This window comes from Acanthochromis polyacanthus, chromosome 20 (assembly GCF_021347895.1).
Source record: "Acanthochromis polyacanthus isolate Apoly-LR-REF ecotype Palm Island chromosome 20, KAUST_Apoly_ChrSc, whole genome shotgun sequence".
NCBI classification, from domain to species: domain Eukaryota; kingdom Metazoa; phylum Chordata; class Actinopteri; family Pomacentridae; genus Acanthochromis; species Acanthochromis polyacanthus.
This window is the reverse complement of record NC_067132.1, coordinates 14071428-14215606: the sequence shown is the minus strand read 5'-3', so window position 1 is coordinate 14215606 and position 144179 is coordinate 14071428. Positions and strand designations below refer to the sequence as shown.

At 40.5% G+C, this 144179-nt stretch overlaps 1 protein-coding gene and 1 long non-coding RNA gene across 2 annotated transcripts; one reads left to right on the top strand and one right to left on the bottom strand.

Moving 5' to 3' along the window:
- The first annotated feature begins 43816 nt into the window (after nucleotides 1–43816).
- ofcc1 (orofacial cleft 1 candidate 1) lies at nucleotides 43817–100186 on the top strand. The gene is made up of 11 exons (XM_051940730.1): nucleotides 43817–43935; nucleotides 45075–45378; nucleotides 52484–52575; nucleotides 54368–54513; nucleotides 67494–67748; nucleotides 69936–70188; nucleotides 71113–71276; nucleotides 74480–74639; nucleotides 91782–91982; nucleotides 97393–97531; nucleotides 97669–100186. The coding sequence occupies exons 2-11, from the start codon at nucleotides 45132–45134 to the stop codon at nucleotides 97740–97742; spliced, it is 1731 nt and encodes a 576-aa protein (XP_051796690.1). The 5' UTR covers nucleotides 43817–43935; nucleotides 45075–45131; the 3' UTR covers nucleotides 97743–100186.
- A 36131-nt stretch (nucleotides 100187–136317) lies between these two features.
- LOC127531329 (uncharacterized) lies at nucleotides 136318–139014 on the bottom strand. Its single transcript, XR_007938396.1, has 4 exons — nucleotides 137581–139014; nucleotides 137382–137450; nucleotides 137168–137284; nucleotides 136318–137039 (listed from the first exon to the last, which is right to left on the bottom strand). It is a non-coding gene; the product is annotated as an uncharacterized LOC127531329 (long non-coding RNA).
- Between the last annotated feature and the right edge of the window lie 5165 nt (nucleotides 139015–144179).

The following is a 144179-nucleotide window of genomic DNA, read 5'->3' as shown; positions in this document are numbered from 1 at the left end:
CAGACTCCTGTTGGGACTCCAGTGTCAAGTGAACTTGCATTACAGCAACAAGTGATGTATCAGCAAAGCTTAAATTGCCGTAGGATTTTTCTTTACACACAAATAATAATATAATCATTACTAGAGAGTAGAAATACAAAACTCTCTTGGTGTGTTTTTGGAGGGGACCTCTTGGGAGGCCAGACTTAAGGGACTGACTTCCAACCCCTTCACAGGGAGGGTGACCTGCAGACAGAAAGGGCAGCAATAAGACCTTCAAAGGCAGGTTACAGGGTTGGATTCAGTGATGACCCACACCTACAACACATTCATGCCAAACTCACAAAAATATCAAAACAAGCTACAAACCTGCTGCATTAGAGCACAGAGACATAACCTTACTATTCTTCTGCATATGCGAAACACTCAGTCTGTACGAATTTGAAGCACAAAAACACATTAAGCTAGAAGAGACATTCTCACCTACACTCACATTCTGCACATAGCAAGCAAACACACACACAAAAAATCTCCCTGTCTTCCTCTTTCAACTGCAGACACACACGAACAAACAAACATTCGCACACAGAAAGTTTCAATCTGGTTATCAGCCCTGGTCTCTTGGCTACAGGGCTTGTGGGATACCCCTGCTTCTTGGCAGTCATTTCTAACACAAGCTGGAAAAACAGGCTTTGGTTTTTGTGTGTGTGTGTGTCTGCGCTTCTGAGTCACTCCGAGTGCGTGTTTTGTTTTTATATGAGCGAGTGTATTTTTGTGAGTGTGTCTGCATCACGGGCATGTGCATTTTATACGGGCTTTCATTTGCGTGTTGACTTGTGTCTGCATGCCTGCATGTGTACGGACATTTGCATATGTGTGTGGACTGTAGGAGGCAAAACGCTTCTATAATTAGGAGTTTTAAAATGACAAGTGGCAAATATGTAAGAAAATAGCAATCAGCAGGAGAATTAGCGAAGAAAGATTCAAAAACAACTTGATATTCATGGTTTCTGAACAGCGAATCAACCCTCCCTTGACTTTTTGCACATGCAACAAAAGGATTTCCAAATGTTCTTGTGCGGGACTTTTTTCTGTCGCTACTTCATTTTTAATCAAAGTGAAAAATACATTTTAGATTTATATGTGAATGTATAAGTGACAGAATGGAAAAAAAATCTAAATTTTAAAAGTGATCATTCTTTTCATTTTATTTCGACTAAATTGCCTCAGGGGCAGAAAAAAACTTGAACATTTCATGTTGTGTTACTCAGATACTGCCTTCAGATTGTACTGCGAGTTTTTACATTTGAATTATTCAGATCTATCTTTCAATATTAGTTGCTTTTAGGTATATTTAAGTGGGTGTGCTGCATGTCAAAATACTATAGAATTGCCTAGTTGAGTGTGAGTCATCAGACCACAGTGATTTCAATTACAAGGGCCATGATATCATTTTTGAAGCAAAGTTTACAACTCACAGAAAGATATCCGTTTACGTCTCACTTGCATGTTTTCCTAAGAACTCACACGTGCTCTTCTAACTGCTGTTTTTACTGCCTCCTGTCTGGGCTTTCAGGTCACCTCGTACCTTTAATTACCTCCATCCGTCCATCCCAGCCTGCCTTCATCCATTTATTAATTTCCTCTTGTTTACCATTTAGATCTTGGGTCTGCATGGCTCATCTAAAGAAAGAAACTTTACTCTGACAGGACATGTTTGTTGTGGGTTTTTTTTTTCTGCCATTGATTCATTTATTGATTATGCAGATTCACTGGTAGGTCAGTAATGGAATATTAACTGCTATTCTTCCTGTGTTTAAAAGCAAATAACTTAACCAATTATTTGACAGCAGAGCAAGCTTGAGAAGAGATTTCACTAAAAGTGCTGAAAAAAGGCTTGAGTGGATCCTGAATTATGATTATTTTGTGAAACACCGAGATTTGAGAGAAAGATTGAGCTTGTATCAACATTTCTTCTCCGAGCGTCCGTCTTTCTGCTGTGATGTTGTTTGGTGCATTCTCTTTTACTTGTAAGGGTTGGCATAAACAATTTTGGCTAGGCAACAATGTAGAACTCACAAGTTTAATCTGACACTGCAAAAATAAGAAAAGGCTTAAATGCAGAGCGATGCAGTTAAATACAGCAATGCTTTTGTGTCTAAACTGGATGCTACAGGAGCTGTTGCATATATTCCAAGATATAGGCCGACTTATATGGATGTATACCTATGTCTGCTTCTTCTGAATTCCTTATTGTTGCTCAAACGTTTGAACATTTAGCTGAGATTCTGGTGTAAAGCGTGGTGTCAAAATTATAGCTTACAGCCCCGTACCGCTGCCCTCCTCCCCTTTAATAGACCAGGTTAGTCTGAAAATCTCCTTGACTCAAGTTGTTTAATGACCATAGCTAATGCTGCTGTGCTCTCCCCTCTCTTTGTCTTGTCTGTGTAGCCAGCCTAATCGCTGCTGACAGTCAGCTTTGCTCTTTTATTAGCTCTGCGTCGCTTGCAATCAGTGACAGTGAAGTCAGGCAGCAGGAAGGGCTTGTGTGAACTCAACACCCACTCAGGCCCAACGTTCAGACTTGCAAACACACACACACACACACACACACGGACGCACATACACACATTTATGTGTGTGCGAGTCTTTTCACAAAGAAAACTCTTCTGGTCAAGTCAACAAACATCTCTCACATGCACATATGCAAATGGACATTGCATGTGCACACATTTGCTCGTACGCATGCCAGTAAACTCACAAATATACTGCCGTGCAAGCAGGCACATGCACAAAATTATCCACGCACACATGCATACACTTGCTCTCAAAATAATGAACCAGCCTCGACTGGGCAGCTACTGGCCTCCCCATACTGTATGTGGGTCAGGCCCAGGCGAAGCTGTATTGATTTTTTGGCTGTATGTCTGACTGTGTGCCCCCATGTTCAAAAGGCTGACTGCTAATACGACAGCTAGCGAGCATATCTAAACACACACTCACTCATTCACAGATGAGAGGTTCCACAGTTTGCTAGCCTCTTCTTGTCAGTGCCCCACGAACTGGCAGACAATGGACTTGTTTGATAAAGAGGAGGGCTGACATTCGAACGGGCAATTTGTGAGCGACAGGGCGGGAGAGAGGGATGGGGGTGGGAGGGGAGGGGGATCAGGAATTTGCCTCACTCTCTTTAAAGAATGTAGCGTCACCCATATGTCCGTCTGCCCTGGTGCATACCCGATGGAGTGGAAGAGCAGGGATGCGAGAGTGCTCTCTCTTTTCCTTTCTCTCTCCATTTCCAGTCTATTTTGCTGCCTTTCTCCCCACTCTGGTGCAGAGCAGAGGCTTAATGCTGTTTTGTCTATTGCATTAAACCATGCAGTGGCCATTTAGGCCACTATGTAGGCCACAGCAGAGACAGAGATGGCTTTAAAAACCTGTGCCATCCACAGTTGAGGTCAAAGCAGTTCACCACTCAGTCACAGTGAAAGATTCCCAACATTTTAAACAGTGAAATGTCACTCATCTTGAATAGCCATCACCCTTCCCTCACTAAAATGTGCCACACGCTCCATTTAAGTGCTTTTGAAGGAGCCCTTATTAATCCCCTTAACTGCAGGTTTGCACCTCATATTTACCACAGCTGACCTTTTGACCCTAGCCACTGGCTAACATCTAATGTTGAAAATTGGCTAATTTGTGAAATGGCAGAATTTGGGGGTAAAGACCACTTAGAGCTAATGGCTGGCTCATCTGAATATAAGCGCCATGCTTAGGGGAGGGCAAGCACAGGGCAGCAGTGCTACCAGTGTTGGTGAGGTGTATTTGCAAGAATTGCCCATCTCACAGAAGCCAGATATCTCTCCCCCTCACATCAATCTGAATAGCGAAGACTTTCACTGCTTCCATTATCTTGCCATTCGTTATCCTTGTATGCTGTAGGCTTTTTCTCAATTACAGCCATTTATGGTTTCTGGAGTAATTACATCAAACTTGAGTCAGTTACCTGTAAGGTGTGTTCTACTGTAAATTAATTTGGAAGTTTCTGTCTTACTTCCTTTTCATTTGGTAGTAATGGCCTGTACTTGTTCTTATGCAAGACAACCAGAGGGCTGAATGAATTCTGAAGCAGGAAACTGACCTCATGAGGGAAGGCAGAATTCCAAGAGTTCAGAGCAATTTCCATTAAAGCCGGAAGACAGAACATGATATGTGACAAATGATGCTGTGCGACCATATTGTGTCAAGATGGTACAAGCAGAAAAAAAATGATTGGAGTTGATCAGTTCTCTGTCACATGGCAGATACTTCAACATGTAATTAACACATGATGTGCTTCATACATTGCTGAATATTTCAATGTAAACATTAGATTTCAATAATTTTGTGATAGTGATTGCAGTGATTTGTTTGTGTTTGTATGTGATGAATAAGAATGTAGCCATCTACATTTAGCATGCTTACATATTCGGTGCACTGCTGTATTTGTTTCCGAGATGCAACCAGAAAATAGTCAAAACTCTTTTGAAAGTGATACAGGACATTTTCTATAAAATTACACGTGAAATGTGCCTGATTACAGCAATACCTGAGAAAAGTAATTTAGTCCTGGCTTCTTCCCTCTCTACCCACTGTAATTTGTGTATTGGATGTTTCGCTATCTCTGTTACCTTCAGCATATTTAGCCAGCCCTTCATTTGCACTCGTCGTTTAGGCTAACAGCTTATTCAGCCTGTTTATGGATGGCCCCTCAGAGCTAAATTAATAGAAGAGGCTTTGGGGACCAGAGAGGAAAGTCATAAGCAAGACTGTAATGCTCATTTGCAACGTAGAGGCTAATTACCAATTTGCCACTCTCCAATCTTGTTTCATAATACGTTCACGACTCAACTTCTTTTGTGTTTTGGTGCCTGCGAGCGATGTATGACTTTTATACAACAGAGGATGCTTTGCTTCTGTCTTCTTTATAACTTCATGTGCCGGAGATATTGAGCCCTTAGATTTGCCCCACACAGGCCCACATCTAACGCTCGCTCATGTGAGAATGGTGCTGTGATTGCCTTCAGCTTTGACAGTGTTCTCTTTAGTTGCAATTTTTGTCTTGCGGAGGAAAAGAGAAGATAGAGACGACAAAAAGCATCTCAAGGAAAGAGCACAATTGGACATCCGTCATCACTCTACTGTAAGTTACTCCATGATTAAGCTGCAAAAGGAGCTCAATATTTTTCAGTTTAAGTCGGGCTTGAGAATTAGACAATACCTCTGAAGTGAGATAAGATTTTTGTAAGACGAATCTGAACAACAGGCTTATAGGGAATGTGAAAATATGACTATAAGTCGGGTAATCAGGGGTCATTGATTCCAAAGAATTCTTGTCTGTGTCTGTTGGAATGATAGATATGTAGAACTTTCAACTGACAAAGCAGTACAAGTTCCCAGAGACAGTTACATAACCTGCTTTTAAAATGCTCTTCTGCAGTGTAGCCCTGAAATGACTCACAGAACCTGAATCTGGTGCTATATGCAGAGTATATGAAGAAATTGTTTATGAGCCAATATACTACACAATCCAACCAAATAATACTGTTCCAGTTCTGAACAGAAACAGGAAGTCTGATCTCTGAGGGACACTGAGCTGAAATGTGGAATAACAAGCAGGCAATTAGAGAATTAGCGAGCCTCGGCTACGCTGACAACATGCATCAACTGCATTCATATTGACTCCTGCCTTTTATGTACTTTTCATCTCTGGTTAAACTGCTTGCACACAGTAACTATTAATGCCTTTCATCTCACAGCAAACCAACCAAGTCTGGGGATTATTGGGCTTTAAAGACCACATTCTTAAAAATCCAGCAACTATGAGTTTTGGGCGTGGGCCTTCAAAACCTGCACTACTAAACAATCACATTATGTGTCATGATTCCTGTCAGGGTAAATCACCAAACACTGTTTACATCTAAGAAGGATTTACTGAAAATTACGAGGTGTTGTGGGCTTTTACTTTCCTGTGACAACACACAATCCTTTCCACAGATCTTTTTTCCTTTTTTGGTGAAATGAATGAGCTGCTTATGTACCATAGAAAAGAATGAATTATGTGAATAAAGTTAATCTAATAGGAACCCACTAAAACACAGATTAATTAATTACTTTTTGTGTTCCCTTGAAGGTGCAAGATGTCCTTGGTACAAACAATAACCACACCAGTCGATGACCTTCAAATACCAGAAGAGCTGGAATATACAGGTACGAACCTTGTCCTTGTTTCGACTTCAAACAAGTAAATAAAGAAAGAAAAAATGAGAATTTTCCCCCCTTTTCACTGGATTTACCATTAACCAAATGCACTACAATAGATCCTCAGTCCACTCCTGGGCATATTAAACCCCATATGGCAATCTTTCAACTGATTCCAGGTACATTTTTATCCCATTTTACAGTAATGAACTTGATCTCATCGCATATTGATGAGAATGGACTGTCTTTTGTTCCCTCTGTTTTTGCCAGAAACAAATACAGTTTAGCCCGGGCCGTAGTAGGAGGGTAAACACTACATTATCTCAGCAATTCTATTGCAGGCTCAGAAGGGCTGTGATGGCGGAAAGATAAACCTATCAGGCTATCTGAGAAAACATTCTCGAGCAAAAACAATTGAAATGGTCTTAAAATAAACCATTGTTTGAAAATTGTTTGGAATAGCAACAACTGACAGATTGTATTCATTTGTTTAAAGCTGCAGTTTAGTGATCATATTGTCATTATAGATGGAGAATCTGCATTTTCGGTGTATTATCTGATTAGATCTGAAACTCATCACTTTCTACTGACTTTGTTCACACCCTGAGTAACATCTCTCTACTGAAAGATGTCAGTCATTTTATAGAAGGCTTCAAACTAGTATTTTGAACATAAGCATTAAAAATCATAAGCGTAGACATTAACAGACTTTCTGCCCTCTCAGAGCTTCTCCTAACTGAGGACTGCTGGTTCTGAATCATTCTTTCTCCTGCTTTATCTCTCTTTTTAAATTTATATCAGTTGCATCTTCCTAATTTCCTCTGTGATTGTGTCTCTGTATAAAAAATATTCTATTTTACGAATTAACAGTGCATCAGGAAGTACCCAAACTTGCGCAGTGTAAATTACACTAAGCGTGGTTGAACAATTTAATGTTGTGGCCTCTGCATAAATTCTACTTCACAATTTAAGATGGTATTGACAAAGCTCTTTGCCTCCTCTGTGCCCTAAGCTGAGCTAATGCTAAAGGCAATTTTCTGCCTAAAGGATGCTTTTCAAGTTGTAAAAACTACAAAAAACGCTACACACCTACTGTTTAACATAATGTGTAACAATGATCAAGGTGTCAGTCTCTGGAAGGGTCTTTGACAGTGTGTAATTTCTGGGAGTAATCATTAGGACAATTCTCCAGTGGATCAGGCAGTAGTCGCTGCTGCTCTCACTGATGCACACAGTGGTGGGTGTAGTCTTCTGCTGATGTTACTGTTATTTGAAAATAAATTCGGATTGCATGAGTATAAATGTTGAAGGCAACAAGAATGAGGCAAACCGAGAAAGAGACAGTTTTACCTCAGTTAACTTCTACATCTAAATGTGTCCTGGCTTGCTTGAGCGTTAATATGTCAGTGCACACACACAGCAGTAAACTGAGTGTTGAATCATTAACTGTAGGAAATAGATCATTAAAAGTTCAAAAGAGATCTAGGTTAAACTCACAGGGTGAACATTATACCCTTTAAAAAACTTAAAAGGCATGAAGCAGAGGACACACGGTCTATGAATAGTCCAATGAGCTTGCTACTGCCTGAAGGGTCAGCGTTGCATGTCCATTGAAGACAAGCTGAGCGGAGCTGGTCATCGGACATTTACATTTCAAACATTCTTGTAGATATTTAGACAGATGTGTGGGTTAGCTAGCATCGAAGGGATCATTGCTGAACTCTTTCAGGTGATCAGCTGCTCATACAGCAGGGGTTTAACATGGACAAAGTATTTCCTGGTGGGTACATCCAAACAGGAAACATTCTGGTGAACTAAATTAGCATTTTGCAAAACAAAACAAGCTTATAAACCTTCTGGGCAGTGGTTCTTAGAAATCTTAAAAACTGCTATCAGTAGATTATACTGGAGTTGTTACTGACCACACCGATGCAATAAATCACACTTTTACTAAAAAGTAAAAAGAAAAAAAACCCAGTTGGAAAATTTAGGCAGACGTGGGTTGAAATGGAAAAGCTAGGAGTATTGACATGTGTCAGAGGTGTCCAGATTTTAATTTAAAATCACATTAGCAACTTGGTTGAAAGGTCGAACTGTGAAAATAACAAGAGTGAATTGCTCTCTGTAGAATCTGCAGCTTCATTTACCTCAGTTTGTGATTCTGCAGAGACAAAAGTTTTGAATTCATTGTAGATAATTTATACAAACTAGAGATGCAGAAAATACTTCTGAAACCACCAGCTCAAATAACTTTCCGACTTTTTGACAGTTTGCAAATCAAGTTGTTGACCTTCCATCATCAACTTCAAGTAGTCTGCGGACACGAAGAAGGGACTGAATTTACTCTGATGTGCAAGTGTGAACACACCACTCCAAAGAATTTCAGGTTTTACAAACTACTACTACTACTGCAACTATTGCTGGTATTACAGCAGAAACAATCTTATAGTGTATCTTTATACCACCTCAATGGGGATTCAAATTGTTGAATAGCTGTAATTGCCCTGCTTTTATTGCAAATGACTAACATGAAATACTGGGTTCCTTGTCAAGCAAAGCTGAACAGAGTTGCAAACTAAGAGGTAAAACACTTACTTACCTTTCAGACTTCTTTTCTAGAATGAAGAAACAGCAGTTGCAAAGTTTGAAGCATACATTACATTTAAAGTAATATCAAGATTGCCCTCAGTGCTTTTTCTTGTCTTTATTTGTATATCCAGCTTGGACAACGCTGGATGTACATGTTTGGGGTTCTGGTGTTGCACTTTTGACAACAGTTCAAATAAGGTGACAAACTAAGTTTGAATAGAAGATTCACAGCCAAGAAGAATCAGTATCATCATTAGCATCAACCACATACATGTTTCTTTTCGAGTAGAGTGTGAGTCATGAAAAATGCAGTTTCTCTCTGCTCTTCTAACTTAATGTCTCAAACTGTATTTTATATCATATCTTATACATACCGCCCTTTTGAGCCACACCAGCGCCTGTGGCCTCTTGATCTTTAGAAGAGATCAAGAGACCTTCCCTGTGCCATGACATCACTGCATCTCAGAATGAACGGCAAAGAAAGAAAATGTATTTATAGGACCAAGTTTCATTCTGACAATTGTCTAATTTCCTCAAGCGTTTTATGCGTGAACTTGCAGTCAGAATGCTCATCAAAGGGGCAGATTCACTGCCTGTCAAAAAGCGCATAATAAATCCTTGTCATACAGAGTCAGTTGCATGCGAGAGGCCCCTTGTTGGTCAGCAAGATGTTTCTCAAACACTTCCCCCTTGCTTTCAATTTCTCTGAGATCATGCCCTAATGATGACCCTAGGCCCACTTTTAATCACTATTTGCATTGGCCTTTTAACGATTATTCCAGTCCTCTGCACAATTTTAACTGTAGCTGCATGAGATGGGTTCCTGTGATTAACTCCCTCATAGAGACAATCTTTTCGGGCCACATCAGTTTTCTCTTCAACGTATGACGCATTGAAAAAAGGAAATAAAATGATGCCTTTTGTGAGTTTTCATCCACTTGTGCTGCATCATGCAAAGCAAGTTTACTTCGGTAGCATTTGCTCCCAAGTTTGATGGAAGGAAAGTTGAGGCTTCACATACAAGCCGTTTTTAAAAATGTCAGTCACTCCCACTCTTAAGAGACTGCATGAACTCTGTGGTCAAATAGACAGGAAAGCAAACAGAATCCAGAAAAAAAACAATACTCGACAAGTAGAGGCAGAAGTTTTCAGAGGGAACTGCACTAACATTTCAGTGTCATACCAAAATATGCTCTTATAAGTGGTTTGTCCTTTTTCATTAAGGTCTCCGTGTCTGAGGCAACACATCTGATGGTGTTAACAGTAGTAGTTTTAATGATGTCTATCCATCCATCCTTTATCTACACAGTTAAATCCTCATTAGGCGGGCAGGAGCCTATCCCAGCTGACTGAAGACGAAGGCAGAGGACACCCTGGACAGGTCGCCAGTCTATTGCAGGGCTTTTTAATGATGTGTAAATAGCAAAGTATTGTATGTTCTCTTAATGGATTTTGATATGGAGCTAAAGAGAATATGCATGTGAAAGACATGACTTTTGCCCATTTGAAGCGGAATATTAAAATTTAGCTTCAACTAGCAGTATGAACTTTGTGATGTAAGATTTTTATGCTCATGTTGAAGAAAGAGGCTTCTCGTGCTGCAGAGCCACATTCATGTTTGAGTAATCTACATGTGAATAATAAAACAGCCTTCAAGGTTTATGTATTTTCCCTTCACGGGCGATGTTATTAATAGCCTCATCTTTCTTTCCGCCTTAAATACAGGATGAAATATTTTGACAAGTCCTGAGCAGAGGGAGAAAGGTCCAGGCCACATAAACATTTGCTTTAATTAATCATTTGATTGTGAATTAAAGATAGCTTTGCATCCCACTGGCCTTTCTCTGCAGCTCTGACATCACCTTGAGTCAAAAAGTCTGCAGTTACTCCTGTAAGTCACATCTGTATCTATTTAGGGAAAATCTTTACAGAGCTAAATTATTTTTGAGCAATGAAGGATGAATCTCCTGTGTTTTCTTTGACCTTGTGAGCAAACTACAAAAAGTGGAGCAATCGATCGCTCCCCTCTGAAGATACCACAGTATTGTATTATGGAATGAACAGTAGAGAGAGAGAGAAAAAAATAGAAGTCAAGCCAGATGAACAGCTGTATTGAGATAAACCGTCACCCCATATGCTGAGGGAAAACAATCTCTGCACATTATGGAGACTGAAGATGAAAAAAATACGCTTAATCAACTAACATTGATATTACTTCTGGCAATTAGGAGCATGCTGGTAATGATATGAGTTTTCAGCTGTAAATAATTATGCTGCCTGCAGGCCATGCTTTAATTCTCGGCTGTATCTATAAACAATAATCAAACCAACAGCAGCAGGCTAAAAGTTGGAGATTTGTGGTTTGCAGAGCAGCGGTTGAGGAGCAGCTTATTGGAGCCCTGTGGTGATGCCAGTAGTCAGGGTCACCTTCAGGTGCTCTCTCATCTGTACACCAGTGTGCTCATGCACACTTCTATTGATCAGCTTGGATGTGTCCACACAACACACACACACATACACACACATGCAGGTGCACACAAAGCACCCTCACACGCACTCGTATATGAACATGAATGCATACTTAATTACACTTACACATACGGCATACATACACACATGGTATGGTATGGTATGTATTTATTTATACAGGGACAGCGTACAATTTTACATTGACCAAAAGGAAAGATGCAATGTACCTGGTTATAGCAAAAATGCTAATTTCCACCAGTAGTCCCTGGGCAGGTTGATGTTACAGTCATTGAAAAACTGATACAAATGTAAATGGACACATATGACCATAAGTCCACACCATCAGCAATCAAAACAAAAAGAAACAAAAAAAAAGAAAAAAAAGAAACAAAAAAAAGAAAAAAAAAGAAATTAAAAAAAGAAATTCATATTTATTTATATCATTTAAAAGTAATAAAATAACAGAAAACAATCGAACAATATCTTTCACTGAAAATTAAAAATGTGAGCATGTTTGCTTTTCTAAAAGCCATGTTTTTGTTAACCGCGCAAACAATTTAAATGTTGTTGTAGCAATAATCTCAGATGATAGCGTGTTCCACTGCCTCATTGAGATTACAGAAAAAGCATCATGTTTATGCATGCATAAACTGCACAGAAAAGCTTAAAACAGACACACTTTGTACCGAATGAGTGTCATAATCTAGAGTACAGAGGATGTAAAACCTAAAAACATGGGAATTTATATTAATTATGAAGATGTTTGGTGTTTATGGATTGTTTATTGATTCATTAAACGTGAAGATTAGATTTTGCTGTTGGGATTTAAAAGTATTCCTCAAAGCTTAGAAAAAAGCAGAGTTTGCTTTCATCGTAAGTCATGTATACATACAAATATTTTAAATAATTTGACTTAATCACTGGGTTGCACAGTAGAGCAGTGGTTAGCACTTTCGCCTTGCAGCAAGAAGATCCCCGGTTCAAATCCCTGGGATCTTTCTGCATGGAGTTTGCATGTTCTCCCTGTGCATGTGTGGGTTTTCTCCGGGTACTCCGGCTTCCTCCCACAGTCCAAAAATATGCTGAGGTTAACTGATTACTCTAAATTGCTTGTAGGTGTGAATGTGAGTTTGATTGTGTGTCTGTATATGTAGCCCTGTGACAGACTGGTGACCTGTCCAGGGTGTCCCCTGCCTTCACCCGAGTCAGCTGGGATAGGCTCCAGCACCCCACGCGACCCTAGTGAGGATAAAGCGGTGTATAGAGAATGGATGGATGGATGGACTTAATCACTTTAATATAAACCAACATGTTTGTGTCATTGCTGCTACAACCTTTTGAAAGAGCAAAGAAAGTAAAAAAAAAACAAAACTTCTCATGTAAGTGTGAGACTTGACAGCCAACTTTTACTCACTGTCAAACAGGAAGCGGCAACCTGCTGATGTGTGACGACTAAGATGAAGTGTATAATTAAAGAAACATATGAAAGCCTGCGCTGGGCCTGAGATTAATTAGATGTGTGTCAATACCCTCATCAATATCCGATTAACTAATGACACATGACCCAATAAGGGTTATTGATCTTCTCCAAGTATGCTGTGTTAATAGGTTGAAGCCGACACTCAACTGGAAAGCTGACAGAAGGCTGTGTGGGCCGTTTCGCAGCGTGCAGGAATTGGGGCCCCAAACACAGCAAAATCAGAAATGTTCCCTCAGTCATACGCAGTCAGATCACATTCATGTAATGTGGCCTCATGGGATTCCAGTGATTGCTGTGACCACAACTGAACTTATTCAGCTTTTGCTAGAATTCCCTTCCTTTTAGTGATAATTAAAAATGACCCAAAGGATCCCCCTCCCCAAAAAGAAAAAAAAAAGACTCAATCTAGATTAATGGTGGCGGAATGGCCAACATCATAAGTTAGCCCCTTTATGATAATGATTGTAATGATAATAATGAACACTTGGAAGAGGGATGAACAATCCCCTGTCCTGGAGTTGAATCCCTATACAGGTTAATTAGGTAAGATAACATCATTAGCCACTCTCATGCCTGCATAGAGAATTAATTGGATAAGATGGAGATTTAGGTCTATATTTAATCGCACAAACGATCAATGACAGCTTAGCCAGAAAATAGGAGGTCCAAATCGGTGGGCATCTTATTTAGATCACATTTAACCAGTTTAATGAGCAAAAAATATCCCATTGGTTTGTAATGTAGGCTCTGTAAAGCACCCTTTGTCTAATGTACAGTAATGATGCATTGTTGTGCCTTGTTAACTTCTGATTGTTTCCAGCTTGGTTTGCTAATCAAAGAGAGATCGTAACGAGGGTCGCACTACAGAGTGTTCACAGCGGCTATCATAAACTTTAGATAAAACAACACACCGACTGCAAAGTCACAGAACAAATGAGGGTTATTCACTGCTGATACATATGAGCAATCTCTCTTCCTCAGCTGAAAAGGCCACCGATGGCCTGATGGCTTCGCCGTCATAAATAAAGCACCGTGTGACTGTTTGTTCTCAGGGAAGCATTAGCTGTAGTTCATGATCTGTTTTAAGGGGACATTAGTGTTAATATGCGTTATGTCAAACGTGAATGGGCCAATCCGCTGGGCATTTTCTACCTATTCTTCACAGCAGCTGTAAAGCTCGCTTTGGTTGTCTTTAGCTGAGAAATACGTTCGTCTGCAGTTCCCTCTAAATAATGCATGAGCAGAACTTTTGTGGGAATTGTCAGATATTATATAATGGATGTTTACCGAGCAGTGTGAGTACTTTAACTCCGGTTTGGGGGGTGGGGTGGTTCCCAGTAATCGACACAGAGATGACAAAGCCGGCTGTTTTACTAGTAATATCTCTGTTCTGCTGAAACAATAAGTGAACATCTCTTTGAAGAAGCGCCATGCCACACACCCCCATCAATAATTCAGCATCGTTGAATCGCTGAAAACACAAACAGTGATGCCATCTGGTCGATGAGACGATCACACAAATGAAACTTCATCTCGGCAACTTAACAGTTACAGTTACTACACACAGCTCCTATTTTTTTTTGTCATTTTAATTTATGTTTTTCCTCCTTAGCTTAATTTAACTTCATAAAAACATGCATGTAACAGATCTAAATGACGTTTTTCAAATGTGCATCATTTAATTAAGACTTTCTCGTGTTCTTTTTGTTCCCGGCAGTGAAAGTGAACATGAGGAGGTCATCTGACACCATGTGTGTTGTTAGGAACTGCGTCATTATCACCTTGACGACTGAAGTGTAGCTGACCATGAAGAGGGCGAATTCAGGCTTCATAAGGTAACATACCTCTTAATCCTTAGCAAAAACAATATGCATGTATACAATTACCAATATACTGTGCTAGTTAATTGGAACAGATCTGGTTATTTTTCCAGTAGGAATAAATTGCATGCTGTAGCGTTATCTGCTTGCAGTTTATCTGAGCAAGAGCACACTGACAATAAACATACACCCATGACTCTCCGAAATGAAATGTAATAGAGTTGCATAAATGCACTTAACTACACTCCACTGTTGTTCACTTTAAAGTGCACCTTTAGTACACTTTAAAGTGCAAAGAGTACTTTTAGAGTAAATATGCATGCAAAATGCCTCCATTGCCCAGCCAAGAAGAAAGACTCTGCCCTTTTTCTACCGTTATTGTCAGCTGTGTGAACTCCATGTCTTGAGGGAGTCTGCCTGTTGTCAGACAATAAGAAAAGGCCTCTGTCCACAAGCAAATAAAATATTCTTTCGTGCACGATGCCCTGTCCCTGTGTGACTATCGAATTACATCCCTGATCCGTGTTCGCGGGAAAGGAAAAGAATGTCATGCGAAGATTTCAGGTTGCACTGTGCCACAGAAAAAGGGGAAGTGCCTTGTCTGGTACAACACAGATCCCACTGTCATTCCGGATTAGGGGTTGATTGAGCTTAGCTGACTAGATGACAGAGGAGATGGTCATTCTCAGGGCAAGAGACTGAGATGGAAAGAAGGTTGCAGTCATTTTAGAGGAATAATGCACAGTACAAATACCACTTTTGGTATTTATACTGTTATTTTTTGTGTAAAACCACCTTATTTATTAAACTCATTGGATATTTTTTGCAATTTCTACAATGTTGAATGCTAAAAAGTTTGGGGAATTTTATGGGTCTGCCAGAAAGCCTTAAAATGATGGTTTGTGTGGAAAGGTCTAAAAAAAATAGAAAGTCACAAAGAGCAATCTTTACAAATCTTAAATATTTCAGCTCCAAATTTCACTTGACAGTAGGGTTGTCTTTGTAAACTCTGACTAGAGCTGCCTTTTCTAGGCATCTTGCTTTAATTAAACGAGGGAAACAGTTTTGTGGGGTGTAGGTCAAAAACAAATATATTTGCAGGAAAGCCTAATTTAGCTACATACTGGCTGGTGTCGACTGTTCACATGGGTGTATTGTTCAGTAAGCACATGAGACATGCATATTGTACAAACTGATACAAGTTTATTTATTTTGTTTTGCGTTGGGGGGGAAACCTGTTAACCTCTCTCTGTCTTGAGGTGACTTCAAGAGGGCATGTTCCATGGTGTGCACACATGAGGTTGTCACTTACCTGATTAGATGGAATTAAGAGATCAGAGAGGAGAGAGGGGAGGGGTTACAGGGGGGATTTTTGAATAAGTTTGATCTTTGCTTAGTATTTCTTTGGGTTATTATGTGTTTTCTTTCCTTTGTATCAGATTGTTAATTGCATTCATGGTTTTTAGTGTGGGAGGAGAATATAAGAGCCAGGTGGGAAATCAGTGCAGTGTGTGAGAAGTAGGTGGTCAGGCTGAAGCTCTGCAACGCAACTATCATTGTCACCTGGGTGACTCCTATGTCTGCTTGCTTGGTGAGCTGTATGTTGTACATGGAAATGAGCAAAAACTGGAGCTCTGGAATGAAACGCCTTGCTGTTTGGCTACTTTTTTACCATCATGCTTTGCCTTTAAAGGCATTATGGAGGATGTTTTTTTTTTTTGTTTAATTTGTCTGATTCACATAAAATGAATATACTGACCTTTAGTGGACTTGTATGCATGGTCTCTAAAAGAATAAAAAATTAAATAGAAATAACTGTGGACATAGGCGTCAGTTTAGGAGGGGGGGCGGTGGGGACGTGTCCCCCCCACTTTTTGTCAGGGGTCATTTTGTCTCCAACACATTCAAATTCTTCACATGTAAGCCGTTGTAAACCCAGTTATTTTCAGTAGTATAGAAAATTCCGACGCTCCTGAACACAACATCCGCACTCGGCCGAGAGTTGCACAGACACGCAGCACACCTTCGTGAGGTTAAAAAAAACAAAACAAAAAAAAAACCGCGCAGATGCTAAATTTGCGCCTGTGCCAAGTGGAAGCTCCGACCAGAGCCGTGCAGGGGCAAAATTTCGGCCCGGGAGAATTAGTACTATAGCGGCCCACAGACCCTACAACCTGTATGTTCCAATAGCTCAACAGCTTGAGTCTCTGCCTTTGGTACGGTGGTTGTGAGTTCGAGACCAGCTAACGGCATTTTGCCGCCGTTCTTCGACATTTTCTCAAAGTGCTGTGGTCTCCATCCCCCCCACTTTTAAAAACAAACTGACGCCCTTGACTGTGGACATGGCAGGACCTGAAAAACATCAGCCAATCAATGCGCTCGGACCGAGGCGTTTGCTTTGCTCCCTTTCCAAAATCTTCCGGCTCAGGCCGAGTTACGTAGATTACGTACGCCTTGGACTTACGTGTTTTCTGTATGTGTTGCTTTGGTATAGCTTCGTAGTTAGCTGGCGGCTTGTTTTGCTCATCTTTTTTTACATAATGGCAGATAAAGATCCAGGGGGACCCAGCCATAAAAGACAACTTCACGAGTCCTACGCAAGTTTCTGGAGGGGGGCGTTTCTTCGTAAATGTTAAGAGGGGGAGGTTGTATATGCGCATGCGCATGCTACGTTCAAAGTCGTAGGAAATTAAATCTCCTCTAATGCCTTTAATGCCGTTTGGGTCATCTGAATAGTCAACACGGTCTCACGGGGATTCGTGAAACTGTTACGTAAATTTTTTGTTTCTTTTTCGTGCGCACCAACACGATTTCGTCATGTTTTTCGTGCCGCTCACCACGAAATGTTTTTCGTGTTGCTCACAACGAAACCCGCTGTGGTAATCACAGCTGAAAGTGGTTTATACCAGCGGATTCATGACGATCTAAGCTGTCCATCGGCGTATACTGCTTGTGTGATCGCGTTTGCGGCCGCCGGCCGCCGGACATTCTTGAAATTCCTATGCAAATTGGGAAAAAAAAAAAAAAAAAAAAAAAAAAAAAAAAAAAGGTAAGTGTACCACCGGGTTATGGTTATGGTTAGGGTTATGGTTAGGGACGATGTCATGCAAAATATAGCGTTGGATTCGCCATGGTTTTACATTAAAAATATAATACACACATTCGTTTGAAATACGTTCTGGGTGGCACGAAAAGTCCGCCGTTTAAAATACATTGGTGCGCATTTCGTGGTGAGCGGCACGAAAAACATGACGAAATCGTGTTGGTGCGCACGAAACCGAAACTAAAACTTACGTGACAGTTTCACGAATCCTCGTGAGATCGGGCTGTCTGAATAGTAGAGGTTGGTCACCACCAAAACCCTACATTGTCTCTTTGGATTGATACTAATTCAAGTCCAGCTCATAGATTACATTCTGCATTACGTTAGAGGTTTTGCTGCATGGTAGTGTAACATATCCACATATGGCTTTTGACAGAAAACATGAACCTCAAGCAGAAGAGTGAGTCAGTCATTTATGCGGTTAACAAAAGCGTTGGCAATCTCATTGGTTAGGAAGTCAGTATTTGGCAGGAGGCGTGCAGTTTTAACAACTAATGGACTTATTTTTCTCACAGCATTGCAATTTTACAGCCTGTGTAAAACACACAATCACACATGCGCACACATCTCCTTTAGTGACCCAGAAAAATAGTTGAGCAAATTAAAAACAGGAATGTTAGGGTGTCTTTAATTCAATAAAATACACATGTAAAGGAAATGCTACAAAGCACCTCTTTATCTAAAAGTATTATCCTTCTTCTGGTGATAAGCGCCATTGGACACAAATAGACACAGCTGGAACTATAGCTAAAGAGTTTTACTCTCCACAGTTGTTTACACAATCAAGTTTTTTTTTGTGGGCCGTGATAAGGTGCCTGGATATCCTGTGGTCTTTGCCTAGTTAATGTGTACGGACCGCACACTGGCTCTGCTTTCACTGAGTTATTACGTCGAGTGTAATTTGAAACAATTACAAAAACACTGGCCCACTTGTTACAACACTCATTTCCCCTCACATATACAAACCACAGATTCAATAGCTTTACATGTTTTTCAATCACACCCAGTGGAGCAGTGTTCAGTGTGAAAAAGTATAGCATTTCATCCCAGCTCGCATGGTATGGGATAATCTTTCACATTTTGCCTGGGGTTTGTTTTGCTATTTCAGCAGAAACTTGTGCAAGCCATGTGAATTACCATAGGAAAAGACGATAAAAATACCAAATGATATTGTATCAGATGTAAATGAATAAACTATTTGAATAATCAGGGCAAATAATTTGTTATCTGTGATAATAAATGGTGTTTATTGTCCTGTATTCTCTGAGATGCATTGCAGAGATAACAGTTTTAAACACACAAGCAAGGGTGAGATACTGTAATGCTGCTTGGAATGAGGGATTTTGTGCTGCACATTGAGCTATTAAAAGCAATTTTCAGCTCTAATCATATCCACAAACTTTGAATTAAACGGCGAATGTAAAGTTTAAGAATAGGTCAGCAGCGGATTGTGCTCATGTGCACTTCAGATTCTTGGGAGCTTGGACTTATCTTATTTGTTTTGACACATTTCTCACTGTTTTTTCACACATTCTGTTTTGCAGGCCCTGGCATTGTTCAGAGACCAGGGTCAGCCAGTGATGATCTTTTGCAGTTTGTGGAGATGGACACCTTTGGCAGTGTGAGTACAGTTTCACTTCTGGCCCTCATAACAGTGCAGCTGAACACAAGGAGGTCAGGCCTTGTACCTCCATCTCCCTCTCTCTCTGAAGGTGCTGGTGCAGTCTGACCATTGACATTTAGCATTCCTCCGCGCTGCCTCTGGGTTCTCAATGGGGGATTGAGGGGTGCAGAGGCCAGTGCCTGGTTCTCAAGGGTAAAAACAAAAAGGCTGTTGAAAATCCCAAGGAGTTCCCATGATCCTCGGAAAGACCTTGATCCGACCTGTGTTAGATTTCCATTCCATGGATTAGGGCACACAAAAAGTACATATTTGGCTGATTTATTTTGTCTCTTGCCCTGGATTTTGGACAGTGAATTGTTTTACTGCCTGGCACTAAAATATTTGCCATGGCAATTTGGCAATAATAAGAATTTGCAGATGCTTGGCACTTTGTGTTTTCATAACCATTTAGCATTCATTGCCTTCACTGACATTTCTAAGTCAGTGCAAAAGCTTGTAGTGACATTTTATGGTGGAAAGTTTTCAAAGTCATTTTTCAAGGTTTTTTTCCAGTAACATACATAATCTGTTAGCATCAAAGGAGCACACATGCATAAATAATTGACTAATTCACTTAAAGGGGGCCAGCGTAGATTAATTAAGCTTGAATACTAATTATGTTTTCTGTCTACACCAACTGACGCGGTTGTTGTTTAGAAGAAACTGTTTGGTGGGTCACAATTACCGTGCACATATAAGGCTGCTCTATAAATTAAGACGGTTTCACATTTTAAGGGTAGAATTGGCTTTGCATGCCTTTGAAACAAAATGCTAACCTTATCTCTAGTCATTTAAATTAAGGTGCTTTGTAGATTTTTTCATTATTTTTATGACATTTTATTGAAATAGCTATTTTCATTATGTCGATAGATAAAAAAGGGACTTCCTAAACATAAAAAAAGCCCAACTTTAATGTCTTTATTGATTTAGCAAAGGGATTCAGAGTCATCTTTCTCAAATCTGTGTATCATTTTATCACACCCCATCATGATGTATATGCACACATATATTTATATTAGTGTAAGATTATTTTATTGACTTGTCAATATGCGAATCATTCCCTCCCACTAAAGACCACAGACTACAGAATAACCTGAGAACAAACAAAAAACTGAATATTTGAGTGCAGATGAGAACTCAAGGAAGAGACAGAACATGTGCAGGGATGTCTGTGTAACACTTTTAAAACTCTTGTCACTTCCAGAAACACTCTTGTCCGTGACTCCTATGCCTATAGTGCACAGGGTGGTTGTCTGGAAGTAGCTCAGTGATGGCGAGGTTTTGCTGTCTACTCTCCCCTGGCAAGCAGCGCACACAGGGACAGAAGAAGACAGCTCAAAGCTGGGGCCTTGTTTACAGCTGTGTGGGGAAGAAAACAGGCAGACGTAAATGAGGGTTGACGGTTTCATGAAGCACAATTGGTTGATGGCAGATTCAATGTGACTGGGCTGAACTGGGCGATGATCCGTACAGTATGCAAAATTCACTTTCTAGCTGGTCTGTGCCCACCAGCCCCTAGCAGCAAGCGGTCTTCCCCAAGCCCTTCTAGCTATGCCTTTGAATGCAACAAGAACTGAACAAGGCATTGTTGTGCTCAATTCCTTTTGACAACAATCACATTTAAAAAGGAAAGAAGGGGAAAAAAGAAGCCGTGTATTCTTTTGTCACCAGTTCTAAATGATTTTTTTCCCATGTTGACTGCAAAGTAAGCATTTTTGCGTGCTTCACAGTGAAATACGGAGGAGTGGGTGGATTTAAGGGGGCATGTGGAGATGCCTTCAGATGGCAAGAGAATGAAATCAGGGGCTATTGCATTGTTCCGCTATGTATGTATGTATGTCTGTTGTAATAGATCCAGATTTCTTGGCACATGATTTCAGTGCAGCACCATAAGTTTAGCATATTTATGTGCAACGCTACGGGACAATTACAAGAAATTGTAGCCTGCACTGGGCACGTTTACACTGCTGCTGTCACACAGTTCTTATGTACCAAACAGTCATTTTTGCCTCTAAACATCCAGTTTTGTTTCATGAACCTCTATGACACTTTTTTCCTCGGGATTAAATTGTTGTTATCATTTTAGAAGTGCAACATCTGCATGTTCCATCCAGTTATGGCGCATTAAACAACAGTCCTTGTGTGGATTGAGGATGCTGTCAATGTCAGTGGGGTCTCGGGCGCGAGATCAGAACTGAGCATTTTTCTCAGCTCTCTAGGCAGAGAGGCTCACATGGCAGCGTGTGAATTAGATTCTTAGTGACAGTGACCCAAAGCGTCAAGCCTGCGGTGTGTATACTGTACTCCTGTCTTCCTTTCATCGTGTGTTTGTTACAGCTGTCTATACTGGGAGAAATGCATTCATAGCAATCAGAGGACTTATTGACATTTGCAGGACATGGAGCTAATTCACTTTGCATAGTGAGAAACATGTACAGTTTCAGATATGAGAATAATGCAAAGGTGATATGAACAGATTTGTTACAGAACTTTAATAAGAAATAATTCTCATGTGAGATGCTTAAACTGTCATTAATGATGTTACACTGCAGTGTGCGTATTAAAGCCAGCTATATATTATGAGATAGATATGTCATGATAATTCTGTAGAGCAATTAGAGAGAGAAACAAAATACATCTAGGTTAGCTTAAGATTAAAAACTTAATAGGATTTCTCCTTTGATTTTCCTGCATCTTTTCCAAAGTGCCTCTACTTTTAAAGGCAACAAAACTGAAACAAAAATAAAAACACTGTCCTGTATTCTAACATGACAAAGCAAAATATTCATTTTTACAGTATGTGTTGCTAAATGACTGAACAACACTCCTACAATATCAAGGAAAAATATAATCCACAGCAGAGGGATATTATTATAAATTTAGTCATTAAGGTTTGCAAAATTGGCTGTTAGCTTCCAATAACGCTCTAAATTTTAATAACATATAATGAATGTAAATGTCATGTAGTTTATTTAAACGACTGCTTTAGTTTACAAGACAATATTGTTTAAATGGCCTGTTCTGATACAAAGCAAACGGAGGGGTGAGTATGTTTTTTTTTTTATTAGCAAAAATTGTCAGATTAATCTTCTCATAATTGTCACGAGCAGCTTCATAATTTGTATATGCACTCAAACAATATTGCAATTTTTGTAGAAAGTTGTGCAAAGTATTGATGAAACTAAAAAAGAAGGAAGAGAAGAAGAAAAGAAAAGAAAACACAGGGAGACAATCACCGCCAATGCCAAATTCGTCTCATCTTTGCTACCACACAGTATGTACAACTCAGAGAAAATGATTGGTACCCAGTCGAAAAGAAAATGGTTTTTAAATAAGTTACAATTAGATAAGCATTAATCTCAGTGGTATAAATGAATGTCTTGCTGTAGGGCTTGTTGAATGTAAAAACAGATTTACAAAAACTCCTCTTACCAGATTGGTCTGGAAGTAGTCCTCAGCTATTTTAATTGCTCTGTCATTTAGAGTTGAAATAAGCCCCCCCACCCATTCTGCCCGCTTGATTTTTGCCTTTGAAATTAAATATTGTATACAAATACATGCTGTTCATGGGCATGAGCGCAGTTCATCACTGGAATCTGCATAAAATGATGCTTACAAAGCTCCATACGCTTTGAGCAACGGAGCTCTTTTATATGGCGCATTCTTATGTAAACATATCAATAACAAAAACAACTACTTATGCCTTTTACCTCAGCTTTCTTATTGTTCTTGCTTGTCCACAGAAATGAGAGAAATGTGGGAGTTCAGAGTTTGTTCCACGTAGTCTTGATTTCAAAGAGAAGCCCATAGTTGCTTCTTTACATCCCTTTTTCTTTTTCTTTCCATTTCATGCCAGTGAAGACCACCTACAACAGCAATCAAAATAGTGTTGTCTTTGCATGCTTATATGTATATATATTCACACACACACAAATATGTATGTGTATAGACAGATATATTTTAGATGCGCTGTATTGCATTTATATTACATTTGTATTTTTAACATCTTTAAGCAAAAGTCTCCAGGCTTTACTAAATACAAGGGACCTGGCATGATGTTATTTAAATACAATTTTTCTCTCTCCTTCGAGACTTTTTAGGTTGAGCTCATGTGAATGGAAGTAATGAGAAGTGTGCTGGGATTTCCATACTCATTTGCACACCGCGGCTGTGTACTCTCCTGCAGCTTTTGTAAAAATACATCATTTTCCAGGAGAGAGTGTTGTTGCCCATTCATTTCAGAAACAAGGAGGAAGTATTTTAATGTGACCTTCATTACACATTCATGTCAACTTTTCTTATCTATTTATGATTAAATTCTTTTCCACTCCTGTTGTTCAATTAGTGCTTGACCCCTTTAGCGGCGATGTAAATTAAATGACATTTCAGTGTCGTCCCATATTTAAAATACTGCGTTAGTTGCGGATCATAAATGATGATCTTCATTCTGCAGCTAATTTATTCATTTAACAATTTCCCTCCAGAAGTTACAGCAGAAGGCTCTGCAGCAACCTAAGCAGAAGAAATCCAAGTCGGCTGAATTTCTGATGGGTGAGTCCTGCTTGATGAGTTATTGCTCATAATTTGTGTAAGGATTAATTAACTAATTACAGACAAATGGCTTTGGGCTAAATTTTGCTCTTGCTTGTCAGGGCGCAATTTGTAATTATTTTAATCATTTCTTCTTCTTCTCTTTTTTTTCTCCTCCTCCTGCAAGATTCTGATTTAATTTTAACCTAATTGTGTTTTAGTATCATTCGAGGAGGATGCGCTTCAGCATTTTGGGGCAGAGAAATCACCAACAGAATTTTGTTGTTATGCTTTGTTTTTTTTTGTTTTTTTTTTAATGAATCACTTTGACCTAACTGTTTTGTGTTGCTCCGTCATGTCGGTGTCTTTTCATTTATGTTTCTGCTTATTTTGCCAGGAAGGGAAGAGAGAGCTACTGTGGTGGGCATAGAAAACCCAGCCTTCGATGAAGGAGGAAGCACTGAGCTTTCCATTCCTTCGGTTTGGCTGGGGAGAGAAATTCGAGGTGACAGGCCAGATAGCACCCTTGCAGCTTACCAAAAAAAAATGGAGCTGCAAGCCCCTGCCAAAGAAAGAGGTGAAGCTTCATTCTTCATTAGCCTCAAATTTGTTGACAGTAGATGTGTTCCTGATCTAACCTTTCTTTCACTCTCTCTTTCCTTCTCTCTCTGTCGATTTGGGGGGCCCTTGGTCCCTGCATTCCAAAGCAAGCTTGTCCTAACAAGCAACCCTCGTATAACTTCTTCCTCCGCTGGAGAACGCTACAGTAGTGGGTGTTCTATCTCTATCTAGAAGTACCCTCGACACAATCAGCCTTGACTCCCACTCTCGGCTACATGCCTTGTGGTGGGCTGGAGTCATGGGAGAGTGCATTTACATACGCTACTACGCTACCAAGCCGATCCGCTGTCTGTGTGGTGTACTCACAACGCCCCCGAAACACGGCTTAAGGCCAATCAGGCATACGAATATGCCCCCTTATAATTCAGTATGTCAGGGAGAACTCTTGAGGAATGGGATGGTAAATTAGGATGCGTTCGAGGTTGTGAGCGTGCCAGTTTTCTCAGGGATGAGTCACATGTTAGATTCTTGATTTAATGTGGTTTATTTTGCTTTTGCTGTGTATGGCTAGTAATTATTATCAATAGTGTCATGTTTTTTTTAAATGCACAAGAGGTAGAATTATACTTGTGAGAAAAATAATCAATTTGAAGAGAAAAAACAGTCATCTTTCACTCTCATGTCACGTGTATTTTGGTTTGAATTAAAGACAAAGTGTCTTGTATCAACATATATGAAGAATGTCAAATTACAAAATTTTCTGCAGTCTCAGTTTCTTTTGAATGTATCTATAGTGCAAGACTGGCTAGGAATGTTGACCACCAATAGCTGAAGTAATACTGGAACTGAACGATGGGATCCAGTGTTGCCATGTTTACTGAGAAGAAGCTACATGACTTACTCATTGACATTTACTGTCAATAAGTGAACTGTTATCTGGTTGTCTCTGTTGTCAAAAAGTCACATTGGACTGCATCAAGTACAATTCTGTTTGGGCATCTTGAATTTCTGGGACCATCCACCATCACAACACATTATTATGGTTTTAATTGCACACACATGTACGTATATGTATATAAATTTAGCACACACAATCACTATACAAACTGTAAATCAAACATTTCCACTGCAAGCATTCTTGCAGTGCTTGTGATTATGCACACCAGTCGTATGACTTGCCTTCATTGGAAGATCCAAAAGCAGTTTGTTCCATGCTTGTGACACTTTGGCCTTTGCCAGAATCTTTCATTATCTCTCAGTCTCTGTTAACACTATCTCTGGCAGCCAAGGAGTGCTAGTTACTGATATTGTGCATGTAAGAACAGATAATTGAAATTTTCATTAGAGAGATGAATTGGAGGGCAGCCAGACTATTTAGGTAAATCACAGCTATGATTCAAAAGGCGATTCACGAAGCTACTACCATTATGCAAATTTGTATTTGAAAAAAGGGTTTCATAACCTCAGAGCTATTTGCGGAGAAATTGTTCAAACTCTCTGTTAACAATGTAGAGGGATTTAACATGTGAATTTCACAGTCAATTTATGGCGCCATTGAAGAGTCATACGGCTGCTCCCCGTTTAATAAGGATTTCAGACTGAGTATTTAACTTAGAGTATGGACAGAGTGTGAAAACCTCATGCAGATATTTCACATGGACACCAAAGAATCCCCATGAACTTTTTTGGGCAGTAGCCTAGTGGGCCACTGGTGCTCCTATGCAAACACACTTACTCACATTTTTATGCATACAAGCGTCGATACCCTCAGACGTCTATAAAGGCAGTCCTTGTGTGGAATATATAACATGATTTAATGCACCATGCATTTTTTTGCCCCACAACCTGAGAAATACAAGTAAAGCAATTTAGATTGGAGTGAAATATTCAAGGCTTGTAATGAGAATGATTTGGGGTTAAGAAAGCTGCTTGGTGGGGTGTACCCTTAATAGAAAGAGCCCCGGAGCCATTCGATTCCCATAAACTCTGTGGAGCAGACTTGATACCCATAGGTCAGTGATTGCTAATAAGAAGTCAATGAGACATGGGCTCAGGTTATTTTCCTTTGGATCTGCTCCTCCAAACTTGCCTGGTCCTTTAGGCCACTGACCTCAGAGTATTTAGAAGGTATTGTCTTTGAAATTCCAGGTACTTTTGGGCTTGTAGACTTTCTCATTAGTTCCTTTTGAACACGGCAAACATATGGCAGTCGTATTTAAGAGATTGCCTGCCGTGACCTTTTGCGGCATGCTAATTAGGCCCCAGAGCACCGCGGGCCGTAGTGAGGAGCACTGAGAAGCCCAGCAGTCTCTTTCCCACTTCTCTCTCTCTGCCTCTGAACTCCTGTCTCATCTTGGCTCTGCCTTATCTGGTAGCAGCCGCTGCCACTGCCCTTCGACTGTGTGGGTTTCAAAATTAACATTTTGCTTCATGTGCTTCTAATAACCACTAACCTGAACCTGTACAACTCCCCTCTCCCTTCCGCTAATCCCCCACCCCCCACCATCAACTCCCAGCCCCTCTTTCTCTCATTCACTCTCCCCTCGCACTTTCCACAGGAAATGAGCGCGCCCAAAATTACTTTGACCCGTTGTCGGCAGAGCAGACAGACCCAAGGCATTGCAGGACGGCTGGGGTCAGCGCTGAAGATGAGCTGGAATTAAGTATGCCATTCTCTGTCATAATGGTTCTCCTCGGTTCATTAAAGAGGGGTGAGAGAGATCACTGGTAGCAGGCCGCCATTTGTGATGGCACGGCAGTCTATGTAAATACACCAAGTGATGGCATCGCTAGATTGGCTACCCAACTCGTTGTCATTGACGAAGGTCACGTATCATTGGTCAGTTTTCATTCCACCGTGGCGTTTTTTCTCCCTTGTCAAATGACACATGCAGAGCCATATCAATAGTTTGCAGCCCCCTCCTAAAGTAGGCCTATTAAAAGCGAGCTCTTGGGAGCCAAGTAATATGCATGTTATAATGAAACCTGGCTATTAATGGAGAAGCCATTTCACCTGTATCTTTTGGATATCACTGCCGTGTAATATCAAAGGATCCACCAAATCAAATCTCATCACATGATGACAGGCCAGCTAACAGGCATGTTAATGCTCCTATTTCATTACCACTCTACATACACTTGATTTTCACCCTTTTCCAGCCACGGCTAATATCTCTGGTTTGCATGTTAAGATGTGGTTTAGACTGACTTGTCTGATAAGTAGAAGTAATTCTGAAGCACACAAATGCATGTAATTTTCCAGCACCATTGTTGATGTGTTCACTTTATATTTGTTTTGATTTATAGCAATATTGAATGGTGATGAAAACAGACTGTACGAAAGGATGGCTGCGCTGCTGGATGAGGATGATACCTTCATAGACATACCCGGTATGTATTTCTGTACTAACATACACAAATATACAACGGTAGCTTGGATCAGTTACATTACATTTAATCCATCAGGATCACTATTTGGTTGACATGTACCAATGTTATTTTGTCCAGGTCTCTTTATAACTGCTGGTTAAGATCTAAAAGCACTGATTCCGTTTTCACACTTTGAATATATGTGTTTTAATTTGCATAGCAATATATCTATAAAAACTTCATATTTAAACTTACAAAACAAAGTCCCGAAAATCCTAAATTTTTCAGTGAGTACACAGTCTTTAGATCCAGTAAAGCTGCATGATATCATAAGCAAACCAGACAAAAATAAGATGCTACATTTTCCACTAACACTGAATGCAGCACTGCCATAGAACAAAGAATAAACTCGAAATGGACCCTCACTAGTAGTCAGTGCTTTCCAAGCATAGCCATTGTCTCACAGTAGGCGTGCCTTTTCTCATTAGCTCAGTTTCATTTAAATATGTAGCCATCCAAGCAACACTGAGATGGTTTAAGCTTAGCATTGTTCTGGGTGTAGACAGTCGTACCAGATCCTGTTGACATGACGCACATCTTCCTTGTAATTCCAGCGCACAAGTGATGGGTTTAGGCCCGCTTCAACGCGGTAGAATTGAGCTGGCTCGTATTATTTGCCATTGTTCTGGATTTAGCTGTACCACTGAGATTAGCAGCCCCTTCCATTGTCTGGGAATGTTCATGAAATCCCACAGAGAAAGTAAAGAGGATCTTGGATTAACAGTTGCTCCATGCAATAGGCTGAGACAGGGAAGGAAGGAAGGAGAGACAGGAAAAGAGAGAGCGCTTGTACTTGGAGTCCAACAGTGGTGACTGCCAGTTAGCACTTCACTGAGCTACAATAGACTTCAAGACAATCACCTTATGCAGTTGTATGGATGCCTCCCACCGGTGTAGGCTGCAAGTCTTCTTTGCAGCTGCAGAACCGGCTCGGAGTACATCAATGCTGATCCTGACATTTTGTGACTGCTTCTCAAAGCCTGCCACAAAGCACCATACACATTTCACAAGAGAAAGCATGAATAAGACATGGTATTAATGAGATGGACAGTGGCCAGTGCTGTAGATATGTTTTATTTTTTCAGAAAAAAAATTCCTGGAAAATCCCTGTCTCTGTCTGTCTAAGATCTTCAACTCTTCCTTTTTTTTTATCTTGATAAATTCCTTTGCTTTGGCTTGGAGATGAAAGACCACTAAACTGGCATTCTATTCATTCTAGTTTTCTGAAAGGCGTCAGGCATTGATATCAGCCTCTATGTGAAAAGCATTAGGCAGTGATAACAGCTTTGGCTTTTACATCATATTGGACTGCACACGTTGAATACACAGATTCTCAAAGAAAACCTCATGCTTTCTACCAATGTGGCAGTGCAGTAAGCATGTTTTTCTTCCGCATTCAGTATTGAATTCTAGGCTACTAACTTGAAACTGCTTCACATACTGTGCAAGAGGATTTTTTAAAAAAAATATGTGGGCTTGTTTGTAGGAGAGCAACATGCAAAAAAATGTTTTTTCAGTTTTTTCCATTGCAACATATTAGAAATTTGTATTCTTTTCTGCAGCATCAGTTTAACTTTATGGTACATTTGCTTCAACAACTCTTGATATGTGTCATAATCAGTGATGGATTTTGTTGAATTTGATTTTTTTGTAAAAAAAAACAAAACAAAACAACAACACAGACTTTACCTAAATAAGGAACCGGGATCCTTAATAATGTGGTCCTTACAGAAAGTCTCAGTTTAGAATATGTTAAGGTTGAATGTGTGTGTGTGTGTGCAATATGATACTGTGCTTTTGTGTGAGCTACACTTTCAGTACATCACTGTCCACTTCCATAATGTCTGCATAAACGCACACATCTCTGTCAGTATGTGTCTGTTTCTGGATGTGTTAAGCACGCTCATCCATCAGTATGTGAACGCATGTGCCGATGTTCATGAGTGCAGATTCATTTCCGTGTGTTTGTGTGTGTGTTTGGTTGTGTGTGCATGTGTGTCTGTGCATGCCCACTGATGCGTATCACTGCAGGTACGCTGCAAGCCTCCAGGGATGAGGAGGTGTTGGAGGTGAAGGCGGGTGATCTGGTGCTTCAGCGGCGACTGCTGCTCCACAGTGGTGGTGATGCCTCGGGCTCCAGGCCCTCCCAGGCCCGTACCATTGCCAAAACCCAGGCTGAGGGTAGTGCTGGGCAGGGAGGAGAGGCTGGACTCGAAGCAGGGAGGATGGTAATGGGCAGAGAAAGCACTGTAAAAAGTAATGCTATCCTTTCATTTGTTTTGACATTTGATTTCTTATGTAGAGAGGCACTGCATTACTGCAGAGTTACTGAAATGTTATCCTCTGCTATATGTATAGTATGATAGCATGGAATATTTCATAGATAGTAGAAAATGTATTTTCTTACTGGATAAAAGATCTTAAATCGATGTTTAAGCTGCTGAGGAATAATTTCAGGACACTAGTTTAATACTGCCCATTATATTGGTGGATGAACTCAATAGAACATCTGACATAACATGAGAATTATGCATAGTGGTGCAGTAATAATGTATTTGTGTTAAATATTGTAGGTTTTTTTTTTTTCAAAGCAAGTGTGTTATTTCTTGCAGTGAGGACAGCTGAGGAGGTGATCCCCCACTACGCCCAGCAGCTGAGGGAGCGTGTGCGGCCTGACATGATCACGCTTGGCAGCCTTTCACTGCAGCAGGTCAGGGCTACAAAGAGGAATATCTGTGTCATCATCCCATATTCACCAGCACATCAGCCATGTCCATTACGCTGTGTATCAGTGGCTGGGATAATGGACATAGAGTGTGTGCATGTGTGCACGTACATGTATCTGTTTTTGTCTGTTCACATGCCTGTTTGTATTCTGTACGTGTGACTTTCTTGACTTCCATATTTTCTTTCTTGCCATACTTGTTTCTTTTCTCTGTTGTACCAAACATTTGTTTTATCTCTTCTTTATGCATATTACTTTTATGGCTGTTCTTGATTGAATGCACTCGTATGAAATTGCTTTTTGTTCAACATGCATTGAAGGTATTTCAGAGGTTAGCTAACTCATTCATCCTCATCTCAAAATTAGTGCATGGATTTAAACTCCATATTCTATGCCACATACGATACGCTCACACGATTAATTTATTTATGGAGACTGCTTTGTTCCGTCTTTCAACTTTGTTGTGCATTATTATGCATATTTGTTTCTGACAGAAGCTGAATTTCCTTGGTTCTTTACCCGTCTTATGGTCTTTTCAGAAAAAAAATAGAGCATGACTACATTTTATTTCCCAACTGGGGAGTAGGGATTTTGTGAACTAGCATTTAGATCCGAAGCCTCTTTCAAAACAAGTGTTTGTATTCAGTCAGAAGAGAAACGGGAGTGGATGCAAGAACATTGAGTTTCCATTGTGTTCGCAAATCTAGATCGCGAAGAAACACAAACATTAACGCATATGTAAACAGAACGCAGAACTTCCATCCACTGTATTTTTAGCCGTAATCTCATTTGAAAAGAGAATGGAAGTACCACATTATATGAATAGAAAGTATATGTAATTGGGAAGAAATTGTTTAACAATGTCTCACTGTCACTTGGAAGACACAGCAACAGTTGACTCATCTTCCCATACTGGATAATCATTGGCATCTACTGTGTACTGTATCAGTATTGGGATCAGCCTTCTCTTATTCTACTATAATATGTATGCGCTCTCCTACCGTTTCCACACCCACCTCCCATTGAAAGCACATTATCCACCAGAGATTTCACATCTATTTTAAAAATAATAGCGTTTTTCTTCTGTCTCTATTCTGCCATACAAAGCTTCTACGGGGCGAGACGCTGTCACTTAGCAGTGTCAATGTGTCTGAATGGGGAGTGTGAATGTGCTGACTGAATGTAAAACTGGCAGAAATACTCATCAAACGCTACATGTCTTTAGGGTCTGGCTCGGTATCGATTGCCTGCAGATTGCATTACAGTTGCTCCTTGTGCTTAATTCTGCCATTATGGTGCACTGCACTGTTTCATAAAGCTGCATCCAAAGAAAGTGTGCATGTGTATTTACACATATTTTTAGCAAGCGGCTCAGAAGGGACCCTTGAAGAGGAGTGAGTGGGCAAACAGAAAAAACAGACTAATGGCCTTCTTCACTGGCAATGTTAAGGTAAAGGCCCTTGCACTGCGTACATACTGTAAGAGGGATGTTCTGCTTTTTACCTAAAGCTATAACTGTCCTAAAGGCATTAACAATGGAACTCAGTGCTGCTTACAGACCATTTTACAAGCTGAGAACATTCATCCAACCATATTCTCTCTCTCTATTTGTCCATAACTTAACAGACGTATTCGTAATGCTTCAGCGCTTAGCTTCAAAAATCTGCCATAACTTATTTCCAATGATGTGGCTTAAATTAAATAAACTGTCCATTATCTGATAAATTCAATAATGAATCACACATTAACTATGTTTCTTAACATATCCACTTTAATATTTCAAAGCAGCCCAATTCACAAAGAGCCTGCGATGAGGCAGGGAGACCACAACCCAGACTGAACACGCTGCTCCAGTGGTGAGTCCAGCCCATTTCGTATTTCTTTCCATATGTAAAATTGATGTCACATGACTGTAATCATTAATTGTGTGAAAAGCATTTGTATTCCCACTGACATTCGAGGAGGCATGTAATTTATATGTCCTCTGCATGGCTTCTCCTGTCGGCAGGCATTGCATTGTGGGTAGTCTGGCTGCAGGGCACAGAAATCTGTCCATGTCATTGGGCTTGGAGGTGCATCAGTTCTTGGTCCATCCACTTTAGACAGAGATCACACATCACATCTCGTAGCGAGAGCCCTGCAGGCAATCGGCTTAGCATGTTTAAGTTTTTAGTAATTATGGACTAGCACGCTGGCTGACATGATAAAATCAAGAAACTACTGTACACATCAGTATCTTGTCTTGCGTTGGGTTGTATTATGGGTGGGTGGTAGTCGGACACCAGCCCTGTCAGATGAATGTGGTTTGGAGTTTAGCAAGATGACCTCCTCTCGACAGCCTTGAACCCTGTAAATTCCTTCTGATATCAATGGTGGGTGGCTATTAGACATGGGAGACTTTCTATGCATCACCTAGGGCTACATCTGCCTGAAATTGAATGAGAAATTATTTCACTTTTTCTCTCCCTACGCCAATGAAAAGAGAAAAAAAAAAAAAAGAGCGGAGACATGGAGCTGACTTGTGGTTTTTGTAACAAATGTGTAATTCATTTGTTTCCACTGTTTCTGATTTAATGGAGGTTGAGTAATTGCATTAGGAAGCACATTGTGCCTTGTTGTGAACTGATGAAAGCACATGTAATACTTTTGATAGGCAAACAGAGAGGAGGGAGAGAAGGGGAGAAAGGAAAGAAAGATCCAGTGCCTGCCTTTGATGCGGAGCATTTATTTGCTGAATTATCCTTCCTTTTACAAGCATCTTATCCCCAGTCACAGGCAGGCCAGGGCCCCTGTGATATTGCTTTATTTTGAGGAATTAAGAGAGGTGGCGAGGAGACAGAGCGAAGCAACCGCTTATTACATTACCACTGATAAGATTGAAAGGCAGGGAGAGAGAGAAAGGAGGGGGAGAAGGAAAGACAGAGAGAGAGAGAGCCGGTGGAAAGTGTTTTGTTGTGGTGTTATTAGATTGAGCTGCTGTTGGCTACAGAGTGGAACAACAGAGGGTCCAAAATGCAGGTGGCTGTTAACAGGGTTAGCCTCCTGTGTGAGTGTGTGTGTCATATACGTGTGTGTTTGTGTACGTAGCAGCAGAAACACTGAAAGCCCGTCACTCAGAGTGCTGGGGGAAGGCCAAGAAGAAGCCATAGCCAAATACAACCAGACGACAGAGCTCCCACAATCCTTTTCTTCAGCATCACGGCCCCTGTGGCAGGTAAGATCCGTTGGTCTCTCTGAGAGTGGACTAAGAAACACACTGGGAAGCATGTAAACAGAAAGTGACCAGCCCTTAATCTCGAAGAGGGTGGTGTCACAAGAGAAGATCCTGAGGTGTTTACAATTCATTAAAAAAAAGGAAAATAAAGGCAGCGTTGTTTGTTAAGGAACAGTCAAATGATGTAATTATGTGAAATCCTGTAATGAATGGGACCTGACAGAGAATGGGAAATTCATATCCCTTATTTTCTAGTTTTTCAAATTCACTCCTACTGTATGTGCACATGCCTACACAGAGGCACATGCAGGTTCAATAAGGCTCCCCAATATAGTATGCTAACTATGAAGCCACATTATAGTATATAAAGAATTTGTTTCCTTGCTTTGTGTGGATGGTGTCTTTGGTTAGAGGAATATAAGTGGGAGGAAAAAGGAGTCTTTGGAGATGAAAAAAGGGGGGAACAGAGGGAGAGGAGAGAAAAGAGAACCAAGTGGGAAAGAGAGAAGGGGACTGCAGCTTTAGCGGTAGCATCACCAGCTGTGGGAGGAGTGTGCTGTTGTGTTGCATCTGGGGATGAGGCTGCCATGCCACCGTGCTGGCTTAAAGATGTAATGAATCTTCAGTCGGGGGCTTTCCTTCCAGGGTGACAACTGGCTTTGAGGAAGGTTGTAAATGCAGGGGAGATTGTGGTATAATTCCTCAGACTGGCGTTTGTGCCCCCCAGTCACCATTCGATTATCTCCCAAATTGCTGTGTTTCACTGAGATAAAGATTTTTTATGGCTTGCTGACTTGAAACAACTAGCACAGGCAGAATAGGGGGCAAAGGAGGGAGAGGGAAAGAGAGACAGAGAGAAAGCAATGGCCAAACCTGCCACGCATAGTAATTTCCTTTGGTAAATGACAAAATCTTTGTTTATATGACATTTCCCTAAAATTACTGCAGCGAGATGAATCTGAAATATAAAATGTCACATTTGGCATGCAAAACTATGAAAATATATTTCTGTGCAAAATTCATGGAGGCATTTAATTTAGAACGTGTTTAATAACTAAGGCAGCCTGCATCAGTAATCCTGCCCGGAGGTCCCAAAAAGATTGTCATATTTATTCTCTCCTTTCTTCACCCCCCTCCTTCATTCCGAAGCCAAAAAATTTTAAGGGTAAATGTTCATTGTTAATTAAGATTTACTAATTAAAATGAAAATAATTAACGAGAAAGCTTAATCTCTGAATATTAGCCCATACTTAGAAAGAAAGGAAGTTTTTGTATGTGGCATTTCCTGTCTCTATTAAGAGTGCATTTTGTGTGATCAGTCAATGTGTGGAAAGCCCTGAAAAGATTTTCAGCGAAAGGACGGCCGCTTGCCAGCAAAACCACGGAGGATCCCTCACTAGAGCCTTTGATCTCATCTGTAGGAGTGCTGTAATGTTATGGCACTTTAGGCACAACTCAGGCTTGGGGCAAACAAACCACCTCTGATATGGAAAATTGGCTCACTTCACCTTTTACCTTCGCCTTGCTGTCTTGACTGTCTCATATGATGCCTGTGCAAGCATGTGGGCCAGATAATAACAATACTTCTTAAAGACATACATAGTACAAATTGGACACCGGTGTGACGTTACTCTTTTTCTATTTCTTTGCTTCTTTCTTCTCCTTTCTTCTCCTCCTCCTCTCCGTTTCTTGTCTGCATGCATCTCTTTCCAGTGTGGGGGTTTGGAGGCCTCCATCACCTCCTCCCAAATGTGAGATGTGTGGGCTAAACCGCTTTGCCACCAATTATACTAATTTCACTTCTGCCTAAATTGTTTTGCTTGTTTTGATATGCAAAGATGCTCACAGTGAGGAGATTGAGGGGCATCACTGCAGGCTTCGGCGCACACCTCCCCCCTCACGGCCTGCCACAGCAATGGGCATCACCAGCCCTCGCTAGGTGACTTTATATGTGTGTCTGTGAACAGTCTCAGGTACAGACAACACCGTGTACTGCAAAACAAACACTGGAATACAGTGTGTGTGTGTGTGTGTGTGTGTGTGTGTGTGTGTGTGTGTGTGTGTGTGTGTGTGTGTGTGTGTGTGTGTGTGAGCACACACAGTAGCCCCTCAGTGCTACTATATCATTGATTGGAACTGAGGGCTTTAATTGCCAGACACTCAGAATTTGCCCTCGGGAACTGGTTAACATGGTGTAAATTTGAGCACATAAAATAAATAGGAATTAGAAGATGCAACTTAGATAAATGCCTGCACTTAGGATAGCATATTATAGGACATGAAATGACAGGACAGGATAGAATTTTACAGGGTAGAATAGGTCCTGCTAGTGAGATTTATTGGTCTGGATCAAACCCTCACTATGTGTTCAAAACTTTTTAGTAGGTTTGTTTAAAATCAATATTATCCTGATCCCAGTAGACAGCTGTATTCAGAGTGGATTTAGGGAACAAAACATAACAAAACTTTAAAATTGGCCAAATAGTGCAACATTGTTTAACATAGAACATATACATTTATTTGTTTTACACATATAATTTGTGTAGCCATCCGTGATAAAGAAGATAAGGTAGGCTACCTATTAGAGCTGTTGCTACAATACCAAAAAGGCCGGTCAATATTAAACAAAAATAATATATTTAAGTGTAACTGTCATTTATCAAAGTATATTATTAAAGTTTTCATGACAATGCAGTGTTTTTTCTCCCTTCTAAAAGCAGATGTTAAAGAAATTGGTCTCACCAATGAAGAATTCTGGACAAATTTTATGATTTAAAACATTTTCTAAACTATCTACAGTGAATTTGTGAATAGTAGATGTTTTTTTTAAAAATCATATTTGTTGTGGGTCAGATGAGAAGTCTGATGATTTAACTCTGTAAAGCCTGACCCATAAAAAAATACTCAGAAATTTCTATTTCAGTTTTTCTATTTCAGATGTTTAACCCTTAAAAAAATCAATTACAAAAGAAAATTTGAAAAATGTATCATTTTGTTTATAATGTATTTTTTGTGTCACATTTGATATATTGGGCAGTTTTGCCAACTTTTTGCTCATAACAATGTTTATTTTAGAAGCAAAAACTAGTTTTGTTCTATTTATTTAACTATTTATCATGTTGATGAGAGAGATGTTTCAGAAACTCATGTAGCAAATATGATATATAGTTGTTATATAGGTTTAAAAAAATTGAAAATGGAAGGGATGTCTATATTGTTTCATAGTTATGTCAAATGAAAACACTTAAAATGACCCCATGCTAACTATTCTACCTGTTTTTCTAGCAACTCGCCTACATTGTGATATGTACTTTCATTGTTTTTAGTTATTTTCCAGGTTTCGGAATCCTGAAAAGCTTGTATCCGGATCAGAGTGATATAATCCAATTTTGCTTTGCAACAAAACAGCAAGAATGTAAGATGAATTACCTGATACTGGATAGCAAAACATGGGATTTCCAAATCTGAATCATTCTGATTTTTAACAACTGGACACTAGTTTGTCAAACATGGGATAGCTGTGATTACATAGAATGGAATAATAAGATGTTGACTACATTTCTGAAATTTGCTCCATCAAACTGGGAATTTCTCCTGATGTGGGAGTAGCAAGAGTCACAGAAATGCCAAGAATTATCTTCTGAGGACTATAAATATCAGACTGCATGGCAAAACTTTGGTCACTTGTCACCTTTACCTCTTCTAAAATGCGGGGTTTACAGATCATTGAGCAAGTCAAACAGTGGACTAACTTTGCTATTGAAGTTTAGAAACATAAACGGGGACAAAGACCAAGTGGCTCTCTTTAAACCAGATTGACTTTTCATTCAGTGCCGTTCAACAGATGCCATAGGGGACAAAAGGCTGAATATGTATTTATATTGTTCTCTGATTATGTTTCATAAAAAACTAAACTGTCTAGCCAGCTTAGTCTATTACTCATCCTAAGCCCTAAAACAAGGCACATGTCACCAAAGCAAACAAGCAAATAAACAACAAGTGGGCTGATGTAGCCTGAAGGTTAGTGGGATAATCTCGCTACCAGAAAGCTGGCATTTTTTAAACCTCCATCTGAATGGGCAATCTAACTTCGATAACAAGGAACGCTGACGTGCCCTTCAGCAAGCCTCACAGGCCTTCACCCCCAATGGTTGTATGGAGATCAGTCGATAGAAGCCTGTAGCTCTTTTGTGCTTCCATTAAATTTACAGCGGATTTAAGCTCAGTATCCCTCATTTTAATTTGTGCTGTAGCTTTATATTCTACATAAATTTGTCCTAAATGAAAAAATAAAAACACATTTTTATAAATTATTACAAATGTTCAGACAAATCTAAGTTAAATCAGTACTTTAGAAGTTTTTGCGGCTTAAAATGTCTGGATTTGGCAATTTATGTCATTTCTCTAGCAGGTAGATGAGCAGATGATGGTGTTACAACCCAGTTTGGCTTTCAGTTTAAAAGAACCATATAGTGTGTGCACGGCAGGAGGGAAGGACAAAAACAGAAGTCATCATTGACCAGACTTTTACCAAGGAGACCAAGGTTCATGTACCAAGAGGGGCCTTTAATCTTAGATTTAAGTTCCATGTTCATTAGAAGTTGCTTTTGGTTTTCACAAGCTTTCTGGTTAGGTTTAGGCACCAAAGCTATGTGATTAGGTTGGGATAATCTTACCACTTTGGACAGCAGTTTAACAACAGGAGCCTGAGCAAGTTCAAGCACCAAAATTACTTGGTTTAGGAGAAAAGTAACCAACACCGCTGCTGCTGTCCCTCAAACCACCGGTGCTCATGGAAGGGAATAATGTCAGGCAGGCCAGAAAGGGCAAAAAGTCCAAGTCCAGACACCAGACAAGTAGATTCATAAAGTCAAAGGCTTCTAGGCATTTGATCTAGAGATGAACAAAGCAACAGCAATGTATGTTTGCTTGGTTATGGCAAGGGGAAAAATCTGGTTTTGGATAAAACACAACACTTTAACAACATGTATGAAGAGACTAAAACATAAAACACATGGCAAACATATGAAAATTAGTAATGTATTTGTATGCAGTTTAGTTGTATGCAAATAAGAAATTGTAAAAACAGGTTTGGGTGTTTTCATAGTGTTGGGAATCCTGTTCAAGAAGTTCACTTTTCTCTCATCAGTCCAGAGAATATTTTTTCTTATGTTCTCAATGTCTTTTAATTGCCCTTTGGCAAACTCTGAATAGACATTTTTGTCCTCAAAATCACAAATAAAGACAGAAAAATGATTTAAGAGTATTATTTTTGGTTTCTTAAACTAGACATCGACTGGGGTTGGAAGAGTTTTAACAGCTGTGTATGGAGAAGGTTCTGTGAAAATAGGTGGAAGCAATGGAAAGTGAAAGAATAACTATTTACACAAAACTTCTCCAAATAAAAACGTTGCTCTACAGAAGTGGGGGTCGGTGGTCAGTTATGTGTAGATTACGTAACATAACGGTTACCAGTTGTTTACAACTGATGTCAGTACACTGCAAATGAATTGTTTGCCTTAGAGGGAGACGGACTATTTACATTAACAGGTGTGAGGGGCAGTAACTGATGTTTCAGTGGCAGTAACCGGCTAACTGACCTAACGGCAGCTCCTAAGTACAGTTGATTATCAGTTTTTACATTTAGCACATACTGTCAATATGGTCTGTCTGGAATAATCTAATCCTAAATGTTCTCACTGTGTATAAGCGGTGTGTGTCTGATACATGCCACTGATATTTCTTATATCAGCAGAGGTTTATCCTCTTTCCATTGACACAATGCAGGATCTGCACGTTACTTAGCCTCCATGGAAAATAGACAAACAAAAGTAGCCAAATACTGCATATAAAACTAACACGCTGTCCGTTGTGTCTTACAGGGGGACCAGCCTCTGGAGGTGTGTGTGTGTTGCTTAAGAGCCACCAGAGACAAGCTTCCCAGGGGTCTCTATACTGTCAGTGTGGCCCTTCACAGCCGTCTTGGGGGTCCAGCTCTGTCCTGGTACAATAAGAAAAAGCAGCAAACTTGGGCAGCATCCACTGAGCCGACTGAGCATCGGGGCCGTTTCTACGACAACGACCTGCACGTTAACCAGAGCCTGTTCATGGTGATTAAAACTTCAGTTTGTTTAAGCTTTGTTAGAATTGTGGCAAACAGTATTTGGTAATGCTGCTTTTAGAAATAACTTGTGACGTTCCAAAGTTACTGCTACACGTAATGTAACCAAGCATCAGTCGTGGCTGTTTTGGAGCTGTAGCGCTGGGCATCATTTGGTCCAGTGTTGTGGAGCTGTGCTTACCTTGAAGGTTCTTCTTCAAATTTGAAGTAGAGCTCAGCTGACACACTCTTATCATGAGTCACACTTTGCATTGCACTGTGATATTTTGCCGTTTTCACTCATAAATTCTCAATCGTGTGAACACTTCCACATTTTGAAGGCCATCCTTTCCGCCATCTTGCTAGCAGAGCTACACATGGGCACTGACACCAGTCTAAGATGGGATAGTTTCCACTGGTGTGCAGCTGCTAAGGAGGAGGAGGACAACAGAAATGGTGCAAATCTGTCAAGGATTTTCCTTTTATGTAGTTTTATGGCAACAATACAAACATGATAAATATGATAAAACTAACAATAATGGATTGTAGAGAGATGGATACTTAATTAATCCCAAGGGAAATTTAAGATGTGAATATACAAGTCAGTAATTAAGTGACTGCATGAATTGCAAAAGTAGTGTGTTGCATTACTCTGTACAACAAAAAAAGTAAGCAAAGAAATTACTTTGTAACACATTACTCCCAGCATCGATTGTAAAACATGTAATATGGGACTATGGAGTAATGAGCCAACATTTAGCTCATGAATTCCAAATATTTGATTTGCAGTCAGCGTTGACAATCAGAGTCGCTGAAAGAGAACCATGAATGTGAAAAAAATACAAACGGGTTTGCTTATATATAAAAAACAAAGACATATTTCTTTCCTCTGTTGACATTAATATGCTTTTATTTAGCAGAGGGATGATAGAATCTAGTTGTGATTTGTGACTGTTTTTATTAAATATTTTTATTAAATTAGAACTCCTTTATGCACATAAGGGCACCTGCTTTGAATATTTCCTTTTTTCCTCCTTAAAAACGGAACTTAATAGAAAACACAGCTTTCATCTGTAAGCCATTTTGACACCGTAGGACCCCACATTAAAACATGCTCTCTTTTCGTGAAACGAATGAAGCCTTTAATATGAAATTCTATGGAAAATTATAGTCAAATGTTAACTTCAAGAAGTAACAATGAAACATGCTGTGTTATTATAAAAAATAAACTATCACACTGCATTTTTAGTCTTTGCTCTTGCATGTCTGTCAGGAAATTTTGTCTTCCTGTGTCTGTTTCCTTTGTTTTCATCAGTTGCAGGGAAGGTGGAGCAGTTTCTAGACTGAAAGGGTTATGAGCAGTTATATTACTGTAAAAGGCAGCATATGAAAATATGCCACATGCAGCCTCTAGGTTTTTCTCTGGGGATCTCCATATGAATAAAACAACAACTTCTCAAACATGACATTTAATCCATGCATGTAAATCAAACCCAATATCAATTATTCATTTATATAAGGAAGTAATGTTTTATTGGAAATGAAAATGAAGTACAAATGCACTGAAACATTTAGTTTCTTTCCTGCGTGTCTTTCAGCATCTGTAACATAGCTGAGCTCGGAGGAGGAGGATGAAAGCAAAAATAGAAAAGTTATGCAGAATTGACAAAAATACAATATTTGTGAGGAGTATTAAAAAATCTCAACCTCCATTTCCGTTTCATAATAGAAGACTAAATATGTTTTCCTATTTGGTTCTTTAGGCAAACCAGCACAGCAGATTACATTAGATGAAATCTATGCATTTCAAAACCACTTTCCTAAACCTCTTGATATGAAGGAAAGCCTCCTCTATAGAAGCTGCACTAATCTTAAAAAAAACCCACATACTTATTCTGGATGGTCGATATTGACCAGTGGATTAGAACTCTTTGGTTGTGTTTATTCTTTGATGGTATGTGCGCAGTACAAAAGATTCACAAGCGAAACCTTCAAACAGAAGCCACTAAATTCAGTGTCCCTCCTGATCCCATAGAGTCTCAGAAAGGGTTTCTTCACTGTTCTGATGGCAACTCTAAAGGCCTAGCTGGAGCATTTAGCGCATGTGGACACTGTCAATGTGCTGGTGGGCGTATTCACTGAGCTAGAGCATCCTGATAATATTGTCTCCAGCTCCCATCAAACATAAAGGATGGGGTAAAAGCTGGCATAAACTGAATGCAGACCTGGGATCTGATTCAGAGGTAAATAAAAAAGGTTTAAGTACGGCATGGTAAATGCCTCATGTCACTCTGCCTTCCCTCCTCTCCTCCCAAAAAAACCCTCAGCTGTGCTTTATAGACAAACCAGTTGTTGTTGTCCTCATTGATAGTGGTGGAAACGCTGATCAGATTTGTGTGAGACTACCAGGATTGGCTTAGATGTTTTCACTCTCTCCCCTTGCCCACACTATAGCGTGCAATTTCAGGAGTGCTTGCAGTGCCTTCTAAGAGGAAATGAGGAATTAGTGATGGTAGGTGGAAGCCAGGAGCTTATTTTCCTTTCCTCCCTCTCTATCTCTCTCTCCCACTTTTTTTTTTCTGCACTCATCCTTTGCTTTGTGTGTCTGGATTTGACAGAAACAGTTCAGTTGGAGATGTTTTGGATATGCAGGAGAGTGGGAATGCTTGAGAAGAGTTGAGGCAGGCCCACGATCTTTGTGCAGTTTTTACGCCAAATTAGTTAAGTATACCATCTCGCATTCTAAGAAGGAAGTATAGAATCTTTCAACCAACGAATTTGACTCTTTCTAATCTTTGCTTCTGTTTTGGTCATGAAGAAAGAGAGTTAGTCACTTAACTGTTAACTGAGTCTTGCACAATTGTAGCTATTGTTTTTTCCCCTTACTCTTATTTTTAATTAAACTGGGTATTTCTAATGGTTTAAGAGGCTCTCTGTGTAAACAGAGGAAGTGGGAAAATTGTGAAGCACATCATCCATTCTCAAAAAACCCTCACCTTCCACAGTAACAGTCCCCACGCTTCTTTACAGTGAGACTTGCCACACATGCAAACATGTGCTCATGTCTCACAAAGGCACTTCACACATGCACACAAATGACTATTTATGTAGGTCATATATCTCACTGTAAATGAATAATATGAATATCCTCAATATCTATAATCTGTGATATTATGCCATAAATTTATGTCCAGAGTCAGACACTACTATCATTTCACAGGTGCATATCAAAAACAGATGTGCAGGGGAGGGTGAGAGGGATACACATGATTTATGTGTTAAAACAAGTCCTCTGCATTTTCCATTACAACTAATAAAGGGATAAAATATTTCCACCCAGTGATGGATGAAGTCACATGCACCTCACTGTCAGTTCATTTTTTAGCCAAAGCCACCGCTCTCTGGGTAAATAAGAATGCATGTGTTTTCCATTGACTGCTAACCACTAACACTTTCACCCTTGATATTGTCAGTGTGATTGATGGTGGCCTCGCAGAATCACAAATTCGGTAACTGTCAGTTTATACACTACAATGGCAATCGCGAGCTCTCCTCCACACTACGCTTGATGCCGACAGTCTTTATCACTTCAGCATCTCCTTTTAGGCAATTTGCTGAGTTGGACGGGTAAGAATGACAGTTAAGGAGGCTCTAAACAAAACAAGGATACACATTAAGGGAGGATTCAAGTCTAGGATGTAAATTAAATGGCTCCCTGAGGGCTCCTGTCCTGTTTGTTACACTCTGTGTGTCTGTTTGTCATTGGCTTCATGCTTGCGAGCAAGCCTCTGTACGGTTAGCATGGTGTACGTATGAGCTGCAGGCGTGTGTGTTCACCTGAATAGAACTGTTAGTGACTTTTTGCCTTCTTTACGTTCCTGCAGGTCTTACCCGCCGCCTGTGAGATCATCCCCTCCATGGTCCTGATATTCCAACTGATCACACTAGCAGGAGACGGCAGCCACATCAGCTCTGTACTGGCCTGGGGGGCGTTTCCAGTTTGTGGACCGAGCTTCAGTCTCATCCAGGGCAGGTGCGTCAGTTGTAGATCAACGTTTGCATCAAGGCCACGAAACCACTATGAACACATAAAAACGCATGAAATTATAATTATTTTTCTGGGCAAGGGCCTTAAGTTTGACAAAACGAAGTCCAACTGGGTAAGATAATTGTACCCAAGCACTTTGTTTATCAAACATGTGGTTGTACAGAAACCACTACCGGTAATGTGTCATCGTCCCAGGTTCAAAACTCCACTGCTCAGGGGGGAGCCCAGCACGCAAATGGACCAGTTTAGAAAAATTGAAGCCCTCATCTCCTCTGATCTAGACCACTGGCTGTGCAACCTGTATTTTCAGGTGCGTGTCGGCGATTAGAAAACACGCGTGTGCATGCTTCTTTTGAAGATCTTATCTCTCGATTTCTTTTCTACATTTGCATTCATAATTGTGTGCAGCTATGTGTAAGTTTAACAGTCAAACCATATGCTTGTGTGTACGTCTTTTTCCTCGCTCTGATCCCCTCCTATTATTTGGGATGTTTTGGAGGCAGAGTGGTGGATATGAATAGATGGGGGTTGGATTTTGGGATTTTCTATGATAAAAAGCTTTTACAGAGAAATTGGAAATTGGCCCCAGAGAGCAAACGAGAACCACATCTTTACCCAGCAATTCCGGATGCATTTGAGCTGATGCATTGATTAGATTAGTAAACATCTTAATTGAATTAAAAACCAGAACAAAGCTCTTTGTCTTGGTTTGCCTCTTTATTTGTCCCCTTGACTGTGACATGCGGTTTGTATTACTGCATTATCATTAATGTTGTCTACAGTTGCTTTGATTGCTGAGGGATATTTTTGAGCATCTTTGCATATGTGCAGCACAATAGGATGAACAATATTCTTGTCACATTTCGAGGATTAATTGAATTATTTCATAGCTCACTATGACAAATACTAATAGTTCTCTCTGTCTGCAGTTTGATCACTAACACCTGTAATATAATGACATACACATGTTGTTTTCCAACAAACAATGGTGATGCGATGGAATGATATGGACATAACTACTAATGACATTAACATGAGGAGGTTATATTAATGTTCACTGAACACATACGTAGACCTCTAACACACACAGACAGACCTGTTTCATTACAGATTTGATATTTCAGGTAAAAAGACTCCCACTGGGAACGTCTGGAGGGCCAGAGCACTGCACCACCGTATTGATGCCCCCTTCAAACCTTCCTGTGATGCCTCAACCTGAGGTCCATCATGATCAACCCCAGAACCAGCTGCCAATCCAGCCTTCATCACAGCCCCAGTTCTGTCCTCAACTCATCCATCCCCAGTCCCAACAGCAGGGGCATGCAGGCCCCCGCTGCAGAGCAGGAGAGCCCACTGTGCTCCATTCTCACCGGGGGTCTCCTCTCCACCTGTCAGCTGATTCCGCTTGCTCTTCCTCATCTCTGCCAGGTAGGGGTCCAATGTTAAAACCCCCAACTATGCCACAGTGGGGAGAAAATGTCACCCTAATGTCACGAGTAGTGGGACAAGAAGAATGGCAGGTCTCACTTACAGCAACTCTCCACTGAGGTGGATGCGCTTCAGGGTAGGGTTGGGCGGAGAGCCAAGCTTGACATACAGAAGTTACATCAAACAAAGGACTTCTCCTCAGAAAGATTACATACAAAAAAAAACAACAGATACACTGTAGCATTAGTGTTAGTTCAGGCAAATATTTAAGCTGCAAAAACAACACTGGCTGACCCTGATAGCTGATAGACTTGTAACACGTTCGGATAAATGCCACTGCATAAAAAAGCAAACAAACCCATGGTGCACTGACATGGAAAGCACTGGGAGAATAAGTCCAATTAGCATCCACACATAAAAAAGGTTATAAAATTGTAATTAAGCTATTCAACAACATGTTTTTTGTAAATAGTCAGTGCTTAGCCTGGCTGGTATGTTTAGATGTTATTTTCCCAGTAAAAACGTATTTCAGTTCCTGCATTTTAACAGCTTTATTCCTTCATTTATCTGTCTGCCGTCTAAGGATCATATTTAAGAAATATTCTTGCACAATTACAGCCTGCTCTAGATTGGTTTCTGTGCAAACCTATGTCATCACAAACACACATGTGCAGCTAGGAGGCAGAAAGTAACGTTCCTCACAGCACATCCAGCAGTGCCAAGCAGAGATGACAAGGAGTCGTTGTTTAGTAAACTGCACCATCTGCAAAAAAGATGGATGGAAAACGTTCAATATTCTGAGGGGATGACATGCCATGGCTAAGAACAGAAGAAGATTGTGGATCCAAGCCATTTAAAGGACTTACTGTGGCCTACGCATGCAAATTTTACTTTGTATAGATGCAAAGTTTCTCTATGGCATAGTTGTATATGTTGGGTCATGTGACTGATGACCACTAGGACGTATTTAAAATCCATTTGTGGTTTGGAATAGTGAAGAGGATCTCACGATTACTGAGAACTATTTCATTGCAAAGGCTAAGCTAGTTTAGCGGTATTCAGTTCCAGGTATTTCCTCACTTTTCCACACCTAGCTAGTCGTCTAAAATGTGGCAGATTGTAAACATTGTACTTTCATTAGCTTAGTGACAGTAACACTACCACCACCACCAGCCAATAAAATCAGCAAAATTAATGTCATCAAGCCATGAAGTTTTATGATTCAACAAGCTCCTTTAGCTAAACATTTGAATAGCAAACTTAGCTGAGGAGATTTACACCTAATAAAATATTGTGCGTTAACATTTTACATAATGTTATATTGATTTGCAAAAAAAAAATAGAGACAGATCTCACTCTGAAATACTATTTTACTGTTGAGTTGACGTGAATTTACAAATTAATGTGAAGTCTAGGTTGACTAAACTATCATGTCCATCTGCTAAATGAGGTTTTACACACCAAGTGATGTTTGTAATCAAGAAAGAGATCAATAGTAGATCACCAAGATGTACAGAAGTGCAAGTGTGTCTTCTAATTATAGCATACACTGCAGTTTAATCCATTCTGTGCCTATTTACACCAAGCTAAACATTTTGACTTGGCAGACTCAAAGTATTGTGTGATTCATTGTACAAACATGGTCTGGATTTTATTATTTGTTGCCTTGATATGATCATAAGTTAATAGAATAATTTTATTTTCACTTCAAGCATAAACTAAAAACATTACAGAGATGGTTAAACCTCTAATCATTGAGCTCAGATATTGGTTAAAATAGTTGTTTTGGTCTTTTTCTGCCACTATAAGGAAATCTTTTCTCTGCAGTCCAATGAGCAGGTGGTTTCTAAAAAACTTCAGTCTATGAAACATATCTGATTACTATCTTGGATTTGTCATTATACATCAGAACACTAAGTGTCAAATGTTGTCCTGTTCGTTTCATATCGGGCCTTTTTAATAAAATGTGACAGAAGGCAGATGATGAAATGATTTTGTATTGCAAATGAGCTGTTGGGGACTTCACCTTGGTGGTTTGTTGTGCTTCAGAACGTGGAGTTCTGAGTGTTTTGCATGTTCCCCCATGTTTGTCTCATTTTCCTTTGGGCTCTCTGGTTACAGTCCAAAGACCTGCAGGTCAGTTTTATTGCAAACTTACATCCCCACGTGAGATTATAGTGTGTTTTCACCAGTCTAGTGATGGACAGGTGCTCCTTTGCTATACTTGTCATACATGTTGGAATGAGATCCAGTATGATGTTCATCAGATGCACAGATGAACTGTTCCAACACTACAATTGGAAGCACAACCAAAGGGACTAATTACTGTGTTAATTGTAATAAGGATCTGCTTCCTTATTTGAAAAACGTAATATTCTTGTTTCCCACCTAAGTCATCCAACATCCTGACCATCGCCAGAAATCAAATACGGGCTCATTTGGTATTGATCTACTGCAAAGACGGATGGCTAGCGTCTTTGTTATTAATACATCGTCCTTTTTTCCCTTTCTTTCTTTCTTTCTTTCTTTCTTTCTTTTTTTTTTGCACGCACAGCTCATCTTTATTTAACAGTTCTCAAAAGTTTCTGGGGTGCTCTGCTTTAAACATCACACAGGATTTTTAATTACAAATGAGTTGTGACAGGTCTGCTGGGTAGCACCCTGGCCCATTTTAAACGTGATGCCGGCTGACAGCTTGGCAGTGTTCTCCCAGCACTGAAACATGTGGAAGAAATTGGTCTTTTACATTTCACAGCTTGTCGCTTCCTCCGCTGGCTGACCTGTGACCCCCCACAGAGATCCTAACGCCCACAAGGGAAGTGTCCCCAACGAACTGACTCTCTTTCCAGAAAGAGAGGGAGAGAAGGAGGGAGGGAGAGAAGCACTCACTATGGGAGATTTATGTTCTGCCACACAAGGCAAAAGGTACCAGGTCTCTTCACCACACACAGGCATGGATGTCAACACACACATTCTCACAGCCAGGTGAGGAGGTTGCTTGGGAAGTGAACCTGATCCGCGAGTGAAATAACGGATCAAAAGGTGTCCTGCAAAACACCTCATTCGAGCTGTTCCCTAAGCCGACCTGACGTTTGTGCCTCATTTGCATACAGATCCGTTCATGTTGCATTACCTCTGGAGCAAATTATGGCATTCAGATGGGGTGATACGTCAAGGTTGAAGGGAGCGATTGGATGGACAACTTTAACCTAGCCAAAAATGGAAATCCAATTCAGTGAGGAACAGAAGAGCGAATTATCCCCCCCTTCCATAGTTCTTTGTCAAGTCTGAGGGTTTTCAGACATTTCCTTCCTATTTCGTGGCTCTCCATTTCTGATGTGTGCTGTGTGGAGACGACTTTCTCTGTGCATGTAACGCCTGGATTTTCCTCATTACCCGTTTGTTTCAGAGTCAGGAAAAGTACATGGGGACCTCTTGTCATTGTGATAACGTACACAGAGCAGAGCTTGACAGTAAGACTGGAAGTTTGCATTCCTGAGGCCTTAAGTTAATTAATCCCCATAGAAAAATCACAGTGCTTGTGAGGTGTCTCGTGCAGAACAAAACCTGACATCCCAATCCAAGACAATCACTCTGACAAGTTTTGATGAAAAAAAGATTGGAAATCCTACTGTGTGGTCATTACTGTTTTGGGGTTTCAGATTAACTTGCTATTGGATGATAATAATCTGATTTACCTCAGTTGACTTGTCCAAGCATAATGGAGTGTATTTGGCTTCTTAACGTAACGATTAGCCAGAGGCACACTGGGTTAAGTGACCTTTCACATTAACTGAATGATCCAGTTACATTGGGTTTGTTTGAACCCAAATGACTAATTAGATTAGCGTCTTGTTTCATGATCGCCTTTAGTGGATCACTACGAGCACGCAGATGAGTCTGCCATAACTGTATCACTGCCTCATTCCGCTTTCCTTTTTTCTCATTTCATTTTATTTTTATTTATTTATTTTTATTTTTTTACAAATGCATGTTAGCATCCATCCCCTAGAGCTGGATGGTGATTTCGAGGATTCCTCATCTAATGTCTTCTTTGGAGCGCTGCCCTGCACTTTCAGGATGTTCTCCCCTCCAGCCCACTCCCAGTCATCAGAGTTTCAAACCACAATGTTACATCATACCCTCTCAATCAGTCGCACTCTGCATCCCGCCGATTAATTCAACAATGTCCGGATTGCAAAAGGCTGGATTCAACCTTTGAAGCCTGTTTGCAGAGATACACATGTAAACCCTCACATTTGGGTAAACAAGCCTAAAGGACCACATGTGGAGGACAAATACAGGGTGTATAGGACAAACACACCCAAAGGTGGAAGTGTCTTGTCTTCAAAATGCACTTGAGAATTCAGTTTAGCGTGTGATAAGACAAACGCAGCCCACGTTTGGTTCAGCCAACATTATAAAGACAGATTTGACTTTCAGGACCGACAGACTTCACCAGTGAGATGGAGAGAAATGGCATACAAATATGTAGGTATTAGTATGCACCGAGTGTCTGTTATTGTCATTAAAATGCAATGGATTACAAGAAAATAAACTCTTGTGTGAAGCAACACCGAATCCTCACAGTATCATAGCAACCTTAACACAAGATCGTGACATGGACTCAGGGGTAATCCGTGAGTCGCTAACCTTCGATTCCTCTGTAACTTTGGACCAGTCATCAGGCAATTAGGGGCCTAGGTGAGCAAGAACCGCCATCTCAGTCTGGTTCCATCTCACCGGTAACACAGTGATGGGGTCTCAACAGTGTTACAGCCCTCAGGCTTTTCTTTTTACTCGGCCTGTTTTTGTGTGTTAGCAAGGGAGAAACGAGGTGTGTTGAGTTATGCATTTGTGAGGTACACTCTTATATTTCTACCCTGGAAAATATTTGTGCATATATGCAAGTGTCTACATATTAATATCTTTGCCTTTTTTTTTTTGTGCGTGTGTGGGTGCATCAATGCGGTGTGTGTACTGGATGAGTATGTGTGCTGGTCTTAACACAGCTCAGAGCGCAGGGGATAACAAGGAGTTTGTTGTTGGCCTTGAGTGCCCGGAGAGGCTGGAGTTGTGGCAGCTCTAGCACTCTGAGTTCACGGACGTAGCCCTTAGCTGTCAAAGCTGTCGATGCTGCCTCCGCACTGATTCTGGTTCCACCATGTCTGAGCATTAGCAAGTGGGGCCTGGTGTAATGAGTGTGTGTGTGTGCTTATTTATTTGGTTGTGCAGTCTAAGAAAGCATCCTAAGCCATGGTGGGCCAACTCCATGAGTTTGCACACTTGCTGCTGTTGTTGTTAATAAAGGTTGAGGTGTATATGTGTACAGGCATCGGTGTGTATGCAAAAGACGATGACCATAGGTTGCATTGTTCCATTTCAGACTGTCTGCACAGCAGCGTAGACATAGTTTGCTGAAGTGTATAATACACTCAGAAGTACCTTTACCTAATTAGAGCAACATACTATTAAATCAATGCACAACAACTTTAAACACACATGGAAAACTTCGGATATTTTACAAGCTATGCAAATTAATACAGAATCTTCCTAAATTGAGTAAGTTAAGATTTACATTTACTTAATTTTATAACAATGTCTCTATATTCTTCTCTCTTGCATTCTTTTTAGTGCATTTCATCACGGCAATGCTTTGCATGTCATTTTTTAAATTTAATGCAGTTTCAAAGTGCACGAAAATATCTTCCCGATATCAAGATGTGTTTACGCTGTGTGCTCGAGACATTTGACTGATCTTAATGTTGACATAAAATTGTGCTTACAGTTATGTAATGCCACAAAAACATTATTATTATTTTTTTTATCCAGAGAATAGAACAAATATAGCCTTATTACCTCACAACTGTAGGCACTTCAAATGTTTACCAGCAGAGTGGTGGTAATTAAAACCTACATCTGTGTGAAATCTGATTTCAGACTCCCTTAAATATAGCGGTGAGCAGACTCTTCCTGCCATTTACATGTAGTACAATTTAGCTGTCAGAGGGATTTCTGATGTGTGGCCTATATTTAAGTTATTATTACTGATATATTTAATCCCGCAGCAAGAGAAAAATTATATCATTGCTGAGCTTTCCATATGTATTATATAGATGTGATTGGTTCCACGGGGGAAAAAAGTTTCACATAGTGAGATTTTTACATGTATCAAGCTAAGGTTTACTTAATTACAACCTCCAGGCAAAGCAGGAACCCTTTTTAAATTCTGTGAATGTTAATATGCTAAATAATGCAGATCTTCGACTCTTCAAGCATGAGACACACATCTGGCGGCTTACCATTTAAATTACAGCAAAAAAAAAAAAAGAAAAAAAAGTGAGACAGATAGAGAGACAAGAAAAAAATGGAGTATGAAAAACACTTCAAAAGTAATTTTACAAAGAAGAGAACAATGGGAAAATGTATCACAACCAAATTTAATTTCTTTTTTGATTTTTCATCATTTCTAATTGCATACATTAGAGCGTTGAGGCTGGGAAGGTTCAGCTGTGACTGGAGGAGACACAGATGACTGTGTAGAGGGAGCTCCATAAGTTAACACTCCTCCTCTCTGGAAGACTAAAATCACCCTTTGTTGATTTCACAAGTCTCCAGATAGCAGACCAAAAACATCTTCAGTACCTGCCTCAGAGAAGAAAAACAAGACCAAAGAGAGACTTATAGTGTGTTTAGAAATGCAAAGAGTATTTGATTTGATTTCTCAGTGCACTGCGAACAACATAGTTTTCTTTTTTGTTTTTTTAAACAATTATTTCTCTCATACTGGAATCTCTTTACTGCATTTTTTTTAGCATCTTAAATTAAATTTAAAATGTATTTCACATAAGTAAAATATAGACTTTTAATTCGTATTGTGATGAAAGAAAATTAGCTTCAAAATTTAGAATGTAAAGTCTCTTTTGCATTGCTGTGTTTTTCATTTATTTTACCATTTACCAAGTGTTTACTAGTAGTTATTTGCAATATAATTATCATTCAACCATCTTATTGTGATTATCAGATATGCAAAAGCTAACAAACAAACATTTTATTTTATTTTATTTACACTTACTGCACATATCTTCTCTTTTTTGGAATGCAGGGAAGAATTTCTCCTCAGGAGCCTTTTCTGGAAACACTGGGGAGAAGAGTGATCCATGTAGGGAGAAAGCAGAGGGTGGGATTCACTACAAGGTAACACTGTGATTTAAAGGGAAGTGTTCCCACCCTTAAAATGAGTACCCTGTCTGCTTTCCCCTTTCCCTTCTTTTCCCTTCCCCTCCCGCCCCTGTCTGCACCCCTACACACACCTCCCCGGCTTATTATCTGAGATTTGTCAAAATACATTTCACACTAACAGGTATTTTTCAGCCTTCAAAGCCAGTTTTGATCTGCTTGACAAGCCAAAGCAGCTCAAATTCTGTGAAATCAGCAATGCCAGCCAGGCCTCCCTTTTTTTCTTCTTCTCCAAACCATTCTAAACACGCCTCTTCCTGTGCTACAGAAGACTTAAGCTAAATTAATCAAAGCCTGCATGTTACCTGCCATACTTTGAAGTGGTAATTGCAAAATTACTCTTTGTGCTGATCTGGCATTGCTGCCTCCTGGCCCGCCCCTGCCATTGTGCCTCGGCTGCGGCCTTTTGTTGTTGTGATGTTATTGTTGAGGTAGTTAGAAGCCTATGAACAACATCAAGCATCCCTCGCTCACACACATGTACACATCTTCCCCTCCTTCCTCTCTCCTGCTAGTCTTTATTCTCACTAACCTCCTTCTGCTGATGTACAAGAGGCTCTTCAGACCACCATTAATCAGTGATGACCTGTTAAATAAATGAGTTTGTTGATATGAGGTTTTATTTCTCTGCAGCCTCTATAGACCGTGCCTTTTTCTTCCCCCCTCTGCCCTCTCTTTAAAACCTTGCTAACTCTGTCAAATGTCGTGGTGTGGAACCCAGTTGTCTAATGATTAAGTGGAGTGATCTCCAACCTGCCCCAGCCTGGGAGCACGAGGGATCAGATTTCAGCCCTTCAACCTGCAGTGCAGGCCTAATTAAAATGAATTTTCTCCAGGCGACCACTTTGCCCACGGGGCAGGAATCCAGCTATATACGGAATCCACTCTTAAGGTATTGCATTAAATTTATTGTGGGGAGACACTGGAGAACATTGTGGTTTATATATCTCCTGCATTTTTTTTCTCCCTGCTTTCTTTCTCGCTCCACCTTTTTATTGTGATCATCACTCTGGAATCCAAGCTTGCTTTGGCAAAGATTGCCCTATGAAAACGGATGGAGCTTTTATGGGACTCTGCCCATTTACTACTTCCTTGGCCTAGTTTATCTCAGAGGGAGAGACGGAGAGAGAGATGGAGGAGAGGAGAAGATGAAAAAAAAATGAAACAGAGAGAGGTAGAATGAGAAAGGGCTAGGAGAAAGAGAGAGGTTGCTTATTCCAACTGTGGATCTCATTAACATACATCAGTGTGTATTTCACAACTTCAAGCAGAAAGGCACTAAGCCCACCCAAGGGCAACACAGGCAGGGCTGACAGGGCCAGGGAAAGCAAGCCGTTAACATGTTGGCGGCTTAACAAATAATATCTGCTCCCAAGTACCTTGGTGAAAAATTTAAAACCCCACTTCCTAACTCCATTTGACTGTGTTTATGACGATGACAGTAAACGACTTGTGTGGAAAAAAAAAAACAGTGCCAGCTGCTCAAATATCACATATTTAACACCACCGTCACTGTACGCATGTTTCCCAAATGAACTCAACTTGAAGGATGGCATGCCGTATGCGATTTTGCCGTCATTCTTGTCTCATGTCAATTCAGGCGCGGGTGAGATATAGGAGAGGCTCCAAAGTGCCACGCACACTGTCACTGTCACCGTGTGCATCCCCCAAGATAAATTCAGAGGCCCGCTTCCTGCTTTGATTACAAATGACATCCGCATGTGTTCTCCCCGATTTCTGCTCCTCACAGAAGAAGCCAATCAAGAAGACAAATAGCTGTGGCCCCAGCATGAGCGGCAGAAGTGCACCGCCTCGGCAGGCAGACAAACAGAAGATGCAGCCTTCAATGGAGAACCTCTCCACGGAGGAGATGGAGGAGTATACATTCTCCCTACAGTAAGTCTCACCACTCATTATCCTGCCTCAGCCTTGCAAGATTCAAATGTGTGTGTGTGTGTGTGGGGGGGGGGGGGGGGGGGGGGAGCGTGGATGACAAGTGGTTTCTGCCTCACAGACAGTGATGTGTACAGCATCAACCAGACAGACACTGACAACAAACTGTGCCCAGAACACCTCCTGTACAGATATAGATACAGTAGTCGCATGTCTTTCAAGGGAAATCTTAACTAAACAGAGTTTGCATTTGATATCGTTTTAATCCTGTATAACTCAGCTTTAATTTGCTAACATAAACAAGGCAAAAGAAAAGTAATTTCCAGAGCTTCGTGGCCTCATCTGTCCTGAAGTAAAAGGAAGCAAACTTGTAAGAAAGCACGAAAATTCCACAAGAATTTTATTTTTCATACTTTCGACCAGTGTTTCTATTTGTCCCTCGATTAAATCTTAACTTGTCTGCATTTTATTTTACATCGACTGATATGTGTGCAATAGTGTCAATTTTAAGTCAAAAATTTACTTTATAGTTTAGAGCTTTCAGACCAAATTATAATTGTTCCCAAGCTACTTTGATTTAGAACAACATTGCACATGAAGCCAAACCAAACATTGCTCAACCTGCAACCACAATATGTTTTAGCTGGTTGCACAACAAAACGCAACAAACAAGGTTTGGAAAATTTTGTTTTCCCTCTCACTGTAGCTTACAGCATTAGATTTTAATTAGAAAACAATTCTGTATGACATATAAAAAAGAACGGGAAGCACAGAATTTCAAACGCCTTGGCCAAATTTGTTAAAAGCAACAAGGTGCAGCACTGTGCGCCCATGGAGCATCAAAACACACTGAAAGCAAAATTGCTTATTTCAACAAAAAAAAAAGTCACAGGTATTTGTTTTTATTTGAACGTCAACTAAATTAAGGGGAGGAGATTACCAGACACACTGCTACACTGGAGGGGGGAGAGAAATGGAGAGAGGGAGTGTATGTATGTGCAAGAGAGACGTAAAGCGAGCTCTCCCCGGAGATTTAAAAGTACCCATGTTTCCTCATTTCTGGGAGTTCGTAATTTATAGCTGCTGGTCACATATTAAACAAGATCAGAGACTACTCCCTGACATCTTCTGAACATACTGGGGGAATTCAAATGATTACCAGCGTATCCTGCCAACAAATGACGACACAGGGACTATCTTGAGGGAGAGTGAATACAAAACGAACACAGAACCCAGGCAGACTGCACACAAAGGGACACAATTAAATGGTTTTCACGATTATTCATAGTGCCGCTTTTTACCTCTGAGCAGTTGCCGGGTTCCGTGAGATGAGACGTTTCTGTCAGTTATAGGTACGGATTGTATTGAGTCGAAGCCTCGGCTGTTCCCTGATGCCCTGTGAAGGTGCTGCTGCTATTGATTTCATCTTTACAAGCGCACACATTACTGTATCTCTGAGCTAAAGGCTGCTATTTTGCCCTCACCTAATCAGACTATTGGAAAGATACAGTGCCAGTGTTCGCTCTCACAATGAAGTTAAAGACGCGGCAAAGTCATGCCCTCACCCATCTCTCCCACTGTCTTGTTTGACTTACTCCAGGCCTCCCTGCATCACCTGAGGACTGACAAAGATGCAGACAAAAGGGATTGTTTACAGATTTTTTTTTTTATTATTATTATTTTATTTGCCATAATGATGTCATCTCCATCTCTTCTGGCATTGTGAGAGCTCGGTTTGTTTGCGCAAGTGTGCGACAGCGTTTGTGTGTTTATGTGCACAGCATTTCTCGACTGCACGACTGTGTACAGTATGCACACGTCTGCGCGCTCATGTATTTTAAGTGGGAAGAGGATTCATACTGCAGTGATTGAGGGATATTACTGCCATCTATTGAGCCACAAGAGACTGAGCTCATTGAGATTTTTATAGGGCGTCCTGACACAAATGTGCAAATCAGATGCTCATGCATTATTAAGCAAACACTTAGAAACGGTAAGATCCAGTTCAGATAGTGTGGGAATCGCACAAAATGCTTGAACACAATGCATTCAATATATAAAAGTCACAGTCAGGATCACTTTATTCACCAAGTAAAATAAAATAAATGTACTGAAATGAAATGGTGTAAACAGGGCAAGTGTCTTATAAAGTATGTTCACGTACACTAAGATTTGTGTAATTTCAGAGTAAAAAAAACAATTTTATTTTAAGTTATCTGTTTAAAATTTTAATATCTGTATAGTAAAGGTAACTTCTGAAAAAATCTGCTACATATGAATGACCTTACAACAGAATAAAGTACATAATGACTGTTGTTATTTCATTTATTTAGACTGACAGACATATTTAGGAATACATCTTTGCAATTACAGATGATTTATTTACACATAAAATATATAACTGTTTAATATCTACCTTTCATTGCATCAGGATCAGCTTATCCCTGCTTTTATTTAAACAAAGTTAATTTTATTATGCTATTTTTTGGTTTTAAAAGATTGTATTTAAAGTTTGCTGTAATCTCTAAAGTACACCTGATAAAAATTATACAATGTACAGGGAATTGTAATGACCATGAAACCCAAAAAATACTGTTTCAAAGACAACACAATACACCTTTTGCTGCAAGTATTGACAACTGCCAGTCAATTCTGGGAAAATAAAAAAAATAAAAAAAGTATGAAAACAAGTCAGGAATGATTCTTTTTTTGTGTGTGTGAAGAGTTGCTATGCCGCTCATATCTGTTTGAACATGCATGAAAGACTCTCGCCGACCTTCCAGCTTATTTGATGTCTACAAGTGTAATCTTAACCACCTTTTTTTCTCCTCACAGAATAGCACAGAGCAAAATCAAAGCGCCTGATTCAATACGGCTGTTGTAATTCGATCGGGCCAATTTAATGTTTTTGGGTGAAGATAAACATACTCAGACTGAATTAATTTTACAGTCGAGAGGGTATGCACTTTATATTAAATGCAGTCAATGCAGTGATAAGTTACTGATGGTAGTTTGCATCACATCATGTTACGAAAAATCACCTGTACTCTAATCTTTAGGTAGGCTTAAAGAAATATCAGTTGCTCTCTTTAGAAAAAAAGACAACTGTTCTTAACCACTGTACCTCAGGCTTTATGTTCACGCATCAATGATTATTGTCAATTAGCTTTAGCATTATGTCTCACCAATGTCACCCAACTATTTTTTTTTCTATTCTCCTTTTGAGGAGAGGAACCTGTTTTAATCAAAGTCATTCTCACATAGCAATTAGATCTAATTAGTCCAATTATCAAGATTCTAATTACATTAAAATATACCCCCTAAATCTCATATCAATTATAGTATGTGTGACTTGTCCTGATCAGGAGACATGAAGAGAAAGTGAGACAGAATGAAGACAAAGCTGGGTCGAAGGTAGAAAAGAAGAACATCCTCATCCTCCGGAGGACAAACGACTGCAGAACTGACTCCGTCTGTCCCCCAAAGCTTTCATTACAAAAGACTGCGAGGCCATTTGGGGATAAATGTCACTTAACCTTTATTCATTTGTTTCATATGCTGAACTATTTTGTTACTAATTATGATGCTATGATTAGTTATATCCTTGTTGTCTGTCTCAATTAGATTAGTGATTCATTACGGTAAATACAATTTGAGCATTTAGGGTTACAGTCAGTTATCAAACACTGTTGTGAGGTCTGGATTAAAGCTGTGGGGGGATTAACTTTTCAGGTTCAACTTTTTGGCTGCACAGTCACTCATGTGCCAATATGTGGCAAGTAGTGAACGCAAACACACACACACAAACAAGCACAGACCTGCACAGTGTGTTGCTATAGTGGTGCAGTACAACACTGTAGGTGCACCGGCAAAACACACACGCACGCACACACAAACACACACACACACACGCACAGCCTGTTCTTGCTGTGGAGTCAGAGGGAACACACTGACCTAATTTCCCCCAGTTAGCTCGCCTCGTTGGGGACCAACGTTCCTCTCCACCCGTTTCCCCCAACCGAGCCTATCAGAGCACTCCCTCAGTGTGTGTCTCTGTTTCTCTATCATTCTGTGCCCTCCATCTGTTTGAGTCCCTTCCCATGCTCAAGTATAAGATCAGCAGTAAAGTGTGCACTTATTCCGTTCAGATTTCCCCCCCCCCCCCCGTTTATGGTATTAATTACACTGAATCATGTGCATAAAACACTGATAACATGCATCCTGCAGTGTCATTGCTTTGCTAAAAACGACCAATAAGTATCACGGAGAGAAAGAGAGGTCAGCCTGCCAACACATACAGAGAAAAAGAGAAAATCACCTGAAATAACAACTAGTTCCATGCTGTCAATCCGCTGCACACTGCAGCTCCGAATCACAACTCGGTGCAAGGGTCAATCAATTCTGATGTAATGCTGGTAGGAGAGGTGGGTGGAGATGGCAATGCTGGTCACCCTGAAGTCTCCAGTGCTTTTCAGGGCTCTTTCCTGTGCTGAGGGGGCAGGAATATGTCTGTGTACATGCACAAGTATGTGCATGCATGTGTGATACAGAGGCCCCTGGCTACCTCGGCCTGAGTGCACATGTTAGGGGTTTTTTTGTGGCCAGACGCGCCCTGGGTCACTTTGGATCTCACAGACACACACATACAAAATCAGTGTGCTGCTTCCTTTATGGAAATCAGAGCTGTCAGCTGCCTGACAGGCTAACACTGGAATATGATTGGTTAATCTGCAGTGATGTGGGTGTCAGTGAGAGCCGACTGCGGTCCCATTGGTGGTCTGGCTCAAATGAATGTGTTTCCCACTGACACGTAAGAAAGAGGGGGAGGTGTCAGATAGAGGAAAGTGACAGGAACTATATGTAAGAGCACATGAGTGATTGCGTGTGATTTGTGCATGAGAAATTTTGTGTGCGTTTGAGAGAGAGAGAGAGCTGAGCCAGAGGTGACACTTCCCTCATGCTCCTCGTTTTTTCATCTGTAATCACTTGTTCCCCAGCCTCATATAAAGATCTAACAAAGATGGCAAAAGTCAACAAATAACTTCTCAAGAGTTTAAAGGAGGATTTTTACATGCAGCTATATGGCTAATGCACTGGAGCACAAACATGCACTAATGCGCTGAGCCCTGTGCAAATAAACATGAACTTTTAGGAAAACATCACTGACAGGCAGCTCTGATAATATAACTGACAAGTTCTGGATGTTGATGTAATCAGAATTTGATGCACTGTGTAGCATTTGTGTACATTTGAGCATGATGTCATCAGCACCCATTTTAGCCATTGTCAGCTTAAAGCCACGGCATGCCTGATAGGTAATTGCTCTGACACCATGAACTTAAACATTTGCCTTTGTTTTAGACACACACATGTGTATGACTGACACATTTGTAAAAATACACACAGCTCGTCTGCTCGCCCACTGACCATTCAAGGTGTTTTTGAAAGCTTCATAGATATGTCATCTTTGTTGATTCATATTTGAAGTGGAGTTTGATCCTCAGATTGAAGGTGTAGCAAATCAGTTTCATGTTTAACATTGGAATCAGCAACTGAACATTTAAAATACAATGCATGTACAACACTGACAATATGCTCTGGGTATTTTATGATCAAGCAATCTCTGAATAGCTTAATTCTAGAAATAAAGAGAGATCTTGATAAAATAATCTTGCTACATCAAATTTAATGCTGTAAAAACAATTGTTAGAATAGAACAAGAGGAGTGCTGTGAGAGTTACAGATGCTCGGACTACTCAGGATGGCATTTGAGGTCATGTCTTGGCAGAGAGATCTTTTTTCCTGTTTTTTTTTTTTTTGGTCTTTGTCCACCACTCGCTTAATTGCTAGCTGCATACGCACACATAACACATAGTTGGTCTCTCTCGCTCATAATTATTTCCTTTCTCCCTCTCGCTCCCTCCTGTTAATTCCGTCTTTATCTCACTTTCTCTGCCTCTAATTTTCTCCGTCTTTCCCTCTCCATCCTGTCTCTATCTCTCTGGTGACAATGTCCTGCAGTTATGAGGCAAGGTCAGAGAAGTGAAATCCATTTAAATACTGATGCAACTCTCTGGAGGCCCATACTCAGCCTCCGCAGCACCCCTCCCTGTACGCCTCACCCAAACTGATGAATGGATAGATGGCTGTAGAACATTTATTATTTGTCCTGCATTAATCGCTCATTGTATAACATCCACTGGCACCGTATTTTGTGCGTTTTCTCAGTGCCCACCCCCCCACCGAAAAAAAAAAAAAGTTTATAGAGAGAACAACAACCTGTTCTCCATTGTTGAGGGCTGGGGTGCTAGTTTCAGTAGCTGTGTGCGTAACTAGTGCTTGGGAAGTCCCATTGCGTTTGTTGATCCCAGGTGCATCTGCATTTGAAATGTTTCCACCCTAGTTTATGGCGCACCAAGGGACCTGCCATTTCCATGTTTTAATTCCCTCCCGTGCTAAGTCAGAGTATCCATAAAATCACCACATGTTGCAGTGAAAGAAAGAGCTACCTCATGTATGCATCTAAAGTATTCCAAGGTATGTGAGGAGGCCAAAACACATTTTTGCAGGAGGGGTTTGTTTTGACAATGCCTGGAGTTGCAAATTATCACTCATCTCAGACTACTGTATTCACAGCTACATCATGCTATGATCATGAACCAGTTGTATAACCTTTGTGGCTGTTTCTATTTCTTTGCTTCACATTTCAAAAACATCCATAGCCAGGTGTTAGTCAAACATGGACCCTAATTAAGTGGAACCTATTTCTCTTCCAGTGCTTCTGATTCTACTCATGTTCACTGATGCTATATCTGAAGTGATTCTGATAGCTTGGTGGTGCATTGTTATATAATTTTAATTATACGTGGACTACAGTTCTGAGTCAAAATTCCATATTTATTTTAACGACACCCTAAATACCTGCCATCGAGCTCCCTATTTGTCAATGAATCTCATTTATGTGCATTCTCGCCCTGCCAGTTTTCTGAAAAAAAAAAAAAAAGAAAGAAAGAAAACACAAAACTGTGCTTGTACAGCTCCCAAATGGTAATTGTGCTCGGAACAAATGGAGTAAAATAGGAAAAAAAAAAAAAGGAGAGAAGAGAATGTCAAAAGGAGAAAGAGGGAGGGAAAAGGAAAGAGAGAGAGCACAGAGTTAAAGCTGAGCCAATTTGTTTGTATTTTTCTGTGATTCTTTTCACTATAAATAAAACTTCTCACAGGATGATACAAGATGATTCAATTATCTAAAAGCCTTGCAGGTATAAAGTGCTGCTCTGTTCAAGTTGTTTTCACGCACACACATATTCCAAGTGCTCTGGAAAATTATACCGGCTTAGTAACCAATGCCTATCATTTAATACATCTTGTGGGATTTCTACTTTGTGAGGTTTCACAGCTTCCTGTGTTATATTTGCCCCACCTGTGCAAAGACCTGCGTATATATGCCACTCATTATGTTATAAAGTTCCAAGCTCCTGCATTAATGTCATAACAAGGGAGTTAATGCCTTTTTTTCCCCTCCTGGATGAGTCTAGTATATGTACTTACTGCGAATTTGGACTGGCTTACAGAATGTATGTTTGTTCACATTTATACAAAACATGCATTGGACAGTTGTAGCTCGATCAGCTGCCCCCCACCTGCCAAAGCGTCCTTGGGAAGACACTGCACCGATATCAGAAGGCGAGGCAGCAATACCACCATTAGTGTTAGCATGTGTGTAAATGGGTGAATGGGGAAAAACACTCTAAACTGTACAGTAAAAATGTAAAAGGTGCAGTCCATTTAACATGCATGTATGAATCTGAGACGGAGCTAAATTTTCACTGTATAAGGCAGCGATTAATGGTTACTTACATTATGAATAAATCTGCGTACTATGTTTACAATTAATTAATTAAATGTGTGGTTAAAAAAAATCTTAAAATAGTTTAAAGAGTCTGCAGCAGTTATTCAAGACTCATCGTGACCTCCTCAGAACGCTTGTTGTTCTTGAAATTGCTGAAAGAGACTGCACCACCCAAATGTAAATGCAGACAATCCTCACATTTGGGATGTGTGTAAAATGCCCTTAATGACTGTCAAAATAGTCATTAGTTCTGTCAAATGATTTATTAATCAGCTTTCACGTCTGGGTAGTTTAGTTTGCTGACTTTTTTTTTTCCAAAAAAAAAAACAACAACTCTTTATATGGTGTTTGTAAAATGTTAACTTGTAACTGTGAACTCATAAAGCTGTCAAATAATTTTAGTGGAGTAAACAGCACAATATTTGTAGTTTGCAGTGGGATAAGACAACACTTAAGTACCTCAAATTACTAGGTATATTTTTTAAATATACCTAGTAATTTGGAGTGTATGCAAACAAAGGGGTGACAAACGCAACACAAGGTGTGTTAGTAAAGTGTTAGGCCATTACACGTCACTTCAACAACTAGTGCTGACTGATCATATTGACATTCACAGTCATAACAGAGTTGCTGTTCCTACTAAAACGTTAGCCAGTTGAGCAGTCTGTAACTGAAGCTCCTGCCATCTGTACCCAAACAATGAACCCTCTTTCGAAGTCACTTTAATCCTTTTCTTCTTGCAAGATGGGAGGTTAATTGTTTACCTGTACTATTCAGTGCACCTGTCTGGAAGAATCTCCACTCTTTTGTCAAAGTGTTTTTTTTAAAAATTTCTCTCCCATATATAAATGCATATATAGTTTGAGCGAATACAACAAAACTCATTTCAGCCTGTAATCTGACTGAATAGGCATTATATTCCTCTTCAGTTAATTTATGGGACAATAAGTCCAATAAGAGATATCAACATAATTAAATAAGCCACCAAGGTGTTTATGAGAGTAATCAAAATGAGCATTTCTCTTGTTCCTTGGCAAACACAACAAAACCTGCCTTACAGTTTTGAACAGCTCCTCAAACAATTGAAATTAAAAGCTAATTAACTGCTATTACCAACTGCCACTGAATGAATAAACTGTTTTGAATTAAGGTACACCTTTGTGTTCTTGGGAAAAGGGCAAGTCAGGCAGTTTTAAGGATGGACTTGCGGTGTTCAACACTTCACGAAGATCATTAATATTATTATCACTTCCAGGCAGTTTCTAATGCACCTGTTAAGACATGTTTTAATCCCTGTGCATGTTCGCAAAATACGGTGAAGTTTGCAGTTTGACTGATTACTTTTTTTTTTTAAAGATTTACAACTTTTGAACTTTAGCGAAAGCTCAGTTAAAAAGATTGGCTTCAATTTATTAACACTCTGTCGCTCTCCTCCCTCCCACGTCCATTAGCTGATTGAGTTCTTTCTGTCAGTTTAACCAATCCTGATGCATCCATTGGTAACTGTAATGAAGGTGACATTGCTGAGCAAAAACGCAACACAGGAGAACCTCTATTTTCCATTTACTTAGTGCTTCTCTTTAAAAACCATTGGTTCCCCAGCAGCTGAAGAGGATTTAAATGAGCACTCATTGTCATCTTGTCACTGAAACACTAATATGGCAAGTTCCTTTCATATTACCTAAAACCCGCAGTGTCAAAAACTAAACTTTGTGTTGTATTTGTTTACAAGTTGCAAACTACATTTTACACAAAGAAAAATTTCAACCACGCTCAAAGCCTTAATGATGCCTCACAAAGACACCGACTGTACAAAACACAAAGGACAGATAGTCTCTCAGTTCATTCCATTATCAGCATTCTTCAAAAATGAAATGTAAACAAAGGTACAGTATCTTCAGTCCTATCTCTTGACACCTAAGATAATCACACTTCCATAATCACCACAACACTTATGCATCTGGGCCACTAAGACAAACAATCACATTATCTGTCAATCTTTTAAGTCTATTTCCACACTGTACTTTTTTTTTTTTTTATTTTTGCTTTCTCTATTTGCCCAAAGCAAACCATTGTTCGACTATGAGGGAGAAGATGTGTGGTTTCAGTGCATTTATAAACAATGCCGGTGGCCTAAATAAGAAAGTGACAGAAAATATCTTAATCCTCGAAATAAAGGGATAAGTCCAATACTTTAAGTGGTCTGACTCTAGAGGGTTTAAGCCATCAGGGCTGATGCAGAGGGACTCTGCGGGTTACCTTCACTCTCTGCAGCCCTGGAGCCTTGTCACCATAAATGTGCTATTTAAAATGTAACACCCCACTGTACTCCTGTCTCTCCCCCCGCCCCCCCCCCCCCCCACCCCCACCCCTCTGTCTCTCATTACCCATGCTGTCTTAAAGGTTTAATACTTGTCTGTACTTGCTATTCACTTTGTGCTATTTTTAAGAGCACAGAGCTCCCGTTTGTTGTCATGCCGTACAACATTAGGCGACACAGCCTGGGAAAACCAGTCCAGGAGATGGTTCTTACTCCAGTGGCTGACAGATATACGCTAGTTAAATCTGATTTACGGGCCTTGGCACACTCTGGAAAGGTTTAGAGAGGATGATGAGTCCTTTTGCAATGTCTTTTGATGACATGGGAATGAACAACAAACATATCAAAACTAAGATAATGAGGGAACAGCTTCTGGCCCAGATTTCACCGAAGCATATAAACTACAATTAAAATATAGCATTATGCGCCAGTGCATGCCTGTTGAAATGGTTAGTTTCATCACTGGGCCGCTATGCCACATGCTATCAGTCGTTCAGGGGACAAGCTGTGATATTGGAATGAAACATCCTTCTTTCCTGCAAGATAAAAACCCCACACCTCCGCCCCCTGCCTTTCCCTCTTTTACCGCAATGTACTTTTGTAATTGGAGGTGCCATAATGAAATCAATTCAGTGGAGATAACAGATTTCACATCACGTTATCGGCTTCCTTTGGAAGAGGCCGCCGCATGAAGACGTCTAAAAATATGCCTCTTTCATGCATCATCAATATCTTCATTATATGAAAGATGGACGTCAGGTTGTGTTTGCTGTTTTCGTTCAACGCCAGCTGACAGGCTAGCATCTTGCATGTGTCTGTGACACAAGGCTTTTTTGTCTACTCTGTAATTCCACTTCTGCAGACGTGCGGAAAGCAGTCTGAAACCACACAGAGAAGCAAGTCGTGATAAAGCTTGAAACAGAATGGTTGTACCTTTTGTCAAAATCATAATAGAAAAGCAGGGACACACATTTGCTTGTACATTATCGTCTTTTCTCTTCAGATTATACTTTAAAATCATGTATAAATACACAGTTGACAGTACAATTCCATAGTTTTCACTATCAGAGTGTAAGACAAACACTTTCAGTTGAATCCTCTGTAAATTTAAAATGTCTGTGATTCTTTATGCCATTTAGTCTGCATTTTAAGGCACTGAATTTTAAGGTGTTAATAAAATCATTAAATGTAACATGCCACATACTGCTATTTTATTCTTGCACGTGACACAGCAAACGGTGAGTTCAGGTGAATGATGAAAAAGCAGTAGATAAAGTATTATCCTTGCTATGCTCCCATTTTCCTGTATGTACAGCATGTGGTCTCCTACAGGGAAGCTACAGTATATTTGCAGTGGAATATATGCTGCGCTGTGAAATCTCAGCCAACGAGCTGAATGATAACTGACTTTTATGACACATGTTTATCCTCTCTGCTTGAGTTTATTTCAGCCAAGCTATGAATATTTATCAGCCCAAACTGTTGACTGAGCATTTTCTGAATGAATCTCGAGTTTTCCCACATGCACTGTGCGCTGTACCGCTGCTCTTGTGAGCGTGCACCGAGGAAGTTGATTCAACTTCCGATAATTTCTTCACTTCAGAAAGTACAGCATGCCCACCTCAGAGGAACACCAAAGATGATGTCTTTTGTTTTAGGCACAATTGTGTGAGGGTTCATATTTTAGCATCAGTACAAGCAGGGAATAAAATTCAGGGCTTCATTTTGATGTAAGTCTAGCCTAATTATTTGGTAATGGGGGTGGGGGAGCAATACAATTGATTCTGTTTTTCATCTTTAGGCAATGAACCGTTTTCCCCAGATACACACTACAAAGTGAATTCCAACTGTGCTGTGGGACACAGTGGTGAGACACAGGGATGTCCACAGGCATAGGCCTTAAGTCACATTCTGGGATGCTCACCATAGCTGTACTGTAAACACCCACTTTTAGCCTTGTTCTAATTACTATCAGCCAGACGATAGGGGTCATCAGTATCTGCTTGTGTTGACATGGGCAAACTATAATAAATGCAGGTCTATGCACACTGTATCTGTGCACACTCATTTAATTTACTGACAAACACACACTCTGGTAAGGTTTTTGTGTGTTGTGTTTTTTTTATGCAACACAATCCAACATAAAAATGTTCCTTTCCTTTCCTTTCCTCTCCTCTCCTCTCCTCTCCTTCACTTGCCTCCAATGCTCCATCTGTGCCCTCTGTATGAAAGGGAATAGTTGAGCAGGCCTGACAAAGGGCGGCACAGAGGAGGCAGAGGTGCTCAGGGAAGCTGAGCACCGCTGGAAGGGATTCCTATCTGTTTCTGTACGTGCATGTGTGTGTGTGTGTGTGGGGGGGGGGGAGTGTGTGTGTGTGTGTGTGTGTGACAGAGAGAACACTTGTGTACATGTGTGATTGTGTGTCAATTTGAATACTACATTTGCCTACCTTTAATGTTTACTGCATGTATATGGAAAGGGAAAAAAAACCCATTTGAATACTATATGTAATGCAAAGACAAGGAAGTATCTGCAATGTGATCTGAAGTCTTGATACTTAATGTCAAATCATACATATTTCTGTTTAAATCATCTTTACTGTTGCCCATATGCAGCAACAACTTGTATTTAAATCATTGCACTGAAGATGTAATGTCAAAAAAAGGAAATGCATTTTTGAAAGCATGAAATCCGGGAAATTTCATTATGTATGACAGTAGTATACATTATTTTATATATATTATAAGAAGAGAAAAAGTGAAGGCAGTTGTTGTGTATGATTGCAATGTATGATCCTTCTCTGTGAACAGATCAGCACTGACTGGACCTACTTCCTGTCCTCCGAGCCTGTCTGACCGAGCCCGCCTGGCCCTCTGCATGCTGCCGTCCGAGCTGGGCCTGCCGTTGCCGCGGCAACAACAACAACTGCATAGTAGCTGGCACGACTCCGTTCGGCAGCTCGGCCTCATTATGCTTCTGCTGGCTTTGATGTGGTTTGTGAGGCTCTACCTGCATTACTGCAGCCAGTGGCTCTACCTCCAGGCCATAGCAGTTCCTGTCAACAAGTGAGTTTGCTTCCTTTGATATTGCCCTGAACTCACACACATACACTCACACACACAAACACACACGTACACATGCATGGGAGAGGAGCGTATGGATACAGACACACAGAACTACACTTTTTGAACATGCACATTGGTGCTGACATAGATCCACTATCAAAATGGAGGGCTGGTACATACAGTAGATCACTGTGGTGTGTTGGAAAATTGCAAATTCACACTCACACACAACACAACAGACATTCATATGTGCTCGGAAACACACACACACATGCAAAGTACGACTGTGGTGGAATAGGATGTGGAGGGGATAACGAGCAAGGAAGAGAATCAGGATGTGCCGTGTGTCTCAGTGTGTGTGTTGGCAAAAACGCAGGCTGGATACACCCAAATCATCTGTTTGGAATCCCCCCATTAACATTTTAACAAGACTCTCTCAATATTAACAAACCATTGCTGGGGGAGTTTGCTCACCACACGGCTTTAAGTCCCAAAAGGCTACATTATTTGGAAGGAATTTATTGTTATTATTCGGTACACAGCATTGATAATAAACAGCAATAAGATACCACGGAACTGTTAAATCACATTGCAATAGCATATGGTGCTGATTTAATTCATCACAATAAAAAGGGCTGGCTGCAAACATGCATACAAGCAGGTTTTTATTACAATAACATGGGGGTGCAAACATCGTGCATTAAATCATGGAAAGTGATAGAGGAAGGAAAAAAAATTTGGCTGAATAAAAAAAAAAGGGAGAGAGAGAGAGAATGGACTGAGGGGGCGGATGGGAGGTGAAAAAAAACAAAAATGTGAAAACAGAGGGGGTCAACGTTGGATGACAACTTCCACATGTCCGAATCTGCTGCTCTCCCTCCAAGCATTTCTCTCTCCATGCAATGGTCAGAGCTGGTGGTGCCCATAGAGAGAGAGACTAAGTGACAGAGTGGTTAGCGTGATGACAGGCATCCCGTCCTTCTCGCTTCTATCCCGCACTCTTTTTTTTCTTTCCTCCTTTTAACTCTGCCTCGCTGTCTGTCACTGCTTCCTGCTTCCTCATAATCCACCCCTGGACATCAGCGGACAGCAAAGCGTGTCCGGAAGCAACAGAGTCTCTGGTCCCTATGTTGCTTCAGTAACCTTGCTATACACTGACAAAAATAAGATGCAATGTTCAAAGTTCTGTGTCCAAGATGTTTCTTAATTACAAGAAGTAATAGATAGCTGGTTAGTTAAGTGTACTTTAAAACAATGTTTGTTATTTTCTAAGCTCATTATCAGTTTCTACAATCCAAAACTGAAATGTGGTGGAGTAGAATACAGATGAGCATAAAATTAAAATATTCAGTGGAAGAACAAGTACGTCAAAGTTGTACTTTTCTTGTTATTTTCCATCACTAATCAAGATGCACAATACCTGCCACTAACAGTGCACTTTCTAAAATCATCCACAAATGACAAAATTCAATGCAAATACAATGATTTATGGCTTCGTTCACTTGTATCAAAACTCAATAAGTGCAAAAATCCCCTTGTCATGAGACTCAATTGTGCAATTTATCTGTAAAATATTAGTCTAAAATATTAAATGTACAAAATGACACAGACGTCCTACGTCTGTATTGGTCATCCAGTGAAGTAATCCCTGTTCTCTTAGAAAAATAATTTCAGGCTTAAATCTGGGAGCAGATCTGCTTCAGATAAAACACCAATGGACCTCTACTGTCGGATTAATGGACAGAATCCGAGAGACGCTTGACTCTTGGAGCAAATCGGATGGAAATTAATGAGAAAAAACTGGACCTCTCCTCTCCCACCACTGGCTCTACCTCTTCCTGACTGATGGGAAGATTAAGAAACTCATGAGGCTTGCTGTAAATGGGGAGTCTAACTGACAACAGTGGGGTGGGAACAAACTGTATCAGCCAAGGTGTTAATACTTTTAACTTTGATAACTTCCTGATGGAATGAAGAATAAAAAAAACACATTATATTGGTAGCTGGTGAGGCAGACAACAACCAATTGGAATGGTAACTGTCGTCAAACTAATTGAATATGACTGATTTAACCACTAATATTCTAATACTGTGTGTGGATTGTTGGAACCAGTTGCCCTTGAGCTGCAAAGCATCACAAACACAAATATGGCACACACACATATTGACACTTTCCTCTCTCACCAGATTCCACTTCCACGCACACACGGTAGACCTCGTGTACCAGAGTTCTTTGCTCCACACCCGGGAGGAGCTGGCAATGGTGGTGGTGGGTCCCCTGACCTTGAACGCAGTAACGTTCCTGCTGGTTCTGATCAGATGGGGCTGTCAACAGATATTTGGCTCACTCCCTTCCTTCACGTCAAAGTTTATCATGGCTCAGGGAGTGTGGACAGTCCTCGACCCCCTGGCAGTCTTTGCAGTGGACGCCGTCCTCGGGGTAAGTCACTTAAAAATAACTTGGACACTTGTGCACTTTAAATAGGAGTTCACTTTATCTTGGCAAAGTGACTTTAGATTACAAAAAAAAGGGGTGGGGGGTGGGAGGGTAGGGGGTGAGAAAGGAAATGTGCAAGGTTAGATGGGTGTCCTTTTTTGGCAGGGGGATGGATTTTGTCAGTTAGGAAGACGAATGATTTGCACCGTTCCTGTCATCATTTGACAGGAGATGATGTCTGCATTTTAACAGTGATGTCTGACCAAATAACGTCTTATATTTTGTACTAATTATCAAGAAAGAAATTCAAACCTTTGTTACTCCACCAAGGAATGTGGCAGTGATGATTAGTTTATGTTCATCTTTCTGTTAGCAACATTACTCAAAAATGGAATAACGGATTAGGATGAAATTTTCAAGGAAGGTCAGAAATGACGCAAGGGTCACCTGATTAGACTTTGGTAGTGATGCAGCTTATAGTCTGGATCTATGAATTTGTTAAAGATTTCTGTGTCATTGCGAGACATCAGTGAACACTACGTCAGCTACTTGTTGACGATCACATGGTTGCGATCCTACTGCAAATTCACCGCTGCGGACTTTTCGGAAATGATACAAAGGGACAAATGATTAAATTGTGGGGGTAAACTAATAAAAGAAATGTGACATTTCTACAAAAATATGCTTCATTTCTGACAATGCCATATAGGGGAATGAACAGTATTGGTAGAGTACTGTGCTCTGAGTGCTTTTCTTGTTATATTTGTGATTTTGCAAGATAACATGTAATGCATGTGGAAAGTTAAACCTTGAGCTATGATATGATTTGCCAAGAGTTTGTCCTGGGCATTCCCATATTGTAAATGTCAAGTGTAATACGTGCAAACTTGTGTGTTTTTGCTTTTCTTTCAATCTTTTCTTCCTCAGCGTCTCGCCTACAGCCCCGATGCACCAGTTGCTGACGCAGCCAAGCTTTACTGGCACTTCTATCGAGCTGACCAGTCAGGTGCAGCAGGGGTGATCATCACTCTGTTCCTCTACGCCGTTCTCTTCCTGCTTTCCATCACCATCCTCTCCATTTACCTGCTCAGGTGAGACATGGCGAAAGATCAACAAATATCTGTCTTTCTTTCCTGCTTGAAATCACCTTGCTGATCACATCAAATGGGCAGAAAACAACAGTATGATCATAAAAATACTGGTGTTTGACATCAACATGAGGTGAATCTAGTAAGTGAGAAAAACTTTATTTTAAAACATAAAAAAATTGCACTTCTGCCTTTGTCGCACTGTATGTAAAAATAATTTAAAAGTCAGTGTTCTGGCACAAAATTTAACAGAAAGTTATGACAGCAAGTAGCTTTGATACCAGTGCATTCAGTTTTAGAGTTAAATACATCCCATTCTTCTTATGTCATCTTGCCCTTTCACCCCTAACCCTGAGCTTCCTCCTTCACCTCAGAGGCCGAAAAACATCACTAGCAGGGAATTATCATATGAGTATTTTTGAACTGATGCAGACTGTCCCAGCAGGCCTTTTCTGAAGCACTCTGGGTCTCACTATTCTCAAACACCACTTCAGAAATATCTTTAAACCTTTCACCCCTACAACCTTCTGACCGCTACACTCCACCCAATCCGCCATTCATCCCCTGCCTCTGTCTACGAAAAAGCACAAAAAACAACAGGAAATAAAAGCAAATGTTGATCTAATCTATTTTGATTTTAAAGTCGCATGGAATTACTTATGCAGGTTTGCATCAAAGTTGCACATCGACACACACACACACACACAATGTTATCAAGCATAACAGCAGAACTACACTCTTGTACCACACGGTTGCCTTTTCTGAACATATCATACGCTGCAATTGGCCAGAAAATGGAAAGCGTTTCTAATTCAAAAGTTCGATGTGTTTTGATATAGCGTGAACATGTAACCCCCTTACGTTATCCGATTAGGTTGTATGTTTTTCATGGTTGGGATCACTGCAGGTTTCATACATACTGAAATGGACTGCGTATGCATGGTGACGAACACACAGACTCTATCTCAATGCGCTGTGTGTTCCACTCATGTCTTGTAGATTGAGGTCAGCCATGCTGAAGCATTTGCTTGCTAGCTTTCTATTGTAATTTAGCACCTCAGAAGACACTAAGACTTTATGTCCTCTTTAGAGCTGGTAGAAGCTTCCTGATTAGTGAGGATGAACAACAAAAACAAAACACATTAAATAGAATCTCCAGATCTTAGTTTGAGAAGGCTGGTCCCTGTCTTGGTAGTTTAATGGAGTGGGTTTGCTTTGTAAACTTTAACAGTCACTGCCAAAGCACTGATTTCAACTTAAAAGATGACTGTTGAACTCTTTCAAAAATAGAGGGACATGCTATTAACAATATGGAACTAACAAAATAGAAGGGCAGGTGATAAATTATGGAATAATGTAACTCGGTTTTCGTCCAAGGTGTGGTTTCACTCCCTCATATAAGACCAAATTCCATTAACAGCACAAAATGTAAGAAAACCCTTATTGAATTAATCAGTTTGAGATTGGCGGCCGAGGAGAGGGTGCCATCTAATTTCAGTAAGCGGGACGCTTATCGGGATCCAGCTAAATGGACAATATTAAAACAGCAGCCGGGAATAATGACTTCTGCCACTCAACCGCCACACGGGTTTGTATTGAATGTAGGCCACGAGGCTGAAGCAAGGCTGATAATTTTATGGGTTACAGTTTCCTATTGGCTGCAAGGAAGGGGCTCTGACACAGACCGTGACCTATTTCTAAAAAAATGCCTCGGGCTATATGTATAGATAGAATGGACTGTTATCCTTTTTTAATTACATTTTAGGCAGCCTTTATTCACCGCCCGCAAAAATACATGTTACACCTTTAGCCTGTTTGAAACTTCACAAACAGTAAAGAAAAAGGTGATGACGCATTGATAGTTTCATGATTGCAAGGCGGAAGACTAGAAAATTTTTCCTTTGCACTTCCAAATCAAAGGAATAGGAAACATTCCCATCTGATTCACGATCATATGTGGACTATAGACACATTTAGTATTATGGATTTAATGTCAGTTGTAACATTTTTATTCCTTATTTCCATGACTGCTTTGTTAAAATATGCTCTATAAGTTAACATACGTCTGTCCTAATGGTGACCTCTACACTGAAAAATATTAAATATGAGCCTTATCATCCAGGTCATACCCTACATATAAGAATTATATACTTACATTCAGGGGCTTTCCAACAGCAAGGAAATTAGTCTGTTTTGAAGCACAAAGATGCAAAGACGGTGAATTCCTCCAAGAGAGAGACTGCATAAATGAATGAGAAGCACAATTCAACTGCAGGATTAAAATGAATGCATGCTATTCCTGTGTCTGAGGTCAAGATTCTACAAACATCCCTCTCCCAAGAGCGATGGGGAATGATGCTGGGTTCAAAGCGCCGTACCAGCTTCTTGTATAAATCCTTTTCTCCTTGATGTTGGTTTTATTTGAGAGTTGATTACCCTCTGACAGGCTAGAATCTCTATGGAAGGGCACAAGGTCTGCTGGTTTTGATGGTCAGCCAAGGCATTTGTTTACAGACATGGTGTTTCTTTTTAGGAGTTGGCTGCATGCACCCTTGTGTGGCAAAAGAAAAATAACACTTTGGTGATGTGCGCCCATCTGGAGGTATGAATCAATATGCCTTCTGCTGTGCACAACATTTTCTTGTGACTCAAGCCGGACTCTCCAGACACATCTGCAACCAGCACGTCCGTTGCATCTGCCATCTTTGAAGCTCAGCATTAACACTGAAGAGCGTTCTAGGATCTGACTCCCACACATTAACAGATGTACAACCACAGAGACACCCAGCCAAACACAGACACTGCTACAGTCAGCTTGTGTTAACAAAGTACTTCCCACTCATAGGCCAATTTGTTTGATTCCTTTTGCTATTTCAATTGATGTATTAGACTTTTATAGAGCATCACACTGCAAATCTGCTCTGTGTAATCGATAAAAGTTTTCTCTGTTCTTCCAGCAAGTTGGGATCATCGTGATTTGACCTGTTCCATGAAAGCCAACTATTCAGTTTGGCAAAGAGGTAGCCACAGAGCTAGCTGTGTACAGTTATCTTCTTTGACATATGGCAAAGATGCATGTTTTAATGCTTTGACTGCTGACCCCATGTGACCTTCGAGGGCGGAGACAGTGATTTGGTTTGGCGTCACTCCTGCTTACACTTCCCCCTCCTCACTTTGTTTTTTTTTTATCATCATGCACCTTCCAGATTCCACAACGATGGTCGCATGCTGGATATCTTTCAGCGACTCACAGCCAAGGAGGGGATGTACTTCCTGCCTCAAGACTTTGAGCTGTCCAATCAGGAACTGAGCTACATTGTCAAGAAGGCAGAGCAGTGGAGAGGCTTCAATGGGGAGAGACGCAAGGTAAACACATCACTTCACTGTGAAACCTCTTGGTGATTAATTGGGCTAATGATTGTTTTCTTAAGGAGAGAATGAGCTAAAGGTAATTGATACTAGTCTGTTTGATTAGTTTGTGTTAAAGGGGAGGAATTACTTTTGGTTGTCCGTAACTCAGAGAGGTTTCTGCCATGGTGGTGCTGAATAAAAGAGCTGTCTTTTGAGGAATGAGTGGGACAATGTAAGAAACGTTAAACGGCAGCCAAGATGATGTAACATTCACTGGTCACTTTAAAGGAGATATTACATCTGAGCGGATGTATAGAATGGGCTCATTTTATATCATTAAATTTTCTTTAGTTACATTTGAGAAAGCTGAGAATTCATCTCAGAGGTCTTTAGCTTCATTCTAATTAGTACAAGATAATTACCAAAACAGAAACTCGGCTAGCGGGCTGCCTGATTAGTCTGTGGAAACCAATTTCCGAAGATATTTCATTAAAGAGAGACTGCTCAATCAACACATATACCGGGATGCCTGTGCATGCTATAGTGGGCATTCTCTTAATGTTGGATCTTGATGTCAGGTAAGGCAGCCTGAATAAATGCATGTCCCCATGAAATTACTATCACGGAGAGAGGCTGTTGCATGTTTGACAGCCCAGTGTAGGTCGATGGTGATGACACAGGGAAGGGCAGTGTATTAGCACCGAGCCTACACCCGATGTAAAATCTTTGCATAGTGATTGAAAATGTGACTTGTTGAGATAAGGGAAATAGAATGCGGCGATCAAACTGCAGCCCCCCTCCTCTTTAATTTACTCTGTAGGATTTGTTAGTGGCACACATCGCTCGGTGTTCTCCATGTTCATTAACTCCCTTGCTCTTTGCTTGCACAAGTTCACATGACTGTATATGGAGGCAGAAACCACAGTAGATTCTCACTTTCTGGTAAAATATGGATGGAGTGTTAGGAAATTATGCATTATTATGTCTTACCGGGGAGTCACAGTAGGCCTGAGCAAGCCAAAAGATGTTTTTTTGAGGGTCAAAGCAGTTAATATTTGAATGAATGAATCCCTAGAATATCAATGCCCTGTGAAACTCTGTCTTACAGTCTATACTTTAAAATTCTAATTTCCTAAATGTGAATAGAAGCAATCCACTGCTTTTCAAACACTCACAAAAGTTCTCAAGTAGTCATTTGGAGTTTTTCAGAAGATATACACATGATTGTGTTATTATAATAATAAAAATGAGATGGAACTTGTAGTTTTCACTTCATGAGAAATATAGTTTTATTCCTTAACCCTCGTGTTGTTGTGCGAGTCAAAAGTGATTCATTTTAAAGTTTGAAAAGTGAAAAAAAAATAAAAAATTCACAGTGAAACTTCTGATGTCACATTTTCAACATTTTTGGGGGAAAAAAAAGAAATGCTAAAAATGTTCTTAAATAAAATATTAGAAGTTTTACTGATATATATGTAATCATTTTAGATATTTTTAGTATTTTTTAGTATTTTTACTCATTTTTTGAAAATATTTACAATAATTTTCTTGCCAAATTTGGGAGACTTTTTAAAAATAAAACTTTCAAGAGAAACTTTGAAGGAATTATTGGAATTTTCTTCCTGAAGGTTTTGCAAATTTTCAGAAATTTGGGGAATTTTTTTTGCTGAATTTTTTTTTTTTGGACAAGGAAACACTATTTTTTGGTGCCCGTAAATGAAGACAGCAGGAAAGTTTAATACAGCATTCAGTTGAATTGACTGTGACTTGTCAGACAAGTTAGAATTCTGAATAGAGTTCTGCAGGTTGTGTTAATACAAGTTTGTTTTACATTATGTTTATGTGTTGTACCATAAGCTTGACCTTGCTTGCTGTTTTCTTTCATAAAAACTAAGCTCATTAAAAGGAGAGAGAATGAAATGCATAACATGAAATCGTACATTTATCTTGCCATTTATCTCAGTTCAAGCTGTTTCACCGTGTCATTTTAAACCCACAAGATACAACAATCAGTGGCAAGTTTTTTTCTGATTTGCTTTGTTTTACATCTGTCTTCTAAGCCTTAATGAACTGCAACCCTGCCTCTTAAAGGTGACTACACCACTGCTAATGGGATGGTGATGGACCTGTTTATTGGAAGAAAATTGAACCTCCCAATGTTTGGACACTTTCAAAGAAATTACATCCCCAAAGTTTGTGATTAAGAAAATGCTTCATTTAGCAGCTGATGGCCTCTTGCTGTGGTGCACGACTAAATCATCCTTGCATTACTGCATATCTCCCTCCACAGCAACAATTACAGCATACTTCATATTGTACCTAATTTGGTGTTATTAAACTGATAAAATGCTAACACGTTAACACATTCCATGGCATGATGAAAATTTAGGGTTATTGCATTTTAACATTTTTACATTATTCAAGCAGACCATATTTCATCAAAATAAGATGGGCTTTGCCATTATTTCATAATTATTGTAACAATTTCTCCTATGAAAAGGGTCACTTTCCTAACTCAGCAAAGACATATCCCTATTAGACTAATTTGCCTACATGCAAATTTTTGTCATTTTTCCCTCATTAACTATTTATCATAGACAGGGAAAAAAATATATTCATGAAGGCGAGCAAAGGAGCAGCCCGACAGAGCTGAAACTAATATTTTGCAACTCTAATGATTTTTTGCATCCTTAATTAGATAGAATAAGGTTGATATGATTAGGTCAGGATGTAGTGTTTTTCATTAAAAATACATTTCAGAAACTGTATTCCAAATGTGCCCTTGCAATTAAATAATGAATGCGACGCATTCCTTATTATGGACCCAATTAATATCAGAGGCAAGGGCGTAATTTTAATAACAGTGGGCTACGAGGTCTTCATTAGCTGAGTGAGAGAAAGGAGGGATGAGGAGAAGGAAAACAAGGTGCTCACAGGAGCAGCAGCAGTCTGCAGCCAATTTTAGAAAGTTACTAACAGTACACGCAAAGGATAAACTACAACGATTTCAACAAATCATATCTCAGGCAAAAACAGATGCAAATGCCTCCTGTTTGTTTGAGTCTAATTTGTTACCTGTGTGTCAGGTGTCACACAGAGCAACTGATAATAGACACTTAATGGGGAAATTACGTCTGAAAGGCCTTTTAGATTTCGCCTTTTATTTTAGAACCTCTTTTGTAGCACCCCAAACAGGTGTTACAGCCACACAGGACTACAGGCAACAGTTGCTTCATCAGTTAGAAAGCCTTCAACAGTAGTAAGTTAGAAATCAGTCATCAGTTTGCACATAAGCAGGCGACCGTTAGTAAAAGTAAGACATTTATGAGTGTCTTGTATCAAAGCTGTCATCACTTATTATATCACCTCCACTATCAACTGTAAAAAGAAAACAAGCCGGGACAAGACCACTATTGCATTATTTTTAATAACAATGAACACACTTGTCATTTGAGATGTACGGTACTGGGCAGAGTCCTCGAACAGCTGGTATGTTCACCACAGAGCTCTGATCTCAGCTGAAGACAATCAGACTGCATGAATTCACAGGAGAATTGTGGCGAGATTGCCAACATGTTTGAACATCCTGTCTACCAAGCAAAACTTTAAGAGAACTGGTGCTGTTTTTAAAGGCAAAGGGTGACCACACAAAACACTGACTTGATTTAGTCAATTGATAAATAAAATCTATTCAGTGTTTTTTTTCTCTCTCTTTTCCTACAGTTCCTAAAACCTTTACACAGTGTTGAACCTCAGAGAACATAAATTAGTCGAGAAATGATATTTGCAGTGTGCACAGCAAGATTTTCTGCAATCAAATTATCACCAACATTATCAAGAATGTTTTACTGTTAATGCGAGGCAGAAAAACAAAAAACCTAAAGCACATAAAGCAAAATGAAAGGTGACAGTAATCAATTAGGATGTAGTTTCCTGGATGTGCTGTGCTGTAACTTAGAACTCAGCAAAAATCTCTGTGACGCCGTATCTCCCTCCAGCACTGAAACAATAAAAAAAGAATCCACATTCAATAACCAACCTGCAAATGGCCTATTATTATCAAACTTGTAATTTTCACAAGGCGGTCATAAAACATAATCTAATTTTTACTTTCTTACCAATTAACTTTATATTAAAGATTCCTCCATGCCATATGATCATTTGAGTTGCTTCGAGGTTTAAGTATTACTCTCAGGTTAAGATGTCAGCAGTGGAGCTCACTGACTAAGCAAAAAGGGTGAATGCACTGAAGACCCAACTAGATGTGTGAGTTTCAATTTAATCACCCAAAGAAAGGATAAACTAAATGAAGAGTGAATTTAGTTCCAATAGTTGTGAGAGAGGTGGCTTTAGCTCACAATTGTAGGATTTTTTATATATTTTTTAAAATAACTTTCTCAAATTATGTCTCCTCTTTGCTATTTCTAATCCTAAAAAACAAACAAAAAGACATTATGCCTTCCGATCTTTTTAAACCCGCAAGAGAAATTGTGATTTGTAATATTTCTATAATCAATAGAGTGAATATTCTTTATTTTCATGTATTTTATTTATTAGATTTCCCCTGAAGTGGAACAGAATTGACAATAATTGTTTGTATTTGTGTTTAGTTGCAGGGTGAGGATGGTGTGTATCACTGTTTATTTTTTAATTTGTAAAATAAGCACATAAAAAGTTCACAGAATTCAACAAGAAACTACAATCAATACTGCAGTTTAATCAACTAGAGGCAAATTTGAGCAAATTGCAACAAATAAACAAAGAATCTTCATTTTCCCAGTGCTTTTATTACCAGAATGCTCTGAGCTAGTGAGTGGGCTAGCATGCTCCACATCATACTAGCGGTTCCGTAATGAGCCCCATTAATTATGTAAAGGCAGTGATGCAGATGGACCTAATTAATTGTCTCCCGTCACCCCCTTGATTACTGTACCTGGAAGGGAGGTGTTAATTTCTGTAATACTTAAGCAGGTACGCAAACTGTTTTGTCGGAGCCATCGCCATGACAATGACAGAGTGGAGCAGCAGCTTACCCGGCTGCAAAGCTCTTTTTGCTGTTAATTCACCAAAAGGAAAGTTTCCCAGTGGTGCTGGTGACATTGCGATAATTGAAGGAGAGAGGGAGAGATTAAAAGAAGTGGGGAAGGAGGGAGACAGCAGAGAGGGGGTTTGTATGGCGGCCCTGGAGATGTTTTCTCAACCTGATTGCATCAACATTTGCGTACCTTTGCGCCGTTTGTCTCTGTATGTCTAGGTAATGGGTTACCAGCGGGCGAGTTTGGGAACACCCAAGGTGCTTTGCAACAGCAGCATGGTTGGTGGAGAGTAAACCTGTTGAGAGTCAAGCAGCACAGATTGGAGTGGTAATGATAACCTGAGTCTGGGGGGCTGGCTGTTAATCATGCGAGATGTGTTCTCCATTTTAATCTGCAGCTGGCACGCTGTTGTTGCCACCTGACCAGACAGATATATCAGGGTCATCCTCTTTTAATGTCTGTTACCCAGTGCCAAAAAACACAGTTTTTGTCTCTATCTTACTGCAAAAGATAATTTACAAAAACTTTCAGACAAAAATAACATGATACAGATACAGCTGTGTACAAAACAAACTTGTCAAACACAATCACCAGCACAATATATACAATAAAACAAACTACACATTGCCCAGAATAGAGCCGTCAGACTTGTTTTATATTGCCCCATCAGAGCAAACACAGACAGTATGCATTGTAAACTCTCATGGTTAAAAGTAGAAAAAAGGCTTTCTTTAAGTACAGTCACGTTCTTTAGCAATACTGTTTATTCCACTAAACCTGAGTTTTAAACAATCAAATTATCAGATTTAGTCAGGTTCATAGTCATTCTACTAGACTAGCAAATGATGGTCAAATGACATCACCATGCCCAAAATCCTATACTTTGAAAAAGACAGTTATCTATCATGCTATCCAACTTTGGAATAGCTGCCCCCTGCACATATGACAATCTAACAGCAAGGCCTCATTCAAATACCATCTTAGGATGCATTAATGCATCACATGACAAGTCTAACGTCCTATTTCTGCCTTGTTTCTTGTTCTGTTTGTTCCTGTTCATTGAATGATTTCTTTGGAGACTAATATCAACTTGTTTAAATGTAATAAAATGTAAGACTGCACAGCACTAATGTGCCGCTGGTAGTATTACCGTAAACATGATGTATATTAAGATGTCTATTTTGACTGAGGTGATCTGGAAATATGATCTTTTGATGTGAGGTTTGTTTTCTTTTTTCGGACCCCAGGAAGACTAGCTGGTGCCATTGGCATCAGCTACTGGGGAACCTTTGAAATAAATAAATACATAAATAAACGAAAGGAGAATCTTCCACGATACTTGCTAGTCTACATGCTCTAAAGTCATGCTTTCCCGCTATAATACAAGACTTTCCTGAGTGTGTTCATCACTCACGTGCTTTGCTAACAGTACAGTAAAGTGAGTATGAGCCACCTTAGATACAAATCTAAACTCTAGTAAAGGAGGAAGGTGAACAGAGGGAGCGTTGGACCATGACAGGACACACAGGAACCGCTGTCACACAACAATAGAACCTTCAGCTCCTCAACAGGAACCCATAACAGCAACACAGGAACACCAGGAGAGGAGATGAAGAGCTGAGTGCTTCAGTGGCGCAGGAAGAGTTGTCTGGAGTCAGAGGGCAGCTATTGGTTTATGGTGTGTGAGTGTGAGTGTGTGTATGTGTGCAAGCATGGGTCAAAACAGTCCTCCTAACCCCACAATAACCTCTACCAGAGAGCAGAGTGGTCAGTGTGTGGACAAATGTGTGTCTGTGTGTGTGTGCATTTATGTGCTTGGCTGCATGTGTATGAATGCAAACCTGTTCATGTGCATTTAGTACATCCGTGTGTATGCCGTCATGCACAAGTGTGAGCGTGTGCATGCAAACCTTTCTGCTTGCCTGCATGTGCATGTCACATTAGAGTGGCTTCTTCAATTACAGTGGATGTTTTTTTTTTTCCTTTTCTTTTTTTTAGTGGACAGTGCTGAGGGCCCCAATGGCCCGGGGCGATAGCAAGCGGCAGGCAAGGACAGGAGCGACACAGCAGCAAGCACAGCATCCACAGTCAGAGCATTAGGGAGCTCAATATGAGATATGACTGCAAAGGCTACATGCCTGTGTTCCTGAAAAGGTCATGGACTTTGCTGGGCAGTAATGTGTGAAAGCTGTGCATTGCAAAAAAAAAAAAAGAGGAGAGAAAAAAAACTAGATAAAGATCAAACGTGAACGCTTTCACCTCCATTTCACACGTATGATTTTTTGGACTCAAACACAAAGCATCTCCATGCAAACTGAGCCAGTGATAGAATTAAAGCAAAAATAAATGTTGTCTGAGGAAACACCAACAAAATAACATCATCACGCACGATTTAACTTCTTGCATGCACAAATTGAAAATGTATGTATTGCATGCTCAGCCACTGAAGTAAATGGGCATCTACTTTGATTTAGTGACAAATCCATCATACGATCATCGGTGCTCTATTAAAACAGGCCAAGATGTAAACTACCTCTTATTGTTGCTTAAATTTCACAAGATGATGTTCATACTTTGATTAAAACTCCCTGTATTTCTAAACAGGCCCACATTTCCAGCAGTGGGTAGGGAGAGAAAGGAGAAAGTGTTCCAGTATGAACTCGTTGGTGTGAACAGTTTAATTACAGGGAGTGTCAGCCCCATTGCTTAATGTGTCCCTTACAATTAATCCAGGGAGAGGATGTCATTATCTACCAATGCCTGGGCCTGGGCAGGCTTTTCTGTCTGAGGGAGGGAATGAGAAAAGGAAAATGAGTCCAAACAAGGAAGTGGCTTCGGTTAGCAGCCTGTAATATGTTCAACCTATGTGTCACACAACAGGATCAAGCTAAGATGCTCGGATATTGTTTCGAAAAGATTGTGTTTAAATATCTGAGACACTTGACTCTTATCAGTGAGGAAGAGATTTTTCCTATAATTTCTTCATAATGTGAGGCTTCGCCCATCAGCTGTCAAAACATGTGCAGCTGGAGGAGCTTAAATTGACACCAGGTTTTCACCACTTTTCGGTGCGTTTCCTTTCCTCCGCTCGCCTCCTTCGTCTCCAAGTCCTGGAGAGTCCTCACTTGTTCCCTTGCCATCCCATAATGTGAAACAGAAGGCAGCAAATTGGACTGTTGAAGAGTGAGAAAAGATTTTAGCAGGAGCTCTCCAAACACGGAACAAAATTAGGACTCACTTTACGCCAGTTCCAGAGGTTTTCGGCTCAGATGTGTGTAGTCGGCGCAGGCTGTGGTTTAGCCAAACATTTTAACTAACTCATAATACAGTGAGAAGTAATAATAGAAGTTGATTATAGCCGCTGAAGAAGTGTTACACACAGGAGCGATGTGGTGTGTATCATACATGCAAACATGCATGCAGCCCCGGACTCCACAGAGGTTTTAGAGCTTGAACCTGACAGATCTGATGCTTTGTGACTGTCCGTCGTTAGTCACTTCTTTTCCCTTCACTCCCTTCCTTTCCTTTAAAGAGTTTGACCTTGGCCGTTTCCTGTGGCCCGGAGGGGACGAAGAAGTCCTGGTGATTGTGACAGGTGTCGCGTCTTAACAGCCCCACATGACATCCCAAGGAGAGATAGACATTTGGAGTTTTTTTTTCATAAGGGTTTTACTCATAACCTTAAAGAGACAGCGGAGAGAGAGAGAGAGAGAGAGAGAGAGAGAGAGAGAGAGAGAGAGAGAGAGCGAGCGAGCGTGTCTGTGTGCGTGTGTGTGTGCGTGTGTGTGTGTGCACGTGAACCTACTGTATCTGTGTGAGAGGAAATGTGTGTGAAGTCTTACCACTGATTCCCAGCTCTCATTTTGGTTATTGGCTTGGATACTTATCACCTCCAGCCTCCGAGGCTTGATTAGGTTGAAGCTACTCCAAAGTCAAATTCTGGATATCAAAGGCAATACCCAACTTTGGCATCTGTCTGCAGCATCTTAATATGAAGCCTGGTCTCCTGAAATTTTGAGAACTGAACACAACATCTTGAAACATGTCTTCCGAGCAGTTAGAGAGGGAGAAATGTGTTTTCCCACCACAAAAGGATTACCTGAAGGAGGCATGTCACAAGTGCTGAATTAGTTTGGTGGAAAGTGTTGGTGATGAGATTGGCTTGGCTTTGAAGAGACTAAATATTAAAGTTCATACAGAGGCATGTGCTTTACTGATGCACGTTTTTTCATATGCTCATGTTTGCATATTTGATTGAATCGGGCTTTTGTGTGTGGAAACTTGATTGAAATGTTTGTCAGTCATTTGTGAACAGAGAATATTAGAAGCACTTAAATGTGGAATAGACTTATTTTTCTTTTGTTAATTGAAGTTGCAAGTAAACTTCAATATGCTCCAGAACAAACCAGGAAGAGTGATCTCCTTAGGGCCCGGTGTGAGTCAGACATGGCGTGGAAGAAAAAAGATGGGCTGCTATCTGAGTTGTTTACTGTAGGTTGGGAGTAGGCTTTCTGCAAAGGAGATTAGTAACAGTGAATTATGCATATCTTATTTTCTGGATTATCTCAGGCACTCAGAGATACTATCTCACTGGATAATCTCTTTTAAAGTCGTTTGGTTTATTCTGACTGTAAATACAGTCATTTTTTGCTTGTTTATCTTTTCTCGAAGTCCAATCTTAGTCTGTGCTACTTTTGGATGCCGTATATTATTGCACATTAACTATGATTATTCAGGTTGAAATATTTATAGACAGCGATCTTTGCTTTATAGTCACAGTAATGTGAAGAGAGTGGGTGAAAGCCACTGTAGCATACTAGCCATTTTGTCACTGTGTGTGCGTGTGTGCATGCACATATGTGTGTCCCTCCATGCAAATGTGAATGGGTGGCCTGTCTTGTCCAGTGGTGCGTTTAACCAGACACAGACCTTTGCTTCAGCCAAATCAGGCCCAACGCAGACAGTGTGCATCCATGCCATTTTCAAGCTGCTCCAATTATATCTGCCGACCGTCCACATATTGGCCAAATTTACAATAATAGCATATCTATTTCCATTCTAATGGCTGACATTGCTTGGCTTATCCATGCATGTATGTCGGTGGTCTTTCATGCTTTGTGGTTTGGTCTGTTCCCAGCCATGTGCAATGTGTTGTAGCATGTCTTGGCTTTGTGCATATGTGTTGTGTGAACCCAGTGTGTGGCTTTGTACAATGCACTGGCGCATTGTTTAGAAACAAGTTACATTAATGGGATTTAATAGATTTTTTTTTGTAATGAGCAGTGCAAAGGATACCAATTTTATTTATTGTATATAATTACTAATCTCAGTGACTCTCTGTTGCTTTGATATTTGTAGACAGCTAATTTGTTGTCTTAACTGGAGCTTGATGGAGGGAGATCAGTATAATTGGTCCACAATGTGTTGGTTCAGGAGCTTGAGGTAGGGAAAGGAGGTTCGGTTCTATCAGAGGAGGAAAAGCGAAAGAGATTGTGAAAACTACACCTGGGTTGAGAGCTGTGTGCCGTCACTGAGGCTGAGGTAGCTGCTGGATGGTCAGTAAATCTGTGTCAGTTTATAGATGTGTATGTGATAAAATACAACCTTCCATTTCTGGACAATAAAGATGGACAGGAAAGTTTAACGGATTTTGTGGATTTAGAGTTGCTTCAAGGCATCTTTGACAGATTTAAGTTGAGTAAGTAAGAAGTAAAGCATTACATTTGGTTTGTAGTTGTTAATAATGCATTTACATTTTAAATTAGGATTAAAATTTGACCCTAACTTCCCCAATACATGTGTGCATATGTGCATGCATTAGTATCTCTGAGACTAAGCATGCGTATTTGTGCAGTTTGACCTCTGATGTATAAAGCTTGAGCATTTGCACTACAGTATATGTGTTTATTAATATAAATTGGTGCATGTGTCCATGAGCCTGTGTTGGCATGTGTGTGTATGTGCCTGTCTGTGTCTGTGGCATGAACACAGTGTTCAGCAACCAGGCCTTGAACCCGGGCCAGCTCTTACAGAAACGGTGGTGGTGGTGGTGGAGAGGAGGGATTGACCCTCTATAGCTTAGAGAGCCTGAGTGCACACTACACCCCCCCCCCCATGCACGCACACACACACACACACACACACACACACACACACACACACACACACACACACACACACACACACACAAACACAGTCCTCCTCCTCCCCCTCACCCCACAACCCTCCATCCCTCCCTCTCCCCCACCTCCACTCCCTGCTGCATAGCCCCAAGCGCCCGCAGGCGTTGGAGATGCACGCATGCGTTGCCTCACTGTGTGGGGCTTTGTCTGTTTGCGAGCGAGGATGTATGTGTGTGTTAGCATGTAGATGAGTGTTACTGTTTCCCTCCGTGTTTGTGTGTGCGTGTTTGTGTGCGGACAAAAGAAGCAGCCACGTCTACCTCTTTTCTCACTTGGCAATAATCACTGATGCTCCTTTCAGCTCTATCCGCGCTGGCGTGTCTGCTGCATCTTCACGTTTGGGTTGCCCTTTGTTTTGACATGTACAGAAAAACCCGCGTCAAATAGTGATATCTAATATCACGTTTATGACACAGTGGCAGCGGGGCAGTCGTATAAACGCAAAAGATTGAAAGGATGTTGTTGATGAAATCAGTGTCGTATGATTTAAGATCCACTATCATCCATATAGTGGTTGATAAAGTTGTCATGAGCAAATCATCTGTTTTGATGAAACACAGACTTCAAAACACTGACACATGATCATCAGCACATGCTTTGCTTCACCATCCAGTGGTGATCTTTGTAAGAGAAATGTCCATGACAGCATCTTGATAAAGTTTGTTCATTGCGATTATATTTTCGTGATACAAAAGAAACTAGTAATGACATTCATGATGACCAAATATCATTATTCTACTGAAATGTAATAATAAAATTAAATTATATTTCTTTTATACAATTTCACTGTGGTATAGATATTAGTTTCTGTGGCATTCCTATCTCTCCTCTTCACAAACCTGTGTAATCGTGCAGGCCTATCTTAATCTGATGCAGCAATCCATGAACTATCCCACCAACAATAACTGGAACTGCACAAATACTTGAAAATGCTTCCTGGTGAACTATGACAATCCTACTGTGCAGTATTTCCAGCCAACATGACTCTAATCTGGATTACAACATCAATTGTTTACACAAAGGTGGCTAAAAAAAAACAGATGACTTTCACCTTTGTATGACAGCATGATCTGTGTACTCTAAATACACCTTTAACACGAGAAGCTAGAGAGTTATAACATGCCAGCCCTTAAAGACAAGCTTGAACTTAGACTTTCAAGCTTGATTTCCACTCATTGAATGAATTCAAACTCGATCCATATGCAGATCTTGTGTCCAGTCCCAGCCATACCTCAATGCCCCAAATCCAGCCAATTCCATGTATCAGTCTTAGTACTCTTCCCATCTCTCTTCTCACTACAGCTGTAAATCTCTTCTCGGGCATAGCACAAGCTCCACATCCAACTCCATTCCCAATCCTGCCTCTTGCCCTTTTCAAAGTGCCAGCAGTCACAGCCCCATCCTAAGCACCAGGTCCAGAACCAACAACATCCTCGGTGTTCTCCCACAGTCCAAACCCATATCCCCCACTCCACAGAGCTTCAATCTCTTCCCTAGTCTCATTCCCAACTACAGCCACAGCCGGGGCTTCCATGTGCGACTGACACATAAATAACCAAGCCTGTCCGCCACCCAGGCAAATTCAAATGCACCTGTCAAAGTGATGAAACACCCGCCCGCAGGGAAGCATTGTTTACATTTTCACTCCACTCTTTGCAAAAGTGAGATTCTAATTATTTTCCCACTGTAAATTAAAGCCAAGTGGGACAGAACTACAAACCAAAAGGATCATGGCAGTGGAGAAAACCCCAACGCTCCCACAGTATGCAGGAACTGGCGCGGGGTGGGAAATAGCTGAAGAAAATGTGTGGGTGGTAGACGGAGGGAAGGTCAGCAGCTTTTGTCTTCAAGAGGGGAGATAGTAGGAGAGACAGACGGGGGAGAAAAGAGAGGTAAAGCATTCGCACTGGCTGTACGGCAAGACTAGTTCTGTTGTGCTCATTACAGACGGGGTCTAGAGAACTCCAACCAACTGGAATACATTATTCCCTCACATTTCATACATAATAATGTGCCAAAAATGTGCTGCATTATTTTTCATATCAATGGACAGAGAGAGAGACAGAAAGAGGTAGAGAGGCCGAGAGAGAGAGAGAGAGAGACCGAGAGAGAGGGGGAAATGTTTAATTAGTCCATGGGAACATGCAAATGGGAGGTAAAATTAGACAGAGGAAGGGAGATCTGGAGAAGAGAGAGTGCATGAATGGTAATGATGGCTATCTAGTTTGGATCAATCATTAAGGGATCAGGGGGACTGACAAGCCTGTTTGTGCCCATGCCTTAGGCTCCTGTTCTGGACAGTAGCCAGCCTGGCTCAGCCTGCCTGCCCATGGAGGCTTCTCTTTCTCCCCTCCCTTCAGTCACACACAGGCACACACTTATGCATATGTACAGCTGCATCTACAGTACAGGTGCAAGCAAGTTTACTTCAACGTAGGTGGACACACACAGACACGTATATGTATGTATAGTCCACACACCTTTATCCCCGTAAAATCCTAATAATTAAGACACATAATTACCTCACTCTGGGGCTGTGTTAGTTTGTGTTTATTAATCAGTGATGCATCCACCCTTGTGGCGGTGTTTTTGAAATAGGGGATGCACAACCACTTTTTTTGACTGTGGGTGATTTCTAATTTGCTTCAGAGGCCTGTGATTAGTTCCTATTTTGACACTGTGGTTTGATCAGTGAGAAATAGCAAAGTTTACTGCGAGGTCATGGGGTGAAGCTTGGGAACTCTTTTGGCTGTCATTAGGGAAATGCCAGATTAGGTCAATGTGGAAATGGCCTTTTTTAACTCTAGACATTGTGTTTATATCTGGCATGTCACAAAATTGAGAAAAATGTCAGACATTGATAAATGTGACAGTCAAGGACATGTGAGACAAATATACAAAATACACTGCATCAGTCCTGTTACTAGACCAGTGTGTCACCCAGTGGAAAATTACTATTTAAGGGTTCCCTGAAACCGTCTGCCCTCTTTTTTAGCTGTGAGTTGCAAGTTCAAATCCTAATTTAGGCATAAATATGGGTCACTCTTCAAATATAACACAAAAGAATATCCTTTTTAGAATGTAGTGCATTTGTCCTTTTATCTCTGAGGCAGTGATGATTATTTTTTGGCCTCAAACGAACAAAACAGCAAAGCGTCATGTTATCAGTGACAGGAATTCTAAATCCATCTCTTGACAGACTTTATATTTGCACACACTTGAATGAGGATGATTGACAGGTCAGTCAAATTTTATTACAAGTCACACTGGATTTTTTAAAAGAAAACCTTTCCACAGGCGTCTGTATTTAAAGACTGATTGCTTTTATTCTGCATTCATATGTGGTATGGTATGATTTGGTAGGTGTGAAATCACATCTTCTCCCAGAAAGACAGACAGACTATATTTGTGAACCATGGAGCCATGTCTGCAGCTGTGCCATCCCCACTTCCTGTGCCCCTGTCCCTCCCTCCCATTCCCAATGTGCATTTGCGGTAATGTCTACAAATTCTGAAATTTATGTCCCTGCTGGAAAACATGGTTTGCCGTTTATAGTCCTCCACAAAAAGAAATAAGGCCCGTCTCTCCTGATACAAGTCAAGGGACTGATGCAGACTCTATCAGATTTCTAAATACAGACCCCAACGATAAATCCTGGCTTGATTGGGTTTGAATTGGGTTAGCTCACTTGAATGCTATCTGCTTAACCCACAGCTGGCCTGTCTGCTCCATGCAGACATTGAACCTAAATCAGTCACTTAGTGCTATCAAATGGAACAATGGTGGAGTGGAGAGAGCACTCAAGCTAGGGCTAGAAGCCAGGCTAGCACCATAACGCAACACAACAGACCAGAACAGAGTAGTATAGAGCAGACAGGCCCTCTAATGCTCTTTGCTTTTTGTGTCTCAGCAATGATGCTTCCGGAGAGCCATGGTGCATTGCATGAAATGGCATCACCCAAAACCAACACACAAACACCTTTTCAGGCTTTTGTCTGGTCTTGTCAAGTGGATTTCACGTGCTAATTAGCGTAGGATGGTGGCATGGCTAACATCAAAAAAATCTATTTTCATGCAAGCCAAAATACATACACATGCACACCACACCGGGGAATTTAAGCAGGTGTGTTTAACCAAAGTGACTTAGAGTACAGAGGCACAATCCACGGTGTTTCTATCACCACTGTACAGCTTGGCTTATAGAATCCTGGAGCGGGGCCATAATTGGGTCATAGGCACACTTCCTATGGCCAGTAGAGGAGGAAAGGATGTTTTCTTACTCAGTTTTTTTTTTGCAACATTCGTGACTTTAAATGTTTGCGATTTCTTACTGAATCATGACCAAGCTGTGAGCCGTGACGAGATCTATGATTTCTGCACACTCCCAGTTGCATTTCCCCCAAAAAAGAGAAAAAAAAATGCAGCAAATCAACATACACATGCTATCCAAACAGACTGATTGCTGCCTTGCAGAGGTGCTGATTACTTAAGAAATTCAGGTAATCAGTTTCCTCCAGTGTGGGCTGAGGCCAAGCTGGAGGCAAGGCGCAGTTGAGGCGATTTCACTAATGAGCGTCTGAATTAGCATTGAAGAGTTGCATCCCGGCATCCCCACCTACCCCTCACACACACACACACACACACCTTCTTTCTTCTTTGAGCGTTCTTGGCTAGTCGTCTTCTTCTCTGCACTCGTGACTCTTTGACATTTTGACAATGAGTTCCTTTCTACTCATGGGGCTGTCTGGTTTGCAGTTTATGCTATGTCTCTAATTACAAGTGGGGGTACCGGCTCCCACTGTTTTCTCAGTGAAGTGCCTAGAGTTGTGTTTGGCTAACTGTTTATAAGTGTGGGGTGACATCGATACACCACTAAATGAAACCTCTCCTTCAGCTTGACCCTGCCACTCATGGCCCGCTGAATGAGTTTGCCTTTTTCCTTTTTCTGTATTTTTAGACGATTCATAATTACGCAGCCAATTAGGGGGTCACCTTGAAAAACTTCCTCCTCTTTTTGACTCTGACTGTGTGTGTGGCTCAGTGCATGTGTGTGGATGAAGTTTTTACTGAGCAGAGTCTGTCGCTCTGCATTAAAGTTTTAATTATGATCCAGTATACCGATTTAAGTATGCACAGGCAGACATTAAAAATAGCGCTAGCATGAGTTAGCATTCTACTTCTATACCACTCTTACACTTCTAAAAGTTAAAAAATATGTATGTAAATGTGTTAAATATGTATAAATGCTTATTTACCTTGTGTATGAGTGTGTGCAACAATTATTTTACCCTTTTAGGGCCAAGCTTTTGAGCATTAATTTGGAGTTTATTTGAGCCACATCTAATTCGGTGGTGAATAAGGATTTACCACATTTTGCTACAATGCATTAGATCTATGATCATTAGACATTCAAGCCTTGACACGCACATACTTTCAGAGAGGGAGAGAGCTTCCATGATCTTCACACATGGATGACTTCGAGTTACATGACCTACATAACACGTTACACGCCCCGCTTGCTCCCCATGTCTCACCCTAATAGGGAAGGGCAGCGCATTACAGGTGTGTAAGCCCCCAATGCATGCACATGTATACACAGAGAAAAGGAGTCATAAACAAGCCTGCCACCCGGATTATACAGCACACATAATCACACACACACAACCTGTCTCTTTACCTGCCACAGATCATTCCCTATAGGATTCCTACACTGCTACAGTAATGATGTACTGTACGCCAGCGGTGCTTATCTGGTGGCTCCAGTCGTACATACATGCTTTTCTGTTTTTTCTCCCCTCAAATCATGACATGTGAATGCATCGCTATTGAAGTTCCCACTTTGAGGACCAGAAACCTTCAAAAGAACCAGCAAGGAAGAATTTTACAACCCTCGTAACAGCCATATATTATTCTCTTCCTTCGTGTCTGTTGTTGATTAGGTGGCTGTTAATGACTATATCTGGACAGCAGAGGACCCCTTGTCAGGCTCTGCAGCTCCTGGTGATGAACCCCATAGGGAAGCTGCACCCATACCGGAGGGTGAGACCAGCACCCATGTGACCGTCTACACACTGTACCTGAGTGGGTTAAAGCAAAGATACAGGCACTTCCTCAGACAACCGGATGGGGCTATCATTGAGGTAGGTGGACACAACACATTTACAATGCACATATTTACAATACACTTGAATGTGGGGGAAAAAAAAATGTTGTTCTTACTTTTGTTCATGAATAAAACAGGGTACTGATCATCCATACTGCATTATATAACTGTTGGTTTATCCGATAAACATACAGTCTATTGCATGTCTGTCCATCCTCAGGGAGGGCCTCCTCCTCTGTTGCTCTTCCTGAGGTTTCTTTCCCTGTTAAACATGTTTTTGTGGAGTTTTCACCCTTTCTGCTTGAAAAATGTCAAGTTTCCAGAAGCATTTGCAGAATAAAACTGCCTTTTACAGTCACTCCACTCCATAATCTAACTGCAAATTTAAGTTTGGATGCAAAGGCTGCACAGTGCTCTAAATCCATTAGTTTAATATTTCATCTGCAATGTATAAAATATTGGGGCTAACTGTGGAAAATACAACATTTTTGCTTTGCCCAGAGTTAATATGCAAACATTTATGGATTATGGCAATTTACGTCAAATAGACATGCTGCCAAGAGTTTGAAAACTTAGACGTAAAAGAAAACAATGGGGAATATGTGTTTTTGTTCTTTCTGAATCATATAACTGTCTCATAAAAGGTGAAGTTTGGTACAGTAATTAAAATCTGCATTGATTACATTTGAAACCAGTTTGTGCAGGTTTATCCTTACTTTTCCCAGATTCTATAACACTCTGCAAGAGTGAGAATAGGGAAGGACAGAAATGGATGCAGTACCAAGTTCGATTTGCCTGGGGACAAATGTTGACTTAGTTCAACAGAAGTACAACTACTTTCTAACTCCTTACACACATTTTGCAAACAAAAGCTTTTCCTCTGTCTCTTCTGCCTGCAACAACAATTACATATTCTATGGTAATATATATAGTCCAGGACATTCTGTTTAATGTTGAGCCCTGACTTATGACGACCTTCGAAACAGGAAAAGAACACAACACCACATCACTTTCCCACCCTGTATTTGTTGAACCTCGTCCTGCAAGCACCTGCAAGAGAGGCAGGTCAGAAAAACTGCCTGAGTCACGGATTGTCACCTAATTAAAAGTAGTGCTTTGTGACACCTGCTGCAGTCGCAAGAATGTATTCCTTTCCTCAATCATTCTGTCACTCCCCGAGCAACTTGGATCATCGTAACAAAATTAATATTTTGAAGTTTGAATGTCAAAGGAGTGAGGGAGGAGGCTGTTGGATACACTAACAATTAGCTCTGAGGCACTGTTGCGTTCTAATTGTTCTCAATCATAATATGAGTGATGGTGAGTTTGTGTGAGTAAAAACACGGCGTGGTTATCTATTACTGGTGTCACACTGTCTGTTTGTGTGTGTGTGAGTACACCCTCTAGTCTTGTGCATAGCAGATGAGACATCTGGGGGGATTGTTGATAGCCAAACACAGCACACCGCACACACACACACACACGCACGCACACACACACACACACACACACACACACGCACACACACACACACACACACACACACACACACACACACACACACACACACACACACACAAAATGTTACGGCATTCACAAAAACCTTCGACACTCACCGTTTCCATAAACACACAAATGCAGATGCTGACACAAATGTTCTATTCCTATCACCTTGACACACACAGCCTGAGCTTACCGTGAGAAACAGAATTCATTCCTGACATTTCTGCCGTGAGAATTCATTCCCACCCTGCCCAGTTGTTATTGTTTTTTGTTTTTGTTTTTTTTAATTGTAGAAGGAAGTTTCATAGACCTTAAGTGAAAGATAGGTGTCACTGTCCTTGGAAAGCACCCACACACACACACACACTTCATAATCTTTCTGTTACTCTCTTTTCTCATACACACCGTGTCCCTTGGGTGTTGCTGTCTGTTCCTTGTAACTTCACAGGGAAAGACGTCCAGTAGCTAAAGATGCCGATGGCATCCTCTTTCACCCGCTGGTAGCGGGGAGCGATAACACCGATGTGCAGCGCCGCCGACAGAGCACTATGCCGTTCCCCTTCGCCTTGCAGCACAGACCCCCACTTTACATATTCAAAAGTAATCCTCCCCTGAATATATAGACTGGTTTTATGTATAGAGCAAGATCTAGGAATCACCAAAGGGCATCCCCAGCACTTGGAGGAATACTTGAGCTGATTTTATTAGTGCTTTATATAATTCTGGCAGTGATACACACACTGCGACACGGTGCTGTGTACAAACTGGCCTTCAGATGTAAGGTGACAGCTCCTCAGAGAGAAGAACAGCCAGGCAGGCACTTCTACAAAAATTAAATTGATAAAATATATAGAATGAAATAGAAAAAGGCTCGACTGTAAGATCCAGTGACCACAGTAATAAAGAGAATGCTCCCTCTGTTCTTACATTTATGATATTTTAAAACAATTTTATGGGTGTTCCTGTATGGGTTTATTAACTTATTCACTTATCAGAATAACACGAACAGCATGTTTTATGGTGATGGGGTTGCACTGCCATGTTCCCGGCAGCATGAAAAAACCCTTCAAATTGGATGTGTACCATGCGCAATAGAAAATTATCTGCAGTATAACCTTTGCTTTTAATTGTCTGTTTTGAAATGTTAGTGCATATGACATTTCTAAAACAGTGACAAAAATATTTACCTTACTTATAGTGTAAACTGATGTGACTCTATTCTCTTTCCCAGTTAGTTAAAAGACTAATCCTGCTACTTAAGAAGTCTGTTTCCATTTACTGAGAAAATATTGACGGATGGCTCATTTCCTTTAAAGAGCTCTGTTTTCTCAGGCAGTGTCCTGGACACCAGTGCCCCGGAGGACTTGTTCCGCCCTAAGACTAACATGACCACAGCTCCAGGGGCAAGCAGCTTTGCATAATACCCACACATTTACACCCAAAATTTGTCTAAATGAACACCTTAATAAGGAAGTCCTGGAAGAAGAGCCCTGAGCTATAGACACTGTTTCGAAGGAACAACAGCTAGGTGTGTCCTGTTTGATTTACTGCAGAACGAGAGACTGAGCAAGAGTCACGAGGAACTAAATAATTCTGTTGTTTATTCAGCCATTATTGAAGCAGCTATGTTAACATAAAGTTTTTTTCTTCTTCTTTTTGTGTTGCATTAGGGATACAACACAAAAAGCAGAAAAAAAGCAGATGCAATAAGTAGGAATGGAGTGAGAGGAGTAAAGTTGAAGTTGTGGGTGTGCAGTAAAAAATATAACGATAATGAAGTCTTTATTGACTTGCATATTGAATTCTGTTTAAAGAAAGTTAATATTAATGATCCATCATATGCTCTCATTCAGTCTGTTGCCCAAGGCAGGTGTCTGTAATATTGACCATGTTGAAGGAGTCTTCTCGCTGAATCACAACAATACAAAAAGTTAAAGCTACGTTCCCATCAGTGTGCTCCAATAAAAGACATTAAAGGTAAAGTGAGGTGTAGCTTTTCAAACACTCATTACCTATAAACAGATGTTCCACAGCTGCCAACTCACAAAATGCACTGCTGACAACAACTGTTAGGGCCAAAATTATGCAGGGAAATGCATCTATATAACCTAGGACCTTCAGAGAAGGACTCATAACCACTCTGTCTGTAGAAACAAGATGGCTGATGAAGAAATTAATGCAGGCAAAGTCATTATCTTCCCTCCTAAAACCACAGTGGGTTTATGTCCCCCTGTGTCGTTTTTTCTCCGGGGCTAGCATTTAAGTGTCGATGGACTTATAAAAAGATAGGACAAGCCAACTGTGCTCCTTTTGTCTCCTTTCCTCCATATGGGAGGCAGCAGCATATGCAAGAACTGGCTCAGCTTCTGTAAAACTTCCATTAAAGATGCACAACTAAGGCTCTGCCAGCTTGAATATTACCTCTCTCCGCAAATTATTTATGGCTCGGAAAAAACGCTGATGATGAGCATCTCCAGCGACTTGTATAAATAAAAACACTTTTCTCTGCAATTTCAGCTGAGAGTTTTTTTTTTCTCCGCTCTTTTTTTGGGGAGGGGGGGAGCACTTAACTGTTTGCAGAAACAAAAGGTATGCAGTTTATTCACACAGTGAGCTTTCAACTGTAGAACATCTAGTTTGCTCACTACTCTGAGTAATGTGTTGCTGTATCATTAGGAGGGTATATTCTCTGTATAGGTTGCAGATTTTCTCAATAACAGTGATGATGAAAATAGTGCAGCAGAGCGATACAAAGTTACGAAGAGCTTTCATCGCCGTGATATGCCATCAAATCTCTGCAGCTTTTATTTCTTGCCTCCCCATGACTCAGCCTACTGCCAGTCTGCACATGACCACGAGTCTTCGCCGGACCAATATTGACCTAATTTAGCATGCAAGAGAATATGAAGAAGTTAACCTTTGGAAGAAACACCTTGCAGCAACATTAATTGACAAACCGCATCAATTCTCCCTCCTACCCCTCTTTTGTAATTACTCTGCCGCATGTTTGATTGCCGCTGCGGAGCTGAGGACCTACGCTTCATTTGCCGTGAGGTCATCGGCAGCCCTCAGAAATATGAATTTGATTTATACAGGAAGTGAATGTGCTCTGTATGCTGTGTGTGTGTGTGTGTGTGTGTGTGATTACAAGACACACAGAGAAGGAGAGAGAGAGGGGAATGTCCTTGGCTACGTACTATATGTTGCATGAGGAGATTAATGCCTCCCTGGCAGCCATATCTGCTTAGCACTAGGACTCCTCCAAAGTACACCGCATGTAATTATCTGGCAAGTTTATACTAGTTTTAGATAAAGAAGCACTCGGTGGAACATTTTTCCATTTTTTTTCTCTCCAATTGCTACTCTATCTGTGTAATTTACAACTTTAGAAAAGTGCCTGCCTACATTTTTGACGTGACTACTTGATGCTGCTGCTGTTGTGATACTTTCCGCTGATTATTATTTATGTAACGGCATAATATATGTTATTTTCTCCCTATATATTTAGTATTTTTGGCAAATGTATGGTTTATCATTCTATAATGACTTATACCCAGTGAGATTTAAGTTGCATTTCCCTGCACTGTGCATAAGTAGGCCAACCTAGAGTTGTGAGAGCTGTTTCCCCTCTGGGACAAGAGGTAGTGTGTCATATAAAGTCTCCATTTCTGCTTCTCCTCCAACTTCACTCTAAGCACCAGGACAGAAGAAGAGACTATGCATGACAACACTACTCGCAGGCCTGAAGGAAAATAGCAGTTCTCCTGCCAATCTCAGTCACTGTCATCCAAGTTCAACCTGTACTTTGTGATGCTTGATACATACGGCCTCGGGGACGCCTGAAACTGTTGGGTTTATCATTGTGACGCTGTTCATTTTTTGTGTGTTACCTTTCAGTTTATGTCGCCTGGCTGATTTAAGCATGCACTGCTGTTTATCTGAAGGTGATTGGTGACGTGGACGGGGTTGAAAACGCGACCAGGATGGTGCCCTGCCCCGGTCAGAGCTCTGCCAGTCAGAGGGAGGATAAGGGAGGTGCAAGCGCTTCAATCCAGCTACGGAAACGGAAGAAACTGTTTGGGCGTGAGTGTTAACTAGATGCTTCTTCTTACAAATAAGGGTTATTATCATCGAATATGTGTTTTTCACATGGTGAGGAAATGTTCAGTTATCTTATACAAATACATGTATAGTTTCATCAGGTGTTTTGTTGCCCTCAGGGTACCATCGTGTTGAGCCAGTAGGGGGAAGCGGATGCGGCTCCAGTTTTGCACTGCAGGACCTCAATCAGTGATATCAAATGAAAGTGAAGATCGTTCAGCCTTAAACTGATTACCATAATCTCACTTTAAAGTCTGCAGTTGTTTCATTTTTGAATACTGGAACTGTTTCTGCTCTTTGTAGAGTTGTTAGATTCAAATATTAAAAACTGTGTTGATTAATTTCCCAGCTGTAAGTAGTTTAAATTGTATTGCCGACTTGGAAATGCAGTATAATGTGTCTCATTAACACATTTTAACAGCTTGTTTTTACACATGTCTACATGTACTGTATCATTTGTGTCATACAAAACAGAGTTACAGTCAGAAATAACTTGCTCGCCAATAGCTGACTCATACCAGCCTCAGTGGTAGTACTGTAAGTTACAGTGTTTTGCTCTTCAAAACTTATGCAAGTAAACACAAATAGTGTATGCGAACTGATAAGCTATCTGTGACCTAATAAACACTTGAGCAACACTTCTAATGAATGCAGGTTGTTAAGTGTCCCGCACTGCCTCAACACAATGAAATATGAAGATTCCTAAAGTCACTAATCAGAACACGAGTGATAAAATATCAATATTGGCCTCACATTAAGCAGGATAATATTCAGGCCAGCTTGATTTGTATTGAATATGTGTCTGCTAGCCGGTGCTTAGTGTAATGAAGTGGCTCACAAATCAGGCTGTAATGGCCGCCTACTTACACATATTGCTTAATTAAAGGTTGTGAGCTTATTAGCATGTGTCTCTGGCACAGGGTGCAGGAAGATGGGGATCAGGACTGATGTCGTTGAGGGCTCGGCTTTAAAGGTTTTATAGATAGCTAACCTATCATACTAAAGCCATAGCCCTCCTAAAATCGGATCTTAATAACCTGTCATTTTCATTGATGATGATTCTCCTTTATGGGCAGCCATTACAGATCAAGTTCTGGGTCGTGTTGAATGGCGATGGTGGTCATTTGTGCTCGTCATTATCAGGAACACACCTTACTTTGGCCTTGAAGTTGCTCCTCACCTCCATGTTTAAACCATCACAGTCTTGGCCCTGGGGCACGGCGCACAGTGCATATGGACACACACACAGAACACATTCACTCTCACACACACCCTTAAGATCCACAGAGCTCTGATGGAGCAATAGGCCGTCCCAGCCTAAAAGTCCTCATAAAAGGACTGAAAATGGGAAAAGAGAAGAATTACTGGATGACATTTTTTTTGGTTTATTGTCCATCTGTGATAGGAAATGAAGAAAAGTACATTCTGGCATAATTCTAGAGAGAAATAATCGATGGTTGACCTTAAATGTATGCACATGCTCAACATTTGTTTATTTTGGTGCACCTTTAACGTTGCCAGGATGTGTTAGACTAGTGGAGCATCCTGCCCTTCTGCCTGCCTTTGACACAAGCCAGAACCTATAGAGCTAATGCGCTCCAATTAGAGATCACTCCATTAACAGTGACAGTGCTACACCCCCAATTCAATCAGCCCCTTAATGAACATTAAGCAGAGACGCTGTCTTTCAGAGATGACAGGAAGCTCTTCTCTTTCTCCATTTGTCCTACCTTACTGCTGGGATCATTTAACTCAACTCCTCAGTTTGGTGTTTGCTCACTTTGTCTGCTTTTATTTAATATGCAACACGAAGTCGGTCTGAAGAGCAGCTGAATAACATACAGACGTATTCCACTGTTCTTCCTTTTGTTTTGATATGTTACTCTTTTATATAAATCTATAAAATTGATGAATTGCTCTTGTTTCACCTCCTGCTGTCTCTCTCATGTGGTGTTTTCTGAGAGAATCATCACCTTTTCTATTCATCAAAACAACGCCTGGTGTCGTATTTTTTTCCAACTCGGGGCAAAGGGTGCAGATGCAGAGGGGGCAAAGGTATTACAATGGTTCAAATATTTGATTGTTAATGACAAACACCCATTTCACCACAATTTAAATTTCAAATTGATCCCTGGGAGCAATTATTTCTGAGGGAGAGAAACACGCCGCTAGGTCTCTGCTCCACACATTTGCTGATTTAAGTTAAAAGAAAACCTTTTTGCAGTGCTATCATAAGGGAGCTGCAACTTTTTGAAGTAAGTGCCTGCATCTGCTTAGAGCCAACCCAACCTGGGGATGTTGCTGGAGAGTGAGAAAAGAGGGGAAAAATAAAACATAAAAAGAAAAAAATAACACTTTGTCTAATTCTATATTTATGTAGCCCTCAGCTTGAGGTATTCACATAAAACAGTTTGTATTCAGAAGTGCTGCGGTGATCGTTATGCTGCACGTTGAGATCGGCAACTCTTCGGGCACGGTTGGCGGGTGCGGCTCAGCCTGATTCATTTGAATTAAAGTTGCTCAACTAAATAAAAGGGATTCAAATTCCCACTTCTGCTGCCGTTTTCCCTTCTTCTTTCCAAACCTTCTCTGATTGTTTTTTAAGGCAATCACTAAAGCAATTCTTTTGATGAAGAATTTTGTGCATTTACTGTCTTTGCATACGTGCCTGTGTTTTCTATTTACACAGGTTCATTTAATACACGTGTTTGATGTTGAAATATAATTACGCTTTGTAAAAAGAGAACTTTCTGTTCTGATTTTTTGATCAGAGAAAACCTACAGACCTGAAGGATATCTGGGGGGGACTGGGAGCACCTTTAAATGAAACAAGAATTTTGAAAATGTGTAATCATAAATATTACATCCAAAATAATCGTTTATGTTTCAACTTCTTTGCATACTTTGTCACACATTCCTTAAACATTATTAAGAGGGTTAACTTTTTAGAATTGATTGATCGTTGGTTTCAAATAAATGAATGTTCCAAGTCTCGTTTTGCTTTTCAATCTGTTATTTTTAGGATACTTTTTAAAGAACACCTGCAGTATGGTAGTCTAATACTTTCTGATAAATTTTAGTTGGCCCTAAAAATATGGAACCTGCAAAACCAGCATTATGGTGGTATTTTATGTCGCTACTTTAGAACACTAATATGCAAAACAGATATACATTCCAGACCTTTATCAGGTTTTTATGCCCAAGCTGTATTCTTGCCCACTGACCCCGAACGTGATTTCCTGGTGCTTAAGCTGTGGAAAACACACACGGCTGGGGTGTGTGACGATGTCAACATCGTGCCATATTTCTGTGGCATCTGGGTAGATCATGTGCCTCCCTACACACATATTTATTTATTTTTCCTCTTCCAGAGCAGTGTCAGGGAGGCAGATGTCCTGCTCACAGGAAAAATAATTTGCGGTGAAAAAAAAGGGAGGGGAGGTGAAGGGAGAAATATATGAATATGCAAATCTTGTCACAGTGTGGAACCTTGTAATGAGTGGGAAATGTTGTCGCCATCTTTCATTATGCAGAGGTCATTGCTTAATGCCAGGCAGCTGGGCCCAGCTCCTTCTATCTGAGCTCCTCCCAACCTCTCCTGTCATCTCACAGCAACTTGAACCAAACTACAGCCTGGCAACACATAGTTCACAGACGCACAAGCATGCACATGCAGACACGCACATATCCACAGCACCTGCTTATTGCGGTTGTTGAAAGAAAACCTCATAGATTTACTTTTCTCTTCATCATTTCACTGAAGGGATTACGACAAATCTGGAAAGTGTTGAGCTTTTAAGACAGACTTACTGAATAAATAAATATGTGCTCATGTTGTTCATTGTGTGCTTTTGCTCTTGTCTCAGTATAAACTATCATCACACATGTCATACAATCACAGAATATTTAGTTTGCACAATTTCTTCTTAAAATATTCAGACCCCATCATTTTTTTTCCATTTTTTTTGTGCTGAAACTTACATTAACAAATAAATTCTTTAAAAAACATTTTTCACATCAATTCACACTTAATAACATATCATAACAGAGTAAAAACAAGTTTTAGGAATTTTTTCCCCAAAATGTTAAATACCTAACACTAAAATTCCTCCTTCACATTAGTAAAAATACAGGGCAAAGAGGGTAGTGACAAGGGATGCAATGATCACTCTAATAGGGTGTTTGATGTTATCTGCATTCTAGAGTGACTTTACTGAAGACATTGTAATTTAAGGTGCATAGAAGAACCTGCTTGGTGCCTACTAAACTCTACTTAAAAGACTCCAAGAGCATGAGAAAAATAATTCTCTGTTGAGTCCGAAACTTTTGGACAGAATTTTAAGTAAGATGTCTCTTAACCCCGAGGCACTGCTCTTTTTTCTGGTTAATACAGTGCAGCATGGTGGTGGCAGCATCATTACATGGGGTCTCTCTCAGTACCAGGGACAAGGAGACTTTGCAAAATGTAAGGGAGTCTGAATGCAGCCAAATAAAGGAAAGCTAACATAGTGCATGTGATGAAAAAAATTTCAGCTACAATGCAGCAATATGTCTAAAAAGTAAAGGGATCTAAACACTCTCTGTAGACTGTACTTGTATGCTACATGTTTCATTTGTGCAAGAATTTGCATACAGAAACTCTGTTCTGAGAAAATGCAAACAAGATGAAAAATGGGACTCGTATCAGTCCACCAGATAGACCTTGTGTGTATCATTGTGTTGGAGCATTTAGCTGTTTTGAGTTGAAAGTTTAAAAATGGCTAGTTGTTGTTCCTTGCTTTCCTTTTGATCAACCCATCCATGTTTTGTAGATTGCTGAGACAGCTCGCTGCTGTTCTGTCTCCTCTCGCAACAGCTTTCCTGAAATTTCCGCTGGCGTCTGCCCGACATTGAGCTATGGGGCTAATCATTAGGTAAACCCATCTCCCTCTCTCTCATGCACTCTTCAAATAATCCCGGGTTTGAATGCTAAAAATGTAATGAACTTCACGGTTCATTGTGTCTGACATTGCTTAATTAATGGGTGCATTTAAAGTACATAGGGCCCTGGTAATTGATTTATATGCATGATTTGCACATACAGCTGTTGGTTCCTGTAGGAGACTCATCACTCAAAAAGTGGCTGTGCTGATGATAGGCTGGGTAGGTAATATCAGGAGTTTCTGTTGGCCAATCCTGCCTTGGGAGAGTAAGACCAATTTATATGTGCGCATATTTTCCTCCAAGATTAGAAAGTACTTAAAAATTTTGACTTGGGCATTTTAATATCTTGTTATTTTTCATGAAAGCCTTTTAAAGACTGAGCCTTTGCCCAGAAATCTTTTTAATATTGAAACCTTTTGCCTCCTGTAACATAATTGGACAAAATGATAAAATATAGTTGAGGGATTTTATTTTCACTGGGCTATGCCTGTCTATGTGGTTGGACTCTAATATTTCTGCACCACACAGAGCACCTCCAACATAATCTTTGGCGTGACTGTTTCTCACCATCAGCCTGTCCTGCTTGTCTTGAACCTTTTTGCATAAAAAGTCATAGCTACTGCACCTGCAAGTGAAAACCTGGACACGGAGATCATCAAAATAATGCTGAGGCGGTTTTTGGTAGTCAATGAGCTAAAGAGAACATCAAGCTTCAAACATATTGGTTTATGCTCAGAAGAGCAACAATATGTGTAGCTGTTGCTATTTGCAGAGCACTGGAGAGCCCAATAGTGGTACAGTTACTGCTGTACCAAACATCGATCATGTAAGTGTAGTGTGAGGCTATTGTGATGCAGATTGCAGTGACCTAACTTCCTAAGACATGATCTGTTAATTAATAAAATGTAAAACGGAAAGTCTAACAGAATCTGTATATTTTTTCTCTTTTTTTTGGATTGAACAATTTCAATATTAGGTGATGGCCGTTTTTGTTCAAATTGGAACCAATATATATTTTTCTAAAACAAAAACTTCGTCAGGTATCAGGTAGGACAGGAACATGGCAACATAAAGAGAAAAATAATTAGATTTTAGTAACTGCCACATTAAAGGGTCACTTCACCTAAGCTAAATAAAAATATATATTTTTTGGTCCTTAGGTTTTGTTTAAGTTTTTGTGAACAATTTCTGCAATACCAACAGTATTGTACCAAAGAAACCCATTATAAACTTAATGTACAATTGGAATGATGGCATTTTACTGTCAGGGCCTTGGGGGTGGAGTTAGATTCAGGTATCTCATATTTATTGCAAGTAAAATAAAACTAAACTGCACCACTATAGCTATAAGGGGAAATAAGTGATTTTTTTTTACATTTATTTATTATTATTATTTATTTACACTATAGTTCAAAAGTTTAGTGTCACTCAGACAGTTTCATGTTTTCCATGAAAACTCACACTTTTCATTCATGTGCTAACATGATTGCACAAGGGTTTTCTAATCATCAATTAGCCTTTCAACTTCATTAGCTAACACAATGTAGCATTAGAACACAGGAGTGATGGTTGATGAAATGTTCCTCTGTACACCTATGGAGATATTCTATTAAAAATCATCTGTTTCCAGCTAGAATAGTCATTTACCACATTAATAATGTCTAGACTGTATTTCTGATTAACTTAATGTTATCTTCATTGAAAAAAACTGCTTTTCTCTCATAAATAAGGACATTTTTGAGTGACCCCAAACGTTTGAACAGTAGTGTATTATTTGAAGCTGAGGTGAAAATATGATTTAAAACCTCATTTTTGACCATTACAGTGCGAGCATATTGTCCACAGCTCCTTTTTTATTTATGTTGAAGCGTCACCTTTGCAACGTTAGCGCTTAGCCTTCATTGACTCTGGCCTTTATGCTTAGTCCAGGCATAACCAGTGTGGTTATAATTATTGTTTTTCTGTGGAGATCTGGAGGTCGCTGGCCCCTAACCATTATTTGGTTTTGGACAGACCCTCTGTGGAACTCAGATCAATCTCTCACCTAGAGAACATTCAAGCATATTTCTATCACCATCATATTGATTTTTCCATGAGCAGGCCCTTGTTGTGTGTGTGTGTGTCTGTGTGTGTGTCTGTGTGTGTGTGAAGTGTTTTCACACACGGCACATAGGGGATGCAGCCTGCAGCATGCACAAACACACACACACACACACACACACTTGCATGCACTGTACATGGACTGACATGAACCAACAGACACACAAACACACACACAGGTGCGCACACATACTGTACTTGTTCATTTATTCATTTCCGTAGACACCCTTTGGCATTTCTGTGAGTAAAATGCACGCATCGGCATATTTAGTGGCTTTAGATCTCAAACACACACACACACACACACACACACACACACACACACACACACAAACTCACTTGAACACACACACACACGAACACACACACACTTACACTCCTTGTTAAAGCAGACACCAAGTGAACCATGTCCTCTCTGGGGCCAGGTGTCTCGCTTTCTTTATTACACACACTAATCAATACAGACTGGCCTGGTGTTGAGGCCTGCCATCTTTTCATCTTTCCTCTGCGGCCTTCTCTCCCTCCCTCCCTCCTCACCCCTCCCTCCCCCACCGTCCGTCATTCTTCTACCCCTCTTTGCGTCCCTCCTCTGCCCCTCCACACACCTGAATTCCATCCATCCAGCCGTCCAGCCGCGCATCCATCATCCCCATCCCTTCATCTTCATCCGCCCCGACCATCACTCCACCCGTGGCATTGTCTTGGTCCCTGGCATCCCTTTGATTCAGAGGGAAAAGAGAGATGACTAGAGTGAGAGAGGTGGCGTGAGAGTGTGTATGGAGGTGTGTGTGTGTAAGAGAGAGAGGTGGGGGTTGTGGAGAAGGGTGGGGTGGCAGCATTATTGTCATCTATAACATGGCCGGACAGGGGAGGGTGATTTGGATTTAAATAATGCATTAGTTTTTCAGAGCTACCATCCACAATGCCTCACAACGCTATGAAGCATAATAACTTAAAGGTACGGGCCAGTGTGTGTGTGTGTGTGTGTGTGTGTGTGTGTGTGTGTGTGTGTGTGTGTGTGTGTGTGTGTGTGTGTGTGTGTGTGTGTGTGTGTGTGTGTGTGTGTGTGAAGGTGAAAGAAAGCAAGGCAGAGGCAAAGGATTCGAAATTGCATGTCTTCTAGATGCAAATTGAGTTGCGTGTAAAATGGTTTGATGCAGACTGATCGGGTCAAATTGTATTCCTGCTGTTGTTCAGCAATAAAGAAAAGAGTCTTTTACTGTCCACGTGTGTTACAAACACGCAGCGAGTCGGGCTGCAGAGCGGAATTGGAGCTGAGGGCTTTGGCACCGGTGCTTTGAGACAAAAGACGTGGCTGGGCCGAGCAGGAGGGGGCGAATAAAAGATTGTGCTGGAATTTGTCAAAAGCCAATAATCATTCTGGTGGAGGAGAGGAGTACTATATCAGAGTGGCGAATCAATATCACATTACTTTGAGTATGGGAGTATATACAAGGCTCATCAAATTGATTATTTTTGATGCTACAATGGCAGTTTCATTTGCGGGGGCCCTCGACAACAACTACTGTTCAATTACTGGGGCTGTGTGTGAATTGGGGGGGAAAAAAGAAATACAGCAAGACAAATGGATATTTATTTGACTAAAATAAAGCCTTGCCTGGAATAGAAATGAGGAATGGTATGTCACAGTCAAGCTCTGGTTAAAAGATGACTTGTTTCATCGGACATTGAAATTTCATGAATATATTTTCCAAGGGCCGGAGAAAAACAGAATTCATCATGAAGTTTGTATACAGGCCATAATGTCACAGCAAAGATTAGTCAATTTCCTAATGTATTGTGCCATTGTTAAGCATATGCCTCGCCTGACTTGGTTACAGAGTGTGATGGTTGCAGGCACGGTGCTGGGGTTTATGTTGTTTGACAAAAGTGTAGCTTGGGCCTCTTTTGAAATTATTTAGACCCATATTTAAAACTATAACACAAACATTTAACGGCATTGGCAGTAGAATCTTGCTGTAAATCGTATAAAATGTAGTGTATATATTAAGCTAAGCAGAGAGCAACCCAAGCAAAAAATGAACAAACAAACAAACAAAAAAAAGCACCATAAAAAGCTGCTTTGCCCTGAATCCGAACAGCTACTGCTCAGTTTGGACTGAAGTTCATGCCTAAAAAGTCCAACTGTTGCTAACAATGACTTCTACCAATGAAGTCCCTCTCCTAATGGCTCTAAGTCTTCAATATGGGGCCATCAGGAGAGACATGGCGCAGCGGCTCCTTGGATGATTAAAAAGTCATTTCCTTAACTGTCCTCCCAGGATTTGTGGGCTTTTTTGTAAGAAAACATTAAATTGCTCCAATCAAGCATAAACGTCTCCTGCTTGTGGTGTAATTTGTACTGCTGTTCGCGTGGTGGGCGCTTATTTGTCATCCTTTTCCTTTGGCGCTTTTCCCAACCGCCTTGATCAACAATTAATGGTTGAAATTGCTTCCCCGTTACTTATGGCTGTGGAGACAGATGCGGCAATGCAAAAAAAATAAATAAATAAAAGGGGAAAAGAGAGTTTAATTGAACAACAGAAATAAGTTAAGGTTTATTCAACTTCTTTCATACACTATTGAAATCCTTTCTGCTTGTCCTTTTACTTTTTTTCTAATAGTTTTACAGCAGGCAGCATAATAAGTTCCTATTATTTCAGAAACACAGTATCACAACAACAGCCCAGTTTTTCTTTCCTGTCCACAATATTCTGTTCCTCTACCTCTCTGCTCTTCTGTGTCTGTCTCCCCCACTCTGTTCTTTTACACAATGACCTTTAGTGCTCTTTTCTTCATTGCGGGGACAGGCCGGGGCCTGGCATCTGATAGAATCAATATTCTATTATGATAGTGCGTGGAGCGTGTGGGGCTTTACAACTCTGCTGTAATAGTCTCTCTATTTCATCCCGTGGCAGCCATGGCCTGAGGGATCATCCAGGCTTCTCCAGGCTCTATGCTCCTAGCATCGCCCCATTTCCATTAACGTCGCAGGCCTCTGCCTACCAGGGGACAATCTGTGTGACCGATGGATGGGGTTGAGAAAGAGTCCAAGCCGGGTGCAATGTGTGTCAATAGACTGTGTAATAGCCAGGCCTGGGTGAAATGTTAGTTAAATGGCTTTCCAGTTTTAAAAGAACCAAGAGGGATATTTCTGCTATTTCTCTTATTTTATCTCGGTGCTTTTTCACCATTAAATCTCCCTGGAGGTGAAAATCACACAAAATCAATATATTTGAAAACATTATATGACTGATGCTCATGATAATGTGATCTGACTGGATATTTTGCGATGAAAAGCAACATGATCCTGTCCTGATCTCAGCGTGTCGACCATATTAAAAGGAAAAACTCTGGATTTGGACCTGAGCACCAGGCTACCACCCTGCACCACACTCCAGCATGTAAAAGAGTTGTTGATTAGAGCAGTCCTGGGTTGCACTGCACCAGGGAGGGAGTGCTAAAGTGAAATGTTAAGCTATTAGAGATCATGACACCAGGCAGACCCCCATAAAAGATTCATGCCATTCACAGCTGCCTGCTCGAATAATTAACTAATGTGAGTATTTTACTCAGCCAAACGCAGTTATAGTTTAAAAATCCTTGCATTTAAATGTCATTTGGGCACGAAGTTTTGATGTGAATTTTTAATCTCAGACAATAAACATTATGAGGTTAACAGGGCATTCGGTGTCATCCTGAGAGACTTCTATCAAACCTACGTTGGAATCCATTTTGGTCTGAAATGTCAGGATTAGTTGTAAAATGCATTACAGTTGCTCTCTGTGTGAAGCGGTTGGAATACATAATATTTGTAAAGTCACGAAAGTCAAGAGCAGACCCTTTAAAACTTATGATCAGTGCAGAAGAAGTGCCCTTTGCAGTCATTTTAGACGTCCTACAGCTCCGATCTTTTGAAGAATACCTGTAGTTTGTGTCCTCATACTCCTTCAGTCCCATTAACTCCTGATGTATGTCTTTCTTTCCTGAGGAAGAGTTGCCCCTGACAGCATACATGTTCCTCATTCCCCCAAACTCCGCCCCCACCTCTCCGTTTGATTGAGAGTTGGGTGACTGGAAGTGCGTGATGAGGCCCCACTCGTCTCATATTCATCATGATGTAACCGTGAGCAACCCGGATCTAAATTACCTTCGTCTGGCATCATTCCAGCACATGCTATAAATGAGGTAATCGTCCTTGACTATAAAATTTGCATTTTCAAGACTTAATTGCTATCATTACATTTTTTGCGTAATTCTATTAATTTAACAGAATGGGGGATCAGAGGCTTTTTTATGGTTATAATTTGCAGTAAAACAATGCATTCTCAAAGTAGAAAAAGTCTTGAGTGGGAAAAGGATGAGCGGAGCATCAGGACCACTCTGGCCTCTCGTCATGAATTTCCATTACCCCGTTGCATTTAAAAAGGAGATTTGAAAAAAAAAAATCCAACAATTACTCACAAAAAACTTCCACTAACGCACTGTCATACACAAGGATGTGTGTTTGTGTAGGTCAGCATGAAAAGCTCTCTGGGCTTGAGAACAGGAAATGCATCAATTATATTCCATCATCACATTGTGTGGGCTAACTGAAGCTTGTGTCTTAATAATGTCGGGCTGGGCTCTATTTTTGCCACGCTTTTTTCACATTGCCTGCCTCCTTTGTGCATATATGTACATGATGTCAGCTGCGCTCAGTAGTGCCGTCCCCAAATAGCATGGTGGAGAGCACGGCGGATGACACGGAACAACGGAGCCATCAACTCCCATTTATGCTTCCTGCAGTGACCTTGCCACAGACGTCTACGAGGTTCAGAAGTGCGCCAAGCTAAGTGCCAGCAACATTCTGCAACCCGCTGCACTTCCTCGCACTCTGCTGACCTTAAAAGTGTGGCCTCAATGTGGGAGAAGGCTGAAAACACACACAAGCGTTCTGCTCCTCTATCTCTTTTGCACTTCTGTTGCAGTGCCCTACTTTTATTGGATGGCAATTGTGATCTCAACAAAGTGGATGTAGATTTAACGCACACCCTGCAAGTCGACCAGCAGCTTTGTTTCACTGGTGTTTCCTCCTTTGGCAGATTAGGCCGAGAAATAGCAACACTGACAGGAACTAAAAAAATTCCAGATGTCATACCCATTTTATATTTCCTTTTGTTCAAAAACACTTCAGGTTGACACCACACGTAATCAACTTTAATTTGAATCATCTATAGTTTAGATTAAGCCTGTAGTAACATTATGACTAAGACTATTATTATCATTCCACCAGCTTATAGAAAATGTGAGCATGTTCCACAGCTTCAGTGATCAATAAGTAATGGGCTGACACAATGAATAAATTTTATATATGTAACTCCTCAAAATGCACCAGCAGCTTAAAAATATCCCCTTAAGGCATCTCATGGCTCTCTAGCCTCAATGTGCAACCACTTGACAACACTGCAGCCAAAAGAATAAGCAGCTGGATAAGGAAGAATGAAACTTTTCAGAGCTTTACCTCTAATGTGTCTCCCAAAACCAACTGGCTTTAAATCCAGGTGCACAGTATTACTCTCCTACTTGGCAAGAAATAGTGCTAAAGACATTTAAGTCTTTATTTTACGCTCAAATCCGGTGTGATTTACAGTACATGCTTAGAATTTAATTTAATGTATATCAATTGTCTGAATTAAGAGCAAAGGTCAGGGTTTTGGACTATCCAGTATGTACAGCATGTTGTTGCTCCAGACCAAAACAATCGATATTTGTGAAAATGGACAACAGTTTCCTAAAGCGATGCAGTAGGAGGATCTGGTGCGCCTTTATTTTCCCTCTCCTTTTCTTCTCTATCCCCCCCGTGCCGCTCATACTGACTTCTGCTGACACTGACCAGGTGGCATCGTCACTGCGGGTTTCCATGGAGCCTTCAAACAGGAAGCAGGTAAGGCCTGACACGCCAGCCTTGATGCTTAACGTAGCGGTGAAGAAACACTGAGCTTTGTTTTGACCGTGTCAAGCTACATCAGCTCAAGCTCCGGTGTGAGGCACAGGAGGCTGTTTTACTTCTATGAGTCTCTGCATCAGCATCTGGAGTGCGAGCGTGTGTTGTGTCTTCATCGCAGACGTAATTGGAAGAAGCTGTCAGGTGTGTATGCACTGGTGGTCATCAGAGCACTCCTGACAGGAGCACTTTAGTGCGTGTGTGTATATGAAAGAGAGGAGGGTTGAGTCACCTCTGGACAATGCTTCATGGCTGACTTATGGTTAAGAGCTAGAAATATTTAGTCATACATGATACTATAGTAAATATAAAGCAGGGGTAGTATATACAAAACACAGTATATATTTATAGTTATATACATAAATATTGGTCAATATATAATTCAGGAATTTTTGAAGTTCATGGGATATATCTTACATATATTTTCATTAAAATAAAAAAAAAATGTTTTTTATGTTCATTATGATCATGTCTTTACAAATTCCATAATTATTTATTATGGAAGCAATCACTTATTAATAAAGATGACCGGATATAACTAAAATGTCAACTAAATAACTGTCCAAATTTAATAACAACCACTTTCTAATTAGCTAAACAATAATAGAAAGTTATAAAACTGTTATCCATTAAAAAAAAAACTCTCAAGGAAGTGAGTTAATTCCAGATCATGTGACCTGCTCCACATGATGTCATTTCCTTCTGAAGAAAAGACTGGCCAGACTCCAAGGTTTTCTTAGTTATTCAATATAAAGTAGTGTGCAGGGCTGAGCCATACGCAACTCAGTCCCTTCACATGCTCTCACTCCACACTCCAAGTATCCCCCAGAAAAAAATAAAAAATGTTCCACTTTGCTGTTATGGGAATATGTAACATTTGGGGAAATCCAGTTTGCGTTTTTACTCCAGAGGACGCCAGATTAGTGAAAATCCGGTCCGCATTTTCCGTCCTACACTCTCCAGTCATTGTGCAGCTGTCTGGCTGGCTGTCTCTGAGTGATGCACCAAAGCATGTGTATAGCACTGCTCGGGCAGTGGCAAAAAATGTCATAGTGCAGTATATTGAAAAATAGTGTGTCATTCAAGAAAACAGAGTATAATATGTCGTCTAAAAAATGCCATAGAATAATAGTTCATTGCACAAGTAATAGTAATTTTTAAGACTGTTCAAATTCTTATATGTTGCTGAAAAACAAAAAAAACATCATAGTAATATGGCAATTAAAAAAGCCTATAGTATAGCATGTCGCTCTAAAAACATCATAGTTTAGCGTTCGGACCAGAAAACATCCATAGTATAGCAGATCGTTCAAAAAACATCATAGTATAGCCGGTCGCTTTAGTCTTTGGTCCGCAAAACGTTTTTACATCCCGGCTGTCTGAAGTAGGTGAGGAGCAACACAAAAACAGTCCAAACGCTGGTTTCCAGAGGGTTAGACGAGTATTTATTTAAAAGAGTAAGTTTACAACAACATAACATGTCAGCGGGTTAAAAGCAAATGGGCGTTAGTAAAATAAAAATAAATAAACAATAAAGGTTTGAGATCAATCTGGTTTCAATTCACCACTTCACCCTCCGGCACTGCCGTTCCCTCTGTCTCCAAAATGTGTGTAAGCAAGCATCAAAGTTGGCGCACATTCTCACGCCAAGTTCGTTTTTATAAATCACGACCTTTGCGTAGAAAGTGGCGTATGCCAATTTCTAGCCCTGTTTGGTGCGTACGCAAGCTTTATTAATGAGGCCCCTGCTCTTCTAGTCATCTTCCTTCAAGTCACTTCATCCTCACTGACTTCAATACTTCTTCATGACAACTTTTTCTGCCTCTGACCTCGTGGAAACTCCAGAAAAATCGTCGAGACTCGAAGAACTCATGGAGACTCAAAAAATTCGTTGGGCGGGGGGGAGGTGTGGTGAATCATTTAATATACAAACTTGATATTCAGTCTAAGGAAACGAAACTGCAGAGCGACAGAAGAACCACAATATCTCCTGTTTTCTCCTTTAAGTTGACTCTTCTGGTGCTTTCAGATCAAAGAACTACAGACTCTTCACAACCTGCTCAAACTCTTGGTACAGGACCTCACCACACGGGTCAAGAAGGTTTCCTCCTCATTTCTACTCTGAAGCTCACCTTCTCCTGCTCAAACTGCTGACAAATGTTTCTGCTGCTCTAAAGTCTGGTCTCCAGAACTTCCTAAAAACTCTCAAAGTCTCTTCTGCTGCGGGTTGCTTTGTAGAACTGTTACAGAAAACCTCACTAAACCACATGGAGGGGCCTCAAGATAGTCGCCCAAATGAAACCATACAAAAACAAACTAGCACAACCCAAATGCCAAAGTCTCCTGCAGCCTACCAGAGAAGCTTTTTAAACAGAATCAGGACAGGAAGTCTTACCTTCTGGACAACCAACGTTGGTTCGCAAACAAGAATACAGAATGTGTCTGACCAAAAACCTCTGAAGACTCACTACAGCCAAGATAAAGACACAACTCAGCTGCACCAAATCCACTAATCACTACACACATTAGCACCATGTGCTAACTGTGGCTAAAGAACCACATTTACCAAGACGACTATCCAGTACAAAGCCCTAAAACTCACCAAGAAACACATTAAAGTTGATTTTACTGCTGGAAGCTGCAAGCCAACGCCTGAAGAACAAACTAAAGCAATAGAGCCAAACCCAATTCAGTGAAGAGAAGCAGAGGAAATGTTTGACTGCAGCCATAAAGCAGGAAGACACTGAGCTGCTCAGGTGTTCCTGATAACACCAAGCAGCCACCTGGACAGCCAATAGGAACACAGCTTACTGGAAGTCCAGAGAGCTGGGTTAGTGAAGTAAATTTAGTTTAAAGTTGAAGCAGAAAGTTAACAAAGAAAGTTGAAAACCACCTTTTGATACCTGAAATCTCTGAGTTTTCACACAAAGAGCGGCTGAACATGTCAAACTGGTGCCATAGTAGAACATTAACTGTAAAAACATCATAGTATGGTGTGTTGCTCAAAAAACATTACAACCCGGCTGTCAGACCAGAGGGTTAGGAGGGTATTTATTTGAAAGAGTAAATTTACAACAACACATGTGAGCAAAAAATCTCAAAGTCTGTCTTTCGTTCAGCTGAAAATATTAGTTTTTGTCTTTTTTTATTGACCAAACGTTTCAGGAAGTAGATGAAGAATAATTAAAGCTCTCATGTAGAAGTCCAACTTATTTTGGATCCTTGTAGAGTTTGATCTTAGAGTTTGTAAAGCTGTTGAGTTTTTAGAGTCACATGGATTATTTTGACATTTAATAAAGACTTTAGTTTCTGATTGTAATTCTGTTCAGTGAATGGATAACTGAAGTTATGAAGTTATGTTTTGTTTTTGCTTAAGAACTTTTTATTGTTTAGTTGGCTGATGTGGTCAACTTGAAGCTGTTGCGTGTGTGCATTAAAATCCTCCAAGACAAATGTTACAAAGTGGTTGCTGGAGTTATTTCAATTATGCAGGTATTTATGGAAAATTCTGAAATTTGTTGTGCTCATCCAACCACAGAACTTTCATCCATATTCTACATGAAGAACCATTTTCAATACTGCCTGCCCATGCTCTGTTTTTTCAGATTTTTTTAAGCTCAATGTTTGTTTGTTTTTTTATTATTGCTTAATGTTATCTCTACAATAAGATTTTAAAAGGGCAAAATGCTCTTAAAATACACCAGAATGCAGGAAATAGGATCAATAATTTTCAACATTTACAGGGGGAGGACCCCCAGACCCCCTGTAACCGTCCAGCACAAAATAAATCTCACTTTAAGGTCTGGTCATAAGTTGGCAACCCTGAGTGTGTGAGTCAAGTCTGGATTTATTGCATGTCAACAGATTTACTATAATATCTTTCAATTTCAGTTTTACTCAATTGTATATATAATATTTAGAAGAATTTTTCTCTAAAAATGCCATGTGGTGTTTGGTTATGTTGATTTTAGGCCTGAAAACAGCAAAAATGTCAACGGTGATACCTGTCAGCTATGTTACAAAAAGTCCTGTAGTTATATGTTGACCCATATAATCCTTGTAATAAGGATTTATTGTGGTTTAGTTTTGTAACTTTACAGACTGTTTGCAGAATGTTACTCAGCATACTCCTTAGCTGAAGCCACATGAGGCATTAGTGAATCCCACACTTTGTTTGAGTTTGGGTTTAAAATTCTCAATCGGGCGTTGAGAGGTACAAATCTTCACGACCACTCTGATAATCTCCATCTATCAGCAAGCTAAGCTCGCTGTAGTGAAAGTCTTCAGTGCTCAACGACATTTTTCAATAAAGGCTCAACACACCCCATTCTGTACAGTGATACATGGAGAGCAGACACATTAGTCACTTCACGTCTGTGGTCTATTCAGACTGTTCACTCAAGATTAATTCTCCAAACAGCAGAAACGGAGAAACCTTGAGTCAATACAAGCAGAACGGCAAAGTGCTTTGATAGTCAGTGTTGAAAAGCTGAAATAAAGCCAAGAAAGAAAAAGAAAAAAACAAGGAAGAGTAAAATCATTTAAAAAGTTGTAGCACTCGCCTTCTCCCTTGCAACTTTACCATTACTGTCAAGTTTACTCTTGAGCAAAACACCTACTGTATTAAAATGTGAAGCTTGGTGAACAAATAGCAAACATGTTCAGACTTTTGAAAGCTTAAAATGAGATTTTTTTGAAATGCTTTATGAGGTTTGATAATGCCAAAATCAAGAGCTCATTCAACTCGGTGAAAGCCCGGCTCTTTGCATGCTGAAACAAAGGGGCATTTTGTTGATAAAGTACTGTACTTGACATTCATCTGTTGTGCAAATTAACATTTAATAGCCATACACATTTGAATATGTTCTTTCTTGACACAGTGAGAAACCCACAACGTCAACCGCATACACACGGCTGAGGAGGACGAGAGATGGGTTTTGGCCGCGAGCGCTTTTTGCCCACCACAAGCAACATTAATTGTTTCGCAAAAGCTAACTGCGGTGCCCATTTTTCAACATTGTTTCTTGTTTTCGTTGCTCCTGTAAACAACTCTTGCCTCACAATTTGTTCATCATAACCCGACACTGGATGGCAGGAAAGAAAGAAAAAAAAAACAACACAAAAAAAAATACTACATTTTTTTGTGCCCGGGAGTAACGACCTTGAAAAAAGCCTAAATAAAAAGGACCAGTGGGAGGATGATGAAGGCAGACAACGGTGGTGCATTTGTCAGATTTCTGAATTAAAGAGATGCTTGTTGAGTTATTGTTGCACAGATGACCAGCAGAGACTGCCAACATGTGTCTCTGTTATGCAGCAAATAATATCATACACTTTCTCCAGACAAGTCACCGAAACCGGATGAAGGAGACACACACACACAGGCTATTAAATTCTCAACATACAAACACATCCACACATTTTCTATAGAGGCTGTTATACCATAACTGGCAATCCCCGTTACTTGGCAGCGCCTCCCCCTGCTTCGGCTCAACAGCGTGACACCATCTGTCTACTGGGTGCTGTTTGTTTGGTGCTGCTTGACTTCAGGTTGAGAGGAATCCACTGTAGCACTCCTCAGGTGGTACGCACAGTGTTTTAGAGGAGTTGTCATGAAGCGTGCAAACGTGGCAATCAGCCAACGTGATATTATCAAGAGTTTCTGCTTTCGTGTACAAGAGCAGAGAAGAGGCCCTGAGTGTTGCATCAGTGTGTTTCCACGGAACTGATAGCCCTCTTCCCCAGGTGTGACAGATGTGACGGCAGAGCCAGAACAGTATTTAGCACCTGGAGGTCAGGTAGAGTTAGACTCTGTAAAACCTTCCTCCTGGTCAGGATCAGGTGCTCACGTTGGCGGATGAGTGATGTGGAAACCCTGATTACCAGCCCTGACCCTGTATGTGAAGTGTTTATGCATGTGTGCGGGGGCATCTCCCTCTGATTGAGACTGATGCGTGCCGATTGGTTGCCAGGCCGTGCTCAGCGGCGGCTCGGCAGTGTCAGGTGAAATTAGCAGCCGTCAATGAAAGACCCTCAGACCTGGGGGATTCATTAGGGACAACCTCCCCCATCTCGACGCACTGACAGCCCTTCACACTTCCACCCTTGACTCACGCACACACTGTACACACACTCCATCCCCGTCTGATCCAAATAATGACTCCCAGCGAAAAGTCTCACCAAGTCCAAAGGAGTGTATATTCATGTGTGTGTGTGTTTATCGGTGCATGTGCGTGTGTCCTGGCCCACTCTGTCTTTCCCTGTGCGAGTGTGCGATGCTTCAGGGCCGTTTCAGCAAACACCACACCGACTACAAAACATCATTCACAAGTATCTGCCTCTACAATCCAACAAGCTTGCTGTCTCTTCCAATAAAACAACACCAGAGCGGGATCAGTTGTGATGGTGATTGCGAGGTATGTGTCAATTTTTCAGTATGTTGTGTTGCACTGCTTTTTACTGATTTGACATTGTGAGGTACAGTTTACCCAAATTGCCAAAAAAAGATTTTTTTTCTCTCATGGTGTCTCGGCATTAGTTTAAGCTCTTTGTACCTATGACTTCTGACACCACACAAAAACTACCGGCGTGGCTGGACAGCAAGAGGTGAGAAAAAATTAAATGAGACAAGCAGGGGAAAAAGGGGAAATATCTCACCTTCTTGCTGGGAGATTGACGAGAACATCAAAGCCACCTTTACATATGTCTGGTAGGTAGGGGGGCTAAAGTGATTAGCCCCCCTACCTACCAGCACATCTAAAGCTCACTATTCTATAGCCTTTTTTTATTCTTATGTATTTTTTAGACATTTCCAGTCTAGTTTCCCCTGCCTTCTTTTTCGTGGTAACCAAAGCAAACCATTTCCTGGCTATACGCCTCATATCCATCCATCCATTCTCTATACACCACTTTATCCTCACTAGGGTCGTGGGGGTGCTGGAGCCTATCCCAGCTGACTCGGGTGAAGGCAGGGGACACCCTGGACAGGTCGCCAGTCTGTCACAGGGCTACATATACAGACACACAATCACACACACATTCACACCTACGGGCAATTTAGAGTGATCAGTTAACCTCAGCATATTTTTGGACTGTGGGAGGAAGCCGGAGTGCCCGGAGAAAACCCACGCATGCACAGGGAGAACATGCAAACTCCATGCAGAAAGATCCCAGGCCCAGCCCGGGATTTGAACCAGAAATCTTCTAGCTGCAAGGCGAAAGTGCTAACCACTACGTCACTGTGCAGCCCCTTATATGCCTCATATGTAACAGATAAACAATAGTAATAAAATTCTCATCTAACTCTTGGAGGGAAAATATTTCATGCATCTCCTAAATGTTGAACTATTTTTAAGTCACTAAAATTTAAAATGTCATGTCATTTACATGAGGTACATTATAATGTTGATCATGGCCTTGAGGAACACTTTGTCTTGTATCAGCACAACTTTGCAAAGTCTGTGGTCACATTCATAATCGGTGATTTGCATGAAGATGCCAAACACTGCCTATTGGAAACCACTTGGGTCAACATGTATTGTACTAAATGTGCTTTATATATAATGGTGACTTGACTTGACTAAAAAGAGCTTGTTCACTGAAAGTGCTCTATGTGAATCATTTGCAACTAAAGAACATGAAAATCATTAATGCATGCTTCAGAGGCCAGTTAAAGACTGAACTGAACACCATTAGAACTGAATAATGAAGATCTTTAATTTTTGTTTTCTTCTTCTTTATCTTTCCAGAACACAAAGCAGTACCTGAGAGGAGGAGATGGATGTACCTAACAGTCAAGTCAGATCAGCAGACCAGAGAAAAATTGCTAATTTGACATAGGTGGCATGAGTTACATACAAAGCCAACATGTTTTAAAACTCAAAATTGCACCCAGTTGGCAAAGAGAAAGAAATTAACTTGAACTGGTTCATTTTAATCTGTATGAGCTGAGCTTTAAGGTAGGTCCTTTTCCCACACTGGCCATATATGCAAATTCACCATACAATCATACATTTAAAGCCATATGCTTCATATTGTGTAGTTCCCACTAAGCAGATAAAACAGCCCTGAGCCACTAGGGCATGGATGGACCCCTTGGGGTGTCCTTTTGTGTCCCACTCTAGGACACTGGCAGCAGATCCTTTGGGGCCTCTGGTTTATGGGATGGGATCTCTATGGATAGGGCTGGTTTTGGTGCATCCCACAGATGCTTGATCTGGGGATTTTTGAGACTGGTCTTGGACTCTTTGACTTGTGCTTGTGTAGTTTTTGCGATGATATATAGCGGTGTTTAGGTAGGTGGTAAATGACATCCACACGAATACCAGCAGCTCAACACTGCATTGTAATGAATGATCAATGTTACAAGCTTCACCTTCTGGTGGTTTTATTGTTGTGGTTAATCAGTGTACATCTTTATGTATACTAAGCACGGAGATGTTTTCCTTTTGTATGCTATTCACTACATATTTCATCTCAGAATGCAGCTCAGTTTGGTAATATGGTCAGGGATGGCACATTAACACATTACTGGTATCACAGGGTAGCCTGCTGTCTCAAGCTGGACACAGCTCACATGCTACCTCTGAGTTTGGCATTATCCCAGATTTTCTTTGGCAGGTGAGAAGCTGCTTTCAACTAGCCAGGCTGGCTCCGTCACCTTCCCTTCCTTTTTTCCCTTCTAGCATCTATGCGTGTCACTCATTTTTATTCCTGTCCACACTCCTAACTTGCATCAGCCCCTCCTTCCTTCCTGTCTTTTCTTTTCAGTCTTCAATTACAACCATAGATCTCTGTTTGCTCCTTTCTCTGCCTTTTCCCCTTGTCTTTCTTTGAAATCATTTGATTGAATTCATTAAAGCCTGTCAAGCGCTTGTAATTTAGTAGAGGACATAACCCCGCGATGAGTCACTTTTGTTATGTTTGCAGCCAAAGCTTTTCCGGGGAACACTAACAAATTGTAAATCTAATGTTGGAAAAATGTCATATATATAAATGTGCCTAAACTCAGTAGGATGAAAGTGAGTGTGTGTGTGTTCAGTTACACATATAAAGTACATCAGTAGAATGATTTGATACAGGCTTTTGTGCCAGTGTGTACAGCTGCACGCCTGATCAAAGCTGATGACTTTGAACTAGGGTCCATTTGCCCTCACGAGAACTCTCTTAATCCAGTGCTTCCCAGTTTAGGAGCATGTAGCTGCAACACAGAGGCTCCGCTCATTAGAATTAGAGACATTAGTTACGACCAAAGGAACTCTATTTCACGCACATCTCCCCGACTGACTAAATGAAGCTTTGCAAATCCTCTCCAGCTTTTAATAGCTGCCACTAATATTACAGGTCACAAATGATTGCACCCTCAGACTCAGATTTGGCTGATCAAACACAGGCTGAGATTATCAGTGTTATTTACGCTTGTGTATCACTCTGGCATAAACACGCACTTATGGAAATGCAATCCCCTCTACGGTAATACACTTTGTAATGATTTATGCTGGAACGATTCATGGAAAATGCGGCAACATAAGCAGCATCAAACCACCATCCAAAGTTAATGTTTTTTTTTTGTTTTTTTTTTAACCCAGCATTTTTCTTCCCTTCTGATTACTTGTAAATGTGTACGGTACATCCATATACATCAAGTCACAAAGGCTCCGTTTGCATTCCGGTAACACGAGTGGTCTGCACTGTAGCACAATGGTTCCACCTTTACAAATCAATTATAAAGTCTGCAGTAAATAATACGATGCATGTCTAATTACTCAACAATCCACAAGCTTTTGGGGCCTTGCCAAGGAGAAATGAAGCTAACACATGTATTACCACTCAAACGCACACGTACACACAAATCCAAACACGCATAATTGCCTTCACACTCGTGCACACACACCTTAAAAAACACACAACTCAAATAAACACGAAGTCACAGGTACTCAATGTATCGACCAATTAAAATAAGGGATTACTATGTTGACTGTGTGTGTGCCTGTGTGTGTAAATGTGCGTGTGTGTGTGTGTGTGTGTGTGTGTGTGTGTGGGCAACTGCTGCCACGCACACAGGCAAGCAGGCAGGCAAGCGAGGCCTCACATTGCCCACAGCTACTCGGTAAGGATTCCCGATAAGGAGAATTAGTCAAAACTTGGGAGCTGCCAGTCAGCGCCAATTAAACTTTAATCTTGGGCTGAAACAGGCACAAATAAATTAAACCCTTGTGAGCGGCAATGTGCGCTCTCCTGATAATAGGGGATTGAAGTCGTCTCGGAGCGAGGCTGCATGTTCCCCAGCTCAGCCATGGCAGGCAGTGGTGCAGAGGGAACAGGGGCGACACTGGTGACAGAGTGAACTGAAAGGAACTCTCGAAGTTGACGGAAACAGACACCGATACGCAGACATGAACGTATAAACTGCAAGAATCACCAATGCTGGACAGCAGTGTCAAAAAAAAAAAGAAAGAAATTACAGCACTTGATTTTCATTTTTTAGCCTCAGTGTGCAAGTTATTAAAAAACTGTTCTGTCCAGTTTTAATACAAAAGCGGTTAGAAAGGGGAAGTTTATTCTGTGAACACAATAGGCTTTTTCTTGCATGCACTTGTACAATACTCTGACCTACCAGTGCACACATGTTGGAGATGGATCTATGCTAATAATAAGATCCTTACACCATTTTTCCGTGGCTCATGCCTAAATACTGTATATTATGCTTATTAGAAATGCCACCCAGGCATGCAATTGACCTTTGTAGGTCCAGTGCTTTTTTTCATAGAAAACTCTGCATAAACCCAGTGCATTTATTGTAAATGTCTTTGGACAATCTTGGGGTGCAATCATATTGGACCTTGCCGTGTGTGTAGGAATTCGATAACAAAAACCACGCCTGATGCTCCCAGTACCAAATGGAAATGATATTTCCAATCACGCTCAGGCATGGAAAACAGAGTAAAAGTATCAACCGATATAATATTAATAATAAAGAAAGATCTACCCTTCATATCAGCCAGGGGAAATGCTTGTAATGTTGCAATATTCAAAAGTATGGTTGTCTCCGTGCACACTGTGTAGACGGGGATATTTCATTAATATTTTTTAATGAATTAGCAGCCTTATCTCTATTTCCTGTGCCCGACCTGTGCTAGCCTGGTGTTTAATTTCAAAGTAATTTTCTTGCTATATGAGCGTGCCGTTTATGTATTAATGTCATGGGCCTCGTCAGCCAATGCCATGATTTATTCCAGTGTAGCGGTCACATACATCCTAATATCTTAAAAATAAGCCCCTGAGAAATGCTGTAATAGAAAACAATAACATTAACAATATTAGCAACAATAATGAAAATAATTGCCGGTGAAGCAACAATGGTAATCACACATAGAGAAATACCTCTGTGTTTGACCGAATCGTACACAATTATCATGCATGTGTATATAATATAATTAATTCTATGTCTGAGCCTCTTACCCTGAGGCGATCAGCATAGAATCAGTTTTGTATGTATAATAGATCAGAGCGCAGTTCATGAATAAAACAAACGTGGGGACTATGCAGCAGTGACTGTGAATGTTTGTCTTTGGACAGCAGAATCAAAGTGAACATGTAATATTGTGATAATCCATACTTGATGAATTCAAGGGGCTGACTTGCCTTAGCTAAGTTCAGCTAATTTCCAGACATGGCTTGCCTCCATAATTGAGTTTCCAATAACATTATGATTATTCCAGCCCACATGATAATTGAATTCAAGGTATTTTTTTCTTAACACTGCAATATTGTAGATGTGTGATTATTATGCATTTGCATGTAGATTTCAGTGCCTTCCTGAAACTCATCACTTTTCTTCTAACTGGATTTCCTATATTGTAGCATACATTTGGCTCATAACAAATGACGGGATCCCCTCTCCTTATGAGCACCGAGTCAATTATTCCAAAAAGTTCATTTTTATATCAATTTTACCCCACATAATGATATTGGAGAGAAGATTCCCCCCTAAAAAGTCTACTCTAAAAGTCTACCTGGCGCCGACCTGTTTGTCATTCTCATTATATGTGAAAAGTGAATATTTTTACTATTGAACTCATCAAATTCACATCACTGCCAACACTCCTCCCGCGCTTTCAGTTTGATCCTGCTTAAGAAATGCTATCAAACTTAGACACCATGGCCCCAATGCTCATCTGTTGCATAATGTAGGTTGTAAAGGCAGGAGTGGTGCGGGTGTGAATGTAATTTTCATCAGGCTGATAGAGCCCCCACAGATTCAGCCTGTGCATAGGGGTACAGCAGGGGCACAAAGCAGAGCAGGGAGCTGGCTGCTGAATATGGGAGTACTGCAGCATTCTTTTCAGAGGCACAATGCACCACATCCCCCTTTCTCACAGCTCTAGGTGAACTAGTTGGCATCCTCTGTATCCCTGCATAAAATGAATTTTTGACAGTGCAACACTGAGAAGTTGATGCATTCATACATGCATAGCAGCGTAAACCGAGCAGACCCCCTTACAAAGCTCCAAAAAGTGGGAAATAATTTACCATATTGCCCCCAATCCAAGTCAGCTTTACACTCGCCCTGGGAAGCAAAAGAGTTTTTGAGTGCGGCGCCAATGAGCGCAGACAATACAAGCATATAGGAAGAAATGGATGGCGTTTCACCATTAGCATAGCATTAGCGGCTCACTCTGTCTGGTGCTAGCTGTCACATTGGGGGATGACTGGGCAACTAGTTGATGCTTTAAGCTACTGGGCACACATGGATGGCTGTGAATGGAAGCTCTATCCATTCTCATCATTTGGAGTAGCCACAGGGCCTGTACAGTGAAGATGGCACCAGCCAAGACATTATGCCAGAGTTTAGCTGTTGTTTTGCATAAATGTTGAATCATGCCAGAGTCCTTTTAGTGTGTAACAACAGCCTGCATTGATATTGATTTAATGCTCACTAATATTTAAACTGCCCTGAGGGATCAATGCTGTTGAACATGATTTAATATGGCCTACTAGTACAGATATAAATACAGCCACATAACACAGAAAATTGATTATTTGGTGTTTGATTTAACTTTATAAACAGACAAGAAATCATACGGGTTTCATTTCAAATTGAAATCTAAAAAGAATTTCAAAATAATGCCCAAGAAATAACTAAGAACACTATTTAACTCAATGATCCTGTGACGTTAAAAGATCAATACCAAATAATAGGTACATATTTTCCTTTTTTTCCCCCAGAGTGAATATATATCATTTTGGAAGCGGACTGAATCCCTGGTGATGAGGAAGAATGGAGAAAGGAAAGCCAGAAATAAGGAGCAAAGAAAGGTTGCAACAACTTTTAACAAAACATGACATACGAATGAGTGCTGAGTCCTCATTTACATATGCTGACATTTTGCAGAGAATATTTCAACGTTAGGCTGAGCTGTAATGAACTCCTGCCAGGGAGCAGTCAAGGAATAATGTTTCCATAAAGGTAACCTGTCCACATCTCCTCCAGGAGAAAGATGTGGAGGAGGAAAAGAGACATTTTTTCTCTCCCTCTCTCTCTCTTCTTCCATGTTGGGTGTTTGGCAACAAAGGGGTATTTTTCTTTCAGCGCGCTTCATCCATCTTGGCCGATACTGATTTAGTGTATTTTTCCACCCTTTTTACAGGCTAATTGCACACAGCGACGGTGAATTTGTTAGTGGTGACACCTTGCCTACCCATTGGGAATGCATCTCATTACCAGACGCAATGTCCAGGAACATCAGATATTATTAGCTGTCATTAATCTGCCATATATAGTGAAGGGGGAGAATGGGGGGAGAAGGGCAACAAAGGACACAAAGAGACAAATATGATGGCTGGCGAGGGCTGTGTGGTAAGGTCAAAGTTCACGAGGGTTAGCAAGAACCCAGGTGGGCCAGAGGAGGTGTAGATTATGAAAGATGGCATGTGCATGAGGCCTTAAACTGGGAATAGACCTGAAGTTTATTGCAGCATACAAAAGGCTAAGCAACTTCGTTTTCGTCACGTGCACTGATGGTTTTGACAGTTAAAAATGACTGAGTGAACAAAGGGGACAAAAACGCAAAGATAGGTTGATGACAATCATTTTTGTTTGGTACAGCAATTTTTTATGCTTTCACCAGTTTGTCACATATCTGTACCAAAAGAAATTTAACACTTATAAATAAATAAATAAATAAATAAATAAAGCATTTGCTTGCCATGTATGCTTTTTCCAAGTATAAAGATTTTTTAAAAATCACACAAAGAGAACTCATTTCAGTTAAAAAAAATAAAATAAAATCCATGAACATGACAAAGCTGGAAAACTACAAGCACAGATTTATCTATTCAAAAGTATACTGTTTTTAATAATAAATAGAGGCAAATGATTCATGAGGCTGTTTTTTTGGAAACTTTCAGTAATAAAATAGAAATGTTCTATGATGGTGTGATTTTCATAACAGGCCCAGACTTCAAAAAAGGTCCACCTTGCTATAAAATTATCAAAAATTGTACTATTTCTCATACAATTTGACCTTCTGTATTACTAATTTTCATTTCATGTTTAGTAGGATATAGTTAAACATTTAACTCAGTCATATTCAAATGTTGCATCTGTTTTTTTGTATAATTAAATGTGTTTTATTATATTTCCCTATTTCATGTAAGCTGCTGTGGCCTTGCTTTGATTAAAGTCCTACAGTGTGCATCGTGAATGTGAACGTTTTTGTAAACAGATCAACTATTGGGTCTGTTTTTGTCATGTTTCAAACTGTGTTTTGTTCTCAAATCCCATTTGACTAAAATGAATATGACAACCTTAAACTAGATTTTCAGAAGAAATTCAATCTCTTTCAATGCTGTCTGATTGTTGCCCAAAAGAGTGTGCTTTTTTTCCACACATATGTTTGATTTGATACAGCATCTTTGGCTGTTTTTCCTGCACAGCCCCGCCTGAAGACTGCTACATGCATACTAGATAGGATTACACCTTCTAAGCAGATTTCGTTGTGGAAGGGTTAACACAGATCCCCCTGCTTTGCTGAACAAACAGGACACCATCTGAAGACACAGGAACTAACTGGGCTCTCATTAACAGATTTTTTTTTCTTCTCTGGAGTTGAGGGGCTCTGTCCTGCTTTTTTTGTAGAAGAAGCACGTTGCGGCCTCCTGCCGCGTCGCCTGGCTCTTTGAGTGAGATGCAGTATATGGCCTAATGACTAAAAGTTCCTCTATAAAAAGTATACAGCACAGCTCCCTGCAAATTGAGTTTCCTCTTTGTGCCAATTGAGGGTGGTTTATGTAGGCTGCGGGGAGTTCCTTTGAACTCTCATTCCAAAAATCTCCAGATTCCTGGGTCAATCCCCCCCGCTCTTTTCCTACTTCTCTCCCACCAGTGGTTCAGATAGAGGAAGAGGAGGCTGTTGTCTCAGACGCCCAAATTCATGCCACATTGCGCACGACGACTCTCCAGAGAAGATGTGAGTGAGAAAGGAAAACACATCACATCAAAATGAGGTGAAGGTGGCACAGAGCAGGTGTTTCTCTTCTTCTTTATTGGTAATAAATGAGTTTGTAAATTGAACTTTATTGGATTAAACTTTCTCTTGGTGTTTACATAAGACCAAGGCAGCATGAAGTTATTAGACACTGTAACAGTGTCTTTATTTAAAGTTGTGTCTTTATTAATGGCCACTGATGATTCCTTCATTCCTTTTCAAATGAACTGATCAATGCTATATGTCACTAGTTTCCTCAGATGAAGGTGATAAAGGATTAGATTTCATAGGTATGACAGGGAACATAGAAAAACAAATTTGACAACAGCTGAAAAATATGTTTGGATTGTCTCAAAAAACTGAAAAATTAAAACCTCAATAATGAAATTTATGCACATGTACGCACTTTGGATTCCAAATTTATTTAATTCTTAGAGACATCAAATTAAAGTGAAGTAATGGTTTAAGTTGTATTTCTTGAGGAAAAAAAACTGTGTAATAATTCCACTCTCAAATTACCTCCTTGTTAAACTTTTCACTTATAACTGGTTTTTAAGGAAAAAAACAACAACTATAAATTAAGAGGCCCTGCTTGCAAATAAGAATTTGCCAAGAGGTACTTGCTGTCTGTCTTTTGTCCTCAGCTATCTTTATTGCCAAAAGCGAATGTTGGCGGCATCCCATGTGGAAGCAATGGGGGCCTGGATGCCCAGGACTCAGCCAAGTGGCAGCGATTGTTTTCCATGTCGGGGGCATGAAAGCTGGGCTCGTTTTACACTAATCAAAACCCCCAAAAAGGTCTCTGTATAAATCCTGAGACCTCTTCTTCTTCTTCTTCTTCTTCTTTTCCCCCACCCCACCATTTTCACAATTATGCACATGCATTGCCATAAATCTAATGCGCTTTCATGATCTGTGCGAGCGGAGTACATAAAACGTGTTTGCCGGATTTGCATACAAACATACTTATTCTAAATCCCCCTCAGAAGTTGTAAATGATTGTCTTTTCCTGAAATACATCTCAGCAAATTGTATTTGGGCATGTTTATGAATCCTATTATGGCATGGGGTTTATCATATTTTGTGGACAGTGATGGGTTCTCAGCATAGCTGTTAAGAAGAGGGAGAGAGGGGCCTTGGGCGATAGACTTTGTCATTTGTTTCAGATGGGCGCTGGATTCCCCTTCATTGCTCCATGACAGGTTCACGGTACCAAGATGGATCTCTGCTAAGTCCCTGCAAGATGAGTAATTCAGTAACTACTATCTAGTGGGTGAAAGAGGCTGCATTCAGTTTTCATTTTGGTCTTTGATGCAACACTTTTGAATGCATTATTTGGATCTTAACACGATGCAGTAACAGCAGCAGAGTCTGCCTTTGATTGTGGCCTCTTCAATTCCCCATTTTTTTTACACCCTGTAAACATAGTGACATAATCGAGTGGAATGTTGCATAATAAGGCCACAATAGAGCAGTATTTATCAAGAGCTGGAAAGCTGCTGGGCAGGGAAGAGGAAGAAGACTTTGTTAGCTGTGCCTGAGAGGCCAGGGCTGCCAAAGAGATTATAATATCTCCATGTGCTGTGCCTCCCTGTAGGAGCTGAACAGCCGGGGTAAAGTACTGATGGCATATCTGGAAGTAAGGAACAGGCCAGGTAGCGATAGTCTCGCCTAGATTAGAATGGGAGAATAATTTCCTTTCTCATGTGATATTTTCAGAGTTGAATGTTAACACATGACATGATATTACTGAATCGCATGCACGTCAGCAATGTCAGCTATGTGAAATATTTTTTCTACGATACATTTTCCATTGCCCGGTAGGACCAGCTGGGCTCAAGGACTCTTGTCAGAATCAGCCATTAATTGGTGGGACAAGCTGCTGAGTGGGAAGGTCATAAACATTTCAAGAGTTATAAAACTTTCATTAAGTTCTCACGATATCGCGCCAGTGAATGACCCTCTTGCTCTCTCCCTCTCTTTTTTGTCTGGGTGGTGTTGAAGAGGGGAATGATTGTGAACAAGCGGCTTCTTTGTGGCGGAGGGAGCCTTTTTCAAACTGTCTCGGCCTCTTGACTCGTCCTAAGCCAGAGATCAGAGCTTGGAAAGTGGCAAAACAAAGGGCCGATTTAATGAGATTGTAAAACAGGCTGAGGAAAAGGAGGGGGTTACCAAATAGCCAGACTGCCAGCTCTGGTCCATTTCAAAAGGTCTTTTCAGGATCTCCTCTAAGCCGTCTCAATATGAGCAAGAGGGGGGAAAAAAATCAAAGGACTCCAAATGCTTCGACAGATTTTGACATGAAGAAGATGTGGATATTTGTCTTCTGTTTTCCACAGAAAGGGGTTGCATTCCAGAAAAAAAAAAGAAAAGTGCTCCACATTTCACATGTTGGAGAAGAATTTCTTTCCCCTTTGGATTAAAATTCAAATCAAAGATGTCATTTGAAACTGCAGATGGTCACATTTAATGGCAGCAATTTTCCTGAAACAATCAACTTATTCTAAATGAGGATGGCAAGAAATATATGAATCAATAAAGAAATCAATTACACTTTAAAATATGTGTAAAACAGCTTTGAGGCTCAGATCACTTGTCAAAGGAAAAATCTGAGTGATGAAAAACAGAATACTTCTAATCTCAAAAAAATTAAATAGATAAACCTAACAATTATGATAGCCATAAGGCGGGGCTTCTTGTTGTTTACACACACACCCTATAAATAGTACTGGCACACATCACAAAGGAAACAACATTCCCATTCATGTCTCTTGCTTCTGAGTTGCTCTTTCTAAGTAACACCAGCGTCGCGTTTATCGCAATACATCTGTCACGTATCTTCTGCCCCAAAAAATCTCTGTGGAATTAGACCATTTAACCCCTCCTCAGTTATCATTAGAGTGGGGGGGTGGAAGAAGGGGAGAGCAGGGGAGGAGAGGAATGAAAACAAGCCAGAGTTGAAGAGATAACCATCAGGGTCCTAAACCCATTATCTGGCCCCTGTCCACTGTTGAGTGTCAGGAGTCACACCCAGGTCCAAGTTAGCCTGGAGCTGTTGACCTGATGGTGTCCGCTGACATTTCCATTCAGATGAATGGCTCTTTGCTGCATGCTAGGAAGTGTCCAGTTTGACCCTTACCTGCCCCAAGATTCCCTCCCTTATTAACTGGGCTGTGGCCCTCTGTCTAACCTGTATTCTATTGCCTATCACCCCCTCCGCCGCTCTGAGGCTCTGAAGGCTGAGCCGTCTTCCGTAATAATGGAGGACAAATGAAGGCAGACAGCTCTAATGGTGGTGGTTTTTAATGACACCGAGCTTTTGTGCTCCTTTCATTTAGACAAGAAGTGAGAGATGAGGAGGCAAACTGCCGCAGCACTGCGACACTAAAACTGCGGTGAGTGGCGTCGGCTCATTTTAAGGTTATAGGACACAGTTAAGTTCCTTCCGTGGCGCAGGCAGACGTGTCAGTAATGGGCTCGTCGGGGCACTGTGCCGTACACAGCTGTTTCTTTTATGTTCTTTAATTTGCTCGGAGGAGAAAATAAAGCACGTGAGTGTGTCTTTAAGGAGGCCCGTGGACTTGAGAGACCAAATACCAAAAGGACCATCATAGGTGCACTGTAGTTAACCAATGTAATTAGCAAGAACACAAGTAATCAGTCCAGGGAAGTGTGTCATTAAATGGCATCCCCCCCCATGATTAATTTGCCGCTCATAATGACGAAATGAACCTTCTCTGTGTCCTTAATGACCCTGGTTAATCTTTTAAAGAAACAGGAGGAGAGCAGACAATGAGAGAGCGACAGGAAGAGAGGAAGGACAGAGAGGGACTAGATATCAGCTGCTCACATCAAAACAAGTGTTTGCAGTTATATAAGATTTCTGCCGACTGCTGAAATGTCATATTGAGCGGCTTTGTGGAGTGGTTAAGTAGCAGCGTACACGTAAACAGATACAGCATACAATGATCTGTTTTGTGGGATAAATCCCCTTTTAGAGAGGCAGCACATGGTGCCCAGCATCTGACACCATCCTCTCTGAAGTGGAGGTGGCGAGCAGATTAGTGCAGGGAAAAGAGCCCCTATTATACGCCCTGTTGCATAATTAAACACACCTCTGCGTAATTCATTCTTCAGTGGAGTACATATTTGTCTTGGTTATTTTTCTTAAGCCGTGATAAAGCAGAATTAACCATTTGAATTAATCATGGGAATTAATGCTTTGATACCAAGCCGCGGCCCTCGCGTTCAGCCAGCTGCACTGGCCGGGGCCCGCCTGCTTAACACCAGAAGTGCCAAGCATATGCTAGTTGGAAGGAGGAGGGCAGATAGGGAGGCCTGGGTGGGCAGGGAGGAGGTCCCTGTGGAGCCCTTCACAATGAAACACAATATCCTCCTCCTCAGACGCGTGCAATGACTTAAACACTCCATTGTATTAAATATGAATGAGGTTCCCCATTGTCCGGGTGCGGGCGAGCGGGGAGACAGTGTTGTCGATTAGCCACATGATTAAGCAGATGACACGGTAGGGGCCACAGAGGTAAATAAAGGCCGCCTTCTGTCATTTCCTTGTCCCCAAGGGGCCCCCGCCAATGGTTTCTCACAAAACTTAGCACTGTTAAAGGCAATTGACGGAAAAAGTGATAATGTATGACTGTGAAAACAGCTGAGTGATAGAAGGCAGAGAGAAAGAGAGAGAGAGGGGGAGATTAACAGGCTTGGAAGTGGATGTAAAGGGAGGATGGAGAAAGTGAGGAGAGAAAGAAAAAGTATTCAAAAAGATGTAGAGGGATAAAAATGAAGAAAATGACAGAAGAGGAAAGTAAAGAAAAGGTGGAAAGAGGAAGGTGTCAGAAAGAAAGAAGGCAACAGAGGGTTGGGAGCTGCAATAAGGAGTGCCTTTGATTAAACAGGGAGGATAATTCAGTCATGCTCCATGTCAGGTGTTTATTATCACATTGTAGCATTTGCATGTGAAAAAGACGCAAGTGCTCGCTTCGCCCGGCCCTTTTTCCTGCCTTCTGATTGGCTCACAGGGCATCTGCGCTACACTGTTGCAAAGCCCCCCTGTTAGGAGGGCATGAACCCAGTCACGGCTATTCGCAGTGGGCCTAATATGTCAAACGGTTATTATTGGCAGCGTTAGCCAGGAAAACAAATAGAGGCAGAGGGGCTCATAATGAAAGGGAATAAATAGTTTTAATCAATTCTCCTCATTAATCAATTCGGAGCAATATGTCAAAGACAAAATCCCAGTTGATGCTGCTGTCGAGTCGCATAAAACATTATTCTGGAAAGCCTTCACTCACAAGGAATCTCTAGTTTTTCAATGCTTTTTTTGACTTTATATATGATTATTATTATTCATATTATCAAGTAAAGTTGACACTGGACTACTAACACAATATAATCTTCATATCACTTTGATTTTCAAGAAAAGGAAGCAGCAAATGCCACAATTTCGGATACATTTGCCACCCTCAGCTCGTCTCACTTTGAATCCCCGTGTGGTTGAAAAGTTTGTCTGTCGGGGAGTCCCATTACGTTGCTGTAACTATGATCTCTCCCGCTTTAATGATTCCAGGCATCTAACCTTAACCGACTCCCTCATCTGAGTCTCACCCTCCCCCTCCCCGCCACCCCGCTCTAGCCCCCACCCATCCCGTCGCGGGACATTCAGGTAACTAATCTGCCTTTAAATATGTCTCGAAGGAAGCTCGGCTAATTAGTATCGGAATTTACTGCCTTCACTTTTATTGACTTGTCCTACTTCTCCGATAATTAACTAATGAGTAAAGTAATGAGCTATGTCGTTCAGTCTTGCTGTTCAATTAGAGTGCGGAATCAATTATTGAAAATAGTTTCTGATGCCAACGCCGCCTGGTATGGGGGAGTGAGAGTGCGTGCAGAGAGGGGACAGCACCGACTTGACCAAGGTGGGGCGAACGTTAAAATGTTTTTTAATTGATAAGTTTAGGCTTTGACTTTCATCATGCTGAAGTATTGCTTTGCAGACAAGAAGTGAGTCCCAGAACACAATAACCTTACCGCGTCCTTTTTCAATCATGGTACAGAATGTCAGATTTTCTAAAAGTTATTATTAATTTTCCCTTTCCGAGCTGCTAATGAAACATACACCAGGCTACAGCAACACATAAGCCAACACAAGGTTTCCCCGCAAAGCCCAGCGAAGCTCGTGCTGTATGAGGTCTCAGTAAACAAAGTGTCATTGAGGTATTTCCGAGCTTAACAAAAACATTGGGTTCATTATAGAAAATTAATTAGAGTAACACACTCCCAAGTGTTTTGGCTGATAATGAACTTTCTATCTTGTCAGGCCAATTTAGTCTGACGCTCTTTGATAATTATGTTTACATCAAAATCAATGCCCCTTGTGATGAAATGTATTACAATTCATCACGTGGTTCAATACTATATGAAGGCAATGCAGTGAAGTTGTAATCAAAATGTTTTCAAAGTTTCCATGTGTGGTATACTGTATATGGCAGAAAACTATCATTTAAGACCTTTTATTTTCTCAGGCAGCTTATTATTGGGAATAGTAGTAGTGAATAATGGAGTTCTATGAAATGATAAATATATGATAAACATGAGAAATATCTACAACTTTCTTCTTGTTCTTTGTCTTCCCACACATTTAAAGTGGATGGAGCTCAGTTAGGGAAATATATCACATACATTTTATCAGCAGCCAAGAGATTTGAATCAACCACACAGTCCTGCTGAAACTGATTAGCGGATTTCTTTTACTTTAAATACGGTATATTTATAATCGAGTAATTCTAAAACAGATTTTGGCTTTCATAATTGCTAATTTAGTCCTAAATATTTAATGTTTCAAAGACACATTAAGCACTGAGGCCAAGTTTTTCACAGGCTTTAAAGTGTAACTGACATGTCAAACCTACATCCAGCTCTCAGCAAATTGAAGACGAATTTGCAACTCGTGCTTAAAATCTGCCGCACTTCGCTACCACTTTATGAGATCCAAAACAAGCCTGGGAAAGGAAACCGGCATCAGTGAAATAATACGAGAAAATCTGAAGCACTTGCGGGGTCATGCCAGTACTGGTTGTTGTAGCTGTGGTGGAAACATGAATAAAGATAGTTGGATGAGCTCCCAGTTTCTTCACGGCTGAGTCACTGCTTTTACGAAATGTCCACATGAAGGTACATGCATAGTGTGGTTTATGCAACGGCTGTGACAGAGGTGTTAGTTTGCCAGTGTGCAGGTATACTTGTGTATGTTTTGGTGTGTGTGTGAGTGGCTGCCACTGACCGTAAACGTTTTTGCTGATGATTAAAGCACCTGTATTTTTTTCCTTTGTTAACGATCAATTTAATGAGTAGGAAAGGTGGTAAAAATGCTATTTAATTGGGTTTTGCATAACATGAGAGGCGTCAGGTTTGATCAAATTAAGAAAAAAAAGGCGAGCACAAGGACATAGAGGGGAGAAAGGAAAAGAAAGAGCTGGGCTAAGGTCCTGCGGAAAGAGAACAGGGGAGAAGACGTGAGCATCCCACCACAGAGCTTTGGCGGTATCAATATTCTATTAATATTCACAATGCCAGAGGTCCCGGCTGGTATGCCAGTCAGTGCTGAGCCGATGTGACAGGCTCCCAGAAAGATGCTAAAGCCAAGGACATTAAATTCCCCCTGACAGCAACCTTGGAGACCGTCCCAGGCATGCGTCGCTTTGACTGCGGTAAATCAGAGAAATAAACTCAAAAGAACATAATGGAGTCGGCTCTCATCATTATTATGACAAGCAGGTTTATTTAGTGTACAGTTGGCTCTCCTTCCGCTTCTGTGTGTGTGTGTGTGTGTGTGTGTGTGTGTGTGTGTGTGTGTGTGTGTGCACTCGTGCTACTATCTAAGTGTGGCCCAGGCGTCGTTACACATTCACCAAGTGTGGCCCTCATTACCAACAGTGGCCCATTTTCCGGACCCCTCTTGGTCATGCTTTAGATCATGCTAAAATCATGTCTAAAACCTTCTGGTGAAGTTTTATAATTTTTGCCAAGTGGGGCCCAGGAGGTAGGTATGTGTAAATATGCGCACTCGGCAGCACCCCTGTAGACAGGAACAGGTATGTCAACGACCCATTCACACACGTCGTTCACACACTCGTCTGCTGTATGAATGGCTTGCTGCTGCAGGGAGGCTCTGAGGGATTAAGAGGAGACACTACTTACTGAAGGAACCAGGCTCATTAGACATGATTTGATTCTGTTTTGTAAGGAAATTTAAAATTTTATAGAAGTCTTAACTAGCTTTAAACTTTAACTTATACTAAAATAAAGGACTATCACAACAAAAAAAGACAATTTAAGAAAAAAGTAGTAAAAGAAAACCAGAACAATATTGACCATAAAATTGCCAGGCTTGTGATAATTTCTTTAGATTTTAAATTAACCACTAAAATACAGATGTTAGACTTTTATAAAACATCTAAATTTTTTCAGTCCTAAAACACCCGGATAATTTTTCACAAGAAGAAAATTTAACTTCATTTGACCATATGCTTGTTTCCTCAATCAGTACATTTGAGAATGTGTGTTGATGTTTTTGATGGAAACTACTACTTTTTAAAATGATAAAAGTCCCCTGTTTGATGGCACAGAATGACATGGGTCCCACTTAGATAGCATGGAGCGATGTTCACACTCTGCAATGGACACCGATTAAAAAAAAAAAGAATGGAAATTTTAATTTAAAAAATCAAAGCTTTAAAGAATGTAAGACTTTTAACTGCTATCATTCGACTGGTGTGATAAAAATTCTTCTAAGAAGACAAACGCAAATGTGTGCCATGAATGTGCAAAGCTTGAATATAGCATCACTCACTGCTGGTTTTAACAAATTTTTACAATGTACTTCTGTCCTCTGTCTGTAAATAGAAGAATGTGTGTTGATGCATGGTGGAAGAAAAAGTTAACCACAGATGCCCAACTTGGACAGCATGGCATTTCATGGCATGGCATGGCATGGCATGCACACTCCAGAATGGATGAGTATGAAATGAGTTTTTGAAATGTAAAAATAGTAACCTAAGGGTATCACAAATGAATGTTATATCATTACTGTCATTACTTTTCTGCTTTACATTTAATAGATTATAATAACTAACAAACACAAAATTTAACATGACTGAACAGAAAGCTTGAACCTAACCTTCTGCTAATGTGCAACCTTGAGTGTTGTAAAGGTACAGAGCTTACATGTAGCATCGCATCATTGGTAGAAACTGCTGCGGTGTTTTCATCTTAGTATGTGGCACTCGCCACAGCTAAGTATAGATGGAAATAATCAAATGGGGATACTGACAGCAAATTAATTATTTTTTTTACAATACACAATAAGTATTAAAAAATAAATAATGCATAAAAACCTTTTGAAAATTTCTGTAATAATTAAATGAAGAAGGAAAAGAAGGTCCACTGTTGGATGGTACAGAATGATAAGAGTCCCCTCTTTGATGGCACAGAACGACATGGGCTCCCTCTTAGTTAGCATGGAGCGATGTTCACACTCCTGCATGTGTGTGTAAGAAGAGGATATATGCCTGATCACCGATTCAACTCAGAGATGAGTCACATTCAGTTCAATAATCCTGGATATTACAAAGTCCTAAGATGGTGTTTTTATAACCTTTCCATTAGTTTTTAAAAAAATTCAGTTGTAAATACAACATGACTGATTGGCATAAGTCTGAAGTGTTCTTTGAGGGAAATCAAAAATGTAAATTTCAATATAGTTTGAGATGAGATGGTATATTTGATGGGTTACTTACAGAATCAGTATCTTCAAGCATAACTGGATTTAATATTTTTGTCATAATATACTAAGGTTCAACTTCAGAGTATATTTCAACCATTTTCAAACTTTATCTAATTAAATGCTATTTAGAAGCAGATGGAACAAGCATGTTTTAAGGAAAAAGAAAAGCATTACATTTTGCTAATGTTTTGTATTCTACCCAACTTTGCTTGTAATAGCAATAGCTATCACATAACACCTGCCTACAATCACGAATGTAAAACAGTAAAAAGCACAATACAGGATGTTCCGTGAAATCAAGTCAATGTTTATTTAAAGTGATGTTGAGTCCACACACACACTCCTAAACTGAGGGTTTATCACTTGCTTTTGCTGGACTCCTAACGACGGTAATGGTTTTTTACATAATAAACTGTTCAGACAGTTTATGACATAAAAAAACTCATAAGCTCATTAAAAGAGCCCCCCCCCCCCGCCCCCGCGGTAGTGCAGACTTTCCACCCTCAGTGATGAGTGACCACAACGATAACACACAAATTATAGAAATATTAAAAGTGATAGATAGATAAATAGGGAGACACATTTAAAAACCATGAAAAGAGCTACAGACAATGAAAATATTTTTTATAAAGCAAGAGGTCGTTATTAACAATAAAAATTAAATAATAATCAAGAAGAGCATAATAAAAAATTGCAACAGGCAATAAAACAATGAAAAGCAAGACATAATACAATGACGAGCAAGGCACAATACAAACAATGAAGAGTTAGCGGTAATTAAAACAATGACACTGATGCTCCATTTACATGGACTACCAATGTTATGAGTCTAACACTGAAAGCTCCATTTTACTGGACTCTCAGTATTAACACTCTACATTGATACTCCATATGCGAGCTCCCAGAATGACATTGAACATTGATCATCCACAATGCGAGCTCTCAGTATTTATTGTCTCAATACCCCTGACTCAAATGTTTTTTTTTCATAGAAGTGATTCAGTTGTGAACAAAATATTTCACAGCTTTCCAGTCTCTGTCATTATCCTTTAGAATATTGTTTTCATGTAAGCATTTCTCACAGTCTAGTTTGCTAGGGATCTTCATTTCCTTCAGGAATCTCTTAAAATGCTGTTCAATGATATCCCTCTCTCTTTGGGACCAGGGCCTTTAGGGTTTCCCTCTAAATAACTTAAGAAAGTAAGTGGATATTAAATTTTACACAACTGAAAACACATTTTAGTTGTGAGACCACAATCAGTTCTTAAAAAATAAATGTCATGATATTAATAAGTAATATTCTTGTACTGTAAACATACTTTTTGGATCGTATGGCAATTTCTCTGTGTCTTCAACAGGCTTTTCCGAGAGGTCAGTCCTTCTTGAAAGAGTAGCCCTTTCTTCTGAATCCTCCGCATCCAAGTTTCCTGAAACCACTTGGGTAGAAACAAATAAAATGCAATTATTTAAATAAATTGAATGAATGAAAGCTAAATACTATACTAAAATACTGCATCCCATGCAAAAACTTACCATCCTCATCTGTAGGGGCAGACTGGTCTTTAGAGTGAAAATTTTCTGTTTCTGAGTCACTGGAGCCATCTTCAACGGCAACAAAATCAAAGAAAAAACACATTCTTAATTTTTAAAATTAATCTATTTGCATTGTTTTGTGCTTTACAAAACATGAAAATTAAGTTCGAAAACTTGTATGAAAGAATATTTTACTTACAGTCAATGTTTGGGATAATGTCCTCCAGGGATTATCCTTTGAATTTGCCCATTCCATTTTGGATGGCAAACAGAATTCTGCTTTTGTCACTTGCAGAGTTGCTTCAGGCATTTTGTAAAACTTCCTATGCACATTAATGTTGTGTCCCTTGAATGTTGCCAGCTGGTCCAGTTCATTATCTTCTAAGTTTAAAAGCTGTGAAACTGTAGCCACATGCTTTCTTAGTGTAGTGGAGGGGATGTTTTCTGGATGCTTAGCCCCACAGCTTTGTGCATATCGCCTTAAAGTGTCACATCCACGAATAGGCTCCACAGACTCTTTGACAGGACAAGCAAAAATGTAGGGGTTGCTTGGAGAAACCCCAACATTGTCTCTAGTGTTGATCAGAAGATCTATGGATTCTTTTGCATCTGTTGAAAGGAGTATTGGTACTTTGCGTCCTCTTTTCCCACGCACTTCTATCCTGGTGAGGTTTTCACACAATTTTTTTTCAAAGGCTGTGAGGCTCTGCAGAATTTCATCTTGCATAATGTGTTTGTTTCTGTGTCGGTATGTTTCGACCTCCATCCTGGAAACCTCTCCTTCACGATGCCAGTTGAAGAGGGTCAGCTGTGTCAAAGTTGCTTGAGAAAGATTATTCCATGCGTTTGATGATGGACACTCCAGGAGGGACTTTCTGCTGACCTCCACAGCAGTTTTCAAGTGGTCCTGGAGCTTCTTTATGTCCTTGGCAAGAGGCAGTACTTGTGGCTTGTTCCATTTCCTCTGGTACAACGTTTTTAATGCATTTGATGGCACGTGGGTTGTCCATTCCAGTTGAATTAATTTGCTGAAATGTTCTGCTTGTGCCTTTAAGATGTCATCCTCTAGTCGCAGAGCCTCTCCCTACAAAATATATCAGACCTTCATCGGGGAATGGCGTAGTTTTAGTGCAGTTGAGGGAACTGCAAATCTGTTTGTTAGGTGGTCAAATCCTGTCATCTTTTTCACTGCCGCAAGCACAGTGTTAAATTTAGCCGGGGTAATCAAGTCCTTCAGGAAAACAGTGTCTTTGTCAAGATCTCTTGCCACCAGAACAAGTCTGGTAAGTTCTCGCATTTTATTTCTCATATCTGCTCGATGGCATCCAACTTCTCCATTTTTCAGGAACATCCTCTCACCCAATGACAGAATCAGTTGGTTGGATTTCACCCGTCGTGTAACAGCATCATATGTCATGTCCTCCAGAATTTTTTTAAGTCCATCGGAAACGGGATGGTCCATTGGCAAGAGGAAGGAGCAATATGTCTGAACTTTTCGTTTCACTGGCCCGTCTGGTCTCAATTTGCAACGCCTTTGATGCCTCCAGAGATCTGTTCTGATGTACATAGCCAAACAAAAATAGCATGGCAGAAAGTCTGTTGCTGACAACAAGTAGGTTGTTTGTCTTTTTGGTACCATTTGTCCTTGACGTGCGGATTTGACTGAACAGTTATGTATGTACTTTCCCTTGTTCCTTATTTTGCTCAGAAGAAAACTGCGCATCGTGGATCCTTGCTTGTGTGCAAGTGCCTTTGCAATGTCAACTTCATCTTGATGTTTTCGCATCAGGTGTCTTGTAACTTTTCCGAAAGGCTTCTCACAATAGAGGCAATAATTTTTCTTGTAATAGACACGTTTGTGTGGGGTGTTTGAGGACATTTTCACTTTGACACCCTTCAAACTGCATTCAAGGACATTTTCATCCGTTTTCATCCCAGTCTTAACTGCTTTTTTTGTGATGACTTTCTTGGCTACTTCATCATCTACTTCTGTCGGTTCATCATCAATATCCTCTTCTTCTTCTGACATATCAAGGGAAAGGGAGATCTGTGGTTCTATTTCCTGAAATACAGAAAAAAAAGAATAAGAAAATGAAATGAATGCTATAAATTCTCTCACAACATTTTTGTTACAGTTTTAGCACAGTTAGAATCAATATTTGTCAGCCCTGGCCAAAAAGAAATTAATCCACAATTATCATTTCAATGACAGATATACAGTTGGTACGGAAAGTATTCAGACCCCTTGAAATTTTTCACTCTCTGTCATTGCAGCCATTTGCCAAAATCAAAAAAGCTCATTTTATTTCTCATTAATGTACACTCAGCACGCCATCTTGACAGAAAAAAAAATTAGAAATGTAGAAATTTTTGCAAATTTATTAAAAAAGAAAAACTGAAATATGACATGGTCAGAAGTATTCAGACCCTTTGCAGCGACATTCATATTTAACTCACATGCTGTCCATTTCTTCTGATCCTCCTCGAGATGGTTCTGCTTCTTTATTGGAGTCCAGCTGTGTTTAATTAAACTGATTGGGCTTGATTAGGAAAGGCACACAGCTGTCTATATAAGACCTTACACCTCACAATGCATGTCAGAGCAAATGAGAATCACGAGGTCAAAGGAACTGCCCAAGGAGCTCACAGACAGAATTGTGGCAAGGCACAGATCTGGCCAAGGTTACAAAAGAATTTCTGCAGCACTCAAGGTTCCTAAGAGCACAGTGGCCTCCATAATCCTCAAATGGAAGAACTTTGGGACGACCACAACTCTTCCTAGACCTGGCCATCCAGCCAAACTGAGCAATTGTGGGAGAAGAGCCTTGGTGAGAGAGATAAAGAAGAACCCAAAGATCACTGTGGCTGAGCTCCAGAGATGCAGTCGGGAGATAGGAGAAAGTTCCACAAAGTCAACTATCACTGCAGCCCTCCACCAGTCGGGGCTTTATGGCAGAGTGGCCCGACGGAAGCCTCTCCTCAGTGCAAGACACATGAAAGCCCGCATAGAGTTTGCCAAAAAACACATGAAGGACTCCCAGACTATGAGAAATAAGATTCTCTGGTCTGATGAGACCAAGATTGAACTTTTGGTGTTAATTCTAAGCAGTATGTGTGGAGAAAACCAGGCACTGCTCATCACCTGCCCAATACAATCCCTACAGTGAAACGTGGTGGTGGGAGCATCATGTTGTGGGAGTGTTTTTCAGCTGCAGGGACAGGACGACTGGTTGCAATTGAAGGAAGGATGAATGCGGCCAAGTACAGAGATATCCTGGAGGAAAACCTCTTCCAGAGTGCTCAGGACCTCAGACTGGGCCAAAGGGTCACCTTTCAACAGGACAATGACCCGAAGCACACAGCTACAATGACAAAGGAGTGGCTTCAGAACAACTCTGTGACCGTTCTTGACTGGCCCAGCCAGAGCCCTGACCTAAACACAATTGAGCATCTCTGGAGAGACCTCAAAATGGCTGTCCACCAATGTTCACCATCCAACCTGACAGAAGTGGAGAGGATCTGCAAGGAAGAATGGCAGAGGATCCCCAAATCCAGGTGTGAAAAACTTGTTGCTTCATTCCCAAGAAGACTCATGGCTGTACTAGCTGAAAAGGGTGCTTCTACTCAATACTGAGCACAGGGTCTGAATACTTATGACCATGTGATATTTCACTTTTTCTTTTTTAATAAATTTGCAAAAATTTCTAAACTTCTGTTTTTTTCTGTCAAGCTGGGGTGCTGAGTGTACATTAATGAGAAATAAAATGAACTTTTTTGATTTTGGCAAATGGCTGCAATGACACAGAGAGTGAAAAATTTCAAGGGGTCTGAATACTTTCCATACCCACTGTATCATCTTCAATGTGAGAAGAGGAATCCATCACTACATTGCAGACACTCCCTGGCTGATCACTGTTGGCACTGTGTTGAGTGTCAATCTCATTTGATGCTTGAGGAGAGCAATTGGCTATGTGGGTTTGGTCCTGTAAAAATAACAATGCAAAATCAACATATTAAATTATGTTATAAATTTTATGATAATGTTTATAACTTCTTACAAAATGTTGAAATAGATAATTAAATGCTTACTTTATTTCCATTGTTATTACTGTTGTTTGTGACTCCATTGTGATCAGCTTGGTGTGTGAAACCTGTGAACACATAACAGACATTTACCATATTCAATCAATTAAGGATTACATTTGCCCTATGCATACAATCTTGCAATATTAGCTATAGTGTATGCATATATTGTTTTAATGATATGTTTAATTGGTGAGGTGACAAAGTCAGAACTGTCTGTCTGGGCACATACTTGTGATGGCTTGAAGGCATTCTTCAATGGTAGGGCATGCTTCTGTCGATTTACACAGCATTCTGCCAATGATACCTTGCTGCCTTTCCTCGCACTGAAGAGTAAAGGTGCCCGCTCTGAGATTTTGAAATAACGCCAGTGGATCGTTGGAGTAGGGTGTAGTTGCTTGATAGGGGTGCTCTCCATCTGTCAGTATGTAATGCACCAGGCACCCTGTTGTCTGCAATACAGGAGATTCATTTGAATCAATGTCCAGTCATAATCACCCTTCCATATTGCACAGATTGCAATTATATATATATATATATACAGTGCCTTGTGAAAGTATTCGGCCCCCTTGAACTTTTCAACCTTTCGCCACATTTCAGGCTTCAAACATAAAGATATAAAATTTAATTTTTTGTCAAGAATCAACAACAAGTGGGACACAATCGTGAAGTGGAACGAAATTTATTGGATATTTTAAACTTTTTTAACGAATAAAAACCTGAAAAGTGGGGCGTGCAATATTATTCGGCCCCCTTGCATTAATACTTTGTAGCGCCACCTTTTGCTGCAATTACAGCTGCAAGTCGCTTGGGGTATGTCTCTATCAGTTTTGCACATCGAGAGACTGAAATTCTTGCCCATTCTTCCTTGCAAAACAGCTCGAGCTCAGTGAGGTTGGCTGGAGAGCGTTTGTGAACAGCAGTCTTCAGCTCTGCCCACAGATTCTCCATTGGATTCAGGTCTGGACTTTGACTTGGCCATTCTAACACCTGGATACGTTTATTTGTGAGCCATTCCATTGTAGATTTGGCTTTATGTTTTGGATCATTGTCCTGTTGGAAGATAAATCTCCGTCCCAGTCTCAGGTCTTTTGCAGACTCCAACAGGTTTTCTTCCAGAATGGTCCTGCATTTGGCTCCATTCATCTTCCCATCAGTTTTAACCATCTTCCCTGTCCCTGCTGAAGAAAAGCAGGCCCAAACCATGAGGCTGCCACCACCATGTTTGACAGTGGGGATGGTGTGTTCAGGGTGATGAGCTGTGTTGCTTTTACGCCAAACATATCGTTTTGCATTGTGGCCAAAAAGTTCGATTTTGGTTTCATCTGACCAGAGCACCTTCTTCCACATGTTTGGTGTGTCTCCCAGGTGGCTTGTGGCAAACTTCAAACGAGACTGTTTATGGATATCTTTGAGAAATGGCTTTCTTCTTGCCACTCTTCCATAAAGGCCAGATTTGTGCAGTGTACGACTGATTGTTGTCCTATGGACAGACTCTCCCACCTCAGCTGTAGATCTCTGCAGTTCATCCAGAGTGATCATGGGCCTCTTGGCTGCATCTCTGATCAGTCTTCTCCTTGTTCCAGGTGAAAGTTTAGAGGGACGGCCGGGTCTTGGTAGATTTGCAGTGGTCTGATACTCCTTCCATTTCAATATGATTGCTTGCACAGTGCTCCTTGAGATGTTTAAAGCTTGGGAAATCTTTTTGTATCAAAATCCGGCTTTAAACTTCTCCACAACAGTATCTCGGACCTGCCTGGTGTGTTCCTTGGTCTTCATGATGCTCTCTGCACTTTAAACAGAACCCTGAGACTATCACAGAGCAGGTGCATTTATACAGAGACTTGATTACACACAGGTGGATTCTATTTATCATCACCAGTCATTTAGGACAACACTGGATCATTCAGAGATCCTCACGGAACTTCTGGAGTGAGTTTGCTGCACTGAAAGTAAAGGGGCCGAATAATATTGCACACCCCACTTTTCAGTTTTTTATTTGTTAAAAAAAGTATAAAATATCCAATAAATTTCATTCCACTTCACGATTGTGTCCCAATTGTTGTTGATTCTTGGCAAAAAATTAAAATTTTATATCTTTATGTTTGAAGCCTGAAATGTGGCGAAAGGTTGAAAAGTTCAAGGGGGCCGAATACTTTCACAAGGCACTGTATATGATGCGGGGGTCAATTATTTCCCAAAAGGCCGTATAATCCCTGCAAAACAGCGCATAATTCCCACAAGAATCTCACATTTCCACGAAATAAAGAGAAATATGCGGGCCCCGCTTGATTTCACAATTTCCGCATAAAATGAGAAAAGTATAACCAATATAAATGGAGTTGTGAGTGAGTTTTTATGTGACGCCCGGCCTGACGTCATCAATTCGCGCATTCACACACACCAGTGTTGCCAACTTAGTGACTTTCTCGCCAAATCTAGTGACTTTCCAAAGTGTCCTAGTGACTTTTTTTTGTCAAAAGCGACGAGCGTCAAATCTAGCGATTTTTTTTCTGCTGTTTTGGAGACTCTGACAGGAAAACTCGGATAATTTTGCAGTTACTGTTGTTAACGAGCAGCAGGTGCTGCTGTGAGAGCTTCTTCCCCTCCGAAAGCACAGGCTGTCAGTCCAGTAACTCCGTGGCCAGACGGCAGGTGAATTGCGCATGCACAAAGTCACTACAGATCCCATCCAGACTTACGGAGCGAGATATA

Bases quoted from the DNA above. Each gene is read 5' to 3' on its own strand.
- ofcc1 (XM_051940730.1), top strand. From the start codon at position 45,132: ATGCCCCCTTCAAACCTTCCTGTGATGCCTCAACCTGAGGTCCATCAT. The intron at 45,379-52,483 runs GTAGGGGTCCAA...TTTGGAATGCAG, and splicing joins CTCTTCCTCATCTCTGCCAG to GGAAGAATTTCTCCTCAGGA. The intron at 97,532-97,668 runs GTGAGTGTTAAC...TGTTGCCCTCAG, and splicing joins ACGGAAGAAACTGTTTGGGC to GGTACCATCGTGTTGAGCCA.